General features: G+C 32.2%; 16 protein-coding genes, 1 long non-coding RNA gene, 1 other non-coding gene and 1 pseudogene across 23 annotated transcripts; 7 read left to right on the forward strand and 12 right to left on the reverse strand.

The window, feature by feature from the left end:
• The first annotated feature begins 4,715 nt into the window (after window positions 1–4,715).
• On the forward strand, window positions 4,716–8,604 carry LOC107960114 (disease resistance protein SUMM2). The gene is made up of 2 exons (XM_041117572.1): window positions 4,716–5,426; window positions 5,800–8,604. Exon 2 carries the CDS (start codon window positions 5,802–5,804, stop codon window positions 8,460–8,462), a length of 2,661 nt encoding a protein of 886 aa, XP_040973506.1. The 5' UTR covers window positions 4,716–5,426; window positions 5,800–5,801; the 3' UTR covers window positions 8,463–8,604.
• A 1,157-nt stretch (window positions 8,605–9,761) lies between these two features.
• LOC107960115 (RNA polymerase II subunit 5-mediating protein homolog) lies at window positions 9,762–12,787 on the reverse strand. The gene is made up of 11 exons (XM_016896335.2): window positions 12,496–12,787; window positions 12,337–12,396; window positions 12,069–12,236; window positions 11,859–11,922; window positions 11,225–11,538; window positions 11,050–11,145; window positions 10,902–10,935; window positions 10,667–10,749; window positions 10,377–10,418; window positions 10,196–10,273; window positions 9,762–10,103 (listed from the first exon to the last, which is right to left on the reverse strand). Exons 1-11 carry the CDS (start codon window positions 12,700–12,702, stop codon window positions 10,047–10,049), a joined length of 1,203 nt encoding a protein of 400 aa, XP_016751824.1. The 5' UTR covers window positions 12,703–12,787; the 3' UTR covers window positions 9,762–10,046.
• A 7,878-nt stretch (window positions 12,788–20,665) lies between these two features.
• LOC107961059 (NAC domain-containing protein 83) lies at window positions 20,666–21,403 on the reverse strand. Its single transcript, XM_016897301.1, has one exon. The coding sequence runs from the start codon at window positions 21,401–21,403 to the stop codon at window positions 20,666–20,668; it is 738 nt and encodes a 245-aa protein (XP_016752790.1).
• A 2,865-nt stretch (window positions 21,404–24,268) lies between these two features.
• LOC107960116 (leucine-rich repeat extensin-like protein 4) lies at window positions 24,269–25,876 on the reverse strand. Its single transcript, XM_016896336.2, has one exon. It carries the CDS (start codon window positions 25,855–25,857, stop codon window positions 24,640–24,642), a length of 1,218 nt encoding a protein of 405 aa, XP_016751825.2. The 5' UTR covers window positions 25,858–25,876; the 3' UTR covers window positions 24,269–24,639.
• Window positions 25,877–28,553: 2,677 nt separating this feature from the next.
• Window positions 28,554–33,565, reverse strand: LOC107960117 (protein TPX2). 3 transcript variants are annotated; one of them, XR_001701104.2, is made up of 19 exons: window positions 33,201–33,551; window positions 32,493–32,578; window positions 32,257–32,394; window positions 32,105–32,166; window positions 31,724–32,003; window positions 31,512–31,625; window positions 31,310–31,414; window positions 31,035–31,205; window positions 30,767–30,910; window positions 30,521–30,676; window positions 30,297–30,428; window positions 30,137–30,214; window positions 29,918–30,037; window positions 29,658–29,824; window positions 29,457–29,565; window positions 29,311–29,370; window positions 29,116–29,210; window positions 28,795–29,001; window positions 28,554–28,762 (listed from the first exon to the last, which is right to left on the reverse strand). XR_001701104.2 is itself a non-coding variant. In XM_016896338.2 (18 exons), the coding sequence occupies exons 1-18, from the start codon at window positions 33,355–33,357 to the stop codon at window positions 28,878–28,880; spliced, it is 2,277 nt and encodes a 758-aa protein (XP_016751827.1). In that variant the 5' UTR covers window positions 33,358–33,565; the 3' UTR covers window positions 28,554–28,877. The 3 variants fall into 3 exon arrangements, 2 of the variants coding, with proteins under 2 accessions (XP_016751827.1, XP_016751826.1); XM_016896338.2 differs by having other exon boundaries at window positions 28,554–29,001; window positions 31,035–31,184; window positions 33,201–33,565; XM_016896337.2 differs by having other exon boundaries at window positions 28,554–29,001; window positions 33,201–33,550.
• Window positions 33,566–36,324: 2,759 nt separating this feature from the next.
• On the forward strand, window positions 36,325–37,205 carry LOC107961512 (non-specific lipid-transfer protein 13). Its single transcript, XM_016897625.2, has 2 exons — window positions 36,325–36,710; window positions 37,078–37,205. The coding sequence occupies exons 1-2, from the start codon at window positions 36,367–36,369 to the stop codon at window positions 37,082–37,084; spliced, it is 351 nt and encodes a 116-aa protein (XP_016753114.1). The 5' UTR covers window positions 36,325–36,366; the 3' UTR covers window positions 37,085–37,205.
• An 813-nt stretch (window positions 37,206–38,018) lies between these two features.
• LOC107960118 (zinc finger CCCH domain-containing protein 2) lies at window positions 38,019–41,546 on the forward strand. Its single transcript, XM_016896339.2, has one exon. It carries the CDS (start codon window positions 40,398–40,400, stop codon window positions 41,415–41,417), a length of 1,020 nt encoding a protein of 339 aa, XP_016751828.1. The 5' UTR covers window positions 38,019–40,397; the 3' UTR covers window positions 41,418–41,546.
• A 4,449-nt stretch (window positions 41,547–45,995) lies between these two features.
• On the forward strand, window positions 45,996–47,294 carry LOC107960119 (zinc finger CCCH domain-containing protein 2). The gene has a single exon (XM_016896340.2). The coding sequence runs from the start codon at window positions 46,084–46,086 to the stop codon at window positions 47,107–47,109; it is 1,026 nt and encodes a 341-aa protein (XP_016751829.1). The 5' UTR covers window positions 45,996–46,083; the 3' UTR covers window positions 47,110–47,294.
• An 11,089-nt stretch (window positions 47,295–58,383) lies between these two features.
• Window positions 58,384–61,981, reverse strand: LOC107938478 (putative box C/D snoRNA protein SPCC613.07). Of its 2 annotated transcripts, none has more exons than XM_041117606.1 (8): window positions 61,805–61,981; window positions 61,484–61,690; window positions 60,891–60,942; window positions 60,452–60,780; window positions 60,145–60,364; window positions 59,999–60,067; window positions 59,784–59,916; window positions 58,384–59,397 (listed from the first exon to the last, which is right to left on the reverse strand). In XM_041117606.1, the coding sequence occupies exons 4-8, from the start codon at window positions 60,645–60,647 to the stop codon at window positions 58,777–58,779; spliced, it is 1,239 nt and encodes a 412-aa protein (XP_040973540.1). In that variant the 5' UTR covers window positions 60,648–60,780; window positions 60,891–60,942; window positions 61,484–61,690; window positions 61,805–61,981; the 3' UTR covers window positions 58,384–58,776. The 2 variants fall into 2 exon arrangements, with proteins under 2 accessions (XP_040973540.1, XP_040973542.1); XM_041117608.1 differs by having other exon boundaries at window positions 61,484–61,682; window positions 61,805–61,978.
• A 1,337-nt stretch (window positions 61,982–63,318) lies between these two features.
• Window positions 63,319–69,984, reverse strand: LOC107938468 (26S proteasome non-ATPase regulatory subunit 2 homolog A). The gene is made up of 25 exons (XM_016871638.2): window positions 69,700–69,984; window positions 69,518–69,618; window positions 69,311–69,431; window positions 68,966–69,025; window positions 68,767–68,834; window positions 68,422–68,464; window positions 68,235–68,300; window positions 68,080–68,118; window positions 67,911–67,993; window positions 67,594–67,708; window positions 67,400–67,474; window positions 67,124–67,282; window positions 66,785–66,892; window positions 66,605–66,709; window positions 66,356–66,496; window positions 66,168–66,272; window positions 65,856–66,077; window positions 64,932–65,045; window positions 64,645–64,860; window positions 64,480–64,539; window positions 64,281–64,394; window positions 64,110–64,195; window positions 63,913–64,021; window positions 63,635–63,813; window positions 63,319–63,560 (listed from the first exon to the last, which is right to left on the reverse strand). Exons 1-25 carry the CDS (start codon window positions 69,799–69,801, stop codon window positions 63,485–63,487), a joined length of 2,667 nt encoding a protein of 888 aa, XP_016727127.2. The 5' UTR covers window positions 69,802–69,984; the 3' UTR covers window positions 63,319–63,484.
• Window positions 69,985–76,926: 6,942 nt separating this feature from the next.
• On the reverse strand, window positions 76,927–79,608 carry LOC107938455 (transcription activator GLK1). 2 transcript variants are annotated; one of them, XM_016871625.2, is made up of 7 exons: window positions 79,366–79,608; window positions 78,775–79,288; window positions 78,478–78,618; window positions 77,999–78,343; window positions 77,852–77,914; window positions 77,616–77,735; window positions 76,927–77,329 (listed from the first exon to the last, which is right to left on the reverse strand). In XM_016871625.2, exons 2-7 carry the CDS (start codon window positions 79,228–79,230, stop codon window positions 77,180–77,182), a joined length of 1,275 nt encoding a protein of 424 aa, XP_016727114.1. In that variant the 5' UTR covers window positions 79,231–79,288; window positions 79,366–79,608; the 3' UTR covers window positions 76,927–77,179. The 2 variants fall into 2 exon arrangements, with proteins under 2 accessions (XP_016727114.1, XP_016727113.1); XM_016871624.2 differs by having other exon boundaries at window positions 78,775–79,474.
• Window positions 79,609–85,593: 5,985 nt separating this feature from the next.
• On the reverse strand, window positions 85,594–85,667 carry TRNAN-GUU (transfer RNA asparagine (anticodon GUU)). Its single transcript has one exon. It is a non-coding gene; the product is annotated as a tRNA-Asn (tRNA).
• A 3,108-nt stretch (window positions 85,668–88,775) lies between these two features.
• Window positions 88,776–89,485, forward strand: LOC107938472 (signaling peptide TAXIMIN 2). Its single transcript, XM_016871641.2, has 2 exons — window positions 88,776–88,956; window positions 89,112–89,485. Exons 1-2 carry the CDS (start codon window positions 88,859–88,861, stop codon window positions 89,233–89,235), a joined length of 222 nt encoding a protein of 73 aa, XP_016727130.1. The 5' UTR covers window positions 88,776–88,858; the 3' UTR covers window positions 89,236–89,485.
• A 4,538-nt stretch (window positions 89,486–94,023) lies between these two features.
• On the forward strand, window positions 94,024–96,345 carry LOC107938471 (dnaJ homolog subfamily B member 13). The gene is made up of 3 exons (XM_016871640.2): window positions 94,024–94,370; window positions 94,571–95,013; window positions 95,776–96,345. Exons 1-3 carry the CDS (start codon window positions 94,206–94,208, stop codon window positions 96,212–96,214), a joined length of 1,047 nt encoding a protein of 348 aa, XP_016727129.1. The 5' UTR covers window positions 94,024–94,205; the 3' UTR covers window positions 96,215–96,345.
• Window positions 96,346–96,438: 93 nt separating this feature from the next.
• LOC107938469 (acyl-coenzyme A oxidase 3, peroxisomal) lies at window positions 96,439–101,299 on the reverse strand. Its single transcript, XM_041117621.1, has 13 exons — window positions 100,668–101,299; window positions 100,370–100,487; window positions 100,164–100,271; window positions 99,855–100,027; window positions 99,675–99,774; window positions 99,481–99,555; window positions 99,242–99,372; window positions 98,799–98,934; window positions 98,597–98,716; window positions 97,853–97,999; window positions 97,663–97,767; window positions 97,479–97,580; window positions 96,439–96,856 (listed from the first exon to the last, which is right to left on the reverse strand). The coding sequence occupies exons 1-13, from the start codon at window positions 101,231–101,233 to the stop codon at window positions 96,617–96,619; spliced, it is 2,121 nt and encodes a 706-aa protein (XP_040973555.1). The 5' UTR covers window positions 101,234–101,299; the 3' UTR covers window positions 96,439–96,616.
• A 3,587-nt stretch (window positions 101,300–104,886) lies between these two features.
• Window positions 104,887–117,159, reverse strand: LOC107938470 (acyl-coenzyme A oxidase 3, peroxisomal). Its single transcript, XM_016871639.2, has 13 exons — window positions 116,625–117,159; window positions 110,947–111,064; window positions 110,740–110,847; window positions 110,444–110,616; window positions 110,267–110,366; window positions 110,070–110,144; window positions 109,786–109,916; window positions 109,340–109,475; window positions 109,138–109,257; window positions 108,622–108,768; window positions 108,434–108,538; window positions 108,250–108,351; window positions 104,887–105,340 (listed from the first exon to the last, which is right to left on the reverse strand). Exons 1-13 carry the CDS (start codon window positions 117,086–117,088, stop codon window positions 105,101–105,103), a joined length of 2,019 nt encoding a protein of 672 aa, XP_016727128.2. The 5' UTR covers window positions 117,089–117,159; the 3' UTR covers window positions 104,887–105,100.
• A 6,613-nt stretch (window positions 117,160–123,772) lies between these two features.
• LOC107938453 (uncharacterized) lies at window positions 123,773–126,761 on the forward strand. Of its 2 annotated transcripts, XR_001694917.2 has the most exons (3): window positions 123,821–124,042; window positions 124,823–124,980; window positions 125,255–126,761. It is a non-coding gene; the product is annotated as an uncharacterized lncRNA (long non-coding RNA). The 2 variants fall into 2 exon arrangements; XR_005930384.1 differs by having other exon boundaries at window positions 123,773–124,042; window positions 124,823–126,761.
• LOC107938452 (U-box domain-containing protein 44-like) lies at window positions 125,178–129,473 on the reverse strand (annotated as a pseudogene).
• Window positions 129,474–138,491: 9,018 nt separating this feature from the next.
• On the reverse strand, window positions 138,492–140,275 carry LOC107938457 (pentatricopeptide repeat-containing protein At4g21065). The gene has a single exon (XM_016871626.2). It carries the CDS (start codon window positions 140,185–140,187, stop codon window positions 138,511–138,513), a length of 1,677 nt encoding a protein of 558 aa, XP_016727115.1. The 5' UTR covers window positions 140,188–140,275; the 3' UTR covers window positions 138,492–138,510.
• Between the last annotated feature and the right edge of the window lie 1,583 nt (window positions 140,276–141,858).

The following is a 141,858-nucleotide window of genomic DNA, read 5'->3' on the forward strand; positions in this document are numbered from 1 at the left end:
TGATGAGTCAAGGTTGTGGCATAGGAGGCTAGGCCATGTGAACTACAAGTCACTTGGCCTACTGCACAAAATGAGTCTGGTTGAAGACATGTCCTGCGTTGAGCCAAAGAAAGATGTGTGTGAAGTCTATCAGCTTGGCAAGCAGACCAGACTGCCATTTCCTGCAAACAAAGCGTGGAGAGCTCAAGAGAGGCTCCAGTTGGTTCATACAGACATTTGTGGACCCATGAAGACCACTTCCCCAAATGGGAACAGGTACTTTGCACTCTTTATTGATGATTGCACTAGGTTCTGTTGGGTAACCTTTTTGAAGCAAAAGTCAGATGTTGCTGACCTCTTTTGTAAATTTAAGACTTTGGCTGAAAACCAAGCCAACTGTAAGCTGAAATGCTTAAGGTCAGATAATGGGACTAAGTATGTATCTCAAATGTTCCAAAAGATATGTGATGATGCCGGAATTCTTCATCAGCTGACAACCATCTACACACCACAGCAAAATGGTGTCTGTGAGAGGAAGAACAGAACAGTTCTTGATATGGCCAGGTGCCTTTTGTTTGAGGCTAAAATGCCTAATAATTTTTGGGCTGAGGCAATGAACACTTCAGTTTACTTGCTAAACAGACTTCCAACTAATGCAGTGAAAGGAAAAACACCCTTTGAAGCCTGGTTTGGACAAAAACCAACAATGTCACACCTGAGGGTATTTGGTTGTTTGTGCTATGTACTGGTTCCAGCAGAGAAAAGGACTAAGCTTGAAAAAAGGTCCATGCCAGGGGTGTTTGTAGGCTACAACAGTGTGAAGAAAGGTTATAGGATCTTTGATCTATTGACCAAGAAGATCATTGTGAGCAGAGATGTAAAGTTCAATGAAGAAGGGTATTGGAAATGGGATGGAACTAATGCAAGCCTACTTGAGGAAGATCAAAATAGTCCTGACCTGCAGCCTACTGAAACTGAAGCTGAAGTTGAAGATGACTATGATGATGTACCTATTCGAGGCACTAGAACTTTGGCAGATGTCTATGAAAGATGTGACATGACCATAGTTGAGCCATCCTGCTATGCTGAAGCTGTAAAAGAGAAATGCTGGCAAGAGGCTATGGAGGCTGAACTGAAGATGATTCAGAAGAATGACACTTGGGAGCTGGTCAATAGGCTAGAAAATAGAAAAGTCATTAGTGTTAAATGGGTGTTCAGGACCAAGACAAATTTAGATGGGTCTCTGAACAAACACAAGGCCAGATTGGTTATGAAAGGCTACAGTCAGCAGAAAGGGGTCGATTTCTTTGAAACCTTTGCACCTGTTGCAAGGTTGGACACTATAAGGCTGCTATTTGCCTTGGCAGCTCAGAAACAGTGGAAAGTGCACCAATTAGATGTGAAATCAGCTTTTTTAAATGGATTTCTCAAAGAAGAAATCTTCATTGAGCAGCCTGAAGGGTTTGAGGTCTCTGGTGAGGAACATAAAGTCTATAGGCTTAAGAAAGCCTTGTATGGCTTGAAACAGGCTCCAAGAGCCTGGTATGATAGAATTAATGCCTACTTGTCGAGGCTCGGGTTCACCAAAAGCATAAGTGAGCCCACTCTTTATGTCAAGAAGGATGAAAATGAGACACTGCTGATTGTGTCATTATATGTTGATGATCTGCTAGTCACTGGCAGTAAAGATGAGCTGATTGAAGACTTTAAGAGACAAATGCATGACATTTTTGAGATGACTGATCTTGGTCTGATGACATACTTTCTTGGTATGGAGGTAAATCAGGGAGAACAAGGAATTTTTATAAGCCAGCAAGCCTTTGCATTGAAAGTTCTAAGCAAATTCAGCATGTCAAAGTGCAAGCCTGCTAGCACACCAGTTGCACTAGGAGAGAAGCTGTCAAGCACAAGTGAGCACGATCGAGTTGATGAAAGGGGGTACAGGAGTTTGGTTGGTTGCTTGCTTTACCTAACAGCAACAAGGCCAGACATCCTATATGCTGTTGGCTTACTCTCAAGGTTCATGCACTGCTGCAATGTTACACATTTTAAAACAGCAAAGAGGGTCCTAAGATATGTCAAAGGGACTTTGAATTTTGGTGTAAAGTTTGGAAGGTCAAAGGAGCTGAAACTTGTTGGTTATTCAGATAGTGACTGGGCTGGTTCAGTTGATGACATGAAGAGCACATCAGGCTACTTCTTCAGTCTAGGATCAAGTGTTTTCAGTTGGAGTTCAAAGAAGCAACAAACAGTAGCTCAATCCACTGTAGAGGTTGAGTATATTGCAGCTGCTACTGCTGTTAACCAAGCCATTTGGCTTAGAAAGTTGTTGGATGATTTAAATGCTAGACAGATAGAAGCAACTGAAATCAAGGTTGACAACCAGTCTGCTATTGCCATTGCCAAGAACCTTGTGTTCCATGGCAAAACAAAACATTTCAAGATCAAGTATCACTTTGTAAGAGAAGCTGAACTTGCTAAGGAAATCTGCTTGGTACACTGTTGTTCAAGGGATCAGCTTGCTGGTGTTCTGACCAAGCCATTAGCTTCTGGAAGGTTTGAATGTTTAAGGAAAGAGATTGGAGTTTGCTGCCTTGTAGCCAATGAGGAGTGTTCAAAGGTGGCAACTACAGCAGCAACATGCATGCTACCATGCAATCATGCACGAGCATACAAGTGACCAAGTAGTCCAGCTGAGGCATTGAAATGTCCATGGTGTAATCCGGTTGAAGAACCACTTTTGTAATAGTTGACTTTTGTTAATTTGTTTGTTATCTTTTTATGTAATGTCCAGCTAAGATTAATTATGTTCTTAGCTGATTTAGCAGTCATTTGTAAAGGTCATTATGCTGATTTTACAGCTTAGATACTTGCACAAGCAAGCTTTGTTTTCTTTCTATGTAACCCATCTACTTATGTATCATTTTTTTGATGAGTGAAGTAATAAGCATAGCCAACTTGTTCTCTCATCTTTGTTCATCCGTTTTTGCTTCTATTTTGAGCTTTCAAACACAAAATTTCTTTGTTTTGTTCTTGATCATTTGATCGAAACTTAACACATACTTTACCCAGGTATAATACTTTGTTGCTCCAGTTTCAACAAGTTGTTCATACTTTACCCAGGTAAAATAGATTTGTTATTCTTCCTGTCTGAAAAACTCAACAGGTAGTTTACAAAATGTTGGATATTAATTAAGGCTTAAAACTTTTATTGTATCATAGCATATCTCATTGTAATTTCTATTTTGTTTATCCCTAAATTACATGCAGCTTGGTTCTTTATTTTACGCAACGACTTTTCCTTTATATAAAATAAAATGTTTGAATTTGAGAGTGTATTATGTTAATTTGAAGTATAACTCTTAAGACATCATATAATTTTCTTTTTATTTTATATATAAAAGTTTTTATAATAACAGTAAAATTAGAATTTTTCTTATAAAAGTTGTTTTAGTTTGCAGTTCTGTATATTTAAATGACAATTAGGGTCAGCAATTAGATATGGATTGATCATTTTATCACTGAGCTGTTTGAATTATTTGAATATCGAAGAATACACTTACCTCGTCTTTCTGAATCTGAGAACAGTTTACAGATATGAATACATCGTTTTTCCTTGTGCCATAGTTTAACTATGGTCTTACACATGAATTGCTATAGCTGTAACGCCCTAAATATTATATTTTTACTTCTGTGAAAATCTAATACAACTATGTATTTGCTTTAGTTGCTAAGTATTCTGTGTATGTGTGAGAGGTCTTGGGTTTAAGTCTTACTTTTGTTAATTTTTTATCCAAGCCTTACTCTTGTTCAGTGGGCTTTTATAAAATTCTTTGTTAAATTATAACAGAATGAGTCTATTGGTTTGAGTAGTAAGGGAGTTGGTGTGTTGAAGGTCTTGTGCTCGAATCTCTACATTAGTGGAGAGAATTAAGGGATTTGTGTCATATTATCTTTTTTTTTTAGAGAGATTTGTGGGATTTGTGGGTTAATTGCTAATTTCAATGTTGGGTACTCTGTTTTTAGGTTTCAAAAGGCTTAGGGTCGTCTTAATATTGAAATCGTACCAAGTGTGTACCCAAAACGCAAAGATTGAGGTTTCAACAAAAATCGAGAATAGCCACTGTCAATACCATACAGGGCGTTCCAAATAGATAATGTTTTGAGGCTAGATGTGAAGATTGAAGCTGAGTGGCACTCTACAATGCTGATTGCAAGCTGCCACCGAGGCAATTTAATTACTTGTATTATTTGAGTTAGCAATTTAATTAAGAAAATCTTGTACCCGTTAATGTGCTACTATATTGAAGATTTTATGGTCCATATTGAAGCCAACCCTTAGCTATTGAAGATTGGATTCGAGTGAATAAATTAATTCTTTGGTATATAAAGATTATATCTTTGATTGGTTATCGTTTTAATCAAGGGTTGGCAGGGGCCCGATCCCCCTAAAATGAAAAAATTTTCATTTAGATCCTTTAATTTTTTAAATAATTTTAAATTAATAAAGGTAAAATTACACTTTAACCTCCTAAAAATAATAAAATTTTGATTTAATCCTTTAAAAATTATAAAGATATAAACAATTTAAATGGTGAAATTTCATTTTTTACTATGGTAAAAATTAAAATTTCATATCAGCACCTAAAAAAAATTTTAGGTTGACCCCTGATCTGATTTTAATGTTGATAATGTAATAGCTAAAGCAGGGAAAAACATCCGTTTGGAAAGCTGTTGGAGCTTTCAATTATTGCTTTTTTATATTTGTGTTTGATGAATGATTAGGAAGTTGTTTCTATCCAACATGCTCGTCTTGCTCTTTCTTTTTCATTTTTTATGGGATCTGTATAATTGAGCTTCCTTTTATCTCAATAATTTTTATTATGGAAGTTGATTTTGATAATAAACCAACTTTACACCAACTTTACATATATGGCAGAGGCAAGACCAGTGCCGCCTCTGACAGAGGGAAGACTAGTATTTTATTATTTTTTTCATTTTTTTTCAGATTCAATTTTTTTTACTATTTTCAACTGTTTGTGTCAGGTGGCAGGGTGGTCACGCCTCTGCCATAGGCGGCACCACCCTGCCCATACCATTTCCGTCAATAACTTGGGCTTAGTACCATTTTTGTATTTTTTTATTATTTTATATTATATAGGTAAAACACCCTATATTGTATTAATGTTAAGAAATCAACTCAATCATTTTCACATCTACACAGGTTTTCATCATATTCACTATCATCTTTTTATTCTTTTATATTTTTATTGTTCTGGCATCATCTGAACTTCCAACAGCTTCTCTCAGTTTACCTGCGAATTTCCCCTCTTTATATTCTCAATCTTTCATATAACTCCATAAGCTTCTGTTGAACTTTGGCCTGCAATGCAACAGCAGAGAAGCATTGAAGCTCAACCAGTACAGCAGCAACATTTTGTTTATATGTAACTAGTTTTATTTCTTTTGTAATTTGTCTTTAAAGTTAGATTACTTGCTGATTTGAATGATGTTCAAAGTGATGTAATAGCTGATAAGTCAGCTTTATTTTGTATGTAATTTAAGCTATGTTTTTGGTCAAGTAATTAGTGGGAGCAGTTATACTTTAGGTAACTGCCTTGTAAGTTTTATGTTTTGACTTAATGAAATTTGATATGAAATCTGACTTTTCAGTTTTCATCTTGTTCAATTCTCTTTGCATCCGTTTTCTTTGCTTCAATTCTCCTTAGTTTTCTGTCAAAACCCCAACAGCTTCTTTCATTTATTCCTTGCTTCTATTTCCTGAAATTGTTGAACTCACTCTTCTAAAATCAAAACCAGGTATGGGTAATATCTTCTCAATCGAACTTTCACTCGATACCATCATTACCTGTTGCTGGAATTGTGCTACTGGACAGGCAAGTTATATATGCAACCTCGAAAATAACCTCCACACTTTAAAAAATGAAGTGGAAGAATTGAAGGCGATCAGGAGTGATCTGATGAGCAAGGTCAGAATTGCTGAAGATGAGCAGCAGCTTAAGCGGCTAGACCAAGTTGATCTTTGGCTTTCGAGGGCTGAAACTTTGATAAACGACGCTGATCAACTAATTGTCCAAAGTCCTCAGCATGTTGAAAAGTTATGTATGGGAGGTTGTTGTTCCAGCCATCCCAGGTCTACCCACAAGTTCGGCAAGCAAATCGCCAGAATACTCCAAGAGGTGAAAGACCAGAAGCAGAAAAGAGATTTCAGTGATGTGGCCAGCAAGCCACCACTTCCTTCAGCAACTGAAAGACCTAGTGAGCCAACTGTGGGTTTAGAGTTGAATTTCAACAAGGTTTGGAGCTGCCTTCAAAAGGAACAAGTGGGAATTATTGGCATATATGGCTTAGGAGGGGTTGGCAAGACAACCCTCCTAAACCAAATCAATAACAAATTCCATGATACTACCCATGATTACCATGTCATTTGGGCAGTTGCATCACAAGATCGGCCAATTGAGAGAGTCCAGGATCAAATTGCCAAAAGAATAGGCCTTTCTAATGAAGGTTGGAAATCTATTGAAGAGAAAGCTGAAGACATCTTCCAGGTATTATGTAAAAAGAAGTTTGCATTATTGTTGGATGATTTATGGGAACGGTTTGATCTCACAAGAGCTGGGGTAACTCTTCCAACACAAGAAAATGGCTCTAAAGTCATTTTCACAACTCGTAGTCGTGACGTGTGTTGTCAAATGCAACCGAACATGGATATCAGAGTGGAATGTTTACCACCAGAAAAAGCTTTGAAACTGTTCGAGGAGAAGGTTGGGTCAGAAACCCTTCAAATGCATCCAGATATTCGCAAGTTAGCTAAAGCGGTGGCTGAAGAGTGTGCAGGGCTACCTCTCGCTCTCATTACAATTGGGCGAGCCATGGCATCCAAGAAGTCCCCTCAAGAATGGGAATATGCTATTGAAGTTTTAAGGCAATCAACAGCCTCTGTGTTGCCAGGGGTAGGGAAAGAGATGTATCCCAAGTTAAAATTCAGTTATGACTGTTTACCTGATGAAATGTTCAGATCTTGTTTCTTGTATTGTTCTTTATATCCAGAAGATTATTACATCAAAAAAGACAAACTAGTAGCTTGTTGGATCGGGGAAGGACTTTTGGACGAACATACCAATTTGAGCAGTGCCAGAAACCAGGGACATTTCATTATAGGTTCTCTTATTGACGCATGCTTATTGGAGAAAAGACCTAATAATGATTTTTTAAAGATGCACGATGTGATTCGTGACATGGCTTTGTGGATTGCTGGTGAATCTGAGAACGAGAGGTTTTTTGTAAAATCAGGTGTTCGGTTAAAGGAACAACCGAAAGCTAAAAAGTGGGAAGAGGTAACAAGAATGTCGCTGATGGATAATCAAATTGAAAATCTAACTGAGATATTGGAATGTCCCAATCTCCAAACCTTGTTTCTTGGCAGGAATGATTTGAAGGTAATCATGAATGATTTCTTTATTTCTTTGCCGATGCTAAGGGTTCTGGACTTGTCCGATAATAGGCATTTGGAAGAATTGCCGGTTGGAATTGCAAAGTTGGTTTCACTAGAACATCTCGATTTGTCATTTACAAGAATAAGAAAGTTGCCAGTCGAATTGAAGACCCTAGCAAAGCTGAAATATTTGAATCTGGAGTGGACACGCGATCTAGAACTGATCCCACAACAATTGATATCCAGATTCTCCAAGTTGCAAGTACTGAAAATGGTGGGATGTGGCTGTGGATGTTTATTGGTTTTGGAGGAAATGGAGCATTTAAAATATTTGAATGTGTTGACTCTTAGTTTTAGAAGCGCTTCGGAGTTGGAAAAAGCTTCGAGGTTCAACAAGTTCTTTAGTTGTGCCATTGAACATGTATGCCTTGAGTATTTCAGAGATTCTAGATCATTGAATATTATGGCTTTAGCAAAACTGCAGCATCTATGTACTTTAAAAGTCTCGAGGTGTATGGATCTAGAGAAAGTGAAGATCGAACGTAACATAATTGAAGGTGCAGGATGCTTCCATAGCCTTCGATCTGTAATCCTAGTCAAATGCAATCATTTGAGGGATGTGAGTTGGGTAACTTTTGCTCCACATTTGGAAGGACTAGTTATATTGGAATGCAAAGGTTTAGAAGAAATCATCAGTGAAGAAAAACTTGGTGAAGTCGCTGAGCTAAAAGGAAATTCAAACTTATTTTCTAAGCTCGGGATGTTGTATCTATTTCAGCTGCCCAAACTAAAGACTATATACCATCATGCTCTGCCTTTCCCACAGCTGGAGAAAATCATAATTCTCGGATGCCCAATGTTGAAGAAGCTCCCACTAAACTCCAATAGTGCAAAAGGACAGAGGCTGGTCATTGAAGGAGATAAGGGATGGTGGAAAGATGTAGGATGGGAGGATGAATCCACTAAAATTGCTTTTCTCCCTACTTTCAAACCTCGTATATACTACGAAATTTTGGATATTAATTAAGGCTTAAAACCATTATTGTATGATAACATACCTCATTGCAAGTTCTATTTTGTTTAACCCTAAAGTACACGTAGTTTGAATTTTTGATTTACACAAAGACGTTTTCCTTCACATAAAATAAAATGTTTGAATTTGAGAATATATTATGTTAATGAATTGTAAGTTGAAGTATAACACTCAAAACATCACATCATTTTCTTTTAATTCTAAAACTAAAAATTTTGATAATTATAGTAAAATTAAAAATTTTCCTATTCTGTATATTTGAAAATGCGATAATTTTTCTTATAAGAGAGTACACTAAAATGTGTTAATTATAAATTTATAATTTTGAAAAGAGAATTTAAGTTTAAATATAATTTACTTTCATTCAAAATACATGTTATCATAAGAAGAGGTGTTTCATAAGCATAATATCAATAAATCATGTAAGATTAAATACTAAGTATTGATAATTATATTGAGTGACATGATATAAATGCTAGAATATTTCAATATTTGTATATTAAAGCTCATTAATACAAATTACTAACAATTTAAAATTTTTATGATTATAGAATGCTACAACAAAAATTAAATATAATTTTTTTTAATGATGTTTCTGCAAAGATACTTGATTATATGATTAAATTAAGATATTACAAATTTAAACATATTTTAAAAAAAATTGGGGAAACTTAAATTTATACCCCACTCTTAATTTTAATCCAATTAAAAAGTTTTCATTATAATTAATTAAGTTTTAATACAATTAACACCTGACAATAATACTTAAACATGTATTAACCTTAGATTCACAGATTATTCTTTAAAAAATTATTATTCATATCTAATATTTAAATGAATTGGTGATATTATTAGTTTAAATAATTTTCTTTAAAAAGAAACCAACTTAATAGTTTCAGCAACCAAATCATTAAATAGAAAATTAAAGATAAACAGGGTTATAGCAACTTAATTTTTGGAAAAAAGGGTGAGAAAATTACCCCTTTTTCATTTAAAAAATCAATAGCTATTTAGTTGCTTATTTATATTTATCTTTTTATTATTAAATTTAAAAATAAATAAAACTAGACATCTAACTTAAATCTATTAAAAATTCAAATGTTTTAGTTATAATTGTTGATCATACATAATGTTCCATGTTAATATCTCAGTATAAACAAAACTAGACTTAAATAAATTTAAAATTAATCATTTACAAAGCAAAACTTGCAAGACTTGAGCACTGAATTGACCTATGACTACTTATACTCAAAGTGAGATTATGTGTATGAATTCTATAGAATCAGAGTCTCATAAAGAAGTTATAGCAAAGTTAATAATAAGTGAAGAGTGGAGAATATGATATGCCAAATTGTAACAACCACTACTACATGTGCTTACCACAGCCTTAGCTATAATTGCACAAACCATGAAAAGGAGTTGGAAAAAAAAAAAAAAAGAATGACAACTCTCCCTATAATCCATTCGAACAAAACTTCAACCCCACAATTAGGATCAGCATTTAGTTATGGTTTCATCAGATTATACCATACTGAAATGTCTCATTTTTTATACTATTTTTGTCATACAATGCTCAATCTACTTCCTTTGCATTTTGAATCTAGACACCGGCTTCGAAGGCTGCGAACCAGATGACTGCAAAGGACATTAATATTGTACTAAGTATTCAAAGCAGTAAATATGCAACTTATTTGCTATATACTCGCAAAGATGCGTAAGCACAATACCTGTAATGAAGTCGTATTTGTTCCCACTGAACTTTTATCCAAATTCTGAGTATGCTCAACTATAGAACCCGTAAAAGCCTGCACATATAGCCAATAAATCATGATGGATAAAGGCACATAAACAACATGCATCATGCCCTAATGATTAATCAAAGTAACCAGCATGGTAGAGGTAGCATACCTTGGAACTATCAAATTCTGATTTTGAGGTCTGGACAGATTTCTGTAACACAAAATTGGAGTTAAAAAAGATGGTTAGCAGCTCTCTCATTGGTGATCTTGCATTTGTTAATACAATATAGAGAGGACAAGGCTCGATATAAGGTCATTGATGTTATCCCAAGATCTATTCTGAAATAACATGAATGATATCATGTTGGTTTTCTCTATTTTTCCTTCTCCCAAAGAGCAGAGCTCAAATATAAGCTACAGCTACCTTATTTCATTATGATGGTTCTGCTTCAAACTTACCTTCTCGAAAGGAGCAGAGGCATTTATGGAAGGACTTAAAGTTTTTGTGTCTTCTTGTATGATTCGACCATGTGAAATTTCACCTGAATAAGATAAAATAAAGGAATTGCCTCATCTATAAATCAAACTCGAAATGATATTCACATATATCAGTAGATAACATAATATCTTTCCCCTCCTTGAGTTTACATGATTGACCACATGCATAAGTCAGAAACATAACCATAATAGTTACCTTTGGTAACAGGTTCCTCTGTCAATCCAGTAGACTGCATTTCAGATATACAGAAATCAGACTTCAGGATTCATTTATCAATAAGTTAGAAGGATTATCAAAGAAAGGCTAAAAGACAAAGAAGGCATACAAAGATTTAATCACTTACAGCGAACTGATTAGTTAAATCTTGATGCTTATATTTATTGGACATCTCTTCAATTGGTTCTTTATCGTTGAACTGCTGTAGTTGTTTCCTTGGAGACTGATACAGCTATTTCATAAGTGACACATTCAACATATAATTGTATTAACAAGTAAAAAGCACCAAGTCCCAACATTACCTCTGAATATCTTTGACCATGATCAAGATAACTGTAACCTTCATCCTTTTTTCTATGAAAAGCAGGTTTAGTCAGCTCATCTTCATCACCATCACCTTCAGCAGCTTTAGTCAATTCATCTTCATTGCTGTCACTTTCAACTGCATTAGCATCTTCATCTTCATCTTCAAGATTCTCCTCATTATCTTCAGCTGCAAGTTCTTCTTTCTCAAGTTCTTCCAACCTTGACATTATACGAGCATAATCATCATCCTCAGATGCACCCATTTTATTGTCTGCTTCAGCCACACTAGGAGTTTCAAGTTCCAGTGAACCTGAAAAGAAAACATTTTGTCTAACTTAAATTCCTCAACTTCATTAAAATAACCAATAATCATTTCATCACAATCAGTTAAGATAATTAGGCTGCATAATAACAAGTACCTCGACAAAAGAAGTTCTAACAAAAGAAGAACGAACAAGATATTATGCAACATGTTAAAAGAGATATTGCAAGCAACCAGCATACGAAGTTCACATAAAACATAATCCAGAATCTGTTTGCAAGAGTATCATCCTTACTAAAACAAGTCGACTACAAAGTTCCAATACCCGATAGTGAACAAAAATGAGAGAAAAAGACAGGTTAACCTGCCTGATTGAGACGCCCATTTGGTAGAATTATCCTCCTCATACTCTCTAATCTCCACAAGACCCTCCTGTAACAATAAAATCATAGTAACAGGTAAAGACTAGGCGCACACAAGAAAAAGTGAGCATACTAATGCCCAATTTAACTAATGTCTAATGAATACTAATGTTTAAGGAATAAACAACACAAAGTAGAAAATTGGGGGAAGCTTACAGCAGCTTCAGAAGCAGTGGAATCAAAAAAAGAAGCCTCAGCTTTAAGATCCTGCATTACGGCCTTCAATGCGTCCACTTTAGACTCCAATGATTTCCCTCTCCTCTTTAGGATTTCAACAGTTTGTTTAGCTGTTCTTTCAGTATAATAACTTTCTCCCAGTAAAACCTACAACAATGATTTTTTATTCCTAATTAAAACCTTAAACCCTAAACTTGTCAAATATTAGAATAAACTCCTAATTTAGCGCGTAACGCAAAAGCTATACCAGAAACTCATTCGTATGAATCAAACGACCAGGAAAAAACGCCGCTTTCCCAAACGGAACCTGAAAAAAAAAGCCTAAGAAACCTTTTTTATTTTTTGCTTTTTTACTGTTATGTATAAATAGAGTGAAACTGATTGATCGTAAATTTGAAATTCTTGCCATGATATCGTGGTGGAGTTCGTCGGGGAGTTTTTGAACGAGGTTGATGAGGGAAGTGTTATCGGCGATGAATTCTTTTAATTGATTCATTTCGTTCTGCTTCTCCGATAACTTCTCCTCCACCATCTTCGCCGCCTTCTGAGTCTCCTCCGCCGGGAACATTGAAGACAGCGACGTCACCGTTCCTTTTACTTCCGATTTCCCCATTTTAATTTTAATTTTTTGAATAGTGAGAGTTGAATAGAATGAGCTTACGACGAACTGGCTGCGACTCGAATTGTTTGATTCTTTGGAGCGGCTCAGGACTCTTCTAGAAGGATAGATGACTGTGAAAATTTAGGGTTTATAGCATTAGACGTCCAGAAATTATAGCCAATATTCTAAATTAGTTCTAAAAGTTCAAATTGTTATAATTGAGTCCTTACTGTATCAATGGTAAGCCCGAGATCTCACTTGGGCATATTTAAAACATACAAATCAAAATTTAAATCAATAATAATAAATTTAGTCTTTAATATTTATATCTTTTATCAATTTAGTCATTTTATTCATTTTTTAACTATATTTAACCCTCAATATTTAAAAAAGAGTCAAATTATTTTTATTTAATAGAAATTCTACCTAAAGCGTTAATTTTTTTTAAACAATATTGGCATGACAATCAGCATGGTAGTTCACATGTCCTTCATTCTAACATGACATTATTTGTCTTAAATATAATCACATCAACAAATAATTTTAAAATTAAAAAATATTCAAAAAATAAAAATAAATTTAAAATTCAAAAAAATAGCATGAAGTATACATGTAGTGTCATATGAGCTTTCATGTTTAAAATTTTAATGTTATAGTCATTATTTATGTTAAAAAATAGTAATTTGGTTCTTTTTGAAAGGTCAATGGTCAAATTTGATTCTGTTTAAAATGTTGAAGATTAAACTTAGTTAAAAAAAGAATATGACTAAATTGACAAAAAATATAAATATTAAAGACTAAATTTATCATTTTACCAATTGATGGTGATTGATGATGGATGAAAATATAGAGCAATGATATAGGTTATTGTTGAGAGGCATTTCGAAGGAGCGGAAGTGAATTTCTTCTACAGATATTTGCATTGAGTTTGATTTTTGAAATCATCATTGTTGAGAGAATTTTACATGAATACTACCTCGACTTAAACATGATTAGCCTTAAATTGTAAAACAAATGAAAACATTTATAATTATACGGAAAAAAAAAAACATCCGGCGACGAAATCAAGTAGTGAAGAAACTTGGTTGCAACAATAGATCACACCTAATTAGTGATTATTAATTCGAAATTTTTTCACTCGATTTAATCAAACGCTCACACTTACTCCGTGATTAACCATAAATTTGTGATATTTGAGGTTTTTTTATAATTATTTGATTAAATTAATATATTATTATTTGGTATTTATTTTTAAAAATAACAATTTAATAATGCACAAAGAAAATATAAACTAATATAATAATATAATATTGATAATGGTAACCAGTGGTAATTAAAACCAAATAGATAAGGTCTTTTAAGTTTATGCAACGACCCGAACTTTAAGTGTAACACCCCGAACCCGAGACCGACACCGGAGTCGAACACGAGGTGTTAACAGACTTTAAACCCCTTATAAAAATATTTCTCAGACACTGCCAATCTGCGTACTAGTCGCTTTAAAAATCATATCTTGAGTTTCACAACTCGAAAATCAGTTTCGTGATTTTTCCCTGAAACTAGACTCATATGCCCATCTACATATTTTTTTCTAGAATTTTTGGTCAGGCCAATTAGTATAGTTTATTAGTCAAAGTCTCCCATGTTACAGTGATTGACTACCCTGACCTTTGCGCATTACGACTTGGATATCTCCTTGTACAGGGCTCCAATACTGATGCCGTTTGTTTCTATAGAAACTAGACTCAGAGAGGAATCTATCCATATATGGTATGACTCCTAATTATCTCTGTTTAATTTATAATGAATTTCCAAAGTCGGAACAGGGAATCCAGAAACCGTTCTGGCCCTGTCTCACGAGAACCTGAATATCTCTTAACATACTGTGCGTATGATTGTTTCGTTACTTTCCTACGAAAGTAGATTCATCAAGGTTTGTTTACATAATTTATTCACTATTTAATTCCATTCCTACTATTTTTAGTGATTTTCCAAATCTACATCACTGCTGCTGTCAGCATCTGCCTTTAAGGTAGACTTTACCTATTTCATGGTTTCCATGATTCAACTAGCCCTTTTTGCATAAATAGCACAATTTATGAAAGTGATTAACCATCCCCGTGGCCAATCCTTGTCAAGCATATCCACACCAAATAATTATAACATTATACTGAAACACATATAAGCCATTTTCGCATGGCTATCCAAAATTTATACAAGTCCAAAGGGTCCACGACCCACAACAAACGGGTAGTCCTATACATGCCATTTCGAAGTTCAACCAAAATTGTACCAAAAAGGGGGCTTTGATAGTGTGGGCGACTTTGACTTCAAGATCCCGAGTCCGATAGCTGGAGAACCAAATCTATAAAACAGAGGAGCAATGAAACGGAGTAAGCAATTTATGCTTAGTAAGTTTTGAGCAAGGAATTCCAGCACAACAAAAGTATAGCATTCATATAGCTAAACGGATAATTTCATATGCACAAATTTACGATATCGTACTTGCTTCACATTATCAACCCTTATGTACATACACAAAAGATCAACTCAGCCAAAGGCCGGTAGCTCGTTTATCAACTGAGCGAATACTTATTTGTAAGGGCTCAACTAAATTCAAGCACATACGAAACATACCTCAATGTTGGGATGTTTCGAGAGTATTAACTGGAATTTTACAGCAAGTTCATTCATTCCCAAATCACGTACCTTCGGAATTTAACCGGATATAGCTCCTCGTTCAAATGCCTTCGGGACATAGCCCGGTTATAGTAATTCGCACAAATGCCTTCGGGACTTAACCCGGATTTAGTAACTCGCACAAATGCCTTCGGGACTTAACCCGGATTTAGTAACTCGCACAAATGCCTTCGGGCTTAGCCCGGAATTAGTATCTCGCACAAATGCCTTCGGATCTTAGTCCGGATATTGTCACTTAGCACAAGCCTTCGGGACTTAGCCCGGACAGCATTCAAATAACCATGCACATTTAACAATAAATCATGGCTCATTCGTATTTCATTTTCGTTAGCAAAACTCAAACACAAGACATTTATCATTCTTGCAAATTCGGCTCAATAGCCACACAAAGAGCATGATTTTAATTTGCTCAAAACATGATCTAATCACATCATAATTTAAGCTCTTTTACTCAAGAACTTACCTCAGGTGTTGTCGAACGATTCCGATAGCTATTCGACCACTTTTTCCTTCCCTTTATCGGATTTAGTTCCCCTTTGCTCTTGAGCTTAATTAAACAAATAAATTGATTTAATCATTTGAGCATCGAAAAGAGGAACACAAGGCACTTAGCCCATATTTATACATTAGACATTAAAGTCACATATGTACGGAATCATGAATCAAACTCAACATTTTAGCTAATTTTTCCCCCTTGGCCGAATATGCATGTCTATTTTGGGGCCGATTTCAACACTTAATACATTCTACAAGTATGGTCACTTGTATTGACTAAACACCCTTTTGTTTCAAGTTCAAAACTTGGCTAATACACACATATACACACTAGTAAAGCATCCTCTCCCTTTCCATCAATTTAACACATGCATTGCTCATTAACATGCAAAAGTTATATTCGGCCTTAGCACACAACTTGCTAGCCGATTCTTCTCCATTTAGCAACCAATGCACATATGTGCTCACTCAAAAATGCTAAAAAGGAGGTTCAAGAATCATCAAGCCACCATCACATGCATCATTAACAAGCTTCATATTTAGCATGCAATGGCATTAACACAAACTCCACCTAGGCCGAATCTTAACTCATCCTCATGCCTCATCACCACAACATCAAACATCAACCAAGAATGATGCATCCGTGGCCGAGTGTCATTTCCATCACATAGCAAGATTTAGACCATGGGCTAGGTAGAACTCAAGCTAACAACTAAAACATGCATGCATCTCATGGAACATCATCAAACATACCTTAGCCTAGCTACATGCATGGCCGAACCTCTTCAACCTTTCTTCTTCCTTCCTCCTTAAAATTTTTGGCCAAGGATGAACCAAAGGATGAGCATTTTTTTTTCTTTGTTTTTTTCTTTCTAGTTTCGGCTAAATGAAGATGAGAAAGGATGAACAAAAATTTTCTCCTTTCTTTTCTTTAGCTCACGGCAATGGGGGGGGGGAAACAACTACACACATTTTTTTTTTGTATTCATCATACTCCTTTTCATTATTTTATGCCCATGCCCCTTATTTTATTTTTTTCCTACATACCTCACTAGGCCAACATGTTCCCAACATGTTTCCACCCATAGCATGGCCAACCACTAGCTCAAATTTTGGGTAATTTGACATGCAAACCCATCATTTTCACAACATGCATTAATAGACCATTTTAAATTAGCCTATCATATTTTCACCATGTCTCATATCAATCCCTATTTAATAATTTCTCATGCAATTGGCAAAATTGGAGAATGAAACTTCCACATACTCATGTACACACATAATAAGCATAGAATATGGAAATCAATTATTTTTACGACTCGGTTTTGTGGTCCCGAAACCACTTCCCGACTAGGGTCAATTTTGGGCTGTCACATTAAGGTTATTAGTGTATTTTTAGGTCACTGTTTCTGAAAAATGGATTAGAAAATATTTATTAAAAAATATTTATGAAATTAATCGAGTGATTAATTAGAGTTTTAATTAAGTGAATTTAGTTTAATTAAGAGTAATTAGGAAAAATGACTAAATTGAATAAAGAATGAAAGTTGAATTGTAGATTAAAAGAAAATGAAGAGGACCAAAATGGCAATTATGTGTTAAAATATATATTAAATTATTAATATTATTTATTATAGTTTTATATTTAATTATTATTGTTATTGTTATTATTATTTAAATTGATATTATATTATAAAATGAATAAAAATAAGACAAGAGTGTGGTAAAAATAATTTATATGTGTACCAATGATATACATATACTTGTAATACGCATATATGTTTGCTTATTATGTAAGTATATTATATATTATTATTAAAAGTAAAGTAAATAAAAAGGAAATAAAGGAAATAAATAGAATGAAAAGAAACAGAATGTGGAACGAAACAGGGGAAGGAAGAAAGAAAAAGAGAAAATTAAAGGTTTGAAGCTTGGAAGTTTAATAGGTAAGTCAATTTAGCTCATTTTCTTATGATTTTTGAGTTTTTGGAATCCTAGAGATAAATACTACTTGTTTTAAGTGGAAATTTTGAAAGTCATTAGATTACTAAGTATGGTTCATGTTGAATAAAATGATGGAATTGGGGTTTATTTGATAGAAATTTTGATTGGAATTGAATAAAGGATTGAATCGTAAACTAAGCTATAAGTTTTGAGTTTTAGGGATTAAATGGAAATAAATTCGAAATTATGAAAATATGCTGGAAATTTAATAGTTAAGTATGAGTTTGGACAAAATTTGAATTGAGATAGAAAAAGTAAGTGAATCTAGTTAAGATTAAATTGAAATTAAAGTAGAAATTGAATAAAAATTGTATTAATTAGATATAAATTAGTAGTGAATTAACGAATATGAATTGTTTTAATTCTCATAGCTAATGTTGTCTCAGAAAACCTCGGCTAAGCAAGGAAAAAAAAATGGCAAAGACAAAGGGAGTTAGCTCGAGAAAATACGGTTTGTATTTCTATAATCCGAATTTAGTCATTATTTGTTATATTTAAATACATATGGCAATTGTTAGTGATTGAATTATGATACTTTACAATTGAAATGGATTGATTTTAGTATGCGATGAATTTATTGAATTTATATTGATTGAAATTATTTTGATTGAATTATATAATATATATGATTTATGTAAAAATTTGAATATTGAATGAATGTTATATTGAAAAATATATTGATTGGAAATATGATGAAATTGATATGAATATATGAGATTGTGATATTTGAATATTTGATATTGACAAGTGAATTGAATTGTATTAAATTATGAATTAATGTGAATAATTGAAATATATTTGTTGAATTGAATGAAATTGTATGAATTGTGAAAATGGGTGAATAAATGTGATTATCAGAATAGTATATTGATGAAAGAATTATTAAATTGAGAAAGTGAATGAAATACCCTATTAACTAGTCGAGCTGAGTCGGATATAATTGGCATGCCATAGGATCTGGAAGTGTACGGGATTTGCTAGCTTTACCGATCAGGCACTTTATGTGTTGTATTTCAAGCACCTCGTGTGTCGTATCAGGCACCTCGTGTGTCGTTTTAGGCACTTTATGTGTCGTATACTGATCAGGTACTATGTACCGTTTTAGGCACAATGTGTCGTACTGGTGTGTTTGGGTTGGAATCCGTGTATCCGTTAAAGTTCGGGTTTGTTAATAGGGGTAAATAAGTGAAAGATAAATCGAATAAATTTGATTGATCAAGCTATTGAAATGAAACGAGAAATTGAATTGAGAATTGAAAATTTAGATATGAAATTGAAAATATGAACCAAAGGTTCATGAAATGATTGGAGTTCGAATTGATGATATATGATGCCACTTAATGAATTGAAATGTGATTTGAGATATATAAATCATATGTATATAGTGAAAGCTATCAGGGATAGTAAGTTGATATGATATAAATGAAATTAACTGTTATTGAAATGAATTAAAATGGAATATGATTGATAAGTGTATAGTTGAATATAGTTTAATGATAGTGAATTGTGAATAAATTAAGTAAAGCTATACCGAATAGTAAGTTAAAGAATGGAGTAAATAATAATGGATTTATTTAAGAATTGAACAATTATGTTATTGCGTTTATTATATGATTTGTATAAAATTTATATGGTAAGTAGTTGAAATTTATTTATGAAATAAATAATTGAATAATTGTAATTGTTATTATGATCTTAAGTATTTGTTATATTATTAAATGTTTGGATTATAGAAATACCACTGAGTATACCATACTCAGCGCACGGTTTGTTTCCGTGCGCAGGTTAAGTAGAGATAGAACGTTGAATCAACATCCCAGGCCGATCCCGAATTCATTAAGGTAAAGTGTGTTAATTATTGGTAATGGCATGTACCTAGGATGTCTTATGTGTGTGTCATTTTGAAATTGTAAATGTAAGGATGAAATAAATAAATTTAGGTTTGGCTATGGTATAAATTAGGATTTGACTAATTTGGTATGAATTTGAATTTTTGTGAGACAATGTCAGATTGATTTTGGAATTCCCTATTCTGAATTGGGAAACTCATTAAAAATTGTATAAAAATAATTATGAGCTATAATTTATATGCTTAGAATCTTTAATGAGTCTATTTTCAAGAAAAATAAACAGGAACATCATTTGTGTCCTGTGCTATGAGATAATTAAATTTTAGTAAAAAAAGGTCGAAGCTGTCAAACAGCAGGGGTAACTTTGAGAAATAAACTGTACTAATTGGCTAAACAAAAAATTCTAAAATTTTATGGTAGAAAGATATATGAGTCTAGTTTCAAAAAAAATTAATGGAACTTAATTTGGAGTTTCGTAGCTCCAGATATAAATATTTTAGTGACTGTTGCTCAAGAAGACAACTTTGACATGAACATAAGAAAATAATGGAATTGTGTGTAATTATTTTGTAAACTCCAGTAATACTCCATAACCCTCTTCCGAGACGGTTTGGGGTTAGGAGATGTTACATAAAAAATCATGTTCGATAAAAATAAAATATTATTTGCTATAAAATATTTAAATCAATTTTAGTTTTAAAATATATTTTAAATTAGTGTATTAATAGATTAAAATAAATAAAAGCATGCAAGGGTTTGGCGTAGCTTCTTTCTTAATATACAAATCAATACCAAATGTTAGTTTTGAGAATCAAATATATACGTATAAACTAGATGTGTATATATATATATAAACAAATTAGCATGCATGAACAAGCTTATGAATATATAAGCTAAATCATGGACATGTAAAAATAGAGGAAGGGTTAGGCAGGTAGCAGATCGTGAGAATTATAATCAGGCACTCCAAGATTGCCGTCAACACCTGCTAACGTCCAAGGGTTTGGTTGCTGGTTTAAACATGCAGAGAAGGGAGGTGACGGTGAGAAGCATCCTACTTCTGGAGCCATATAATCAAATGTTTGATTCTCCTCGGGCACGATAGCAACATCATTTGTTGAATCCGACGGCACCTCCATCAACTTACGTTTCTTGTTCTCCTTGATTTCTCCTTCACTTTCTTCGTAATCCGAGCTCACGACGGCAGCATCCTTATTCTTAATCTCACAGATAACGGAATCACTCAAACCAGCACTAGCAGCTTCTTGGTCTTTCAGAGAGTACTCATGCATAATCCATTGACCATTTGATTTCTCGCTTTTCTTGCTGGTGAATGTGAAGTATTTATCAAACCCTATGACTTCGCCGCCGTCCTCGTTCTTCACTTCTTTGACATATTGTTGGAGCCAACATCCATCTCCCGCGGTTCTTTCGATTCTTGATTTGCTCCTTTTCTTCAACTTCGTGATAACCCAGAGAGCCTCTGCCGAATCTTGGTCGAAAATATTCCAAGGCTCGCGATTTGCACCATAAATCATCATCACACCAGAATGTATGGGATAGCCCTTGATGATTGGTTTAAGGTAATCACAAAGGATTTCTTCTTTGGTGGGAAGAAATCGAAACCCTATAGGAATCTGAAGCTGCGATCTAACAGTTGACATGATCGGGGGTTCGTTAAAGACGAAGAGAAAGATGAGATAATCTGGTGGTTTTCAAACGAATTTCTAGAAGTGTTCCAGAAGATGTCAGGTTATAACCTCATATATATATATATTTCTTTTGTATCAAATAAAAAAAATTCGAGAGCGTAAAATATTAACCTCATAAGTCATTTTTCTTATGTTCATCATCATCATCATGCAGTATGAATGTAGCTTAATATTCAAAAACAAATGAATTAATAATTAAATATGAATCTTTAATGAACTCTCTAAACAATCATGCTTTGGTACAATCATTAGATAAACTGAAGATCTGGTCCTAGCTTCTACTGATAGGTACATATCCAACGGGTTTGTGGATGAGGCTGTGGCAGCGATCCAGGCGATGACTTTTGCAGCAGATCCGGGAAAGAAACTCACATCACCCCATGAAGACAGATCGAAAATTAGTGGTCTTTTTTTTCTGGTGGAAAGGATTCATTAAAGAAAAACTTTTGTTGAGCAATGTTACTTACATCCATCCAAGTGCCAATATTGTGGCTCATCTGCTTGCAGGAAGTGGTTTGGGGTGAGATGGAAGAGGTCCCGGATGTGGCCGTTGACGGATATCAGTGAGCGGTGGTTCGGTTGACTTAACTTCTGCGACCTGGCTCTATCTTGATGAGGAAATGGAGCTTGATTCCCTTTGCATTGTCAGTTTTGGCTTCTTGTTTGCGTCGAGAGCTCAACTATGGCTTCTACTTTTCTTTTGTTCGCTTTGGGAGAGGAAAGATTTTGGTGTATTTTGGTTCTTTTGATTGATGTACGTTTCTTGACCAGGCCTTTTCTTCTCTCTTGGTAATGGAACTCACTTTTCTACATATACCCACTTGTCAAATCTAAAAATTATAATTATGTCAAATCTAAAAATTATAATTAAAATGTGAGTAAATTACAACAACCACCAACTTCGAGATAGCTAACAAAATAGTAATTTAGGTTTCAATCCAATCACTTAGTTTTCGAAAAATAATAAAATAGTCACTAACGTTATTAAAAATGATAAATCATTCACTTATTAATATTTTACGTTACTGTTTTAATGGGACCGCTGATGTGGCAAGTTAACTAACTGATGTGACCAATTAACTTACCACGTTGACATAGTAATGCAATTAAAATTGGTCTTATTCATAATTTGGTCATTATACATTATGAAACTTAAAAAGTAGTTCAATTAAGTATCAATGTTAAATCTTGAAAATTAGTTCAAGTATCAACGTTAAATCTTGTCTGATGACTCAAAAATCAACAGTTCAACAAATTATATGCAAGAAATTAGTAAAAATCAACAATTCACTCAATAATTTATATCAAAATTGAAGACTATCTTTTCATTTTTCGTAAATTACAGGGATGACATTTACAATTAGACCTAAATAGTGTTACAAATTTAAACCCTAAATACCTTTGTTTAGAGGATTCGTAGCCAGCGTAATCGGTGAAATCAACGAAGATGGAACTCATAAATTTGGTGTGAAGATGGAACTCGATGGAGCAAAACTCACACTACCCGTTGAGGACGGAAGAGTTAACTTTAATTTCGGCGAGGTTGATGGCTATGGTGGGAACCTCGGCGATCATGATGCGACGAAGGGCGTTGGCCATGGAGGCGTCAATGTCGTGGAAGCGTAGTCATCTTTGAGTTCCCGGATTTTGACCATTGGGAATCGTTGGTACAAAGCTCCTTCCATTTTTTCTTTTTCTTTTCTTCTTCTTCTTCATCATTTCTTCTCTTATTCTTCTACTACCCAGGGCTCTTAAATGGGGCTGTTTAAATGACAACTAGCCCACCGTTAAATGCCATGTTACTTTTCCACTACGTCTGTAACAGAAAATGGTTAAAATGATTTGTTTGTTATTTTTCGAAAGTTGAGTGACTGAATTGAAACCTAAGTAATTGTTTTGTCAGCTATACCAAAGTTGAGTGACTGTTAGTGCAATTTACCCTTAAAATTTACACTTTTACTCATTTTTCTCATAAAAATAAGGAATTTACAATTTACTCCTTATATTTCTAAATATTTTTTTGATAAAATATATATACAAAATAATGTTAACATTAAATAAATATAATTATATTAATATTAAATAAAATAAAAATTAGTCTCCCTCTCTCTCTCTCTCCCTCCCTCCCCCACCACTGAATAATTACTTATAATTTAATAACTAATAGTGTAATTTACCAAAAAAAGAGAAAGGATAATACACATAAACTCTTGAAATATAGGAGGGTTTGGGCAAAAATATATGCCCGAAAAATAGATTTGGAAAAAAAAATAAGGCCAGTTCAAAAAATGGGTTGGGCTCGGTAAGGCATTTTTGCCCGAGCCTGGCCCAGCCCGAATACACTAAAGGATAAAAAAGTTAGTTTTTTTTAATATTATTTTCTTGTTATTCTCTCCCTATTTTGCTACCATTTTACTATTATGTTGTTACTATTTTATTATTATTATTTGTATATTGTACAAAACTTATTTTATTGTTAATTTTATTATTATTTTAAAGACATTTGTTAATTTTGTTATTATTTTACAGACATTTGCTTGTTATGTTGCATCATCCTAGTGTTATTTAAGTATATATATTTTTAAAAAAATTCAATTTGTTGATAAATATTTATTTTGATGTTTTTAGTATTTTTAATGTATTATATATTTTTTAAAATTATATAAAAATAATATAAAAATTAATATGGGCAGGCTAGGTCAGGCCCAGGTTTTAGCATTTTTATCTGGGTTGAGCTTGGACAAAATTTTAGACCCATTTTTTATGCCAAGCCCACGCCTAGCAAATGGCCTAAATTTTTAGTTGAGCCTAACCCAAACCCGGCCCGGTCTGGCCTATGCTCACCTCTATATATATAATTTTTTTTGTTACATTCAAAACTTACATTGCAATCAACCCGAACAAATATTAATACCAAACTCAAACCTAAACTTTGAGATACCGATACAAAATTTTAATAACTTATTATATTATTAAAAGTTAAAAAAAAATTCAAATTACTTATTTCTAGTAAAATAGCATCATTTGATTTATTAACAAAGGTATAAATCATAAAATATAAATTCTATACATATCTTGTAACTTATTCTTCATATTTGATATATATATATATATACATTTTCAATCAACTAGTTAATGCCACCTTTCTCAAATCTTAATATACTATGGTGAATTAAATATAAATCTTTTTATGCATGTCCCGGAGCCATAAAAGGTGATAACATCGGTGTAGCCACCGGTACCATAGCCGGAGGAATCGCAATCGAACCATCACCGCCGCCGCCACAATGGTAATCCAAACATTCCACCGGATGTTCAAGCGCTGCTTCACACACTTTCTCACTTCTTTGCCTCGGCTTTTCCGGCAAACAATTCCGGCGATCATCAAAAGCCACACCATTCGAACTCAAATTCCCACAAATCCCTTCTTCTTCACAAAAAAAGTTGTAAGAAAACGTGAAATTCTTCAAATTAGGCAAAACACAAACACCCGAAGGAACAATCCCACTCATCATGTTATGAGCTAAGTTTAATATCTCCAAATGAGCTAACCCAGCAATACTATAAGGTATTGGACCGACCAAATTATTATTACTAACATCCAATACTTTTAGTTTATAAAGGTAACCCACTTCCGGCGGTAAGCAACCCGACAAGCTGGTGTTAATCAATAAAAGCTCTTCTAACGTGTTGGCGAAGTTTGCAATGCTCGGCGGCAAACAACCGCCGAGTTTGTTATTGGCGAAGACGACAACGGAAGCCGAGCTAGCGACGAAATTGTTCGGTATCACGTTAGAGAACCGGTTGTTGTTTACGAAGATGGCGTCGAGGTCTTTAGCGAATAGTTGAGCAGGTAATGACCCTTCGAACTCGTTGTAACGGATATCGAGATACTTAAGTGACGGTAAAGAAAGGACGACCGTTGGAAAAGGGCCGACGAATCGGTTGTTACTTAAATCGAGTTCGACTAAGTGAGAGAGATTGGATAACGTTTGTGGGACGATGCCACAGAAGCGGTTGCTGTTGAGGTGGATAAGAGCAAGATCGGTGAGAAGACCGAGTTCATCGGGGAGGTAACCGGCGATGTCGTCTCCGTTTAGGTCAATACCGGCGACGACTTTGATGGTTTTGTCGTGAGGGTGTGGTGCACAGTACACGCCTGTGTATTTGCATACGTCGGGGCCAACCCAGTTTGTGGTGATATTGTTTGGGTCGGAGTAGATGACTTTTTTGAAAGCCTGGAGAGCTGTGTAAGCTTGTTGGAGCTTTGGGTTTGGAGACAGTGAACGGTGGTGGTGGTGGTGGTGGTGGTGGTGGTGAGTAGCGGCGGAGGAGGAAGAGAGGTGGAGTAGAAAGAGGAGCAAGGTATGGGAAATGACGAATGAACAATACAAAGTTGAAGCCATTGTTATTTTTGGTGGATGCTTTGTTGATCGAACTTGGTTTTTATGTAGGAAAAAATGTCTTTCATTTTCATGAGAAAAGGCTTTATTCTCCTATTTAATCATTTTGTTCATATAATTCGAGTTACGTATTTAAATTATTTTAAGTTTAAGTTGTATATTTAAGGTTTTTAACTTTTAATCGTTAAACTGAGTTGAATCAAATTAAGAAAGCATAATCACATTAAAATTTAAAATATATTCAGACAAAAATTTATACATGATAAACTTAAGTACAACATAAATCGTCTTTTATAATTTCTTATCCAATCAATATTTTAATTATACTCGTTATGTAAATTTTTAAATTTATTCAATATTTTTATTATATCTAAAATACGGTCTATATTTAAATAAATAACTACTTTTATTTTACACCAAATATTTCTTATTTTCAATATATATATAATTAAATCGACATTGATTTGTTTTTAGTAGAAGACGACATCCCAACCCTTTTTTATAGTGACAGTTAACCATTACAAAATGGTACGATTTTGCATCACATAAAATTGAATTTTCATTGGGTCGTAAGTCCAAGGAATGTTGGTCATTGTTGGCCAATAACTCTTTGACCAAAACATTAATAAATTCTAATAAAATTATTCACTAAATATTTGTAAAAATTGAGTTTAAATAATAAAATCGAGCATTTAAATTTGTTATCTACAAAAATAAAATAAATTCAATTAATGAATGTTCATAAACAGAAGTGGAAGATAAACGATGATTTTAACCTTTTAGAAACAAAAAGTTACTTATATTATCATAAAGTAACACATAACCAATTACGATAAGTCGAAAATGAAATCGTAAAATGATAGCCGTAACGTCGTAATTATTGGGGAAATGGAAGAGGAGGCACACGCTAATAAGGACTTATCTCCTTCCATGGGGAGGAATTGCAGTTGTTAGAAGTGGAGGAGGAGAAAGACAGGTTTAGACCACCTGAAGAAAAATGAAAGGGAAGACATTGCTTGGAACTCAAGGGATAATAGAAACAAAAATACATGCTTTCAGTCAATGCTCTATCATGTTTTTATCAGACAATGGTGCACCTTTTGCAACAAACATACCTCTCAACAGATAATTTAGGTTTCATCGGTTTGTAATTTTTGGGTTTTTGAAATTTTAGTCTTTTACGTTTTTGAAATTACATTGTTAATAAATTTTCATTAAGATATAATTTGATAAGACAACAATATGTTATTAATTACGTTTTGATTTTTAAATTAATGGAATAAATTTCAAAAATTCATAAGAGTATAAGAAATGAGATGAGAGATAATTAGATCATGTATGTTCGGTTTGTTCGACGGATAGAAAAATGACTTTTGTTTTCCTGACAAATTTCCAATGGGTCAAGTCCTTTGTATATAAAACCATATACAAGAACATATATATATATGTGAAGTCAAATCTGAAATGATTCAAATTCCAAAAATTTAAATTTTAAATTGATTTGATTCATATTGACTTAACTTGAAACTTATTCAACACAATAGATTGTAAATCTAATATTATCTCATTGAATTTTCAATTTGGTTCCTCGACATTCTTTAATAAATATGTCATTTATTGTTCTTAAAATTCAAGTCAAGTCTATAGATGATAAACCTAAACTAGTATTTAATTATAAAATATATTACTTGATTGGTATAAGCATTGTTGTTAATACAGTAAGATGTGGATTCGAACGCACTGAAGTCTATTATCCTCCTATATTTATGGGTTAGTGAGGGAATATGGATGATTCTAGATATTGTGTAAAAAAAACAGATATAATCAAAACTTATAATGAAATTTTTTAAATATATATATAATATATTATTATATTATTTTTAAATAATAATAACATATTTTTTGGCCAAACATAGAATTTTGAAAACTCCTAATAGAACATCTCTAATCAATATTTATATATAATTATCAATACATCAATAAATTATATGCCATCAATACATTAAATATATATTTTATATATGATGTGCATTGAAAATAGAACAAACACAAATGATTTTTTTTTTCTATTTGTCAACCATTACTATTCATATTAACTAATATGTTGTGCATTTAGTTGATCCTGTTAAAAATTATTAATTTAATTTGTTGAAATTTATTATATTAATTCTTTTAACCGTTAGTGGAATTCAATTATATATATAATTTTGAAGCAATCATACTTATTTTGATTAATTTAACTACAATTTAATTAAAAATGATGACAAAATTCCATCATGCTACAATCATGTATTCTTTTTAATTAAAATTTTTCTTTTATTTCATTATTTCAATTTCCAAAACATAATTATTTTTCATTTTGTTTAGTCATCATGATTCTTTTTATTACCAAAATTTTACCGTGAAAAATTGATAATAAAAAGAAAATATTTAATATTTTAACTTTTTTAAGGATTTTTTTAAATTAAAAAAAAACACTAGTTGTTTTAGGTTAGTATGACTAATTTGAATTAATTAAATTGATTTATTCGAAAGCCAAATATTCTCATTCATAGATCACCTAAAAGACATACATAAAATTTTCATGTTTATTAAAATCTATCATGTTTGCAAGACTTAAAATGCTAACAAAAGAATGTTTTGGAGTCTACTTTCTAAAGCCGAATAATCTTAGATTTATTCATAAATCATAACAGACATACATATGACATTCCATGTTTATTAAAACGTGTCATGTTTGCATGACTTAAAATGGTAACAAAAGAATGTTTTGGAGTCTACTTTCATTGTTCTTCACTACTGAAATGTTCTTCACTACTGAAATTTTAAGTACATATGAGTTCAAAAAGTGTACATAGTTACACAAATGAATATGCAAACTGTCATAGTTAATGGAGCATGAGTTGATTTCACAAGGGGTTCAAAAGTTCTTGAATTGATTTCACAAGGGGTTCAAAAGTTCTTGAACAATCCCCTCCACCGTGACACAGCCTGCCTGATGACTTGGTTTCCCTAAACCAAAATCACCTCATAAGAGTGGCGGGACTCGAAGTTGGTGTGGCAAATGAACTGATCGTTTTCTTCCTTTCTATTCTTTGGAGAACTCGTAGATGTGGGGATTTCGGTTTTGTTGTTTCCTTGGAAGACCTGACAAAATCATACACCATCAAAACACGAACATGGCACGAATATACGAATGTCCCGAAGCAAATTATCAACATAAACACAATATACACCAATTTCCATGTATTTTTTTCTTACTTTTGTGGGCAGAAAGGATGATCAAACTTGGGAAGAGGCCTAGCATGGGGAACCATTGTCCTTCTTAGTTGCTTCAATGCTTTCTCTTCCTCAATCTGGTAATGGTTTTATGACATTTTTTTTGTTTTAATTCACGCCAAAACTAGAATTGATAACACAAAGTTTAGGGGACTAAGAGTATATATATATGCATACCATTCTAGCAGCCTCACTTTCCTCTCTGAATCTCTTGTAAACCATTTCTTTCTCTTTAATCTGTTAAAAAAAAGATTCATTATAAGAATGTTTATTGAATGGAAATATATATAAACTTAACAAGGGATAAAGAAACTAGAATTTACTTTTTGATCGAATTCTGCTCTATCCACTGCTCGATGATTGACATGGAGGTCGAACGCTTGCACTTGTGTTAGAGGCTTGCGAACCTTTTCAGAAACAGGAATTGGATCCCTGCATAACATTGCATGAAAAGAAAAGGATTTAATATATGTATATGTACATGTCTATGTAAATGTATAAATGTAAATGTATATGAATCTTACTCTTTTAGAACCGGCTGAGCCGTAAAGATCCTCATCTGAGCTTCTTCTTTCTCCTTTCTCTGCCTTTCTTCCATCTCTCTTTTCATCTCCTCCTCGTGCCTAACCAGACTCTCCAACTGGAACGGTTCTGGTTTTGTACATTGTTTTGGTTCGGGTTTTGAAGGTATCTGAATAAGATAACACCCATTTAAGTAACATTAACTATATAAATTCATGATTGACTTAAAACATTAAATGAAAGCACACAAAAATTAACGTACCACAGGGTAGTCAGTGGTATATGGATATGGATTAGCCTTGGGAACCCTGGCTCTTTCTTCTTCAAACTGCTTCTCTATAATTTCCATCACGAACTTCTTTTCTTTTTCAGCACCTCTTTCCTGAACATTTGAGGGACTTAATGAAATACTGAAAGTCTATGCATCTTTTTTGGTCCTATATACCATTCATGAACAAATAAATAAATCAAATATATATACCTCTGTTTGGAGATGGAATGGATTGGGAATGGTGTTTCTTGGGATTGGATCATGGCTAGATTCTGATTTCAGAGAAAGCTGTATAAAAGGAACAAACATGTAACCGAGTGTTTCCAAAGATCAGTAGCATAATAACTATTTGGTGGATTTGTATAATTACCTTATCAAATAAATCAAAAACTGCTGCTGGTGGTGGAATCCTCTCATGTGTTGCAAAATGGAATTCTTGAGGTATAGTCACCAATTTCTTTGTGTTACAGAAGATTCCCAATTCTCCTTTGCTCTCAAATATCTACACAAGGCAAAAACAACTAGAGTTACTTTCTCAAGTAAACAAAGTTACTATATCATACAATGCAGAATTGAAATGAAGTAGAAAGTTACCTTTTTATTCAATGGCCTTGCCTTAAATTTAGGAGCTTTTTCAAGCTCCTCCTGTTCAAGTTCAATAGAACTTTTGACCGTTATAGGTCTTGCCCTTAGAGATGTTTGAAGCACTGGGGTTTTAGGTTCTGTGAGATGAGGTTTCCATTGAGTATTCTGTAGGCAGGGAAAAAGAGAGAAGGTAAGTAAACTATTTAAGGTTCTAAATGAAAATGAATCGCATATACGTGAGATAGTTCCCCGAACCTGGCGAGACACTTCTGTTGAAGCTACCGAAGATGTCTCTGCATTCTTACTTGCTCTAGCCATTGTCTCAAAGTGAAATTCCTGAAATTCTGGAGTCTTCGGAGTACTTCTTGGTAATGAAGGTAGTGTTGAAGCTTCAAAAATCTGCACCGGAGAAGGAAATGGGAAACAAATTAAATAGAAGCCTTATAGGTAAAATAAATTCTTAAACAGTGAAAAACAAAGAAAGATCAGTTTAGACATAAACCAAATGGTACAAGCATTACACCTTTTTGTTCAATGGTCTTGCTTTGAACTTTGGAATTTTAGCCATCATTTCTTCCTCAAGCTCTGCGGTGCTCTTCACCGCTACAGGACGCATTCTCTGCGCTGTTTCGAATTCGGGTTCTTTAGGCCTTGTCAATCTGAGCACTGGCATCTGAACAATAGCAGCATTATCCTGATTAGGTAGAGAAGGAATTTAATAAAAGAAGAAAGGAAACAAGGATGTGTTAGGCATCAAATCCATGTTGAAGCCAAAATGATTTGATTCTGTTTATTTACATTTGATGAACTGTGAGGACGTGACGAATCTCTGGTACATGATTGGAACTTTTTCATCATTTCTGCCATTGAAACAAATGGTACTGCTTGTTCTCGAACATAAACCTTCAAGGAAAATAAAAACCAAAATTTCAATACCAATTCACAATTGTTAGTGGAAATATGCAATGGAGGAACTTATTATAACAGAGAAACAACAAACCTTTCTGTCCAATTTGTTGGAAGGTTTGGCAGTAGAAGAGCACAAGTTGGAACTATCACTGGTAAGACCAAGCTTTGACTTCTGGGGCAAGTTGTGGGGCTTTACATTTAGGATCTGAGGCACATAGGGTAGCAACAAAAAGGCAAAACTTTAGATTGAAGTTACAAAATAACAGTACTTAAAACATGGACAAAGGAAGAGATTATAAGCACCTGTCTAGATCTTCCTCCATCTAGTTTCTGACGTTTAACGGCTTGGTTTTCTTGAGCCCAATTAGGTGTTCCAGCATTGCCATTTTTCGGCTTCAACATTGACGAGTTCCGTATCGTACTAGCTATCTTTTTAGCTGTCTGATGCTTCTTGTCGCTCACCAGTTTTCTCTGAGAACTCATCAATGGTTTAGGAGTGCAAGCTTCAGTATCTACTTGCACAGCAGATTTGCTTTTCTCTTCATCACCAAGACCATTTAAATGTGATTTTTTGGCTAGGGCACTAAAATTTCAACAGAAGGGAACCAAAGACAGGATAATGAGAACCAAATTATTCATACAGAACTCAGCATTGAAAAAATTTTCAAAACCCCAAGGACAAACCTGTCATTTTCTTGAGCACCAACAGTCCCTATGTTTTCCTTCTCTTTATTATCATTAGTAATCTGCAAAGCATTTAAATCATGAGAATACATAAAAACTGAACAAAAAAAAGATAATGGATGATAAAAAAAAAAATGAAGTCCACTAATTACCTTGGTGACAATTTGTTTGATTTCAACCTCGGCCCCAGGGGGTTTAGCTTCTTCCTTTACTTTATCAAGCACCTGCTCCACTTGAGGCTTATCTTCTAAGTTACTGTTAGGAGCTGTTGCATCCGATGATCCCGATGCCTGCAGCAATAATATATATATCATCATGATTGAAAGGAGAGAAGTTGCTTTACAAGATATTGAAATCTAATAAAGGGTATATATAAGGTAATTCAAACCTTCTGCATTTGCTCTTCTTCACTGAAATTGCAGAGACTCTCCATTTGAAAGGTTCTATTACCAGCCTTGATTCTAATCATAAAAGCTGCATTATGAAAGAAATGCAACAGTTTTACTTGGTAGCAGATAATATATGGGAATATAGTATTAAAAGTTTAAAACAACAAATTGATGATTAAATTCACACTTCATATCCCTGAGAACTAACCTGATTAAATTATGCTTAATTCATTTATAATTCTTTTGATAAAAACAAAGATAATTAAGTTAAGCATAATTAAATCACGTTTCTTTTCTTTCCCCATCAGATCTAAGCAACCAAACACAACATTCCTGGATCAAACCCTAGATCAATTGCACCTATGCATAGAGAAAATGGGAGACCTCGAACCCTAGAATTTCGAAATAAAAATGCAGTAACAAGCAATTAAAACCAATCAATTTACAACCAGAAGTCACTAATTACTAATAAAAAAACTAATCAGTAAAATTAAAACCCTAAAATTCCAAGAAAAATCAAGAATCACCTCCCGAAAACGTTTTGAGTGACAGAGAATAAGAATGATCCAAAAGAACACACAATCTTTCAAAGAGTGAGAATCACTTAAATTCTGTTACTTTTTAACGGTTAACGGTTAAACACAAAGAAAGAAAACAGTATATAGAAAGAAGAAGAAGAAAATAGAGACAGAGAGAAAAGAACATACGAGAAGGTGCATAGCTTAAGGCGGTTTCGAACCAAAGCTCGGCATCACGTATTTCTTCTTCCGATTCCCCTTTCGTGAAATCGAAGAAACACGGCGCCGAGAACTCATATAACTCGTCGATCACCGTTGCCGTTACCGTTTCCGTTGATACCTCCATCGGATTCCAAAACGGAGAGATTCTCACTGTTGGGGGAAGGGGAAGGGGAGGAGGGGTTGAATCGGTGAAGGGATTATCGGTAGGGGATTTTCAGTATCCGACTATGGGTTTTTTTTTTTTTTTTGAAAATCTGTTGTTTTTTTGGTAGTAAATTAAAAGGAAATGGAAGGAAGTTCACTTAAACGTTGGGGAGGGGGGGAGAATGCAACGGTCGATTTCTTTTCTTTTTCTTTTTTGAATTTTGGGGAAGGTAGTCTAACGGTCGGGTTTTATGACAAATTTGTGATGGTCTAATTGAATATTAGTCCCTTTACTATGTTAGAATTTTAGAATATATGTTTTTACTTTCATTTGACATACATTTTGATGTTTCACTTAAAAGGGTGTAATTTTCTTTTTTTTTAGAGTTTACGAGTATAAATATAATATAATTATAAGTATATGTTCGAACAACTAAAAAGAATAATCAAACTAATACAAAGCACAGATAAAGAATATGATTGAATCAAAACCCACACATGATAACTACATATGGTGGGATTGGAGATTTACATATCAGTTGTGTATAATGTGATTCAAACTTGGATATTCAAGGGCCTAAGGTCTCAACTTTTGCTAATAATACCATTGTTTCTTTACCCGGGGTGTAACCCTTCAAATCTTGTTTGTCGAGTCTAAAGTTTTTATTCGTAGTGTAATAAATAATTTTTCAATTATTAATATTTTTTATAGTCAAATAATAATATTGTTAGTTAATGTTGTTAAAGTGATTTGTGGAATTTTTTTTAAAATAATTTTAAGCAATTGATTGACATGTAAATTTATTATTGGTTGAACTTAATTGACTTTACAATCAAATAACAATAATAAAACTCTTGTCATTACTTTAATAAAATTAGCTAATGATATTATCAATTTGAACTTACTAATAATGTTTATAAAAGTAGAATACTAAAATATGTCAAATTGAAATAAAATGATTAAATTATGAATTTTAGAATAGTAGAGGGACTTAAATCAGAATTAAACCATTAGTTTCTGATATGATTTGTCTTTCTAACGGCTACTTCCGCACGCTCTTTAGGCCTCCCAGGCTTCCCGTTTCATTTTATTTTCTTTTTAATTATTTTATTTGCATAAAAGACACTGTAGGAATGAAACAGCACATGTCTTTGTTAAGTTTGGGTTCACTGCTAGAATTGGAGGTGTTCATGGCGAGTATAGGCTCGATTTTAAATAATGTTTTAAATTTACGTTTGAGTACTTATTAAAAATATTATTATTTAAAATGATAAAAATATTTAAAAATTATTTAATTTAAATTTGAGTCGGTTAGATCTACTCAAAGATAAGAAAATTTTGTCTAAACTTAGTCTAACTCTAAATCAAGCCAAGTCAACTAAGTATATTGGATCGAGTAAGTTATTCACTAATCCATGGACGAGTTTAAGCATGGTAAAATTACTATAGATATCCATATATTAGAAGTCAGATTACGCTATCCCTTTACTCAAAAAATGAATAAATTGGTCATTGTACGTTAGATCAAAGTATCAATTGGTACTTTTGTTAACAATATATTTCTACTGTTAAAAATTAGTGTCGTTGACAAAATAATTATATCACGTATACTTTATACTAACATATAAAGACCAATGTTACACTTATAATCTCGATTTTAGAGTTCTTTTAAATTCTATTGTTAGTACAATATTATTTATTTTTTGTTATTTTATTTTATTCGATTTGATTTAAAATAGTTTAATTTATTTTTCATTTCTTAAATTAAAAAATTCACAATTATAATTTAATAGAAAAATCACAATTAAATAATTGTATATTAATTTTAAGTTAGTTTTAATTGGGTTTTTTACCCCAATATTATAAAAAAAGATTATACACGAAAATGGGTTGTTAGGTAGATTAATTACGAAAATGGTATTTTTTTTTACGTCGTGCCTACCTGACAGGCGCAACCTATTTTAATATTAAATTATTTTTTTGTTTAAAAAATTGTTTTTTTTTCGGGTTAATATAGAACCCAAGTATATGTACGGGAACATACATACATGTTGCGCCTATCTGACAGGCTCAACTAGTTATTTTAATAATGCATACTTTATCCGGATGAAGTATGTATTAGTAGATTCACTGATTATATATATATTTAAGGTCCCCATAAAGTTTTTTTTCCCATGAGTGATATGACTAATACATGGAGAAAATATGGGCAACATGCAGGGGTAGCAAAAGCAAAGGCAGCAGTAGCCCAAAGCAGCAGCAGCAGCAAAGCAGGTAAGGGATGTTGCGCCTACCTGTCAGGCGTGACTAGTCGCGCATACCTGACAGGCTCGACCCGTTTCGGGTATTTTTTACCTGTATAAAATCCGTATTTTTACACATATATTAATTTAAATATTAAAATTATAATATAATAATAATTTTTAAACAAAAAAAATTAATATTAAAAAAATGAGTTGCGCCTTTCAAGTATGCACGACCTAAAAAAATACCATTTTCGTAATTAATCTAGCTGACAATCCATTTTCGTATATAATTTTTTTTATAATATTTGAGTAAAAAACCGTTTTAATTGGTTGATAATAAAAAGAATGAATATTATATATAAATTAGTTGTGTTTATTTAAGTATGCATTAAATGAACAAATATAATAAATATGACACGAAATTTCATGACATTTTATGATAACTCTAAATTAAGTTAAAATCATTTTCTAATATTAAATGAACAAAAAAAATTCATCCACCTAAAGAGAATAAATAAATAATTTACTATAAAAAATTATATAATAAATTCTCGAAATTCTTTAATAAAACGATTTTTTTTATTCACATTAATCTAATATTTAAAAAAAATTATTGCTTAAGTAACATAAAATACATGGAGCATGAGCTTTACCTGTTACAACATTTTAGGCCAATCCTACTATTATAATCCCATCTCTTCAACCCACCACCACCTGATTTCCATCATTTTAAACCACACCAATGTCTCTTCTTTTTGCTTGCATCACCGTGCTTTTTTGGGTCATCGGATCAGCCATCGGACAATCAAGCTATGATTGCTCAGAAGTGGCGGATAACTTCATCCCATGCGTAACCTACTTGGTTGAACTCGAATCGAGACCGGCGGATCGGTGTTGCAGTGGCCTTCAAGTGCTGAACCAAATGGCGAAAATCAATGACAAGGGTCCGAGAAACATATGCCAATGCATTGAAGATTTGGCCTACACAATGAATGCTCCGTATGTTGCTTCTCGGATCCAGTCTTTGTCTCGAGAATGTCATATTCACTTCAGTTTTCCAATTTCTATTGCCATGGATTGTTACAGGTAACATACCTCACTTGTACACAAATTCAAATTGAGTAAACTTTTTAAGCCCAAACTCAGCAATTAGGCGAGGTGGATTTTCCCATCAATGAACAACTCTAAGGAAAATTAAACCTAGAAACATTCATGACTAGGGCAGTTTAATCCAATTCAAAATATAAGCCTCAAATGTTTTCTAACCCATCCATATTAATAAATGGTCAATTCAAGTTTGTTTAATCTTACAATCACCGCTATTTTTTACACTAACCGCAAATAAACATACCGTCCATCCAAACCCACCTTAAATAACTCGAGTTTTGTATAGTTTTGGTTGTACCTATTTATCTTTCAGTATCTGAAAATGCTAATGTTGTGTATTTTGCAGGATTTAAATATGCTAAGAAGATTTATATGAAGACTACTACCCTTTATATACATACGTTATGTATTTATATATTAAAGTAAATTAAATTAACTAATTAATTATCTCAAATAAATTTTATATTTTATTAATTTTGTGCATTACAAATTAAAATAGTTGAAAACTATTTTTTTGTTTGTCTTTTCATTTTATTTACAAATTATTATTCATGGACATTAAATGATTTGATTTCTAATATAACTATTTTTTAAAAAATTTACCATATTATAAATATGAATTTTAAAGCTAATATAAATACTATATATAATAAATTACAACATAATTACAGTATTTTTAAAATATAAATCTTAAAAAAGAGAGATGCATGGATGGTCCAAAATTCACAAGTATATAGACAAAATAATCATTTAAAAAAATACAGCAAAAGGTAATTTTTGTTTATACCTTAAAAGTACATTAAAGCAAAAATTGTTTTACATTTTATACAATGAAAATAAAACTATATTTTTGTTACACATTGTATGTCAATTTTATTTATAAAAAAATTTAAATTCATGATGATTTGTATTTAAATTTCACTACCTTAATTTAAATGATTTTTTAAAATTTAATATAAAATATAAAAAATCTTAACACCCTCAAAAAAATTTATTTTCTAAAAAGAAATTGTTAAGCATTTCTCAACCGAATTAGTATTCAACTAACTCGTAATACCAATTTAATTAGACACATCATATATTATAAATTATTTTTCTAAAAAAATACAATTATAAAATAATATTTATTAAAATTTAAATATTATTACAAGTATAAATAGTGAACTAATTCCAAGTTCAAACCCTAAAAAATAATTACCCTACTAATTTTATCAAGGAAAAAATAAATGCATATTAGATCTCGATTAAATTCAAAAATATAAATATCATACAATATTATTACAAATATTATAATTTAAAATCAAATTAATTTTTAACACAAAAAAAATGAATAATCATAATATAGCCGAATATAAATTACTTATGACAACGGCACATGGTATAATTCAAATCCAAGTATTTAAGTACTCAAGACTCTATAATAATTATGCCGTATTTGATGGGAGTATTATTTTTTTACATGTTTTAGTTATGAGTTCGCAACAAACTAATTACAATCGGTAATTCTTAGCCACACATATTATTTATTTGGGTGCAATAGTAAGACACATTGCACTTTCAATGGGAGAACATATGTTTGAACTTTGGAGACAACATTGTTGAGAGAGACAACCACGAACCCCGAATATGAACTGTAAAATAAACATGCATAATATCAAAAAAAAATTCTTATATTATTAAACTAATAACCACATGTAGCATTAAAGTTTTAAAATTCATCAATCTCTCATCATTTATTTAGCAAACGAGTCATCCATGGTAATAATTCATGTGATTAGCTTTTTCGATTTTACTATCAGTTCACTCACAAATATAAATAAATATATGTGAAAAAAATACAACGTAAAATCAAATTAATATAAAACATAATAACAAGGGAAAAATCAAGATAGTTAAATAAAATTTACCCATATAAGCAGCTTAAGCTTAAATCACTTTTTAGGACTTGAATTTGATAATTTTTCTCACATTGAGACTTTAAAAAAAAATAATCTAAGTTAGGTTCTTAATTTAGCAGTTGTTTTATATTGGGGCTTGACATTTTTTTTTGTCCAAGTTAGTCCTTGAAATCCTAGTAGTTCAAGCCGAATCTAAGAACAATTGTCAAGTTCAAGACCCAATTTGAAAACAAGTACCAAGTTCAAAGATTACCATAGACAAAAAAATTTCAAATTTTAACGTAAAAATAATTGTCAAATTTAAAACTTATCTTCAAAAAATTCAAAATCCAATATAAAAAAACTGTCAAATTCCAACTCTAAATAATAATTTAACCTCGATGTTAATAGTAAAAACTTATCTAAACCAACACCTAAATGTTAAAATACCATAACCCATTATCTATACCAATAACTCAATGAGATTTAGAGATGGATTTTTGTATGTACTTTTTATTTCTTTAAATGTAAAATTAAAAGTTTGATTATATTTAAAAATATTATTAATTTATTAATATAAAAGAATAGTTGCAATTGACATTTGACAAAGTATAAAGAAGCCACATGGAGGGAGACTTGGATCCCAAAATTCCAAAGGGCATGACAATGTCAGGCCTCATACCCCCTAAAAAGGGCAAAAATCCAAAGCTATTCTACTACACAGGGTTTTCAGTAACCAGCCAACACATAGCATCTCTTTGCTTTGCTGTGCTTTCTGATGCTGCCACGATTTCCTTTTTGCATGCTTATCCCTAATTATACTTTGCCACGCCTCCCTCTACCCCATACCCTTTCTTCTCTTCTGGATTCTTCTCATTATTTTAATCACATTCAATCTCCATTATTTTATAATTAAAAAATTATCTTAACTCGATTAATATTAATATTGTTTCTAGCGTAAGAGATTATGAATTCGAATATATCTAAACACATTATTCTCTTATTTAAAAATTAAAAAAATTATAAAAAATTCTATGTATTATATTAAAAAGAATAGATATAATAAAAAACCTACATTTACATAAAATTTGACATAACATTAACGAAATGCAAAATATGATGGTACAATTGTTATTACAAAAATAAAGAGAGCATAGTATCGAATATATTTAAACATTTTTCGTCTTATTTAAAGATATTATGAGCAAAGTAAATATTGTATAAATAGAACCTAAAACTAGAATAATTTTACACTAAATCCTTAACTATATCTCACTGTTGCAAACACACTTTATAATATAAAACCAACATTTGTTGGGTGGAAAGATAAACAGTTTAATATCTCTTAAGTAAGATTTCCGGTTTAAATTTCGTAAATGGAAAAAATAGTGCTAATAGAGCTTCATTCCTTTTTATAAGAGTTTGGCCCTTTTTTACTTCAAATTTATAGTTAAAACCCTAATATGATTATTAGATACGATAAAATTTTAAACCGATATATAATTCGATCTCAAATTTAGTCGAATCACTAATATAATTATTAAATATAAAAAAAATTAAAATAATATTGAAAACTTTCAAATTAATATATAATTTAAATTTAAATTTAATGAAACCAAATATAATTATCTAGAAAAATTCATAATAATATATTAGTATTCCACACCTCATTGCCTCCTATATATATCCAAGTCCCCCATCCCAATCTATTTGTCCCCTTAGCACTCAACACTTTATTCTTCTCTCTCCATTAATCTTAGTTGAAAGAGAATCATCTTTGCTTTCGCCCATGACCACTGTTTATGACCCTTCACACCATCTCACCTCCAAAAAATTGTGTTTCAAGGACCTTGAAATCCCTCCAAGGAAAAAGCAACTCCATTGTTGCCACAACGCCGCCGCCATGGAACTTCCCCACCACGAAGCTAGGCTCCACAAATACCTTCCTTCCAATGAAGACAATGACGGCACCGATGATCCATACGGCACCGACCATTTCCGCATGTACGAGTTCAAGGTAAGAAGGTGTACAAGGAGCCGTAGCCATGACTGGACTGACTGTCCTTTTGCTCATCCAGGTGAAAAAGCCCGCCGTCGTGACCCTACTCGGTACCAATACTCCTCCACCATCTGTTCTGACTTCCGCCGGGGCGGTGGTTGTCCTCGCGGCGATGACTGTGAGTTCGCTCATGGAGTGTTCGAATGTTGGCTTCACCCTACACGTTACAGAACCGAAGCGTGTAAAGATGGTAAGAACTGTAAGCGTAAGGTTTGTTTCTTTGCTCATTCGTCACGTGAGCTTCGTCTCTTGCCGGAATCACAACCGCCATACAAAAACTCCGACAAGAACTATAACCATTGCTGCTTGTTTTGCCGGTCGGTTACATCGTCGTCGTCGTTGTCCCCAACAAGTACTCTCTTGGGTTTATCTCAATTCTCGAGATCCCCATCCCTGTCACCGCCTCTATCTCCCTTAAAACACCAGCAACGAACACCAAGGTACGGCGGTGATCGTATTAGTAAATTTGGAACCGAAATGACAACCAGTTACGATGATGTTTTGTTGAAGGAAGTCATGAGTTGTTTAGGAACCATGACTTTGTCCGAAGTACCTTCACCAATGGCTACTACTCCAAATACAAACATTCCATGGCTTGATGTTTCATTCAAAGGAGCTCCTTCAATGGTAAGTCCTTCTGGTTCTGGTGAATATTTCAATGGTGGTGGTGATGATGAGAAAAACAATGGAAACGGTGTCGTTTTGGATCATGATCTTGACCTCGGGTGGGTTAATGAGCTCTTGATGTAGAGGAAGAAGATATATATATATATATGATCTTCAAAGTGTATATATTTTATGTGTGATTGGGTTTAAAAAGATTGCTGATCTGATTATTGTTTTTAAATATTTTCATATTGCAAACCAAGTTAATTTCAATTTGTAAGGCTTTTTTTTTAAGAGATCTAATATGATCTTCTTTTTATCTACTTATGAAATATTGATGAAGTCAAAACTTTTGTTCTCCTTATGCATGCATGTATTTATGTATGTTGTTTGAATTGCATATGATGTATGTGATTAACCTAATAAAAGTTAACGAAATATTGGGTACAGCTTAAAAGGGTTGGAAGAAATATGGGGTGATGACACATTAATTGCGTGGCAAACATGCAAGCATCCTCAAATAATAGTGTCCGATAATACGTGTACAAATACTACGTGTCCATATTACGAGGATATTTGTTAATAAAAATTCACATATTTCATCTATTATTTATCTTTCATATTTTATGGAAAATGATTTTTGCAAAATGTGATCTTCTTTATTATAATATTAACGATAAATTTTTTCATAATCTAGAGAGAGCAAAATTTAATTATTAATTAATTAAAACAATGAAATTTATTGATTTTTTATAATAATATGAAAGTATAAAATTTAAACGTAATCAAATGCATAAATTGAGCAAACATATCATAATTATATGGTTCCTACAATAATGTCCAAATGTATAATTAGGACTACAAGAAAATTGTCCATAAACTTGAAACACCAATGTCCAAGTGCATAATGTTCTTTAGGTAAAACTTTGAAGTCCAATTTTCCTGTTCTTTAGGTAAAACTTTGAAGTCCAATTTTCCTATACTAATTATTTTCAGTCAAAGACAGTTTTGGTGTTGGTCTCATGCAAAGACCTTACACAAAAACTTCATCAAATCCCTCCCATTCCATTGATATTATTACTTTAATAAAGGTGTGAGGATATAGATAAAAATATAAGCTCAAAAGGATTTTTAGCTTGGTTTGATCTAATTTATAAAAGGAGATTGTTATTTTGCTATTTCTTTACTATTTTACTATCATTTTATTATTGTTATTATTGAATATTCTATAATTTTTATTTTCCTCTTAATTTTACTACTATTTTAGAGTTATTTACTTATTAAGTTGCACTTATTTTAATGTTATTTAATATCAAAAGTTTTTTAAATAAGCCTTCAATTTATTAAAGAACATTTATTTTGATCTTTTTAATATATTATATTTTTTAATTTTTTATAATAAAATAAAATAAAAAATTTAATATAGGTCAAGCCTGAATTTAGCATCCCTAGTCCTTGAATTAAATTTAAGTAAAAATTTAAACTTACTTTTTAAGTCGGACTCAAACCTAGAATTTAATTATACAATACTTCTCATAGAGACTTCTAGTTGCGAAATATAATTGTATTTCATAAATTTAAATTATCCTTTCCAAAAATCGTTGTTATTTTCCGAAAATAATTTTCTTTAAAATAAAATAAATTATAATATATAAAAAATTGTCAAGAAAGGTAGTCTAATATTTTTTTATAAACAATTATAATTTAAAATAAATGAGAACCTCCAAAATATATTTATTTAAAAAATTAAAATACATTTAAATTAGTGAAACTTCAACTTCTAAAAACATAAAAATCTCAGAATCATTTCAAGGCATTTAAACATTATAATGCTGTATTTTATTTTAAAAGTTTCATCACTCAATTTCTTCATTTCACTTAAGGCTTTTACACGTTCATAATGTTTTATTTTATTTTCAATGTTTTCTTTTTATAAAATATGCTGCACTCATTATCTATTACATCAACACAATTAGAAAATGACAAAAAAGATAACTCATTCTACATAGTTTATATTATTTTAAGAATGTTTTTGTGTTTTCGTATTTTTATAAATGGAGTCTAAATCGAGATACTTTATTTATTTTTAATTAATTTTTAATCAAAATATTTATTACATAATATTTTTTCACTTAAATTTAAAATTTAACCGTTGTATTTTTAATTTTTATATCGAATTTTCCATCAAATAAATATGAATTTTAAAGCCAATCATAGATATTATATATTATATATTATAAAATAATTACAATATATTTAAAACATAAATTCCCAAAGGAAAATCTTTTAAAAAAATTAACTAATTTAATTACCCATTATGAAAAAGCTAAACTTGAAAAATGTATACAAGGAGAGATGCATGCATATATGGTCCAAAATTCACAAGTACATAGACAAAACAATCATTTTAAAAAGGTTAAATTTTGCTATTGGATCTTGTATTTTGTGTAAATTGTGAATCTAGTGCATGCACTTTAATTTGATCAATTTTAGCTTTTATACTTTTCGAATTTTAAAATTTTAATCCTAACTCAATAGTAACGGTTAAATTTGTTTGGTTAAATTATGCCATTACTCCTATATTATGCATGACATTATATATTTGGTTCACATTTACCAATTGGATCATTCTTAGTAACTATATTCTTTGAATTTCAAAATATAAGTCTTAATGCAAATGATAGTCGTTAAATCTATTAATTAATTTTTTGTGAGTAATATGTGAAAATAACAAATGAACATAACATTACACATGTGATAGTATGTTTGCCACGTCAAATTTTAAAAATAACATAACATAACTTAACGAATTTAATAGTTATCATTTGGTTAGGACTAAAATTTTGGAATTCTAAAAATATAAAGACTAAAAATAACAATATTAAAATATAAATATTAAATCTACAATTTACGCAAAATACAAGCTGTAATAGCAAACTTGCACCCTCTAAAAAACAAATACAGCAAAAGGTAATTTTTGTTTATACCTTAAAGTATATTAAAGAACATTTGCTTTTTATTATCTTTTAAATTTTTTATGTTTAAATGAATTTTTATAAAATTTATATAAAATATGAAAACAAAAAAATTATTATTTTGTGAAAGTAAGAAAATTTTTAATCATTTCTCAATTAAATTAATAGTCAATTAATTCTCACACCATGATAAAATGCGTATACCATACTAGACTAAAAAATAACATAAATACTACATTAAGTATTTATATTTTATAATATTTTTTATTTCTTTAAATGTAAAACTTTTTTTAATATTAATTTTATTATATGTTCTTATCATTTTTTTATATAATGCGTGGAACTACTTATAACTCTTCTTCAGCCCTTAAATAGGAGGATAATACGTTTCAACGTACTCAAACTCACGTCTTTCTACATTAATAATAATACTGATACTAATTAAACTAAATCTTATTCACATTAAATGTAAACTTAAACTTTGATTATATTAAAAAATATTATTAATTTATTAATATAAAAGAATAGTTGCAATTGACATTTGACAAAGTATAAAGAAGCCACATGGAGGGAGACTTGGATCCCAAAATTCCAAAGGGCATGACAATGTCAGGCCTCATACCCCCTAAAAAGGGCATAAATCCAAGGCTGTTCTTAAACACAAGGCTTTCAGTAATCAGCCAACACATAGCATCTCTTTGCTTTGCTGTGCTTTCTGATGCTGCCACGATTCCCTTTTTGCATGCTTACCCCTAATAATGTTTAGCCACGCCTCCCCTCACCCTCAACCCCATACCCTTAACTTCTTCTCTTCTACATTCTCATTCTTATTATAATCACATTCAATTCCAATTATTTATTATTTGAACTAATATTTTAATAATTTATTTATCAAGTTTATTAAAATAATTATATTTTTTACAGGTCTGAAATTTTAAATCTTGTTCCATATTTCTATCATTTTGAGGTATAACATTATCTTAATTAATAAATATTTAACTCAGTAATTTTTTATTTAAAATAAATAGTTTTATATTTCTTTTTATTTACACAAAATTTGACACAACATACATTAAATACAAAATATGACAGTTCAATTATTATCACAAAAACGAAAACAACATAAGATCAAATACGTTTAAACATTTTTCTCTTCAATTGTAGATATTGTATAAATAAGACCTAAAACTATAGTCTAATTGAATCTCTATCTGTGTCTCATTTTCCTACACACTCTCTATAATATAAAACTAATGCTTGTTGGGTGGAAAGATAAGCAACTTGATATCCCTTAAATCAGGTATTCTATTCAAATCTTATGAATGAAAAAAAAAAAAAAACAAGCTCTTGTGGAGCTTTGTTCCACTTTTTTAAGGGCTTTACTGGTCTTAGCTTTAAATTTAGTCGAAACTTAATATAATTATTGGATATCGAAGAATTTCAAACTAATATATAGCTCAACTTTAAATTTAGTCAAAACCCTAATATGATTATCAAATATTAAAAAATTTCAGAATAATATATAACCTGACTTTAAATTTAGTCAAAACCCTAATATAATTACTAAATAGACTGAAAATTTTTACATTAATATACAGTTCAATTTGAAATTTAATAGAAACCCAAAATAGTTACAATTTTAAACTAATACATAGTTTGATTTTAAATTTAGTGAAAACCTAATATAATTACAGGATATTAGTATTCCACACCCCCATGGCCCCTATATATATCCAAGTCCCCCATCCCAATCCATTTGTCCCCTTATCACTCAACACTTTATTCTTCTCTCTCCATTAATCTTCATTGAAAGAAAATCATCTTTGCTTTCGCCCATGACCACTGTTTATGACCCTTCACACCATCTCACCTCCAAAAATTTGTGTTTCAAGGACCTTGAAATCCCTCCAAGGAAAAAGCAACTCCATTGTTGCCCCAACGCCGCCGCCATGGAACTTCCCCACCACGAAGCTAGGCTCCACAAATACCTCCCCTCCAATGAAGACGATGACGGTACCGATGATCCATACGGCACCGACCATTTCCGTATGTACGAGTTCAAAGTAAGAAGGTGTACAAGGAGCCGTAGCCATGACTGGACTGACTGTCCCTTCGCTCATCCAGGTGAAAAAGCCCGCCGTCGTGACCCTACTCGGTACCAGTACTCCTCCACCATCTGTTCTGACTACCGGCGTGGCAGTGAGTGCCCTCGCGGCGATGACTGTGAGTTCGCTCATGGAGTGTTTGAGTGTTGGCTTCACCCTACACGTTACAGAACCGAAGCTTGTAAAGATGGTAAGAATTGCAAGCGTAAGGTTTGTTTCTTTGCTCATTCGTCACGTGAGCTTCGTCTCTTGCCGGAATCACCACCGCCATTGAAGTATAAAAACCCTGACAAGAACTATAACCATTGCTGCTTGTTTTGCCGGTCGGTAACATCGTCGTCGTCGTTGTCCCCGACAAGTACTCTCTTGGGTTTATCTCATTTCTCGAGATCCCCGTCCCTATCGCCGCCTTTATCTCCCTTAAAACACCAGCAAAGAACACCAAGGTACGGTGGTGATCGTATCAGTATATTTGGAACCGAAATGACAACCAGTTACGATGATGTTTTGTTAAAGGAAGTAATGAGTTGTTTAGGAACCATGAATTTATCCGAAGTAACTTCACCAATGGCGCCTACTGCAAATACAAACATTCCATGGCTTGATGTTTCATTCAAAGGAGCTCCTTCAATGGTAAGTCCTTCTGGTTCTGGTGAATATTTCAATGGTGGTGGTGATGATGAGAAAAACAATGGAAACGGTGTCGTTTTGGATCATGATCTTGACCTCGGATGGGTTAATGAGTTGCTGATGTAGTGAAGGAAGGTGATAAATCATATATATATATATGATCTTGGAAGTGTATATATTTATGTGTGATTGGGTTTAAAAACAGTTGCTGGTCTGATTTATTGTTATTAAATATTTTATTATTGCAAACCAAGTTGATTTCAGTTTGTAAGTTTTTTGAAGGGATCTAATATGATCTTTTTATTTGTCTACTTTTTTTTAACTTCTGAATATTGATAAAGTCAACCTTTTTATTCCTATGTATGCATGTATGTATGTGACGGTATTTATGTATGTTTGAAATGCATGTGATGTACGTGATTAACCTAATAGTAAGAACGAGATTTTGGGTCCAAAATTCATACCTAAAAGTTAAGGAAGGAATATATAAGGGATGATCACAGATTAATTACGTGGCAAACATGCAAGCATCCTCAAATATGAGGGAGTTACCCGGTAGTACGTGTCCGATGATATGACGTGTGAATATTGCCAGTATATTTGTTCATACATATATATATATATAACACTAATAAAATTTAGTAATTAATAAAAATTCACGAATTTAATCTTAAAACTTATAACACGGATTATTTACTTCAACCAAAATTAAGTAACTTCATTTAGATTTCAATTGACCTAAATAATTATTTTTACTTTGTGCACCATAATTTAATAATATTTTACATTTTTTTAAATTAGAATAAAAAATTTAGGTCAAAATAAATTTAAAATCTAATATATTTTATATATTCGAATAATTATAATTTAAAATTAATTTAATAAAAAAATTAAACATATTTAACTTCAAATCTAAAGGGGATTTATAGTTGATATTTATCGTAAAATTTGAACTTGAGACATTAAAATCTAACTAAATCAAGATATTTAAACATCGATAATTTAATGACTCAAATATTGTTATATTTTTAATATTTTTCATAAAGTCAATCAAGCATCAATTTAATTGAGATCATTTATATTACAATTTAAGTTGTATTATTATGATCGTATTTTCATATTTTTATGAGTCAATAAAAATTTATCAATGACAGGGTTTGAATCAAGAACACTATAAATTTTATATCTTTCATTTTACAATTTTATCTAATATTTTATTTGGTTTTACATAATGTTTTTTTTAACCTTAATACATTTTTTAATATTTTTCATATTTGGTTTATTGTTTATGTTCGAAATTGATAGTTGCTTGTCTCAACAATATTATTTCGGTTTTGAATTTTTTTATTCTAAAAGTAGAAATATTAAATTATTAAGTTTATGCAAGTGAAATGATGTTCTCCGATGTTAACTTAACTAAACTAAATATTACTATAAATTTGAACAATTTTTCAACTAAATATTTCAATATATAGATCATGATTAAGTCTTTCTGAATTCCAAATATTAATATTAATTTTTATTTAAATTCATCCATAATCACAAATAGAAAATTCTGGATCATTCACTTTTTCTTAAGAAAATATAGGTTTCTTAGATTTACTTTTTTTAAAATTTAAAAATCTTTCTTTTAGATATTAAACAAGTTAACCAGTTTTGCATTGTTTACATTATAATATTTTACATATATTTATTTTTATACTTTTTTTTAATCATTGGTGGCTTAAATGGTACCATACTTACAAATATGGGTACTAATCCCCCCACATGTAGTTAATTTACATAATTAAATATTAACATCTCTTCCATGAACCCTTAACAATATCTTTTTATTATTAAGGGTTCGATCAATTACAAGATAAATTATAACCCATTTTGAAAATGAATTTTAATTTTTTTCTCTAAACTTATTTTTCAACCAATAATTTTATCTTAAGCTTCTTAAATTTTAAACTTAAGCATAATCAAATCAGTAAATAATATATAAACCCATTTCCTTAGTTTTTGCCAAATATATATTTATTTATGTGTATGAAAGAAAGAAAAAAGAAAAAATATTACTCCATTACCGTAGGTAGTAGTGGGGTAAAAACTTAAAGGTTAAATTGATTATTTATGAGCATGAAAGAAGAAAATCATTGACATTCACATCATAATATTAAATTTGTTTCCTAGGAGGGTACACTTGTATTTGAAACATTTTAGCTGTGGTCGTGGGGAAATTATTCACATGCTTCTGCTTCTTCTGATTCAATTCATTGGTTGTCTACAATGATGAATTAATCGGGATGACAATAGAACGAGACGAGATTATATATATAAACATCGTTCAACGATGCTTCATACAGCTCCACCATATTTAGGGTTTCATTTGTTTAATATTATCGAATTATATATATTTATATATTAATGTATATATTCAACATATATACTCAAAGATATATAGTATATTATAATAGTAAATTTAAATGTAAAGATTGATTGAATTTTAACTCGATTGGCATCGACATTGTTGCTATAGTGTAAGAGGATGAAAGTTCGAGTGCACTGAAACGTATTATCTTATAATGATAATAACCTATAATGAGATTAATGTTACATTTTACTTCTTGATTGAAACCGATTTAGAAGCAATTCAAGATATTTTATATTCATAAAACTTTTAAGGGTTTATAAAGATTTTTGCTACTTGTCAATTAAGTCCACTTTGATATCAATACTTTTTGTCTATCCATTTTGATACTTATGCTTTGATAATCAAGTTCATTTTTATTTCTGAATTTGAAACTCCGTTTTCTTTTTTAATTTTCGAGTGATAACATAATACGATTTTAAAGTGTCACATCATCACAATTTTACATTTTCTAAATTCAAGGATCCAAATGAACCAGAAAATATAGGTACAAAGACCTCTTCAATCTTTCTAACTTTCGAAATAAAGTAAATTAGTTCCTTTCATAAAAATCAAAGCAATTTAATTCTTGTTACTGTACATAATTTTGATTGGTACTATAACAAATTTAGCTCTTGATGTTTACATATTTTGTCAATTTGGTATTGACTTTAAAAAATTCAACAAATTTAACCTCAACATTTACACAAAATATTGCCAGCTAAATTTATTAAACCGAAACCGAATTAATTGAATGCGTACACTTTAAAAATTAAATTTACTATTATACCAATCAAATTATATACAATTGATGAAAACATTAACATCATAATTAATCATTTTTAATTATTTGCTTTCAAAAATATCAAGAATTAAATTAATCCGGTCAAAAATATACAAATACCAAAACAGATTTAATTACGAAGTTTTACATTAACCCTAAACTCTTTACAGTCTAAATAACTAGCGTATCCCACATTTTTATATATTCATCTATCGAGTGGTTGGTCTAAGCTCACAAGAATGGTGTGGTGTGGGGGGTGGGTGGGTGGGTAAGGGAACAGCCTAATCGCCCATGCTAAAATGACCCTTAGCTGTGGGCAAGGACTCTGCCTTGGGTCCCCCACCTACCGTTACCTTTTTTGTTTTGTTGGCTCACAATTTTGCATTGTTTTCATTCAATATTTGTGACATTCGAATGTGGTTCATGGGACCCAAACACCCATACTGACACTTTTTTCGCTCACCCAAGTTACTATTTCATATCAGCTTACTAGCTAGGTATGGTCTCCCCCTACACCATCAAATTTATTGGTGCTATTCAATGCAATGAATGGTATAGTTGTATTTATAGATCTGCATGGCACCACATCACATACTAATTATTTATTCACTAAGTAAAATTTTATTTATTGTAGCACCACGATTCTTAATCTTTATTTTTTTGATATAATACCTAGAACTGCTTATAACGCCTCCCCAACTCTTCAATAAAAGGATAATGCACTTGAATACACTCGAACCCAAGTCCTCTTACACTGACAGGAGTGTCAATGCCAACTGAGAATAGATGTATATATCAAGTCTAATTGCCTTAAAATTTATTCAATTTGTTGTGAATAAATCTATCCGCGAGTCATGTGGACTGTTCAGACCGAGCTAAACTAAACTTGAACAAAGAATATTACAGCTTAAACCAATATAATCCAAGGTAAATTCTGACTTTATAATTAAATAAATTGTCTCGTTAGTTACTTTAAATATGGGTCGTTCTTATTTCAGTCACCTTTTTTTTTTGTTGATTTGGTCACCCCAAAATAAAAATTGATCAAATTGATTACTCTACTATTAAATGATAATGGAAAACTAATTGTGCATTTCCACGTTAGCCACTCTTAGACCTATTTATGAATCATGTTACCCGCCAAGACCTGCTCAAAGTTCGGTACGGTTTGGATCAAAATATTAAACTCCAAAATGGGCATGGACAAAAAATTTAGACCCATTTAAAATATTAGGTTCGGCTTGGTCCATTTTTAAATTTGTAATATTTTATCTTATATTATTTTTATGTATTATATAATTTATAACACAAAAATAAATCTATACTAAATATATAATACTAATCTAATGTAAACATTAGAAAAATGTTAAGATGACCATATAAAAAATTTTAATAAATAAAAAATATATTAAATTAAAATAATATACATATAATTTTTTTAAAATTAAAAAAAAAGCTTGGGTTAGCCTTTTACAAATATGGACAAATTCAGGTAAAAATTTAGGCCCGTATTTCGGGCCAAGTCGACCTTTAACAAACATAAAGTTTGTTAATATTATATTTAAACCCGACTCAATTCATGAACAAGTCTAGTCACTCTAAAACTAAGGTAAACTATTATCAATCACTCGGCTCCGTTTGTTTGCAGGTAAAATGTTTTCCGGAAAATGATTTCTGGAAAATAATTTCTTGAAAAATGATTTCTCGAAAATGATTTACTTTTCTGGTGTTTGGATGAATCTGTGTAAAATATTTTCTGTTGTTTGGCAGATTTCCTGAAAATATTTTCCTGAAAAGCTGTTTTAATAAAAATTTATATATTTAAGAATTTATTATCTTTTATTTGTTTGATTGAGTTTGGAGATGTTAAGTGAGCCTTGATCATTAATGGCCAAAATTAGATCAATGCTTATTTGTTGTTGTTCTTGTTCTGGTGTTTTGTATCTTAAAGCTGATACTAAAGCTGCATTTTGCAAGTTTAATTTTTAACTAATGAATAACAATGTCATCTTTTCAAGATTTATGTTGATAATGCAGTGATAATTACCTTCCAAGGCTATTCATCCTTTTTTCTTTTTTCACATCAAGCAAAGTGATATTGAGAGCTAAAAATAACGCACACATTTTTTCTTAACCTCTTAAGGATTGATTTTATATATTTTTTCCAATTAGGAAAAGTATTAAGTGAGGGAAAGCTAACTTTGCCTAAAGTCAGTGCATATCATCAGCCTCATAGAACATCAAAAGTAGTACTAACAAATCACTCACCCATTAAATGGAACTATACTCCTGAGACTCGAACCCAATGCTTACAAGTGTATTAATAAGTACTCGATCAACTAAACTGCCATTTTTTTATAATTCTCAAAATTACATCTCTAAACTCCTGCTGAGGATTTTGTTGAAGCAAATTATTGTGTGTTATAATCAAGCTACATCACATTTTCATCTAATGCCATGACTTGGCAAGGGCCGAGTAGACACGAATCATGATTCATTAGATAAGGTGATTTATATTGGGAATTATCCATATTTATGGAAAATCAAAGATATGGGTATCAAATAATAGAAAGTCAAAGATATGGGTATCAAATATTGGAAAGTCAAAGATATGGGTATCAAATATTGGAAAGTCAAAGATATGGGTATCGAGATATTGGCATAATAAAATCTGAGATATTTGCAATATATGGTCCCTAATTGTAAAGTGACTTTGCAAGTTGATCCCTGAACCTCAACTATAAATAGGCATAACCATCTCTCATTCTGTATTTCAAACTTGCCATTCTCTACTTAAGGCATTGTTTTCTCTCTCTCTCTTTGTAAATTCTCACTTGTATTTTGGAGTGAAATATATTTGGTAGTGCCCGAGGACGTAGACAAAATTTGCTGAACCTCGTTAAATTCTTGTGTTCTTTATTGTATTATTCTGCATGAATTGTGTGTGTGATTGTAGTGATTTATTGTGCTATTAAATTACGATTGAGGGATATTCTGGCTAGGAAAGACCTGGTACTTAAGCGATCCTTGTGATCCACCTCTCTTTCCTGGGAATTGAACTTAGTGTGATTTTTTAGTACAATAATTTTACTCTTTTACACGCTTCCGCACAACAATTGGTATCAGAGCTAGATTCGTACTTGGGGAATACGATCGTTCACAGCACTGTTCACGTACTGTAGTTGGGATTGAGGAGAAAAAATGGAAAAGTCATCGTCAAAGACTACTGTGACCAATGCGAAATTTGAAGTAGAGAAATTTGATGGTACCAATAATTTTGGTATGTGGCAATGTGAGATCCTGGATGTCTTATGTCAGCAAGAGCTGGATATAGCCCTTGAAGAAAAACTTGACAAGATGGATGACAAGGAGTGGGCCAAGATCAATAGACAGGCATGTGGAACAATTCGCCTATGTTTGGCCAAAGAGCAGAAGTACTCTGTCATGAGGGAGACATCAGCGAAGAAGTTGTGGGATACACTGGAAGAAAAGTTTATAACAAAAAGTCTTGAAAATAGGCTTTATATGAAAAAGAAACTTTATCGATTCACGTATGCACCCGGTATGTCGATGAATGACCATGTGAACTCATTCAATAAAATTTTAGCAGACTTGCTAAATTTGGATGAGAAATTTGAAGATGAAGACAAGGCATTACTGTTGTTGAATTCTCTTCCTGATGAATATGATCATCTTACCACCACATTGCTTCATGGGAAGGATACAATCACATTTGATGCAGTCTGTAGTGCGTTGTATAGATCTGAGACTCGAAAGAAAGATAAAAAAGATCACAGAGATACAACTACAGAAGTCTTAACAGTAAGAAGTCGTTCGCGCAGCAACAAATCTGGTAGAAGGAGTAAGTCCAAAGGGAGACCTGCCAAAGATGAATGTGCTTTTTGTCGTGAGAAAGGGCATTGGAAAAAGAATTGTCCTAAGTTACAAAAGGGTAAAGCTATTTCTGATGCATGTGTAGCGGAGCATGATGAGGAGTCAAACTTTAGCTTGGTTGGCATGGCAATGGCATGTCATACAGATGAGTGGATTTTGGATTCGGGATGTACTTACCATATGTGTCCTAATAAGGATCGGTTTTCTAGTCTTAAAGAACTAGAAGGTGGAGTTGTTTTTATGGGCAATGATAGCGCTTGTAAGACAATGGGAGGTGGTACAATCCAATTGAAGAATCACGACGGCTCAATTCAAGTCTTGACAGATGTTCGCTACATACCTAGCTTGAAGAAAAATCTTATCTCATTAGGGGTCTTAGAATCTAAAGGGCTCACAATCACTTTGAGAGATGGATTACTAAAGGTAGTAGCTGGGGTATTGACGGTGATGAAAGGCACAAGAAGGAATAATCTGTACTATTTAAATGGAAGTACAGTTATTGGATCAACATCAACAGCTTTTACGAAAGATGCAGATTCAGAGGCTACCAGGTTATGGCATATGCGATTGGGACATGCTGGTGAAAAAGCTTTGCAGAGTTTGGCGAAGCAAGGCTTGTTGAAAGGTGCAAATTCTTGCAAATTGGAATTCTGTGAACATTGTGTTCTGGGCAAGCAGACGAGGATAAAATTTGGTTCAGCAATTCACAATACAAAAGAAATTCTGGACTACGTTCACAGTGATGTGTGGAGACCTACTAAAGTGGCTTCTTTGGGAGGTATGCACTATTTTGTTACTTTTGTTGATGATTATTCAAGAAAAGTATGGGTGTATCTAATGAAAAGGAAAAATGAAGTTTTGGATGTATTTCTGAAATGGAAGAAGATGGTGGAGACCCAGGCTGGTCGAAAAGTCAAACGACTTCGATCAGACAATGGTACTGAGTACAAGAATGGTCCATTTCTACAAGTATGTCACGATGAAGGTATTGTACGACACTTCACTGTTCGAGATACACCACAACAGAATGGGGTGGCAGAACGTATGAATCGGACTATACTGGAGAAAGTTCGATGTATGTTGTCCAATGCTGGATTGGGCAAAGAATTTTGGGCTGAGGCAGTTACATATGCGTGCCATCTAATTAATCGGTTGTCATCAGCTGCAATAAATGGAAAAACTCCTATGGAGAGGTGGGCTGGTAAACCTGCTATTGATTATGATTCTTTACATATTTTTGGTTCCACTGTATATTATCATGTAAAAGAATCTAAGTTAGACCCAAGAGCAAAGAAAGCATTATTCATGGGTATAACTGGTGGAGTAAAAGGATACCGTCTCTGGTGTCCTGATACAAGGAAAATAATTTTCAGTAGAGATGTGACTTTTGATGAATCAACCATGATGAAGAACAATGATTCACAAAAGGATAACACAACCAGTGGCACTTTGCAGCAGGTGGAGCTTGAAAAGGTTAATGATGATCCAGCTAATATTGAAGGAACAAATGATGAAGAAGTTTCGACCCAAGAACTTCTACAACAACATGATTCAATTGCATATAGAAGGCCAAGAAGAGAGATTCGTATGCCTGCTCGCTTTGATGATATGGTGGCCTATGCACTTCCAATTGCAGATGATGATGTTCCTTCTACTTACACAGAAGCAAGAAGTAACTCTAATAGTGTAAAGTGGAAGCAAGCTATGAATGAAGAAATGCAGTCTCTTCATAAAAATAGGACTTGAGAGTCGGTGACACTACCTAAAGGAAAGAAGGCAATTGGATGCAAATGGGTATATGCAAAGAAGGAAGGATTTCCTGATAAAAATGAAGTTCGATACAAGGCTAGATTGGTAGCAAAGGGTTACACTCAGAAAGAATGAATAAACTACAATGAAGTATTTTCTCCAGTTGTGAAGCATTCGTCTATTCGGATTTTGCTAGCCTTGGTTGCGCAATATGATCTTGAACTAGTTCAGCTCGATGTGAAGACCGCATTTTTACACGGTGATTTGGAAGAAGAAATCTATATGACTCAGCCAGATGGATTCAAGGTTGCTGATAAAGAAAATTGGGTTTGCAAACTGACAAAGTCGCTTTATGGATTGAAACAATCTCCAAGGCAGTGGTACAAGCGATTTGATCAGTTCATGAAAGGGCAAAGGTATACACGAAGTAAATTTGATCATTGCGTGTATTTTCAGAAGCTACAAGAAGGATTTTTCGTATACTTGCTCTTATATGTTGATGATATGTTGATAGCATCTAAGAGTAAAGTTGAAATTGAGAGATTGAAGACTCAACTCAACCTTGAGTTTGAGATGAAAGATCTAGGTGAAGCTAAGAAGATCCTTGGCATGGAAATATGTAGGGATAGAGCTCATGGCAGAGTTAGTTTATCTCAGAAGCAATATTTAAAGAAGATACTACAGAAGTTTGGCATGAACGAGCAGACTAAAGCTGTAAGTACCCCGTTGGCTTCTCATTTCAAGCTTTCTGCACAACTATCTCCTTCGACAAATACGGAACAAGAATACATGTTACAAGTTCCGTATTCTAATGCAGTAGGTAGCTTGATGTATGCAATGGTGTGTACAAGACCCAACATTTCACAGGCAGTTAGTATAGTGAGCAGGTATATGCATAATCCTGGAAAAGGACATTGGCAAGCTGTGAAATGGATTCTACGGTATATTCATAAGACCATGGATATTGGATTACTGTTCAAGCAGGATACTACACTTGGTAAAGGTGTTGTTGGGTACGTTGATTCTGATTATGCCGATGATTTGGACAAACGAAGATCAACCACTGGTTATGTGTTTACTCTTGCTGGAGGACCAATAAGTTGGAAGTCTACACTGCAGTCTACAGTTGCGTTGTCAACCACAGAAGCTGAATACATGGCTGTAACAGAGGCTGTAAAGGAAGCTATTTGGTTACAAGGTATGGTTAAAACCTTGGGATTGGTCCAGGAGCATATTAATGTGTATTGTGAGAGTCAAAGTGCTATTCATTTAGCAAAGAATCAAGTCTATCATGCACGTACAAAGCATATCGATGTACGTTTCCACTTTGTGCGGGAAATTATTGATGAGGGAAAAATTCACCTTCAGAAGATTAAGACTGCAGATAATCCCGCAGATATGATGACCAAGGTGGTAACAACAATCAAGTTCGAACATTGTTTGAACTTGATCAATATTCTGCATGTTTAACAGTTGAAGAAGGCACTATCAAGTGTTGTTGACAAAGGCAGAGAGAATTGTGTGAAGATAAGATTACTCGAATCAAATCTTCAAGGTGGAGATTATTGGGAATTATCCATATTTATGGAAAATCAAAGATATGGGTATCAAATAATAGAAAGTCAAAGATATGGGTATCAAATATTGGAAAGTCAAAGATATGGGTATCAAATATTGGAAAGTCAAAGATATGGGTATCGAGATATTGGCATAATAAAATCTGAGATATTTGCAATATATGGTCCCTAATTGTAAAGTGACTTTGCAAGTTGATCCCTGAACCTCAACTATAAATAGGCATAACCATCTCTCATTCTGTATCTCAAACTTGCCATTCTCTACTTAAGGCATTGTTTTCTCTCTCTCTCTCTTTGTAAATTCTCACTTGTATTTTGGAGTGAAATATATTTGGTAGTGCCCGAGGACGTAGGCAAAATTTGCTGAACCTCGTTAAATTCTTATGTTCTTTATTGTATTATTCTGCATGAATTGTGTGTGTGATTGTAGTGATTTATTGTGCTATTAAATTACGATTGAGGGATATTCTGGCTAGGAAAGACCTGGTACTTAAGCGATCCTTGTGATCCACCTCTCTTTCCTGGGAATTGAACTTAGTGTGATTTTTTAGTACAATAATTTTACTCTTTTACACGCTTCCGCACAACAATTTACTTGCATAGAAGGCCTCATATCAGAAGACCACAGTAGTGCAGACGACCAACTCTATAAGCTTTTAAACATAAGACTTGAAATTATGAGATGCTTTGCTCGTGTCTTGTGGCACTTTTTAGAGGTACTTAACAGCACAGTACTACACCCAATAGGAAATATGAAAAAGGGGGACTTTCATTTTGCTTCTCATAACAAAAGTTTATTAGGAACTTCCCAAATTTCTACACTTACCATTTAAGTTAAAAGATGGAGGGAAACGGAGTGATTTGAGTCCAACCGTGAATCAAATATGTTGCAAACTGTAATTAGCCAATTTTTCATCTAGGACTTGCAGTTAGAAGGGGAATTCAGCTGTACTTATAACAATTTGGTCATTGAGCCAAATTTGTAGACAAAAACCAGCATGTGATACAATTTAACTTCCTCAACAATCGCGAGTACACCTAAACTAACCGAAAAGAATAACATGAATCCAACGCCTCTTTAATATCAAGCAAAAAATAAAAAATAAAACACATTCACCTCCCCCCTCTCAAACAGATACCTTTCAGCAGGAATGAAATTACATATAAGCTATTGCATTTACAAGATATCCATGTATTTTTCCTGATCTTGTGCATTACCAGGTAATTGAGCAACTTCAGTATGACACAGAGTTGCAGGGTTTGCTCTATAGATATGCCAAGCTGGGGCAGATTGTCCGCGGAGATTATGATCAGTAGTGAGCAAAAACTCTTAGAAAATTCTTCTTCCAACCATTGTTTCGCTGCTTCCCCAGAAAGATTGACCATAATAAATTAATCTAGGATCTCCCCTCCTCCAATTCCTCAGCAAAGAAAACTCCCCTCGAATTTGAAAGGTCTGTTCTATCTTCTGTTTCTGGTTGCTTAGCAAATTCACCTTCTAAATCAAGAAAGTCATCTGGATTAATTTCGGCAATCAGGTCTGAATACGCATCTATTAAGCCTTGATCAAAATCAAACTCCATGTCATCAAATAATCCAGAGTCCTTAGCCTGGAGGCTGCAATGTACCCTGTTTCCTGCCCCGGCTCTCGCCAACAAAGACAAAACTGAGTTACCACCGAATGCTTTCTCAGACTTGTTTTGAGAAGGGATTTGATGCATTGGACTTGACAGCACATGCTTCATAAGATCAAAGACCTGAGGTTCTAAAGAGCTACCATTGTCTTCTATTTCCTCCTCCTTGAAGGTAACACCTTTTGGTATTTCATTATCAGCACCGCTAGAATCTTTTCCCTCTGGCCCGTGAGTGACGAGATGATTCTCCCTGATAACTTCAAAATCACAGTGTTCCGAAGGAAGAAACACATGAATCACAGGATACTCTAGAACAACCATATCAGCTAATAGTTTCCGTAATGGAGCCTTTATGTCTAACTCCCGGAAAGGCGATTTGGATCCCTACAATAACACAAGAAAATCATCTATAGGATGGACAGAACATTTTCAGCAGACAAGAACGTGAAAAGGCAAGCATCAATACATATAATCTATAATCCAAGGTCAAAATAGACAAGCCAATTGTCTTCAATCCAGGATGTCTGCATTAAACATGATCTAGATATCATGATTTCAAGAATCTGAGGTAGAAACTTCAGTAAATTGCGCATATCTATAGGATCACAAAGCTTAACTCCAATTTAAACTTGGAAATGCCCCAAATGCTAAACTGCAGAAATATAGAAAAATCGAGCAAACAACCAACATGCTCTGCATGAGTATGTGCAAGTTGGTGAGTGTATAACTCAAAAGAATAAAAAAGAATGAAACCCAGAGGCCTAAATCACCTTAGGGTATTTTCGGATAAAAAACTTGAGGGAGTCGAGCTGCTCCTCGCAGAACTTCCTAAGAGGATGATTCCAGGGACTAGGTTGCAGATGGTTTTCAATTAATGAACAGAGGCTTGTATCTTCATGTATACTGGCAAAAAATAAAGCATCAGTTATCTATTAAACAATCATCTAATAAAAGACAATATATAGAGAAGATGGGGAAAGCTCACCCATGGTCAAGTAAAACAACATCTGTAGAGTGAAACCGCCATTCAATGGTCCATGAAATATACTTCTTCCTATAGACAGAGCAAAACTTGTAATTAAGCGTTTGCTAGGGAATTAATCTTAACAAAGGTATCATACAGGGAACAACCTGTGGTTAAATCGAGTTTGATTAGTTTCCCTCTTAGACATTCCAGAAGGCAGAAACAAGAGCTTAGTTCTGCGAGAGGCAGCAGCAGTGCGGAGGTTTCGAAGAGGGTGTGGTAGCTTAAAACGAGGATGATGTCCACCATTGGTAGTGTTACATAGTTTGGACCTTATTCTTGTAGCAGATTCAGCGATCCTCTTCGTTTCCTCCAGCAGATTATAATCTACAAGCAATTTAGGTTCAGTAAAGATGAATGGGCTCGTACAAAAACAATAAGTAAATAAATAGGAAAAGGAAGTGGAAGTGAAACCGGAGAGGAGAAGATTATCGTCGAAGCGAGAGAGGGGAACAAAGGAAGTGATGTTGCGTTTGCCAGTGCAGCCAGTGCGTTGCTTGTGAGCATTAACGCAAGGGAGGCTGCAGGTGCGGAGGCAGCAACCTGGGCACTTGTATTTTGACGCCTTCTTTTTGCACTCTTCGCAATCCCCAATCTTTGGTTCCTCCATTTTCTTTACGAATGAAAACAGGGGGTGGGAACAAGGGTTTTACGCCTGCATCGAAGCTTTTGCTAGGGTTTTTTTATGAAACACTTTTCTGCAGTGCTGCCTCTGTTATGGATTTCTTTTATTCCCTGAAACGCTGCGTTTTTTGCCCCAATCCCGGACCACAAAAATAATACCATGTGAAACACAACATTAGTCGAAACAGAACACAAGCGAGAATAGAAGAAGAAGAAGGAGAAAAGTTACCTGGATGAGAAGAAGAAGGACGATGAACGGCGCACTGAGTTTGGAAAATGTCCTACAGGAAAAAAATCTGTAAGACATTTTACATAAAAAGCAAGCAATTTTACCCGTGTTCCTGAAAATGTTTTCCGTAGGTAAAATGTTTTCAGGTTACCAAACAACGTAAAACCAGGAAAACATTTTCCGGAAAATGTTTTCTTGGTTGCCAAACGGAGCCTAACAAATAAGGTTCATTTCCATTTTGGTCATCCTAAATTTTTTTCATAGAAATGCACCATTAGTCCTCCGCTACTATTTAATAGTGGAGTGATTAATTTGTTCAAATTTTTTTTTGGATGACAAAATTAACAAAAATAAATTTTAAGCGGCGAAAATAACAACAAACCTGATTAGTTTACCCTTTTAATTTTAAACAAAAAGAACTTTCAAGCAGGCTTCTTTCAGCATCATTTTACATGCAATCGACCATTTTCATATTTATTCAGCAATCAGCAATGCATTTTTGCAGCATTTAAGCATAAGGATAAATTTGGTAATAGATTTTTCACCCATTGTTGTTTATGAACTACAAAGGCAATCAGAAAGAATTGACTTACAGTTTTAGTACTTTCAAGGATCTCTCTGTCTTGGAAGCTAAGGAAATTCAACTTGGTTCTTCAACAGTTCACTGATTTTTTCCTGTTATCTGCATACACTCTTATTATGGTGAATTGTGTGCGGTAAACTTGGTCCGTTCCCTCTCAACATTAGTCACACATCATCATTGCATCGATTCAACACAGAAGCTAGATTCAACTGGACACCTTCAACACCAAAAAAAAAAAGGTTTCTATAAATTAAAAAGGAAATTTGAATTTATTGTCACAATTTAAATTGAAGGTATGGTGTTTTTCCTTTAGAGCAGACGAACGAGCGACCTGAAAATGCGATTTTGAGAGACGAATCCTGGAAGAGAGACCAAGCGGGGAAGAAGCGGCTTTGGCTTTAGCTCGAGGGCGAGGCAAGCCGCATCTTTCCGAACAGAGGTTAATCGGAAAACTGATCTTGCGATGGCGGTGGCGCCAAAAGACGCCAAAAACCACAAAAAAAAATTCTCAGGGTTTTAGACCTTTAATTTTGGATTCATAAAGTTCTAAAACCCTGTTTCGGAGCTTGAGAAGTTGAGAAACGGATCGGGTCGCGTTGAATCTAATGAGCATGACTGAGCAAATGGGCCGCAGGCCCAAAAATCAACTCCAATAATGTGTTAAATTCTTTGGACATCCTCGATTAATAACTCATATTCAAAATTGATTCTTAAAAGTTTAAAATGTTCTAATTGAATCAACAAAATTTTAATATCATATCAATTAAGTCCTATCAACTTATTTAAAACGCATTAATTAATATATAAACGAGTATATACTTCTATACGAACAGCTCAGATCTAATATATTTAAATAATAATAATCCCCTAAATTTTATTGTCTACTATTTTCTTAAATATCAAATCCAAGTTACAATAAACACAAATGTATTTATAATTTTTTTTTGGTGAATATAACAAATTCAAAGTGTTTATATCAAACTACTGGAAATAAATTAAAAAATCATTTGCTTTACTGAACATAAGTATTATAAAATCTCCCTAAGAACCTCCTAATAAATCAGAACACCTTTCTTACTATCAAAAGTCAACTTTGGCGAACCCATTAGCAGCTTGATTATCCTTCGTGAGAACATACTTAAAAAATCATAATTTTTCATATTTTAATATTTGTTTGATTCTTCTAACCAAGGCCAAATTCACAATCACCAACTGTCTATCTTCATTGGATTTAACCACTTCTATACTATTCATATGAATCAACAATATCTCATATCCTCGTTCGCCTAAAATAATCACTCCATCCAAAATATCTCAAAACTCAGCTTCAAAAATTGAACAGTCCATTACATGTAATGATTTTATCCCATTCATCAATGTATACATTTACTGCCAAAAGTAATAATTAGAGTAACAACCTTTAATGGCAAAATCAATAATTAGCTAATTAAAAAGGCTAAATTTATGCATATTAAAAATGTGTAAATTTTTATTCACTTTCCAGTTTATTTCAAAGGCAAATGAATGAGCATCTTCAATGAAATTTTGGTTTGATTAAAGTTGGATAATTTTTTAATACAATTAGAATTTGAATACCTCTCTACTTATTGTGAACACTATTCAATTCTTTGATTACTATCAAACTCATCAGAACCTCATTGTCAAACCAACAATATTAATAAAATTTTAACAAGAATTGAATTTTAAAATTTTAAAAATAAATATACAAAAAATTCAAAACTTATAATAAGCAAATTTTTAACCCCATATTTGAATGCTAAACTAATGGAGTCGGTCAAAACATCAAAATGCGCAGCAAAAGAAATGTAAAAGGGAATATTGCCGTAAAGAAAGCTTGCCTGGTTTAACTAACATTTTCATATCTAGTCGTTTTGACTTGAAAAACTTTATCATGAAAAAAATAATAATAAAGTTCGAAAATTTGTTTGAAAACAGTGTCACATTACAATCACCAACCATGGAAGTAGCGGCCGAGTTCTTGCTTTTTAACTTAACTATCCTCTCTGTAGTCTGGGTTTTCTTTCAAAATAACATGCCCCTCCAGGATGGGTGAAAGGGGAATATACCTGTAAAAACGAGATATTGTTAGTGAAAATCAGGGTTAAATCAGACAATTCACACGGGAGAGGTTTTAACTTACTTTTCGGTAGCCAGTTCTGCTCTATCACCGGCAGCAAGAAGAACCGGAGTGGAATGGGTCTGGAAGCCAGTGATAGTCTTGGGTCGACCAGCCTGCCCGACAACATCAACAGCTTGACCTACACGGACTGGGACCGATAGAGGTTTGAGGTTTTCGTCGACGGTCATCAACATCCTTGGCTGTAGACAATAGAAAACAATATTATACGAGAACAAGAACAGCATTGAAAAACACATGCACTGGGAGAATAACTAGTACGACTGTAACTGTTTACTGACCTGCATTGCCAGAACAATGAAGTAGAGGACATAATGGTATTTTCCCAGTACCATAGCTTTCATATCGAGGCATGCGTGCAACATTGTAACCAAACCAGCAAGTGCAGTCCTGGAATCAACAAAAGAAAGAAAATTTCATCCAGTTAACCAAGATGAAGCAGAGTATACGATTATGTGTTTTTGGAAGAGCCACTTACGGTGATAGCAAAAAGCGGTCAGAATGATATGGATTAAGAGTCAATAGACCCTTCCCCAAATGAACTAAACCTTGAGCAATTCGCACCTGGACAAGGAACCGAGCCTTAGTTTGTCTCACAAAGCACACAGTATCATGGATCAAATTATAAAGACGAGTACAGAAAACATACACAAAAGAGAAGGCTAGCATCCTTGTAGTAATAACTTGAAAGATTGCGAAGCATGCCAGCAATGCGAGCATTATTGGTTCCAGCACCTATTAAACCCAAGGAGATAACTGCAGCCTGCAGCATCCATACAAACACTTTGAGTGCAAGCTGATGGGAGAGACAGAGCAGAAAAAAACTAGTGTAATTCTAATCATCTTACCATTGCAACTTCTGAATCTGAATCATGACTAAGCCTGCTTAATGTGTCCATAACGTTAACCTGCATAATATCACATCGATCAAGCTCGTTTGCTGTGATGAAAAACTGGTGACTCAAAAAAGGCCAAACTAGGCTGTTCAGCAACATTTAATGAGATTAGCTTACCTTTGGGTTTGATATACAAAGAAGACCAAGAGCCAAAGGAACCGCACGACGGATATTCTGCTCACCATACTGCAAAAGATGCTCTAGTGAACGAATTGACATATCAAGACCCAATTCCTCAGCCATTGCTACCATGGCGATACCAAGCACAGCTGGACCTTGGTGGGTTTCACCCTTCTCAAGATGCTGAGCACAATGACCAAGAAGGTTTTGGACCTGTATATAAAAAGGGTTTAGCTAATATTCATGCCAAATTTGCACAGCATATTGATGAATCACGAGATTACCTTCAGAACATTCCCGGTTCCAGCGTAAGCACAAGAAAGTAGTGTCATATCACAATATTTTCTTATTTTTTCATTGAACGTCTTTGAGACCTCTGCAGTCGCCTCCACTCTTTCCTGTAGTTTGCAGAACAAGTTGGGATGAAATGTTGCAAAATTATAATGAGCAGACTAATTTTCTCAAGCTGAAAATTAAAACACATGCAACCTAGGACTAAAGCATACGTAATTCATACACCTATATATGTAATTCACACACACCAGCTCCTTTTCTTTTCTTTTTTTCATTTTATGAGAAATGGTTAATTTCCAATTTTGGTCCTAATACATTTAAATTTGAGTTTTAATCCTCATACTTTAATTTCTAACATAAATTATCTCTATATTTTTATAATTTTATGAATTAGCTCAAATGGTTAATATCCTTAGCTCTTCAATTAAAATGTTATGTGGTTACATATAATTCGAAAGCAGATTTTTAAATCCATAAAATCGAGAGATTAAATTCTTCAAAATAAAAGTAAGAGGATTAAATTCCAAATGAATGAAGAGTAGAGACTTAAAGTCGTGGTTGTTTAAACCAATCAAACAGCTGGGGTACCAGTCCCGAGAGAGGCATCAAACCAGTTGACCCGCGAACCAATACAGGTCAGTAGAATTAGGCTAAAAAGCCGATTGAGCCAGTCTTTTATTTTTTAGAATATTTTTATTTTTATGTTTTTTAATGATTTATTTAATCGAACCATATGAAACATTGGTCTGACCAGTTCGACCACCACTTTGGTTCTAAAAACCTTGCTTAGAGTATATTTATTCTTCAAATTTTTACTTTATAATTTGATACAAACAAATAATCAACCCAACATGGAGCATGGGTGAACCATACTAGTTCACTAGATATACCAGAAGCCCGAAAAAGTCATTTACCTGCTTCCCAAGGTATAAAAGACCAAGAGCAAGTGGCAGAAGACGAGTGAGGGGCTCCCCCAACTCTGACTCACTTCGGTCCATTAAAGCAAATATAATAGCCTGTGCAACCTCCTCATTGCAGGAACCCACGTATATCAAACCCAACGAAATTGCAGTAAATGCTATCACATCAAGGGGAGCCTTTGCATCATTAAGTATCAGAGTCAAGCTGCTACGGATCTGTAAATTAAATTGGTAAACATTCATTATACCTGCCAATGCCATGCACTAGGAGGTTCATTAACAGGAGATAAAGCGCAAGATTTATACCTGCTCATTCTGGGCACCAGCATATGCAATTCCCAAACCCATAATTGCACCAATACGGACTGAAGAATCCTCTTTACTAATATAATCACTCAATAGAGCCAGTGCCTGATAAAAGAAAATAAGACAGTAATATAGTGAGCATTATACTCTGAATGAACCAAGCGATGATGAGGAGAAAGGGAACTCACAGGGTCGCAATCATTCTTAACACCACAATTGACAATCCCAACTCCTAATAATGCTCCAGCAATCACATGGTTATCGTTGCTATGGAAATACTTGTCGATCTGAGCAAGCCCAGAGTCGACATCCCACAATAGAATCATACCCTGTTATGGGGAAGCCAAATCATATACTTAAGCTAGATTCCAAATATGAACTTGATTACCAACCTATGCATACACATATTGGGGCAAAAAATAGTAGGGTAAGCGTACCAGACTTGCTGCGGCACTGGTCTTCCCATGTTCTTTGTTTTTGAAAAGCCAATTTCCAGATGAACCACCAATTGAAGAGTCTGCTGGCGCCGTCATTAACTTATCCTGCCAGGCACACATCAATTGATATTAAAAATTAAGCTACCATGATCTCATTATCTTTAAGCTTGTAAACTATACCTGGCCAAAACCAGCATTAACAAATGCATTGACGAACGTAGCAGCCAAATTCTGTCTAGCTGAATCAACACTTGCACCAGCACTAGCACGGCCATCAAGCAAGTGAGCCTAACAAATCCAAGCATGTAAGTTGTCAATCCATGGAGCAAATTATCCAACATGGTCAATGCAATAAGATGCACACTTTAATAACTGAGATAATTTAAGCACTTCACACCCTATCAAAACCGGCAAAAGAAAAATAATCTTTTAAGAGGAGGGGGGCAGCCAGCCACTAAAGGTACAGCACCAGGTCTTATCTACTACCTTAAAATGTTTAGCAAGTTTAAAAGTCCAAACCTTATAGATATCTTCCGGAGATTTAGGCTCCATGACCTCGATATCACGAGCAAGACTGAGATAACTTTCACTTAATTTAGTATTGTTGATGATATCCTGTAAAGTCTCTCTTTCTTCATCATCTGCAACCATCTCATCATCAAGCTCAAAGGTGATCCCCTGCAAATAGTCACGTCCATAATCAGAAGAAAATATAAACTAATGACATACTTAGCAACAAACAGTTACAGATGCTTTCAGCACAACAAAGCAAAATAAAGCAAGCTGTGTACTTACATGTCGAGCAAGAATGTAGCAAAATTGCATCTTCTTTAGCTGATTATCACAAGACGTAAACACCTGTCTCACATGCTGAAAGAGCACATACTAAATTGTTAATACAAAAATCAATTTAAAACTGAAATCCTGAAAAAGATTTGCAAAACAATGCTGCATGGCAAGAAAGGAGAAAAACATAATAGAAAACGAACCTGCATGTTGTCAAGGGAAAGTGCAATTTGAAGTGCACTCGCGAATTCCTCGAACTTAAGATATATTGTGTATGCAATATCCAAAACTAACATGTCATCTGGTCCAGGAAGGTATCTGAAAAAATATTGCAGCATGAAATGTCATCACAGTAAGAGCAAGCTCGACGTTATTTGTCATTGGATAGAACATCAAAAGATCAATTTGTAATTTTTTTTAGACTTAACAAGTTCAACACATGATTGATCGAGAATATTATCAGAACAATAGAAACACTGTACGTATATTGGCAAGTAGTCCAAAGCTTTTAAACTCCTACCTAGCAGCACTGGTGAGGTATAGACAAGTTCTCTTGAAATTTGTCTTGTCAACATGCTCAACTAAAAGGTCAAGATCCTCAACCTGCAGTTAGGTGTTTCGAGCTCAGTAACAAGAGAAGGGAACACAGATAAGAAACCTGAAAAGATTAAAAAAATGTTGCCTGGTACCTCCATCAAGAGATCAACAGCTTCAGGTTCAGCATTGTGCTGTATCAAAAAGTACAGAGGTGTTAGAAACATGAAGCCAAAGAAATTTCCGAAAACAATTTGTTCTGCAAAAAAAAATCAATTGCCCATTACATATGACAAGGAGAAAGCTATACCTTCATGTGAAATGAAACAATCTGTTGCACAAGCTCCATTAGATCTTCAATTGCAGCCTCTTCGCTCTGCATTAGCAAAAATTAAAAAAAAATAACATCCAGATTAATGTTTCACCATTAAAGATAACCCTACATTACATAACTCATAGAAACTACGAAATGTCTAAAGATTCTTTAGACTTCTAACCTGTCGCTTCCCATACTCTTGTGCAATTTCTCCAGCCAAGTTCCTGAGAACAAATAATGAAGTGAGAACAAAATTATTCCAGTTATATGCCATCACGAACACGAAAAGATGATGCATAAAATGAAAGAATTCGCATAGGTGATCTTCTGGTTACAAATCCTAAGTCGGAGCACCAACACAAAGTGGAACTTGAAACCAATATAACAACAAATAAACACAAAAACATTATCATAATCTAAAACCACTCAAAAGTTTGACCAGATATAGCTGATGAAGAACCGCTAATACAAAATTTTCACAAAATGTAGAGTAAACTAGCATGTTATCAAGTCGGACAATGCTCACCTCACATACTCATGACCCCACGAACCAATATCACCTTCCGAACCCAACAATCTGTACTTCAAACTCTCCTGTAGGATTGTCAAACGAAAAAATGATAAACAAAGATAGAGCTCAAAACAAGCGGGGAAAGAAAAATCAATACAAAAATGTGTAATTCCACAATTATAGTGTTCCCAAAAATAAAAAACTTGAAAGCTACCCGCTCTCCCTCTGCAGACATGGTCAGTGCCAACACGGACAGGATATCGGCCAAGTATTTCTGCAAACAAGTGAAGGTAAATTAGTGATGCAGAGTATATGGGAAAAAAAGGAAATATCTAAGAAAGCAAACACTAGAAATTCTTGATTTTCAAAAGTGTGGTTAATTGAGATATTTATATAAGGAACAATTCGCAGCACCCCTGAAATAAAAATTATAAACAAAGTTCCTATATAAAATATTACTGCCTTCATCTAAATCATCCTTCAGTGAATTGCTTAGCCCAATAAACATTACCCTAATAAAAGATGTAATGGAAGATAATCAAAGCAAAATTCCTAATACCTTCAAATCGGATTCTGGCATTGTCTCGTAAAAAGCTTTTAGGGTTCCATAATGAGGACGGAGAAACTTCAATGGCTTCGGAACAGAAGTCATAGAGCTTGTTGAAGTCCGGATTTCATGCCTACATAGCATATCAAATCAAATCATAATTTTTTTAAATAACCTTTAACTAACAGTGACGAAAAACCCCTAATTTGATTCAATCACCTCATGCTCTCAAGAGCTACTTTCTGTAACCCAGGATCGGAATCCTGAACTCTCTCTACATATAACTCCAACTGTTGTTTCAAAGCCAAATCCTCCTCCGACTGCATTAAAAAAAAAAGCCAAGTGTTAAAAAAAAATGGATACAGTTAACCGAAAAAGCTAAATCCCGAACAGCCACTCACCAGATCCTCATCATCTTTCTTCTTTTGGTCCTCTTTCTTCTTTGGATCCTTCGCCGGAGCATTTGCCTGAGAAGTTCCGGCGTCGTTTTTTTGATCCGACATCGTAATTAGGGTTGCTTTTCGAGTTATTGGGTTTTAGGGATTTCTTTTTGGAGTAGAACAAGAACAAAAGAGAAGTGGAACTCTTTTAAGTACTAATATATTTTACAATGAATTTCTCTCCAAGCAATCAGGGAATCTGTTTTTTCTAAACTGGCCCCTTTCGAAGATGGAAGAGCGGAATGCACTTGGACCGGGCCGAACCAGATTTAATAGTTTAAATGGGTTTTATTATTCTAAAGCCCATTTAAAATATATGATTGATACAAGCCGGGCTCGATAAGATAATTGCAATTTTTTTAAAAGGTCCAGTTATTGTTTTACTAAGGGCCCATTTGGATGGGCATTTACCTTCAGTGCGGTACGTTTAGCTTTCTTTTTATCCCACGTTATAGTATTACTATAGTATTTAATTTCACCGCCATTATTATTTTTACACTAATTGCAAATAAATGCACCACTCATCCAAAGGGGCCCTAAGGCCCTAATTATCTTTTTTGGTAAGTTACACCAGGTCACTAAACTACTATTAGTAATTTTTTATTTAAGTCACTAAGCTGTTGAAATTGTTGTTATATGGCATTTTTTGTTCGCACTACCTGCACTAATCGAAAGTTCTTCTTCCTCTTCTCTTCTATATAGTTCAATTTTTTTTCATGATACAACTTTGAATGTCACGAATCTATTAATTAAAATCTAAACAACTTTCTTCTTCAATCTCCAGCACTGACCTTCAAATCGACTTGGATTTAAGGCATGTTCTTTTACTTGTTGATGGGTGCTGATCTACTATATCAATCGTTAAATAATTGCTTGGAGCTCACTAGTTGAACTTTTAAGAGAGAGATCAACTGCCCAACGACTTAAAGAAAAAAAACTTTTCAATAGTTCAGTGGCTTAAATGAAAACTTTCGAATAGCTCAGTGACCATTTTTATAACTTTTTGAAGTTGAGTAACCAAAACATAAACTTACTAATAAATTAGTGACCTTGGATTTAGTTTACCCTTATTTTTTTAATATTTTTCACACACCTTTTTTAAAGATTAACTATAAAAACCCATAATTAAATTATGTTGTTTTTCTCACTTAGGTACTTCTTCTTTTTTTGTGGTCAAAAGTAATACTTAAACTGTCAATTTTATCTTGTTTTACTCAAAAAATGTATGATGTTCAATAAAAATGCACAATGTGCCACGTTCTTATTGACTAGTACACTTCAGGGGGTAAAATGAGACCAAATTGATAGTTTAGATATCATTTTTATCCAAAAAATACTTTAAGTACTTAAGTGAAAAAAGTGATATAGTTTGAGGCCAATTCTGCAATTAACTTTTTTTTAATGTCAATCGAATTGGATCAACTTCAAATCAGCATTACCTATAAGTGTTAGATGCAATCGTAAAGCACCTTGCACTTTAAAACTAATGTTCAAACCTTAAATATGGCACTGTTGAAAGGGATAGCCACGAGCCGCGAATATAGACAATAAAACAGATATAAATAATACTAAAAAAAAACTTCAAATCGACATTGAATATAGATCCGATTAATAACATCTCGTTATTGAAGATAAATAAGCTTCGATTAAGCGTAATAAAACTTTTTTGAATTTTTCTTTAAAAAATTAAATTTCAAAACTATACATAAACTTTATTTTACATTAACTTTAATTTTTTTTCTCTCATGTGGTACCCATATTACCATTTGCTTATCGGGTCCATTTTATTGGCCTTTTATATATAATATATATTTAGTATTATTATTTTTTATTAATTAATTATTTTCGAATTAAATTAACCAATAATTAAAATTTTAAAAATAAATTAACTGATTTATGATTGAACTAATATGAATAGCCAACTAATTAATTAAATTAATTCAATTTAGTCCGCTAATTCGATTTTAATCGAATTATGCACACTCAGCATCATCTTAAATTTACTATAATCTATACGAACAATTATTGTTATATCCAATAATATTAAATTAATGTATTATAGGACATAGTATAAAAATATATATATATATAAATAAGTGTGACACTTATTTTACTCTTAACCCGTTTCTGGAGTCTAAAAAACTCCAACAACAGTGTATCAAATAATTACCCCTATAAAATATATAAATATGCACGAGTTTGAGAAAACTTTTGAATTGACGAGAATATCGTTTATTTTTCATCATATTACTCAAATTGCATTTTAAAATAAAAAAAGTTAAAGTAAATTAGAGGTTGTGATTATTATTACATATTTAAAAATATTATCATTTAATTTACAATTATTAGTTAAAAAAACGTTATGCTAATTTTAAAATATAATTATTAATTGAATAGAACTCTAAGCATATGCGCTAATTATTGAAATAATAAAAAAATAAAAAATTGAAAAAATTGATTAAATGTTAAACGTGTAAACTCACATGCAACCCGTGTGACCTTAGAAGTAAGTACATTTAAATCAATGTGATAAAGTACATTTAATACCTAAACTTAGCAACTTTTCTCAACTTGTTCCTTTAACTTTTCAGGGTCCATATTAGCTTCAGAACATCACAATTTATTTTCCAATTTGATCACTGAACTCAAGTTTCATTAGGTGTGATGATGTAACATTCTGTCAGAGTACCTCATCATTGTTGAAATTTTAAAAAAAGATTATGTTAAATCTAAATAAACTCAAAAGACTCTTCAAAAAAAAATCAAAAGAAAATTACAGTTTTTTGGCATAATAATAATTTTAACCCTCAACGTTTAATTTTTTTTTGTCAATTTAGCACTTATTCTTTTTTAGCTAAATTTGGCAATTAACCTTTAAAAAAGAATCAAATTACTTTTTTTATTAGCGGAAATGCCGACTAAAATATTAAATTTTTAACGATATTGATATGACAACCCGAGTGGTGGTTTCACCAGTACTTCATGTTGGCATGACACTATTTATCTTATATGTCACTTCAATAAATAATTTAAAAATTCAAAAATTCAAAATTTTAGAAAAAAAAAAGACATTCTTAAAAATTCAAAACATAACATGAAACACTTGTTGATTGCCATGTGAGTTATCATGTTTACAAATTCAACATTTTAGTCACTATTTTCATTAAAAAAACAACAAATCAACTCTTTTTTGAAAGATTGATAGTTAAATTCGACCTTTTTTAATACGTTGAGGGTCAAATTTAGCTCAAATAAAGAATAAAAGTCAAATTGATAAAATACGTAAATGTTCAAGACTAAACTTATCATCATATCTATTTTTTTAAAATCAAGTGATAATGTAGCGCAAACTCATGTGACCACATCATCACATTTTAATAGAATCCAAATTTATAGACTAAATTAAAAAAAAAACTTTTAAAATTCCAAAAACTAAAATGAAAGATGATCCCTTAAATTAAAATTAAAAATTAGTATAAGATATTAAAAAAATCATTTCTATCCAGAAGTTGCAACTTGAATGAAAAGAGTAAAGGTTTATTCAAAAGGATCAGGGTCTGCATTGTCAACTTTGATGAAACCTCAAATGTTTGGAATTTAGGTAACTTCCATGTATCAATTGGGTCCTTTGCTCCTTTTGTGGTTATCTCGCTGTCTCCCTTCGTTTTCATATTTCAGTTTCAGGCTTTTAGCTTCCTTTCATGCCCCCACTCTCCACATGTGTATGCTAGACCCATCTCCTACTATAATTTTATTTTTCGGTATAATTATAGATGCTTCTATTCGTTTCTCGTTTGGAGAATAATCATGTTCGGGTTAGAAGTAATATTTATGTAAAGCTTTCCCAATAATAATAGTTAGGGGTAAATATTTGGTAAAATACGAGGAAAAAATTAAGATAATTAGTATGATAAACTTGATTTGATAATTTATTTGTTTAAGGCTTCAATTATTTCATTTTAGATTTTTTTAAATATATATTAGCATTTTTTACATATTTTAAAATTTTTGGAAAAAAGTATAAATATTTTGAGTTTTTTTGTAATTTCTTTAGAGGGACCAAGTTGCATATTTTTTGAAACTGTCAAAGACCTAACGAGTATTTACACCAATCTATTATTCGAGCTATAAAATTTAACTTGACTTGAACTTGAAAAATCAAATTATTTAATTGAGTTTATTAAAAAACCCGAAAAACACAATTTGATTAACTTGAAATTCAAAAAAAAAAAGAAAAAAAATTATATGTGCTTCATTGAACACTCAAGTCTCCAATCTTTATACGTGCGTTTGCCATAAATAGATTTTGTTTGGTTCTATTCGATTCTCCGTCCACTCTCAAACGCAGCGTCTAAGGTGCTAGCAAAAGCCCGACCCCAGAGGCGAAGCCAGAAAATTTTTTTAGGGGGGCTGGATGAAATTTTAATTTTTTATAGTTTATATTTTTATAATTTTTAAATGATTAAATTAAATTTTTATAATTTTAGGGGGGCCAAAGTGAAATTTTACCTTTATTAATTTAAAATTTTTAAAAAAATTTAAGGGTCTAAAATGAAATTTTCCATTTTAGGAGGGGCCGGGGCCCATGCCAGCCCCCTGGCTACGCTCCTGCCCGACCCCCTAAAATGAAAATTTTAATTTTGGCCCTTTACAAGTTATAAAATTTTAAATTAATATATAAAAACAATTATATTTTAACTCTTCAAATGATAAAATTATACTTTTACTCGTAAAATTATATAACTTGATTCCAATCGAAGGAAAATTTTTATAACTTCACCTTTACTCACTCTATTTTATATTGATTAGATTGTAATTGTAATTTATTTTATATTGATTAGATTGTAATTGTAATTTAGAGAATTTGCAAATGTAAAAAACTTTAAAAAGTTTATAGATATGGTTGACAAAAACGACAGTAGTACCATGCGTAGTCCGTCCACCCTATTTCATCAGAGTGACACGTGTCGTTGAATGTGGTCCTTGGTCCCACTAAATATATACCACAGATTACTCGGTCACTAACTTTTGTCTCTATTTTTTCTTCAAAAAAATGAACTTTTGTCTCTATTTAATTCAGAATCTTGTGCGTCCAATAATATATATAAATAAAAAATTTATTGAATTTCAAAAAAATTCATGTTTCATAATTAATATATAATGTTTCTTATGTATTTATTCTTTTTGATACAATGCCTAAAATTATTTATAGCTCTTTTCAATTCGTAAATAGGAGGACAATGCGCTTCAACGTATTAAAACCCATGTCTTCCTGCATTAATAATAATACACATACTAATCGAACTAAGGCTTAATCGACAATTCAAATTATTCCTAAAATATATAAACATTGGATCGATAGATAATGAGTTTATTAATATATAAATTTATAAGTATATATACACCTATGTAGTTATAATACATACAAATAATAGATAATTAATAGTTAAAAAAAAGGAGATATAGTTTGAAAAATATGTATTTAAGATAAAATTTCGATCAGATATTAGTTTAATTGTAAAGAAATAATTTTAAAAATAAAATTTTTTCAAGGTTTTGTGACTGTTCTTATCAATAATGTCGTCATGATCTTCAAGTATCAAAATCGATTTTCTCTCCTCATGAGCGAAATCAATGTATCCAAAATTGGGCTACTAGTTGAACTAGTTAAGTTACCGATTCTCGGTTCGATTGTTGGTTTAATAATAAATAAACAACTAAAAATCATAAGAATAAAAAAATTATGAACTTGTTCAATCGTTGTTTTTATCCTCTTTTCTTGTTTTTCGTCTGTTTTGAGTAGTTCACTTAGAGATCGATTCAATCCCTTTGTTTGGACTAGTATATCATTCAATTTTCGGTCAAACAATCTGACTAGGCGATCCAGTTCGATTCCAACAACACTAAGGTAGTATTTAGTGCTTTCTCATGTTATGATTCCAATGAAATGTGATTGTCGAGAATGCTACTTTACAACATTTGGTATACATTGGAAGGTATTGATTAAAATCCTAGGAAAGTTACATTATGACATTTGTTTCACTAAGTATTTTCCTACGAATGTAATAATAATTTGCAAATTTAACCTTATTAAATAAAATAAAGTATTCATTTATTTAATTTGTATATAAAATTTATCCTTGACAAATATTTGGATTAAAATTTTAATTAATACTTTTTAATTTATTTTTTAATTTATAATTTTAAATGAAAGTAAGATTGTTTCAAATTTGTTTTACATATATTTTCTAAATATAACGATGCATATATAAAATTAAGTATATATAAAACTTGTTTTGGAATAAATAAATAAAAATACTTGAAATCATGTTCTGTTTTAGTTAAAAACTAACAAAAAAGAATGTTAAAAAAGGGTTGATTTTAGGTATTACTTTGAGCAATACTACAAATAATTAAATCATAGGAATGTGAAACCAAAGACGGTCTAACTCACAATTCCTACACAACTTAAATGGAATAATTCTACCCATATTCTACGAAAAATAATAAGTAATTCATATAATAGAGAAAATCATATAGGAGGATGGAGGCAATACCTTATTTTTTACATTTATTAATAGAATAATACCCTAAACTAATATAAAATGGGGTTAATTTTGTGTTAATATAATTTTTTTAGCTTTTTAATTTACATGGGAAAGTTACTTTATCCTGTTCTATCATGGGAATCACATTACCGTATTAATGAGAATGTAAATAAAATGATCACTTTCATCATATACTAAGTGTTACTTAATTGCAACGTATATATTTTACCATTCACCCAGCATTTATCAATAGATTTTATTTAAAAAATTATTATAATTGATTTATTTAAATTAATCAAAACTTAATAATCAGGCGGATGGTAATGACTCCTAAAATTTTTGAAAATTTTTAAAAATTTTAAAAATTTTCATTATACATTTTATTTTTATTTCAAAATTTTAATTAAGTTATTCTAAATTTTTTTAAAATTCTCATTAATCTCAATTTTTTTTTAAATTTTTATTAAACCCCTCGAATTATTTAAAGAAAACCATTTAACTCCTAAATTAAAAAAAATCCCTCCATCAATGTTAATTTAGTAATGGGAATGTTTTTTTTTCCCTTTGAGAAGAGAAATGGGAAATGTTAAGTCACTATTTTATTGACAATGACCCAACAATTTCATTATCAAAACATAAATCCAAATAAATTATCTCAATTCATTAAAACCATTACAAAAAAAAACTGGTTTTTCATTACAAGACAGTGGATCGATTAGGCAACCTTAATTAATAAACCTGTCCTCGCACTGGAACAAAAACAACAACCAAGTTGCTCTGCAACTCTAGTCGGAAAAAAAAAACCCTTTTGAAGGATTTGATTTCTACACGAATTTAACGTCGAGATATGTCGTCGGATTTAACAGTTTTCGCCGCTGTGGGCCGGAAGCGGTTCAAGCACAAGAAGGTGGAATCTTTGGGACTCCTTGACGTTGTAGCTCCACCAAAACACCATCCGTTGATGGCGGTTTCAGCCCGATAGGAAGCGGCAGCCACGGTTTCGATAAAACGTCCCCGATAGCGGCATCGATGCTCTCTTTCGACTGTGTCACATAATTTGTAGATATAAATATTATGGATGAAATCATAGATTTAACGTCAATAATAATTATTGAGGGTTATTTTGTTAAAAATGCTTAAAATTTTTATCTTATATCGTAAGTATGTGAATTAATGTTTATCCAAGAAATTTTTTTTTTAAATTGCTTTGCTTTTATTTGTTTATTGAAAATATAACTAAAATCCTCGTTTAAGTTTAAGATTCGAAATTTAATTTTTTTTTCAGTGTTTTATAACTAATTCATTGATAACAAAGTATAAGCTACTAACCGGATGTAAGTCGACGAGAGGGTGGCGACGTAATTGGCTGGCAGGGACACCGATGCCGGTGTCAGCTTTGTACATTGCATGGTGAGGAGGAATGCCCGGCACCGGTACTACACCAAATCTCTGCATGTAAATTATAGCACCAAATCCCACTAAATTAATAACCTAATCATTTTAATTTGATTATATAAGTATACAAAATAAGAAGCCTCCAAAACAGTAATGAGTGAACGGTTTACCGTTGGTGCCGCCGTCAATGGCGGGGGAAAGCACGGTGTTCCCGGGGTTTGTCCATTTGGTACCTAATAAACCAAAAAAAAAAAAACACTTTTAGCAGCTAATATTCTTTTAGATTTCTACTAAAGAAAAGGGTGACAAGAGCATACACGGTGGTGCTGATGGTGCCAAAAGCTAGGGTCTGCCGGTGGTGTAGGTCCCCAAGCTGGCCGTGGTGGTGGCGGAGGGGGTGCTAAGTGTTTTGGCCATAAGTGCATTATAGACTGATCCATAGTGGGATGACCCCATACATGCAATGGCCTAAAATGGTGGTTCTGGTGGTGCATGGGTGAAGCCGATGGCGGGAAACCCATTGTGGGTGGAAGCCAATGGTTCACATCTCGCTTCCCTCCTCCACCAACCGGCGTAGCGCCGCCGTATATTTGCCGTCTGTGTATCCAACTTGCCGCCTCCGCTTCACGAGCTAGTAAATGCTTCCTATGAGATCTATATTTCTGCACCACAAAACATAATTATAACAAAAATATATATATTTATCAACAAATTTAATGAAATTCTTAAAATTTTAATCGATGAACAGCCGAAAAAAATATTTTTTTGAAGAATTAATGGTTATAATTATATTTACTTGAAGATGGCTGGCGATGTTATGGCGAGTGAGACAATCAATTCCCATAAGCTCTAAAATTCTCGACGGCACCGCCTTATCCACCCCGAGCTGCTCCACCGCTTGTACAAACCTTCGGTGAAGCTCCGGCGTCCAATCCACCTTCAAACAATTCAAAATAAGAGAAAACTAGCAACAAAGAAGCCTAATTCTTTTTAGTGACGGATTTTGTATGCGTAGCAAAAAGTATCCCCAATACTCAAACCCATAGAATTCTGGACAAACTAAATGAAACCCTAAAATCCGAGTATCAGTTACCTTCAGTTTTCGAGTGCCTTGATTGTTGTTGTTACTCTTTCCTTTTATTGACGATTTTCTTCCCTTATCACCATCTTTAGAGCCTGTTTTAACTGCTTTAGTCTCCTCACTTTTACTGACGGTTTCCTCATCGCCTTTACTCGTCGAAACCTTATTTTCTTCTTCATCTTTCCTCTGATTATCACTTTCCTCGATTTTTTCTCCCGACGCATTCATCTCCGATTCCTCGCCGGCGGGGGGCAATTCAACCAAAATTTCGGGGTCCATCTCCAAATCAGGTAACACGTCGCCATCAACACCGATGCTGAGAAAAAGATCGTCGAAATCGATACTTTCAAGTAAGTTCCCGTCAGCGAAATCCGGGAACTCGTCGGAGCTGACTGTGAAAGTACTCTCCATCTCTCCTTCGTCATCATCTGTGCTTGTGTTGTTCCTCAAAGGTGACACAGCTAGCATTAATTCAAACTTTTTTTTTTCCCTTCTTTTTTGCTTCCTTCAAAGATTAAAACCAAAACTACAAACAACAAGAAACGGTTGAACCCAGAAATTATATATATAATGAGTTGGTGGGGATTATGGCCGTTTGTGTACCGTGAAAATCTGGGGAAATGGAGTGTGGAAAATGGGATATGCACCACAACTTGGGTTGAGAGTTGAGACCTCTTGCAATTTGTTTGTTTTTACATATGTTTTTGTTCTTATTCGGAGTTTTGGCTTGAAAGCTTCCAATTTTTTTAAAAATATTTTTAAAGACTAATTTATGTTATAAATAATAATTAAAAATTACTATATCTATATTGCTATTAAAATTACATTATTAAAAATAATAATAATGAAGGGGTAAAAGTGGATTACTCTTCAAATGGGGTTTGATAGGTCATCATACCCTACTATAGGAGTGTGCCAAGCACACATTAAATTTTAGAACCAAAATTTTAAATTAAGTTTCATATTCGAACTCTGTTTGGAGGGGTAGTCCCGACACCTGAATATGGATTGTAAAACGAACATAAAGTAATCATTCAAGCAATTTATATATACTAGAAACTCTATCACACGCGTATACGTTTGAGAATCATATATTTAAAATATAAATTTGTATTTAAAAAATATAATATACAATAAACAATGAAAAATATGATTTGGAACTGATAAATAATAACAGATGAAAATATTTTATTAACAGTATAGATACACAAATATAATGATGAAAAATATTTTATGTTAAAAGTAAAAATTTTTAAGTTTACTCGAGAATTATTATTGGTGAAATTGTAAAGAATTCGTTTATAAATTCATTAAACACGAATTCAATCCCTATATATGTTAATTTTAGTTATTTTATTTAAAAACTATATAAAATAATAAAAAGACAAAAATGTCATCAAAATAACACAATAGTAATCATTTAATAAAAAGGTATATTAATCATTTCCTAAATGAATTGATACCCATCGGGACACCAATTCAATTAGGAGTTTTATTAATAGTATGAATATGGAACAGAAATTAGATATTCCGAAAACGATCCAAACACCCCTTCTAATCGATTTTTAATTTCTCTTCTTTTTTTTTCTCAAACCCTAATCCCAATCCACATAAGATATTTTAACATCGATTCACTCATGTGATTGTATTTCCATAATCTAAATACAACATTCTAGGTATCCTTTTGAAAAATATATTAATGAGGATCCTTAATCAATTTATGTCCATCAATTTCTCAATTTGGTGAAAGCACATGTACGAGGATTCCCATAATTATTGCATAAAAAAAGAAAAAGTTGGATGATTATGTAATTATCTTAAAACTTTTTAATTCATTCAATAAATAGTCATCAATCAATCAAGCAATTAAGTTAAACAGTGTATTAACAAATTAGATCTCTTGAGCTGGTTTTGTTAAATAATTTCAACGTGAATGTGTCTTATTAAAGACATGTAGACCTGATGATGGGCTAGGCAGGGTAGGGTTATGGCTGGGCTGATGTAAAACTTTAAGTTCGGTATGGCCCGAAAATGACCTAAAATTCTACTCAAGCCTGACCCAAATTAAAAAAAAAAAACTAAACTCAAGCTCAAACTAGCCTACTCGTATTGATTTTTTTAGATTATGTTTATATAAAAATAAATTTAAAAAATATAATATACCAAATACATTAAAATAAATGTTTACTAACAAATGGAAAATACATTAAAAATATATTGTACTTAAAAAACACTAAGATAGTTGTAACTTAGCAAGTAAATGCCTCTAAAATAATAGCAATATAATAGCGAAATAGTACCAAAACAACAGCAAAAAAATGTTTAGGCTGGTTCAAATCGGACCGGGTCCGTGTAAAAAAATCCTACGCAGGGTCTGCCTTTGTTTTAAGTCTATTTTTTGGGTTTATTTTTTTATCCAAACTCTCCAACTTTTCGGACAAACATTCAAGTCTAGACAGATAATTCGACCCATGATAATACACATGACATATTGATTTTGAGTCAATTCTATTCATGGGAATTTAGAATTACTTAACGGAATTAGCTAGCATAAGTAAAATTATTAATAATAGAAGTTGAGTGATATAATTTGATAAAATTAAAAGTTTTGTTACCCATATGAAAATTGGTGCTAAATTAAGTGGCCTCAAATGTAAATTGCCATTTTATTTTTGGATAAATTGTATATTATCTATCTATCTACATCTAATACTTATATTTAAACATTTTACTAAGTTAATGTCACCCTTGACCTAATTATCAACTCAGCTATGAAATTATAAAAATACCCCTCCTTTTAAATTATAATTAATATTATTACGGTGATACTTTTATTTTTTCATATTTTAATATCATCTTTAAATAAAACATATTCAATAGTGTTACAATATAGGTTCATTATCACTTCACTCGTATTCATTGTTGAATAAAAATTTATAAAATATTTTATTTAACCCATATCATGGGTGCGACAAAATCTAGTTATATTTAAGCTTTTAACTGAGTTGGTGTCACGAGTCAACCAGACAATTGGTCACCAACTCAATTGAAAAATGGTTAAAGTGTATGTTCTTTTTACAAAATAATAAATATAATTACGAGAGTATTTTTATATTTTTTACATTAAATAGATCTAAGAAAATAAGAAAACACGATGAAATTTCAACTTAAAAACCATGAATTCAACCATTTCGTATTTATTTTTAATTTTTTTAAATAAATATATGTTTTATTTTTTTCACCACAACCTAATATTAATTTCTATATTTTTTATATTACTTTTTTATTTTTATTATAATTCACTTCATCCAAACAAAGTTATTTATCATTTTTCTAAATGATAATTTTAATGAGAATGACATGATTACATGATTTAAAACAACAAAAATGTATCAAATTTAATAATTTATAATAAAAAAATCTAATTTATGAATATGATCAAACACTCGAATTATTGAGATTTGACGTTAGCAAAAATGTGATCGCTAGTTTTTCTTAATTTGGATAAACCTTTGATCTATCCTTTTTTTCCCTGTTTTTAAATTATAATTAATAATTATATTTGTTATAATGATGGTAGAATAATGATAAAATAATAATAAAATAAGAATACTTAGATTTTACGTGAAAAAATTTTTCAAGAAAAATCACGAACGAATAAGAAGAAATTTACTAATATTAAAAAAAAAATTATATAAGATGAATTTCGACTACAACTTTAAGGGTTGAAAAAACCATCAACCTCTTATTTTCCTATTGTATTTGTTTATTCAACAAATGACAGGATTCGAGTCACACAATCTCTAAAAGCATTTATATAATATTTTTAAATAATAATTTTAATAATAGTATTATTATTATTAAAAAAACCCTCCAATTATGAAATGCTGTGAAAATCAATGACCACAATTTAAAAGATATTCTGCAAATCGGTTGAAACGTGTACTTTCCTTTTCTAGCATTTTTGTCGCTGTCGTTTTGCAGTGTTGCAAATTGTCGTTTCGGCTTGCAGTCGTTGTGCTTTCGTTTTCTTTAAATGTTAGCCATAAGAAATTAAATTAATTTTTATTTTTCCATCAAAAAATATTTTCTGATTTTAAAATAAATATATTTTCATAACCCAATATTTATAAATTACACATTATGATGTCATTATCGCATGAGTCAATTCTACATCGAGATAAAAGATATTTTAAATTTAGCTTAGCTTCAATTTAAATTATTGTATAATAATTATGCCAAATTTATAAAATATATCCTTAAATAAAATTTTTATTGACTATTAAATTAATATTTTACAAGAAAATTATTTTCATTAAATCATACTCTAAAATAGAGTTTTTTTTTATTATAGAATTTATCTCTAATTTTGATATGGAATTACAATTATATGATTCACAATGATAAAATTATTAAATCTAGATCATTATAAGCATAATTAAATATTACAAAGCAATATTTGAAACGTAACTAACCTTGACTACAATAACTCTACACAAGAGCCACACATGATGAGATTTTAAATCAAAATAAATTTGGATAATGTCCCCATGATTTACATAATGTGCCTTTAAAGTCCAAGGCCTCAGTCTTTGCCAACTTCGTCAAGGCTCGACATGCATTCCTAACACAAAGTTTTAACCTTTTGCTTCTTTGATTTGTTGTCTACTGTTGAGGGGACGTTGATTTCATTAGATATTTTGTCTCGTCATTGTAACACGTGTGTCGCTTGAGACATGAGGGGCATGATGAATTAATATCATCCTCACATTCCTCCGATTTATCATTGGCAGGCAACTAATAGGAGAAGTTTGAGAAGTATCGTCCATCGAGAGTTGAAGATAACTCATTGGGTCCATATTGTCCATGTTAGAAGTTGTCTTTCAACTCTACCAAAGCACAGCTATCTGAAGAGATGACAAGTTCACAGAGTGAGAATGCTTTCTATAGCAATAGGTCACTTATAGGTGTGAATGTTACTACCTGAGCTAACTATATTCTATAGGGTAGGGATTCAATTCCAACCGTGTACAACGCTTACAATTTGCTTGTTCAGGCACCCAATTAGGTGCTTTCAATCTATAACTCACTACCTCTTTAGGCACTCAAGCCTTCAATAAAGTTAAAAGACAGAACCCTTATCGAGGATAATACTGATCCGTCAAGAGGCTAGTTGACTTTCGACAAACAACACTTTGCAAACTATTTCCAATGAAATCCTTTCGTCAACGACTACAAATTTCATATTTGTCATAAAAGAACTTAAAAGTTTTCTTAAAGAGAAAAAAAAAGAAAGAAAAAAGCTAAAATATGACATAGGTTCCTATACTCATCAAAAATTCAAAAATTAATTATTGTACATTTACTTTCAAGAATTTAGTCATTCTATTTTTTCAAATTTCAAAATTTAGGTCCAATTGTTAGCAATGTCTTCTTTTTCTTTTTTGTAAATTTATTGGTTTGACATTTTGAAATAAAAAAATTCACTTAGTAGCAATATAACAAAAAATGATGTTGTAATGAACTTAAATTTAAGAAAATAGTTTTAACAGTATTAACAGTTTGACCTGAATTCTAAAATCTAGAAAGTAAAAGGACTAAATTTTTAAAAATAAAAATATATAGAGTAAATTTTAAATTTATAAAAATCACATAAACTTAAAACATATTTTAACCAAAAAATCATATAAATTTTCACATTTTTCCTCCAAATTCATATAAATTCACATCAACTAACTGTTTCAATCAATATAAATATATAAAGAATTTTATTGACATTGACAAGACTAGTTGATAGCCAAAACTTTTTCTTCAATTGAATAGCCAAAACTATTTCAAACTTCAAGGGCATGGTGAGGACCATTTATTAAGGCTGATTTTTCAATAAATATAAGAATAAGGACTTATATACGTTAGTATAAATTTAAACATAGTAAAGAGACTATAACCATAATTTAAACTAAAATAAGTTATATCTATTACGATCATTTTTATCTAATTTTTGAAAAAAAATTAATAAATTTAAATATTTTCAAGAATCTAATTAGTAATTATTTTAATTATAAAAAATAAAATAAAAATAAATCCAAAAAAACATATTCTCTTTTTCAAATAGTTGTATTTAAAATGAAAGTTATTTAAATATTTCATTTTTTTCCACAAGTTTTTACTAATTAGAAAAGGAGGTCTTGATAATTAAATTTAATTTTGGTTGAATTTGTAAAATTGAGATAATGAAATTACGATATTTTGGATTCGAATCATATAATCCTCATGTTATGTAACTATTTTCATAGATTTATCAAAATATTATAAATACTATCAAAATTAGAATCCGATTAATGAGTGACATCAATCCAGTTTAATGAGGCATAATTAGATGTGCTCATGGGTAGGGCCGATTCCAACAAAAAATTTGGGCCCAGCTTGAAAAATGGGCATAAATTTTTGCTTAAGTTCAACTTGGATAAAAATGTTAAAACCCGTAATATTTATGCAATATTTTTGTTCATATGTAAATGTTGAGGTTAAATTTGTTACTATATCAATAACAAGTATGCACAATTGATGAAAGACATTATTAACATCATGATAAATTGTCCTTAATTGCTCCAATTTTTTGAGAGAGACTAATTTACTAAATTTCAAAATTGGGAGGGACTGGAGAGGATTTTTACCTTTTATTTTCATGTTAGTTGGGCTTAAAACATTGTCCATTTAATTTGGGCTTTAAATAAAGTTCTATAAGAATTCTAACAATTTGGGCTTAAAACATTGTGAGTTAAATTTGGGCTTTTAATCAATCAGGTTTTACACAAAAAAAGGCAAAAACGCTAAAAGGAGGGCTTGAACCTCCGACCTTGTGGTTAACAGCCACACGCTCTAACCAACTGAGCTATTCCAGCCTTGCATAAAGTATTTCCCATTAACTTATTTATTTAAGTAAATTTCTGTAAATTAATTATATATTTTACAATTCATGTTCAAGGTTCATAATCGCCTCTCTTAATAATACTGCCTCCAAGATTCAAATTTATGTCTCCTATTGAAAGTACTATATGTTTTATCACTACATTTAACACTTGTTAATTTGATAAGCTTCTGTATAATTATTGTATATTCATGTCATATTTGTAATAGTTTTTTTTTCTTACATCATATTTATATCCCGTAATATTATTATGTATTTGTATTTAAAAGTCAATATATCTAACCACCGCAAACTTCAAGGTAGTCATTTCATTGAACTAGGTCTTCGATTCACTCTGGATCAAATTCATAATCTCGTACCAAAAGATCAAATTCTCTTAATAAATTTGTCGATTAAAGTGTTTTTTCCCCTTAACAAGTAAACAGTAAATTTATTCATGGATCGAATCAAGTTAAAATCCAGTTTAAACAAAACTTTCATTTTCAATCTCGAAATTGACAAATTGAACATGACGATAAAATGAAAAAAATCAATATTTAATTTTATAATTAAATTTAAATATTAGTTTTCATTATTTTATCTAAATCCAAACTTCACCAACCAGATAAAAAAGATTTTTTTTTTTAACTCAAGGGAAAGCTCTAGGCAGGTCACCTATTAATTATGTTCGATTTGCCCAAAAATAGGGATGAAAACGTCAAAGCCTCAAAGGTCGCCAAAATGGAGAATTCCACAACTGTACCAATGTGAAAAAAAAGGAAAAAAAAAACAAGTTGAAGCTCCACACGTTTAGTTAATGGTCCTTGACATTTGAATTGATTGGATATTTATGAAAATGTTAAAATATGGTGTAGGTCCTTATATTCCTTATAAATTTTAAATGTAGTCCTTGTATTTTTATTTTTAAGAATTTACTCTATTTACTTTTCAAATTTTGGGTCCAATTATTAACATTCTTACTTTTTTTATTAAATTTGTTGATGTGATATTTTAAAATTAAAAAACAAAACCCACACTTGGTTGTCATGTAACTTAAAAAACGATATTGTAATGAACTTGAGTTTAACAAAATTATTTTACCAGTTAACAGTTTGACCTAAATTTTAAAATCTGAAAAATAGAAGGAATAAATTCCTAGAAGCAAAAGTATAGAAACTAAATTCTAAATTTACGAATAGTATAGAGACTTATCACATGTGTTAACCTTTATGAAATCACGAGATTTTAGTGGCAAACAATTTAAAATGAGTTAGTTGTACTTAGTTCATAAGTTTTATTTCACCTAATTGGTACGTAGATTTGAAAACTTTTAATCAATTTGGTACCTTTTATTGGTACATGGTTTATCCCGTTAGATAAATTAACCTCCATTAATATTGGGTTTAATTGTTAGACGTTTTTTTTGAATTAATATATCTTCTATAACTATTTTACGGTCCACAAAAATTAATGTTTTTGAGATTGATGACTACCTTTCCCAAGAATGGCATCTTCGATGTTTGAACTTGAATCATTCATTGGGGAATGCGATATGTCTTACTATTGCATCCAACATTTGTTGGTTAAAAAAATTTATCAATCCATTGATTTAAATAAAAACTTTCGAATTGTTTAGTTTCCGCTTGTAACTTTTAAAAGATAATTGACCCAATTTTAAATTTACTAATAATTTAGGGGCATTAACTGTAATTTCCAAGAACCCATGAAATCTCAAACATATTTTCAAAAAACACGTACCAAATCCTTTGACATTTTAAGTCAATATAATCCCAACACAAGGAAAGGTTCCAAACAGCTAATAGCGCCCATTAATTATTCTCATTCCCATAGACCATTTGACATTGGCAAATAAAAAGGGTTAATATCAGAAAACATCGCTAAATTAATTTCTAGATTTTAAATTAGTCCTTAAACTTTAAAATATTTTAATTTAATTTTCAAAATGTCAATATTATATCAATTAGATTCTTCCACTAGCTTACCTGTCAAATTGGATGTTAAATGTCATTTCAAATTTGATACGTAGCATGTTTAAAATACAAAAAAGATCTAAACACATACATAGTACCTATCACAATTAAGTGATAGTTTGCATTTGGCATGTTAAAAGAGAGAGTATCGATAAAATTTATGAGGGTTTTCATTTTTCTTGAGGTAAACCACATCCAATGTTATTAAACTATTATTAAATTTACGTTATGTGCACTCAACTTCAAAAAGTTACAAAAACAGTATTTGAACTATTCGAAAGTTTTTCATTTAAGTCACTAGGCTACTAAAATTGATGTTGTATAACCTTTTCTATTCACACCTTCTACACTAATCGAAAGCTCTCATTTCCTTTCTCATCTACAATTTAGTTATTTTTCATGAAACAATTTTGATCATCACAAATTTTTGAACTAAAATCCAAACAATTTTCTTCTTCAATCTTCAACATTGACTGTTGGATCGACTTGGATCAATTTTATGTTCTTCTACTCATCGCTACTAATCTACCATATTGATTATTGAATCTTCACTTCGCGCTCTCTGGCAAGAATTAAAAAAAGCAACTTAAAAGCTAGTGACTTAATTGAAAACGTTTGAATAATTCAATGACTTGAATTAAAACTTTCGAATAATTTAGTGACTTTTTGGTAACTTTTCAAAATTGACTGCTCAAACGGAAACCTACTAATAGATTAGTAACCTTGGTATAGTTTACCCTTTTTTCTTATTAACACATCGAATTTCAAGTTATCTATGCTGTAAAACATATGTATTTATAATTTCATCCACACGATTCAAATATGCTCTACATTAGATTTAAATAGACATTTAACATTCAAGATAAAAACTACGTTAATTGACACAACATTAATACTTAAGAACTTATAATATTTCGAAAGTTTGAGACAAATTTAAAATCTATGTAATAATTCGAGGACGTCCAGTGAATTTAACCCAATAAAAATAACAATCCACAATACGAAACAACAAGGAAATTTCATATTTCATTAGGGGTAAATCCGTCATTTCGACAGGCAGTTTCTTTCCGCGTCCGCCATTGCCATTTATATTATAAAATTTGACTAAAATCGTCTTCAACTTCAAATTTTAAACGCAGAACAAGAAAAAAAAAACCAAACAAAAGAGCTTTAAATTTTTTGTTTACAAACAAAAATGGGGGATTGCAGGCCATTGGGGTTCTTATTAGGACTCCCATTCGCTCTCATCGCACTGGTTTTATCCGTCGTCGGCGCCGTCATTTGGGTTCTCGGGTAAGTCTTCTTTCATATCTGTTTTTTTCTTCGTAAATGAAATCATATAGATCAAAGAGTTAAATTCCAGTAAAAAAAAATGGGTTTTGTTTTGTTTTTGATTGAAATTGTGGGATTCGATTATTTCAATGTTGTTTTAAATTTTTTTTTTGCAGGACTATATTGAGTTGTCTTTGCCCATGCTGTATTTGTTGTGCTGGACTTGCCAATTTCGCGGTGAGTCTCATCAAGCTTCCTATTAAAGTTCTTAGATGGTTCATTGATCAAATCCCATGTTGATTTTAGTTCAAAGATCATGTTCTTCAATTTTTTTTTAAAATTTTTTTCTTTGATCTTAGAGAAAGTTGTGCTGATTTTAATTTGATTTTTTAGTTTATTATTTTTATTGTTTAGATGATTGATTTATGAACGTGGCATTGATGTTGGATGGTTTACAGAGTTTAAGCATTTGATTCTTGATTTTGGGTGCTTTCTCTTTTGTACATTCTAAGATGCTTTTGAACTTCTTTTTATGGATAATTTATTATTATTTTTGTTCTTTTATGTGCTAAAAAGAGGTTTAAATTCTAGTTTTATTGATTTAATTAAGTTTGGATTGCGAATTCGGATATTCACGAATGTTAGATTTATATTCTTTATTTGAATTATATATGGATTCGTATTTTAAAATTTTTTTTACGATTAATTTGGAGTGGACGCGGATATATATACTAAATATCCTTTATTAGTAAATGTTTTCAACCGGTCAAGCTACCGATTCGTCAGTCCAATCGATTCATCTTATTTGATTAAAATAATAATTAAAAGATATTAAAAATTAGGTGCAACTACTTGACTTAATCAGTTTTTTGCCTGATTCAATAGGTCAATATTGATTTTCGAATTAACTGGTTCAATGCATTTTCTTAAATCAGTATACCAATTGGTTCTCGAATCGATCGACCAATTCGATTCAGTTCAAACAACTTTATTTGAAACCATATTACTTATTAGGATAACATATGTGGATTCGAGTTTGAATATTTGAATCCATTAGTTACAAAATACTTATTTTCATTGTTAATATATATATATATATAAAGAATTTTGTCGGATTTAGATTTATAATTTTTTGAATTTGAATATTGAGAAAACGATCAACAAATTAGGAATCGTTTTTACTATGGATTCGAATATTTGATCGATAATAATATTTAATTTAGATTTAATTTTGAAAAGTAATACTCATATAAAAATTCAGCTATTTTTAAAAATACACCTCATTACTTAAATTAAAAATAGTTTGTTAGTAATATTACGTCATTAAAATAAATGATTAAATTATATCAAATTAAATGTAAAAGGGATTAAAATGAGAATTAAACCCTTAAAAAGATCATTGAAACAGAATGACGAGGATGGAGGAATAAGAAATTTAATCATGATTTTTGAAAAACAAAGGGAAGTTAGTGCGCCATTAATACAGAAACAGATAAAGATAAAGATAGGGCACATGTTTTGATTTCATAAATTTTTTGAACTTCGAAAAATCTCCGAATGATGCCCTCCAACTCCAAAGTATGTATTTATGGATCGGGATTTGAACATGTTTAAATATAATATTAATTAAAAATTTTAAAATTAAATTATTAGTGAAATGGGGTTGGATATTAGATTGCTTTTATTTTGGTCACTTAAAAAATATATTTTTTAAAAAGACATTAAGGATTAAAGTAAAAAAGTGATAAAATTTAAAATAATGCTTTAAAATTTATCAAATTGTACTCGTTTATCCGTTTATCCAAAGTTCTAATTTCTTTTTAATATTAAAATTTTAAATTACAAAACATCAAAACCAATTGCAATTGTACATGAAAATCAAATTTCTTCTGATTCTTAAGTCTTTTATATTAAGCTAAAGTAAAGAAAAATACTTACAATTAATTATCTTTCATCCTAAACAAAACTCATAATCTCGAACGGAGAATGAGCAACTAATTTAATCAATTGCAATGATTTTTCCTTTGCTTTTAGCTTAGTATGAAAAGTTCAAGATTATATAATCAAAAGAAAGTTAAGTTTTGCAAACAGTTATTAAATATGATTTCATTATGAATAATATAGAAACATAAAATAAAATTTTGAAATTTAGAAGGAAATTAATTTAATTAATTTCAATATTATAGCAATTAAGTCGATTAACATTATCAAGGGATAAAAAAATTCAACAATTTATTTAAATTATTTTTATGTTTTGAAATTTAAATTTTTAATATTGAAAAAAATTAGAATTTTTGACATTGTGATAAACAAGTACAATTTGACAAAAAAATTCTACCCAAACAATACTTTTAAAAATAGATTTTTTTTGGGTGACCAAAATGAAAGTGACCTCGAAGTTAGTTGACCAAAATGAAAATGTGAATGGAATGTGGCGTGTACGATTAACTGCTGTTGGAGATTTAACAGTCGGGTGATTAAAATGAAAACACCCTATGACAGAATTGCAATAATTTCACTTTAAATGACCAAAATAAAAACAACCTAAAAATTGAGTGACCAACTATATAGTTCATTCAATTTTTTATAATACTTTTAAAAAATAACTCAAATTAAGCATTTTTTTTATTAAAAACCTTTTACAATTTTACTTTGTTTTTTCATAAAAATATCTTTAGTTTATCAACTTTTTCAAACTAAATATTTGCTTTGTCAATGACGGCCTTGACCTTCAGATTGGTTGCTAGTCACAGTTCGTTAAATATTTTTGGTAGTTGTATTTTATTTTTAATTTCAATTTACATTATTATAATTTTATCCATATTTTCTATATTTTTTGTGGTTTTTATTTTATCTACTCTATTTTCTTTAAAAATATATGTGATTTTAGGGTTTTTTTTAGAAATAACCTAAATAAAAAAGTTGGGTGTAAAAAAAAAAAAAACACTATCATCATGGTTAAATATGGCCCAATTTTTAACACCATAACATCTTCTTTTCTTAATAAATAAGTATTCATTGATTGTATTAAAAAGCAATCATTAATTAATTTTGATAATTAAAGTGAGAATATAGCGAATGAAGCTTCAATATTATTAGCAAAGGTTGAGGATTTAAATTTTGAAAGCTCGAATGTTTATAATTTCGATATGTGGGCCTCTTTCATTATGTGCGTATATTTTGCGTAGGTTTTATTTGATTCTTCGTTTGTAGTGCATTGTAATTAATCACGATTAATATTTTTATTTATTTTGTACTTATAATTATGATGCCTTTGTACTGGTGAAACTTTCAAAAAAAAAAAAAGGTATGCATTTACACATGATATTAAATTTATGCGTCAATATATAATTAGCTTTAATGCAAAACTAGTCTTTAGACTATCCCTCTGTTGTTATATAGGAACTTGAATTTTTTTTTTAAAAAGTGGTATTTACATTATCAAATTCATTTCATTTTTTTTAAAAATACAATATCATCCATTAAGAATGTGATACATGCCGGGGGAAGCCAAAAATCATTTTAGGGAGGCAATTATATAAATTTAAGAGGATGCAAGGTGTAATTTTACCATTGTATCAACTTGTATATATATTTTTTTAATTTTTAAAAAGACTTCAAAATAAAATTTATCATTTTTAGAATAGCTAAGGCTAAAGCCTATTGCCCTAAGATTCGCACTTCGATAAGTAGTTCATTCTTCCCGAATGTTATATATTTTAGGGATAAAATAAGACGAAATTAATAGTTTATGTATCATTTTAAACCAAAAACTTTAAATACTTAAATAAAAAAAGTATAATTTGGGTGCAAATTTTGTAATTAACCATATATTATTTTGGTCAATGAATTAAGATAATACATTATTTAATTTTTTAATTAACCATATATTCTATTTTTATATTTTTTAATATATTCATATTCATATTCTATTTTATTTTTTATATTTATAATTTAATTTTAAAATTTTCCTCTAATGGACTACAAGGAACAACTTTAGTATTAAAAAAATAAATTACATTTTGGAATATATATATATTGTCTTTTACAATTTCTTATAAAATTATAACTTTTAGTATTAATAAATAAACATTTTAAAATTTTAAAAAAATTATATGGTGGGTAAAAAAATTATGTTTCCTTCGAAATGCCGCAACAATTTAATAGAAGGCTAAATTACAGCTAATGTCACTAAATTATTAATAAATTTATAGTTTGGTCATTTAATTTTAAAAAATAAAAAAAAGTCTCTAAACTATTCGAAAGTTTTCACTTAAGTTGCTGGGCTGTTAAAATCACTATTGTATACTTTCTTTACTTGCACTATATGTACCAGTCGAAAGCTCTTCTTCTTCTTCTTCTCTTTTACGGTTCATTTTTTTTATGAAACAGTTTTGAACATTACAAATTTGTGAACCAAAATCTAAACAATTTTTTTCTTCGATCTTCGGCACGAATCGTTGCTTGAAGCTCACTAGTCAAACTTTAAAAAACTTAATAGCCAAGTAACTTAAATAAAAACTTTCGAATAAGCTAATAACCATTTTGTAACTTTTTGAAGTTGAGTGTCCAAAACTTAAACTTATTAATCATTTAGTCACATTTGGTGTTCGGTTTAATAAAATTAATAAGTTGTTTTTTATATAGAAAATTGCAAGGATTAATTGCACTAACTTTCTTTGAATTATGGATCAAATTTTTTAAAATATTTTAATTAAATCTAAAAATTAAACGATTATTTCAATCAACTTAAAAGAGCTTAATCAAGCTTTAAGTAGTCCAAGTATGTCTTAGGCCTAACCCGAGCTTAGAAATTGAGTTTAATTTAGCTCAAGCCAAATATTAGACCTAAAATTATGAGTCGAGCTTTGAGTTCGGTTTGACTTGATTACACTTAGAGCTGACCACTAGATTGACAGTAAACCTAATTGTAACGATATTTTTAATTCAAGGATTAAGTTAGAATATTTTGAAGTTCAGGACCAATTTAGACTTCAACCCACATCTTGGGGACTTCCACTGTAAATATTCCAATCAGCTAGTACTTTGAACATAGAACTGGGAAGGTGATGATATATATTCCAGGAACCTTCAACAATACGCAGTCCCCGCCACCAATCTCAAAACATCATACTCTTGATTGAATTGCTTTTAAAATATATTATTACTTTACAAATTTGAATTTCTAATACAAATATTTTTTAAGAATTTAACCTTTCGATTGAAACCAAAAAGGATCAAAAGAGTTGGAAAATAGAAAAAGATTGAAAATGGGTTTGGATTATTACAAGATACTGAAAGTAAGTAGCAATGTAAACGATGAAGATTTGAAAAAAGCATATAAAAGATTGGCTATGAAATGGCATCCTGATAAGAACCCATTAAATAATGAAGATGCTGAAGCTAAATTCAAGCAAATCGTTGAAGCCTATGAGGTATTGGATTAATCATCTTTGGTACTAAATTCAAGCATATGTTCAGATTTGTTAGCTTTGATTCATTTTATAATATGGGGTACCTAGTTTTTGCTTTATTAGATCTTGGTATTGGATTAATCATCTTTGGTACTAATTTACTGATCTGGGTGTTTGTTATTTTTTGTTAATTTTGTGTGTGTGTTTTTGTTTGTTTGAAGGTTCTAAGTGATCCTCAGAAAAGAGCAGTGTATGATCGGTACGGTGAAGAGGGTTTAAAAGGTGTGGCGCCACCGCCGGCATCAGGCGGAGCTTCCTTTTTTTCCACCGGATATGGAATCCCGACTACGTTCCAGTTCAATCAACAGAATGTTGCTGATGAAATATTTAGTGAGTTCTTTGGTGCTTTTGGTGGTGGTCTGAGAGGTACAAGATTCTCTAGTTCACTTTTCGGCAATGACATATTTGGCGGCGGCGGTGGTGGCAGGGGAGGCGTACGGTTCTCTGGTTCAGTTTTTGGTGATGATATTTTTGGATCAACGAACCAAGGTGCACTAAGAAAAGCTGCTCCAATGGAGAATTGGTTGCCTTGTAGTCTTGAAGAGCTATATAAAGGGACTACTAAGAAGATGAAGATCTCTAGAGAGATCGTTCATATCAGTGGGTAAATAAAAATCTTTTTGTTTTCTCAATTTGATCCCCGATTTTTGTTTATTTTCCAATTAAGGGATTCCCGACTTTTTCGGGAGAAGTTGATGAAATGCCATAGATCCCTCAACAAAGTCCTCTATTGTTTATTAGTCCATTCTTTCATTGTTAGATTAGGTCATATGTTCTCTGGTAAAATTACCATGAAGGTCCTTGTATTAGGTGTTAGATTACATTTTGCACAAACTGATCCTTTTTATTAAAATTTCATCTATTTCTACAGTTAAAAACTGATGTGGTTGACAGCATAATTAAGCATTTTGCTCTTTGATCCAATGAACTAGGACAAATCTGTCCATTTTTTTATTAGAGGCAAAATGTAATTCGACTGCTAATATAAAGGCCTCATTGTGCTTTTACTTATATTCTCCTTAGTTTATCTGTCTGTCCTTCCTCGACATCGAGTTTGTGAAGAACATGTGTAGGTTACATAGATATGTCGGAATGTAGGATGACGGTTGTGCACATCGGTTCTTATTGAGGTTCCTTTGATAGTGAGTTAACCGGTTGATGTCTGCAGAGAACATGCAAGTTAGGGAGATCGTTTTCGTAGTTTGTTTAAGTTTGTGCAGCCAAGTCTCTTCGAGGGATTCGGACTATCAATTCTGTAGTCCGTAGGTACTGGAATTAGTTTCAGTGACCCGAATTTGTTTCCGTGTGAATGCATGATTTGTTACCATATTCAATAGTAAACTTGTTATTTTATCTATGATTGCAGCAATATCATGCAGGTGGAAGAGATTTTAACCATCAATGTGAGGCCTGGATGGAAGAAAGGCACGAAAATCACATTCGCGGAGAAAGGGAACCAACGACCAAATGTTATACCTGCTGATCTTATCTTTATCATCGAAGAAAAACCACACAATGTGTTTACTCGGGAAGGCAACGACTTGATCGTCGCACAAAAGATCTCCCTCGTCGACGCATTGTACGGTTGTACAGTTCATCTTACTACCCTGGACGGCAGGAATTTAACCATTCCGATACACAACGTAATACATCCATGCTATGAAGAAGTGGTTCCGAGGGAAGGCATGCCGATCCAAAAAGACCCTTCAAAGAGAGGAAACTTGAGAATAAAATTCGACCTCAAGTTCCCGACACGGTTGACCCCAGAACAGAAATCTGGAATAAAAAAACTCTTGGGACCTTGAGACTGATATTGGCTAATGTTGTTTTCGTTCTTTTGATTCACTGCTTGAAAAAAATTACTGGTTTTTTATGCAGAAAGCTCCCCACATGTATGCTTGATAGTAAGAAAATATGAAATTTCTTTGTTAATCCATACAAAGAGAAATAAAATTATAATAATGGCCAAAAAATTATAAAACTAAATAACAATTAAATATTCAAATATCCGAATCCATTTATCCGCAAAAAAAAAATATATATATATATATATATTTGAATTATTGACAGTGTACCACAGAAACTAAAGAACCAGCTGATGGTACATTATTTAAAGTTATCCTCTGATTCACGGAATTATACATCATCGTTAATGCTTCAAATATAAACAGTAACTCAAATTGATTGTATAAGATCTATACCAGTGCTTAAACCGAAGACCAAGCGTTTGCTTCAATCCAATTAAAAGCTATGGGGCCGAGAAAGGCGTCGGGGATGCCGAAGGAACTGACTAAAGCAAGCGCATGAGGTCGGAGTTCAGTGCAGAGTTTTGTTATTTCTCTCCTCGCATTGGCACCATTGTCCACTGATAGGTACCCATATTGTAGAAACGAAACATCTTCGATACATATCAAGGCATATAATGATCTCAATGTACCTAAGACATCCTGCATAAGAAGAAAATGAAAAGACTCTTAACATAAATTCTAAAACCAGAACCAGAAGCATGCTTTTAAGGTTTCAATTGTGGTACATATAAAGTTTCCTGGATTTAAATCAACTCCATTTGCAAAGATCCTATATATTAGCAATTTTTTGATTATATTCATCCTACCATATGTCCTGAAACTATACAGTTAGGGACAGCTTTAGAAAACTGTACATATTAGGTTTGAGTTGTTTTGGGTTTAGGGTTAGATGACAATGAGCCGCTGGTTTGATGGCAAAATGACTTCTGAAGGGTTTAAGTTCAAGATAGGCAGTTAGAGGCTTCCTTAGAGAACTTTATAGAGTCAAGTTTGAGTTGTTTTGAGTTTAGGGTTAAAACAACAATGAGCTATTGGTCTAATGGAAAAATGACTTCCGAAGGGTTCAAGTTCAAGTATGGCATTGAAGTCCCGCAAAAAGGTCTTGCATCAATTAACTTTTCAAGTCAATTCAAGTCGGAATCGGAAGATAAGAGTTTTTCATTCAAATTAGGTCCAACAACCTTTTCAATCATAAAGATAACAATCAGGTCTATGCTACTGTCAGATGCTTGTATGAGCAACACCATTAAATAGCACTCACCTTCAATGAACCAGCAGGTAGAGTTGTTTCTGCATCGACAAACGTTTGAAATATTGCTCGATCTGAGAAAGCCTTTCCTAAATCCTGTGCCAGCTGATAACACTGGAGTGCAAAGTGACGTGACAATTAGATTAAAATGTTGAGAAAATGATAGCGATTTAAATAAAAACAAGTGCTTCCTCACCATCATGAAGGCCTGCTCGCTACTTTCTCCCTTGGCTTTACATTTTGAGACATCCGCAACAAAACGATTCAAAAGATCCCTTTCCCTTAAGCACAAGGCATCCATCTAACATAGCACAATGGTCCGAGTCACCGAGGAATTTTAATACGGTATATTAAGAATCGAAGAACCAATGATACTCTTATATTACCTGGAACTGACTGCACTGGAGGGTAGTGCTAGTAAGCTGTAATGGAATGACAGGGCAGGGTTTATTCATGTGTTCTAAGCCCAGACCCTTGAAAACCTTGTTTCTTTTCTGAGCTGCCATGTATTCAGCAAAAAGAGCCTTGCTGACCTGTTTTAAGCATAGTTGCAATAAATATAGTGTGTATTACTATTCTTATACTTCTATATATACCACCAACGTAAGTAATAAATCAGTAGACTTGATCCTAGTGGAAAGATGATGAAATTAGAATTGACTGTTCCTTGGGATGTTAAACACAAAACCGAGGAAGATGGTTAAGATTGATCTACATAACTTCTAGGTGGCATCTATTTAAAGATCCCATAGTGAGATCCCATGGGATCTTTTTAAATCAATGATTGAAATAAAAAAGGAGAAAAAGAAACACTAATCTACCATTGATCAAGCCACGTTGGATTTGTATCGAAAAAAAGTGAGTTTACCTTTTAACCAATACAACAAGTTTTAACACTAAAGGAGAAAAACTGATTTCTAGAGAAAAGCAACAAATTCGGTAACTGATTTAACAGGTTCCAAGTCACCAGCACAATTTCCTAGTTTCTGGCATAGCTTAATCAAATGGCTACTGTCTCCACATTTCTTTCTTTTAACCAATGCCGTTGATTTTGAAAAGGGGACACCATAAAAAGATCTCACCTTAGACATTACCTAACTTCTAGGCCAATCATCTAGATTTTTGTTTACCTGCTGCATCAGAATAAGATTGTCGCCCTCAAAAGTGGATTGCACATCATATTCACCTTTCAGCTGACCAACACGATTCTCGGTCTTTAATCCTTGTCCTCCGCAAGCTTCACGACATTCCTGAGCCATGCAACAATTGAATCTCAGTAATGACGCGTACAGTTAAAATATTCAACTTAATTAAGGATTGTTTGTTGGTCACCTGAAGTATTTGCATGTTATTCCAAGTAAAAGTAGCTTTGAATGAACTTGAAACTATATGTATGGTTTTGTTTGACTGAGGTGTCCTCTTCACATACAGCATTTTCAAGTAGTTTGCTGCGAAACTCATAGCATAGCTGCAGCATATAAAATTAAAAGCAAATGAATAAATGAGCATTTATCAAAGTCAGTTGCTCTAACAAAATTATTACTCGTTCCAGTGTAATCCAAGCAATTCCAATACGTCTCTTGACCAACTTTATAGCCATGTGAACATATCACTAGCTACAACTTAGAATAAATTAGCAACTAAATAAAAGCTAACATCTTATAATTGAGTTAGTTGACATTCCAAATACAAGGATTTTCAATCCAAGAATGCCGAAAAGAAGTTATTCAAACACAAACAAAGTCAGCACCTATAGCACCATAAGATATACTTACGTCTTTGCAACAAGAGGGAAGAGTCGGCGTTGATGACTTGGGTAATCTAGCAATAAGACCTCAGGTTCATTTTGTTTGAGAGAAAATGCCCGCCTTGTTAGTGCATACCTAATGGAAGTTGCTAAAGCAACCTAAAAGGGAGAGCAATGACATGATATCAATGAAGTTTCCATTTGGTATTAGTGGCATGCCACCCCACATCCCAAAAATACAAAAATATGCAATGCTGGTTTGCATACCTTTGATTGATAAACCGAAGAAATAGCAATATTAATACGACCTACTGTCAAAGGGGCCATGAATGCAGCAAATCTCTGAATTAAAGCAACAGATGATAAAAGCCATCAAAATATTATTACCAACAAAACGAGAACCCTATTTTGTACAGCACACAACTTTAGAAACAGATACCAATCATCTCAAATAGGAATACCTGATCCGGGTTTTCTATTGAACTTAGATATTTCCCATCAGGTGAAACATCAGCAACCGAATTCAACAGGTTCTCTCTGGGAACTCGAACATTGTCAAACCTGAAATCACGAACGTAAACCTTTTGGACTAGAACTTAAAATATTGAAGTCATGGTGAAAAAGTCTAGGTTTCAAATTACCAGATTTGACCATTATCAACACCATTTAAACCAATTTTGTGACCACAATCAACAATACGAATGTTTGGACATATGTTACCATCAGCATCCCTGATTTGGACTATAAACGCATGAACCCCTTGATTTGTTCCATTTATATATAGCTGTGAAAACACAACCGTATGCGTAGCATGCTAAAAAAGGCAAAGCAACAAGAAAGAAGCAGAAGTATAGCATTTCAGAATATGGGCAAAACCAGTTCATAAAAAAACAGTTGAACGGATCGAAAAGACAATCAAGGGAGAAACGGTATTGATTGGACAAGCATACATTGGCTGCCCCACCAATCCAATACTTCTGAGCCGATTCGCAAGGCGTATTAATGACAAACTCCCCTGTATTTGAATCATAAGTCGTTACTGTTTCAATACCACGAACCTAAAAACAGGAATGCCGGAATAAATCAGGAGGAGAATGTATACAACTGCATAGAAAATCACAGAAAAAGAATTGATTCCCGTTAGCAAAGCACATACATTACTTCCATGCCCCAACTCTGTCATTGCAAAGCAACCCTTGATCGAGTAATTCTCGGTGTCCCTCAGCCACTTGTCATGATGATGTTTTGTACCAAAAAATTGGATGGCACCTCCCCTGCATATATATATGGCAATTAAACGAAGCCATTAACTCTACATAATTTTGTTTGCATGTAGGATAAAAACGGATTAGATATCTGTAAATTCTAATATCCGAATCGAAATACACATAAACTACTTTAAAATCCGAATCTATTTATTATACACATAAACTACATTGAGAAAACAAACGCACCACAAGAAGAAGTGAACCCCGAGCTTAGTGAAGAGGGAATGATCATAGATACTGCAAACCTCAAAGCCAGCAAATTTCCTCATCTCAATATCTTCCCCTTTCTCCGTTAACCATCCTTTAAACGCCCCCTTTTCAAGCAAATACTCAATTCGTTTCAACGTCATCTCCCGTTGCTGCTCCATCGACTGGTTATAGTCCGGCGAAACGAACACCTTCCCTCCCCTAACCTTCGGGTTGAACAACTTGCTTTGTTTCATCAACCCGAACAACCAATCCCGTTCCTCCAGGTTGTGCCGGTCAATCAACTTCCTCATATCCTTAATGTCAAACGCATAGTTCTCGGAAAGTTCAGGCGGTGAGTAGCTTAAACAAGCGTTTGAAGAAAGGGTTTGGGATGATGGGGACGATTGGAGCAGATGATTGGTGAGAATTTGGGTTCTTTTGAAAGCTTGTTCCATTTTGGAATTTGGGTTTTGATTTTTACTAGATTCTGTCTTAGTATTTGCAGAGAAAATTGAAGAAGATGACATGAATTTGAGTTGAACATGATACAAATCCTTGTACATTTTTTACATTTAGAATTTTGTTTTTATTTATTTTTTATAATTTACTCCATCTACTTTTTTAAATTTAAAATTTAGAACAAATTGTTAACCCTATTTTAATTTATTATTGTAATATTTTAAAATAAAAGGAAATAATTATTTGCTGGCTATAAAACAAAAAGATGGTGGGATTTTAAATAAAAATCTTAACGAGTATTAACAATTGAGGTTTGGAGTATTTCAATATTTAACTGAATCGAATTACTATTAATTGAATTAATTAAATTTTTTAATTTTTTAATCGTTAATTGAACTAAAATTTTTTCAAAAAAATTAATCAAACTGAAATATTTTGGTTAATTCAATTGGTTAATTGAATTAATCGAAATTTATATTTTTTTTGTTTGACTAAATTAAAACTACAAATAATTTGTATTATTAATTATTAAGCTTGATTAATTCTATTAATTATCCAATAATTGAACTTCCAAAAAAATATTAACCGACCTCTGACTAAATTAAATTGGTTAATCGACCGATTAATCGAATTAGATCAATTCGGTCAATTAATTTGATTTTAATTGAAATTTGAACACTCTTAACTGAGGTCGCATTTAATGTAACATTCACATATGTCTACTTAATTTTTCATTCATTTTAGAATAATTTAATAAAAAAACCGAAATTTAAAATTAAAAAAGATAAAAAAAAAGTTAAATAAAAGACTAAAATTATTTTTTGTAATGTTGGAGGACGAAATAATAATAATCATTATCATTCCATCGGCTACGTAAGTTTCGTTGTGGGCTACATGAAAGGGACTATAGTTGGAATTGTACCAATTACCAATTAAGATCCAATGACTACATAAATTTCTTGTCGGCCCAAATAGGAAAAAGTGACTGTTTCAATATCTTGCCTATTAAAACACGACACGAGAAAAACATGTGGATACAGAATTCTTAAAAATCTAATTAGATAATATTAATATACAAGATTAATTCAATGAAGTTGGGGATCACCTTGGAAATATATTGATTTGGTATAGAATTTTTCATTGGTGGAGTTCCTTTAAAGGTTGGCCTGAAATATGGAAAAATTTAAGTGAATATATTAAGATCGAAAAATAAATTTAGATAAAAAAAGAAATTAGATTTATTTAAAATATAGATCGGACTTAAATTTAAACATTCAAGGCTCGAGGTCGGTTCAGTCTGTTTTTAAAAAGTTCTAAAAAATAATATGGGCAGGCCTAAAATGAGATTTGGTTAGTCTTTTGCAAATATGAGTGGATTGAGACAAAATTTTAAGGTCATATTTCAGATCGGAACAAGTCGAGTTTGGATAAGTATAAAGTATGTTAATATCATACTTAAACTCAACTTGAACTCGACCCAACCTGACCCATGAGCATAGGAGAGAGCAAAACTCAATTCGAAAAAATCGGAAAAAAAATCAAATTTTGAGTTAATCAAATTGAGTTATTCAAATTATTCAAGTCAACTAGAAAAAATAATTTGAGTTTCGAATTCGAATCAAGTTGAATTTTACAATTTAAATAACTTGAATAATTTAAATAACATATTGGTGCGGATACTCTGTTTGTCCATGTCAAGTTTAAGAATGAGCAAATTTGTCTTTATCCCTCTCTCAACAAAAATTATAAAATAATTTTCACAAATTTCAAAATAATTTTTAAAATTCAAAATATTTATAAAAATCCTAAATTTTAATTTTTTTAAAAAATTTATAAAAAATATATAAAGAAATTAAAAAATTAAAAAGTTTCTAAAATAATAATTTTGAGAACCTACATAAGTTAATTGATGATTTAAGTTTATATGATTTCAAATTTATGTACTCTAACATAGAATTAGTTATACTGTAACAATTTCACTTGATTCGACTAGACTCGAATTTCATTTCACTTAACTTGATTAGAAAAAAATTTAAATTAAATTAAAATGATAAAATAAGATTCATTAACTCAATTAATTTAAAAAATTTTCACTCGATTTATTCGAAGGTTGTTGTCTACATCAACCCTTCTAATTTTATTTTTTATTTTTTTATATGTATACATATACATGTCATAAGATAAAGCTGAAAGGTACTTTAATTTTGCTTTGCCCATACGTACACATAAAGAAGTTACCAGTTTTTGGATAAGATAAGGATAAATCTTTGTATAAATGCATGCATGCCTTATCCCTCCTTCATTAATTTAATTTAAATTTATTATGTTAAATATTATAAAGAAAGATGGTGTTTTTATAGTCAACGAGTAAAGTAGTTGAAAGCATGAATACCGTTAAATTATTTTTGTTAAATTTAAGTTTTATTATGGCATTAAATTTTTTATTATTTGACTACCAAATAAATATAATTTTGGTATAATAATTTATTTAACGCTCTAATTTTACAAAAAAAATCATTTTAGTTCTTTATTTAATTTTTCACCTTTTAATTTTTAAACGTACATTTTTTACCAAATCATCTTAAAATTAGTGAAAAAGTTAATATTTGATAACTTTACTGATCTGGCGTGCACATGGATGACAGATCAGTGTTCAATTGAATTTTTAAAATTTAAAAAATATTAAAAAATGTTTTTATAAATTTATAATTATTTTAAATTTTTAAAAAAATTAATTAGTTGTTAACGTGTTATCCACATGCAATCCACATGTATGCAAGCAAAAGTTAAAAAGAAGTTTTTCCATCCATTTTGAGATGATTTGATAAAAATTATAATTTAAAGGCTAAAAAGGCGAAAATTAAGTTAAGAGATAAAATGACTTTTATTTATAAAATTAGAGGGCCAAATGAGTTATTATACATTTTTTATTTCAAAATGTCAAACTAGTAAATTTAATCAAAAATAAATAAATTAAAAGATATTCAAAATTCAATATTGAAATAAAATTTATTGCAACATCAAATTATTAATATAATAATGACAAAGATTGTTTTTGTTAATTTAAAAGTTTTTCAAACTTGTGACTAGATAATAATTTAAATAAACAATAATATATATTATATAATCATAAATTTACATACAAATAAAGAAAAAATATTACATACAAAATTTTAATTCGAGAAAATGCATTTAAGCCTGGCCAACTTGAACTGATTCAAAATCAAGAAAAATTAAATTCAAAAGAGCTTAAATTTAAAAAAGTTAAGCCTAAAAATGTTCGAACCTGAAAAAGCTCAAGATAAAATATGCTTGAGCCTAAGTTGATCCGAACCTGCTCAAACCCACCTGTTTGCCACCTCTACTTGAATCAAGCCTCCTTGCCACTAGAATGAGAGCAATAAGACAACCCGGCAGGATCAGACTGCCCTTTCAGCTGTCATGGACTCTCAGCCATCACGATAGACCCTTGAAGCAGTGAACCTCTATGCAGATCATTACCGCTATGACAATGTACACATCTTTGACCTGAATCAATAAGTGCAATGGACACCAACCAAAACTGAGCTCTTAAGAAACAAACTCATAAATGAGTTGAGAACCCGAATCGCCAAGACTCGAAAGAGCCACACGTGACAACCACGTGATGCCAAATCACAACAAAACCCATAGACAAATTATTATTCCGAGGGACCTTATCACAAGCATGAAAAATGATGGATGGTCCCAAAAAATACTCCCAAAACTCAACCAAATGTTATCAATAAATAATTCTATATATATATATAAATTATTGAAGGTTACATTACAGGCAGTTGATGAAGGCTCTCTTTATTAAAAATGACCTTATGGTAAACTAAAATTGGTCACAATTCTGCATTAAAGAGACCAAAATATTACATAGAACCCCATTATCTTAAAAGAACCTTACAAAAGGAATTGCAGGTAAAAATGCTTACATTTATCAGTGCTTAAACCAAAGACCACGAGTTCGTATCGATCCAGTTAAAAGCTATGGGGCTGAGAAAAGCATCGGGGATGCCGAAGGAACTGATTAAAGCAAGTGCATGAGGTCGAAGTTCATTGCACAGTTTTGTTATTTCTCTCCTTACATTGGCCCCATTGTCCACTGATAGGTACCCGTATCGTAGAAACGAAACATCTTCGATACAAATCGAGGCATATAATGATCTCAATGTACCTAGGACATTCTGCATTAAGAAAAAAAATGAAAACTAGAAGCATGTTTTTAAGGTTTCAATTGAGGAACATGTAAAGTTTACTGGATTTAAGTCAACCTTTCGGTTTATCTTTTTTTTCGGGCCATATTCATCCTACTATATCCTGAAACTATACAGTTAGGGACAGCTTTAGAAAACTATACATGTTAGGTTTGAATTGTTTCGGATTTAAGGTTAACGACACTGGGCTACTGGTTTAGTGGCAAAATGACTTTAGAAGGGTTTAAGTCCAATGTAGGTGGCCCAAACATACACCCAGATAAACTAAGAAAATATAATATAATGCAATACAAGTAAGCACTTAAAAAACCAGACTTTTGCTAAAAAAGTAACATGGAGGTTCCTATATTAAGAGTGAGATTGTATTTTACCCTCTCTACTAAAAAAATTGTGCAAATTAATCTCTGTATATTAGATCAAAGAGCAAGTAGGTCATTTTGTTAAAACTTTCATCTAGTTCTATTGTTAAAAATTGATCCATGTACATCAACACAAGGTACACATGGTGTGCCACGTGTCACTTTCCGGTTATTCCGTCGACCATACCAGTTTTTAACAATACAAATGGACAAAACTTTAAACAAAAAGAACTAATTTGCTTTTTGATTTAACGTACAAAGACTAATTTGTTTATATTTTTAATAGACGAGACAAAATACAATCTGACTTCTAGTATAAGTTCCTCCATCGTACTTTTACTAAACTTTGGCTGCATTATTAATCCATGATACACCAAAATATTTCGACAAGAAGAAACTCCAAAGCATACACCAAGATTTCTGCATTGGAACTCGTTTTTAAGCACCAAAAACAAATGCAGAGGAACTTGTAAATAGCTCCCATCTGGTACACAGGTGACACAGGTTAAAACCCTGTGAAAAGGAACTTCTAAATAGCTTTAAAAACTTCAAAGCAACCCATATATGATCTATCTTAAACCAGTCCATAAAGAGAGTAAGGGCTTCAAATGCCTTAAGAAATCATCTAAAATTGCATCCTTTGGCAATAAACCAACTCAGACCAGACCCAAAGTGAGCTAGAAAAGCATTAAAAGAAACCTTGAAAAATATCCAAACCTCCAAAACCACTAGGCTTTACTAAAACAGATCACTATAATGCTGCAAAAATCAAAGCTTCCTCAACAATTAGACATTCACTACATGATCTAAAAACGAAACCAAGTTCAGACACCAATGTCACCGTATTCTCTTTGGAACCATGGTACACAGCTTTGTGAAGATAAAAGTAACATATGTATTAAGAGTAGATTGTATTTTGCCCTCTCTACTAAAAAATAAGTAAATTAGTCCTTGTACATTAGATCAAATTTCAAATCAGTCTATTAAAATTTTCATCTATTTGTACCCTTAAAAACTGGCGCAGCTGATGGAATAATCAGAAAATAGCACGTGGAGTACCACATATATCTCATACTAAGGTACAAAAACCAATTTTTAACAGTAAGAATGGATGAAATTTTTAATAAAATGATCAGTTTGCTCTTTGATCTAACATATAGAAACTAATTTGCTCATTTTTGAGTAAAGAGAGCAAAATGTAATTTGACTCCTAGTACAAGGGCCTCCATGGTACTTTTAGCGATTTGTGAACTGGGATTCTTGCAACTAATTTAAACAGATCATGATGGCAAATCACCATGCCATGAAAGTACAGAACTAAAAGACCTGTTGCCATATTCCAACACAAATCACCAAAAGTGTTGAGGAATTTTTGATACCTTGGAAACTCCATTCTAAAAAAAACTGAATCATGCACCCTAGAACACCAAAAGAAATCCTGAACATAAAACAACCCAGACTCACAAGCATAGTCCTCAAAATCAGCAGCTCACTACATCATTGAAAAAACTAAGAGAAGGCAGCAATATAAAATCCATAACCACTCACAATTAAACCCTGTTGCAATCATACCCAAAAATGTAAACCACTAGAACAAGCGCATAAAACATACAAAAACTCTGACCAAGCCTTATGGAAGCACCAGAACCAAAAGCAAAATTTCAAATAACAAACACCAACATTAAAGGCTTCAAAGATCCCAAGTCAAGATAAAAAAATTCATAAGCAACAGAAGAACCAAATCAAGATAAAAAAAACCTCAACCCAACAAATTCCTTCCAGATCACCTTTGAAATTAGAAACCAAAAATGAAACGAAAAAACGTCATTATGAAAAAGGAACCCCTGATATCTAATTAAAGTCACCAAAATTCAATTTCGTAACAAGCTCTTCACCATAAAACAGGAGAACAAGGGACAAAACAGAAAAGCAATAGAGATTAAACCGTCAAACCTGCAAAATGAATCCTACAAAGCTTGATAATCATGTTGCCTCTACACTCAAGCCACACCTCCATTAACATCAGTTCACCAAATAACTATAAATTTATATTCAACCTCTCTGCTTTGATTTGTGCCAAGTTAGGCAGTTAGGGACAGCTTTAGAGAACTTTATAGTGTCAGGTTTGAGTTGTTTCGTGCTTGAGTTAAACGACAAGAAGCTATTGGTCTAAAGGAAAACTTACGTCCGAAGGGTTCAAGTCCAAGGTTGGCATTGAAGTCCAAAAAGAGGGATTAAACCAGGTCTTGCATCAATTAACTTTTCAAGTCAATTCAGGCTGGGGAGTCAAGATGTTCATTCAGATCAGATCCAACAACCTTTTCAATACTAAAGATAACAATCAGGTTCTAGCATGCTTGAGTTTAGTCGTTTCAAGCTCAAGCTATTGGCTTTTCAATTTTGTAAGTCCAGGTTCGGCTTTGAAATGGCTGGCCAAGTCATTCAGATTATAAATTATGCTGAATACCAAATCTAAGTTACTGTCAGATGCTTGTATGAGAAACATTTAATAACATTCACCTTCAATGAACCAGCAGGTAGAGTTGATTCTGCTTCAACAAACTTTTGAAATATTGCTTGTTCCGAGAAAGCCCTGCCTAAATCTTTTGCTAGCTCATAACACTAGTGTACAAAAGTGATGTGACAATTAGATTAAAAGGTCAAGAAAATGATAGCAATTTAGATAAAAGAAGTGCTTCCTCACTGTATTAAAGGCCTGCTCTGTATTTTCTCCCTTGGCTTTACATTTCAAGACATCCGCAACAAAACGATTCAAAAGATCTCTCTCCCTTAAGCACAAGGCATCCATCTGACATAGCAGTGTTTAGAGGCATTGAGGATTTTAATATGGTACATTAAGAAACAGAACAACTGATGATACTCTTATATTACCTGGAATTGACTGCATCGGAGGGTAGTGCTAGTAAGCTGTGATGGAATGACAGGGCAGGGTTTATTCATGTGTTCTAAGCCCAGACCTTTGAAAACCTTGTTTCTTTTCTGAGCTGCCATGTATTCAGCAAAAAGAGCCTTGCTGACCTGTTTTAAACATAGTTGTAATAAATAGAGTGTATTACTGTTCTAATACTTCTATATATGCCACTAAAGTAAGCAATAGACCAGTAAGCTTGATCCTAGTGGATAGTTGTAATAAATATAGTGAATTATTGTGGAAGATGATTAAGATTGACCTACATAAATTATAGGTCAACCATCTTGATTTTTGTTTAACTAAATTCAATGAAAACCTGAAAGACACACACATGACTCATTTCTCAGTTTTGCATCTGGATGCTTTCCTTTCACTTTTGAGGACATGTTTTCGGGCAATTAATTTTAATTGTAAGCTGTAACTAGTCGACCGTGTCAAAAAAAAAAAAAGAGTCAGGAAACAGTAAATAAAATTACCAGCTGCATCAGAAGAAAATTATCACCCTCAAAAGTGGATTGCACATCATATTCACCTTTCAGATGACCAACACGATTCTCGGTCCTTAACCCTTGTCCGCCGCAAGCTTCACGACATTCCTGAACCGTTCAACGATTGAATCTCTGTAATGACACTTACAGTTAAAATATTCAACTTAATTCAGGATTCTTTGTTGCTCACCTGAAGTATTTGCATGTTATTCCAAGTAAAAGTAGCTTTGAATGAACTTGAAACTATATGAATGCCCTTGTTTGACTGAGGTGTCCTCTTCGCATACAGCACTTTCAAGTAGTTTGCTGCAAAACTCATAGCATAACTGCAGCATAAAAAAGCTAATAAATGAAGGAGCAATGATCAAAACTAGCTGGCCCAACTAAATTATTACTCGTTCCAATACACGACTTAGCCACATAAACATGTCACAAGCCACAACTTTGAATAAATTAGCAACCAAGTAAAGGCTAAGATCTTATAATTGAGTTAGTTGACATTCCAAACACAAGGATTTTCAATCCAAGATATATTCTTGTGATGTTTATTTGTTTAATATGCCAAAAAGAAGTTGTTCAAGCACAAACAAAGTCAGCACCTATAGCATCATAAGATAAATACATAGATATACTTACGTCTTTGCAACAAGAGGGAAGAGTCGGCGTTGATGACTTGGGTAATCGAGCAATAAGACCTCAGGCTCGTTTGGTTTGAGAGAAAAAGCCCGCCTTGTTAGTGCATACCTAATGGTAATTGCTAAAGCAACCTAAAAGTGAGAGCAATGACATGATATCAATGAACTTTCCGCTTGGTATTAGTGGAATGCCACCCCACATCCCAACATACAAAAATATGCAATGCTCGTTTGCCAATAAAAAGTAATAAGAAGCTTAAAACTGATAAAAGATACTGAAGATACCTTTGATTGGTAAACCGCACCAATAGCAATATTAACACGACCTACTGTCATAGGGGCCATGAATGCAGCAAATCTCTGAATTAAAGCAACAGACAGTAAGAGCCACCAAAATATTATTACCAGCAAAACAAGCACCCTGTTGTTGTACAGCACACAACTTTAGAAGCAGATATCAATCATCTCAAATAGGAATATACCTGATCTGGGTTTTTTATCGAACTTAGATATTTTCCATCAGGGGAAACATCAGCAACCGAATTTAACAAGTTCTCTCTGGGCACTCGTACATTGTCAAACCTGAAATCATGAATGTAAACCTTTTGGACTAGAACTAAAAATATTGAAGTCGGGGTGAAAAGTACATTTCGAATTACCAGATTCGACCATTATCAACACCATTTAAACCAATTTTGTGACCACAGTCAGCAATACGAATGTTTGGACATATGTTACCATCAACATCCCTGATTTGGACTATAAATGCATGAACCCCTTGATTGATTCCATTGATATGTAGCTGTGAAAACACAACTGTATGCGTCGCATGCTAAAAGAGGCAAAGCAACAGCAAAGAAGCAGAAGTATAGCATTTCAGCATATATGCAAAACTGGTTCATAAAAATACAAAACAATCCAGGGAAAAATGGCCTTGATCCTAAGACAAGCGTACCTTGGCTGCCCCACCAATCCAAAACTTCTGAGCTGATTCACAAGGCGTATTAATGACAAACTCCCCTGTATTTGAATCATATGTTGTTACTGTTTCAAGACTGCGAATCTGAAAACAGTAATGCCAGAATAGATCAGGAAAAAGAAAGTAGATGACTAAATAGAAAATCATAGAAAAAGACTCTGATCCAGTTAGCAAATCACATACATTACTTCCATGCCCCAACTCTGTCATTGCAAAGCAACCCTTGATCGAATAATTCTCGGTGTCCCTCAGCCACTTGTCATGATGGTGTTTTGTACCGCAAAATTGGATGGCACCTCCCCTGCATATATAAGGCAATCAAATGAAGCCATTAACTCTACTTAATTACATTTGTTTACATGTAGTTCTTAGGATGATAGCAGACTCGATATGTCGAAATACACATAAACTACTTTAAAACCCGAATTTGAATCTAAATTAAATGACATTACTTGTAATAGTGAAGCAATTTTGAATAATAGATTCTAATATTCGAATCCCCTTATCTAAAATGAATCCTGTTAAGAAATGGCTTAAAATTGGTAGTGGATTGTTGTTGTTGGTAGTGGGTTGTTGGTGGTAGTGGATTAGTGGATGGTTGTTGGTGTCCATTTTCAACCACAAATCTTTGCCAAAGTTTTGGACAATTATGTCCTTGAACTCTCTTATAAATAGAGAGGTTCATTAGCCATATTAATCATCCCAAACCAAGAGAGAGCAAAGCTTGTTCTTTGAAAGCTAGGATTTTAGCTTTCGGGTTTTCTATAGGGGTTGAGAGTTGTGAGGTTCTCGGGTTGTGTCTTGAGTGTAAAACACTTGTAATCTTCATCTTGTTATAGTGAAATTTCTTTTCGCCTCTGCCCGTGGACGTAGGCATTAAAGCCGAACCACGTAAATCCTTGTGTTCACTTTATTTTTCGTTCCGGTCAATTTACTTGTAGTCATATCGGAGTTCTCGAATCGACCCTTTCCGCAACAAATTGGTATCAGAGCGTAGTTGAAGGAGTGATAATATTTTCTGAATTGCCCTGTGACTGCAGCTTTGTCTGATCTTTCACATCAGGAAGAAAATATTATCATTCATTCAAAGGTTCCAAATTATGGCTACAAGTGTTTCATCGACTAAGTATGATGTCGAGAAATTTACCGGGAAAAATAGTTTCAGTTTATGGCGCATCAAGATGCGGGCAGTGCTGGTTCAACAAGGATTGCTAAAAGCATTGTCTGGTAAAGATAAATTACCAAGCACGCTTTCGGAAGAGCAAAAGGATGACATGCTAGAAAGAGCACATAGTGCTATTCTGCTATGTCTAGGAGATGAAGTGCTACGAGAAGTAGCGGATGAGAAAACCGCGTCCGGTTTGTGGCTCCGGTTAGAGAGCAAGTACATGACGAAGTCATTGACGAACCGGCTCTACCTCAAGCAAAGACTCTATGCCCTGAAGATGGAGGAAGGTACACCTGTTTCCCAGCACCTGGATAAATTCAATTCCATTATCATGGATTTGAATAATATCGATAACAAAATCGATGATGAGGACCAAGCAATAATTGTTTTGTGTTCTTTGCCTCCCTCGTATGAGAATTTTGTTGATACAATGATGTACGGTCGTGATGACCTGACTCTAGAGGAGGTGAAAAATGCCTTAAGTTCCAGTGAGTTGAGGAAGAAAATCACTGGTAAGGTGGTCGAAAACAATGAAGGCGAAGGCTTGGTTGCTCGAGGAAGATCCAAGGCAAAGGGTGGAAGTTCAAGTAAAAGCCATCCTAGATCGCAGTCCAAGAAGAGAATACAGTGCTACTACTGTAAGAAGTACGGGCACATGAAGGTAGATTGTCCGAAAAGGAAGGAGAAATCAGAATCACAGGAGCAACAAAATGATCGTGCGAATGTAGCTGATGCAGATTCTTCAAGTGATGCCGAGATCGTTCTTGCAGTATCCGACTCTTACGCTGGTGGGAGATGGATTCTTGATACGGGAGCTACATTTCATATAAGTACTTCGAAAGATGCATTCTCAACATACGAGAAGCATTCTGGTTCAGTACTAATGGGAAATGACCACGCATGTCAAGTCATGGGGATTGGCACAGTTCGTATAAAGATGTTTGACGGTATTGTTAGAACTCTAACTGATGTTCGGCACATTCCAGAAATGAAGAAAAATTTGATCTCTTTGAGTACGTTGGACAAGAAAGGCTTTCGGTACTCTGCTGAAGGTGGAGTTCTCAAGGTATTCTCGGGTGCTTTGACTGTGATACGTGGTAATTTGGAGCGGGGCCTTTACTTCCTCGATGGTTCCTCGGTTACAGGTGTTGCGGGAGTGTCATCATCAGATGATCTAGATTCTGACACCACGAAGTTATGGCATATGCGGCTCGGGCATATGAGCGAGAGAGGCTTATCGGTGCTAAGCAAACGAGGATTATTGTCTGGGCAGTGTACAGGAAAGTTGAATTTCTGTGAGCACTGCGTCTTCGGTAAGCAGACTCGGGTAAAGTTCAGCACTGGGATTCACAAGACAAAAGGCACAGTGGATTACTTCCATTCTGACCTTTGGGGGCCTTCTCCGACAATTTCTAAAGGTGGTTACAGATATCTGCTTACCTTTATCGATGATTACTCGAGAAAGGTTTGGGTGTATTTTCTGAAGAGCAAGTATGAGGTTCTCATCAACTTCAAGCAATTTAAAGCTTTGATCGAAAATCAAACAGGAAAGAAGATCAAGCGATTCCGGACGGATAATGGCTTGGAGTTTTGCTCAGGTGAATTCAATGAGTTCTGCAAAAATGAAGGAATAGTGAGACACCGCACTGTTCGTCGAACACCACAACAAAATGGAGTTGCAGAACGCATGAATAGAACTCTCTTGGAGCGAGCTCGTTGCATGCGATCAAATGCTGGGCTCGGTGAAGAATTTTGGGCTGAAGCTGTTAATACTGCTTGTTATTTGGTTAACAGATCTCCGTCAACAGCTATTGAGCTGAAGACTCCTGAGGAAGTATGGTCTGGTTCTCCTGCTGATTACTCTGGTTTAAGAGTGTTTGGCTGCCCTGCGTATGCTCATGTAAATGAGGGAAAACTCAAACCGAGGGCGAAGAAATGCATATTTCTTGGATACGGCCAAGGGGTGAAAGGATACAGGTTGTGGTGTCCTGATCCGGTTTCGTCCAAGTTCATCATCAGCAGAGATGTGACTTTTGATGAGTCATCCATGCTTCGATCCACCACAAATTCCCGGGAAAAGGAGGTGTCAGATAGAATGGGAGATCACGGTGTTGAGAAGCAGGTGGAGTGTCAGGTGGACGCTCCAATTCCTACGGAAGGTACTTCAGTCCAGGATGATCAAGTTGAGGTGCAAGATTCCGATGAAGATGAGTCACCTCAAGAAAAACCATATAGCATTGCCACTGGAAGAACGAAGAGACAAATCAAACCAAATCCGCGTTACGCTAATCTGGTGTCTTTCGCGCTCAGTGTGGCGGAGTCCATTGGTATAGAACCTTCCAGTTATAATGAGGCTGTCACGTGTGATGAGTCGGCACAGTGGGCAATTGCTATGAGTGAGGAGATAGAATCTCTTCACAAGAACCATACTTGGGAGTTGGTTAAGCCGCCAAGTAACCAGAAGATAGTTGGTTGCAAATGGGTCTTCAAGAAAAAGGAAGGCATCCTAGGGGTTGAAGCAACTAGATTCAAGGCACGATTGGTTGCTAAAGGCTTCACTCAGAAAGAGGGGATTGACTACAATGAAGTTTTCTCCCCAGTCGTAAAGCATTCTTCCATTCGTGTATTACTTGCCATGGTGGCCAAGTCTGATCTAGAACTTGAGCAGCTTGACGTAAAAACGGCGTTCTTGCATGGTGAGCTCGAGGAAACAATCTACATGCGTCAACCAGAGGGTTTTACAGTTCCTCGTAAAGAAGACCATGTCTGTCTATTAAAGAAGTCTTTATATGGATTGAAACAATCCCCAAGGCAGTGGTACAAGCGGTTTGATAGCTTCATGATTCAGCATGGTTACACAAGATGTGACTATGATGCTTGTGTCTATCATCGGAAGCTCTCAGATGGTTCGCACATTTATTTGTTGCTGTATGTTGATGACATGTTAATTGCTTCCAAAAACATGTCGGAAATCAACAAGTTAAAGTCGCAGTTGAGTGGTGAGTTCGAGATGAAGGATCTGGGTGCTGCCAAGAAAATTTTGGGCATGGATATTCACAGAGATCGCAAGGCAGGCAAGCTTCGTGTGTCGCAGAAGAACTACATTGAAAAGGTTCTTCAACGCTTCGGCATGGATAAAGCGAAAACTGTGAGTACTCCGTTGGCACCACATTTCAAACTCTCTGCAGAGTTGTCACCACAATCTGATGAAGAAAAGCAGCAAATGTCTCACATTCCATACTCGAGTGCAGTTGGAAGCGTGATGTATGCAATGGTTTGCACTCGTCCAGACATTTCACATGCAGTTAGTGTGGTCAGCAGATACATGAGTTGTCCTGGCAAGGAACACTGGCAGGCCGTGAAATGGATTCTCAGGTACTTGAGAGGTTCTGCAGATTTATGCTTGGTATATGATCAGAGTGACTGCACTAGCAGTGTCACGGGCTATGTGGACTCTGATTATGCTGGAGATCTGGACAAAAGAAGATCTCTGACGGGTTATGTTTTCACTTATTCTGGAGGAGCCATTAGTTGGAAAGCTGTGTTACAGTCTACCGTAGCCTTATCTACGACTGAGGCGGAATATATGGCGTTAGCAGAAGCAGTGAAAGAAGCATTGTGGATGAAAGGTCTAGTAAGCAGTTTGGGTTTACAACAGGATTTCACTGTTGTATTTTGCGATAGCCAGAGTGCCATACATCTGACTAAAAATCAGATGTTTCATGAACGGACCAAACACATTGATGTCAGATATCATTTTGTTCGGGAACATGTTACGCAAGGTGACATTGTTATCAGCAAGGTTGCTACCGAGAAGAATCCTGCAGATATGTTAACTAAGGTGATCCCTGCATATAAGTTCAAGCATTGCTTGGACTTGATAGGTATTCGGGATTGATTAGCGCCAGAGAGGCGTTTGGAAGAGGTGATCCAGTTCGAGGAATTCACTATGATGTTCAGCTTGGTAAATTTCAAGCCAAGGTGGAGATTTGTTAAGAAATGGCTTAAAATTGGTAGTGGATTGTTGTTGTTGGTAGTGGGTTGTTGGTGGTAGTGGATTAGTGGATGGTTGTTGGTGTCCATTTTCAACCACAAATCTTTGCCAAAGTTTTGGACAATTATGTCCTTGAACTCTCTTATAAATAGAGAGGTTCATTAGCCATATTAATCATCCCAAACCAAGAGAGAGCAAAGCTTGTTCTTTGAAAGCTAGGATTTTAGCTTTCGGGTTTTCTATAGGGGTTGAGAGTTGTGAGGTTCTCGGGTTGTGTCTTGAGTGTAAAACACTTGTAATCTTCATCTTGTTATAGTGAAATTTCTTTTCGCCTCTGCCCGTGGACGTAGGCATTAAAGCCGAACCACGTAAATCCTTGTGTTCACTTTATTTTTCGTTCCGGTCAATTTACTTGTAGTCATATCGGAGTTCTCGAATCGACCCTTTCCGCAACAAATCCAAACATTGAATATGCAAGAGTTAATACATATGCTTCCCCTCCGAATATGCTGCGAATAATAATTAAAATATCCGAATTAGCATCCACACTATCCATCCTCATCACTATGCCTACCTCAATTTCCATCGAAACCCATACAAGAATCATCAAAATATATTAGATTCTACAGTTTGAAGAAAGTAAATAAAACAATAACATAAAGTTGCAGTACTTTTAAATTAATTTTTTTAAAAACGCACCACATGGGGAAGTGAACTCCAAGCTTAGTGAAGAGGGAATGATCATAAATACTGAAAATCTCAAAACCAGAGAATTTCCTCATCTCAATCTCTTCCCCTTTCTCCGTTAACCATCCTTTAAAAACTCCTCTCTCTTGCAAATACTTGATTCGTTTCAACGTCATCTCCCGCTGTTGCTCCATCGACTGGTTATAGTCCGGGGAAACGAACACCTTCCCTCCCTTTACCTTCGGGTTGAACAGCTCACTTTGCTTCATCAACCCGAACAACCAATCCCGTTCCTCCAAGTTGTGGCTGTCTATCAGCTTCCTCATTTCTTTAACGTCGAACGCATAGTTCTCGGAAAGTTCAGGCGGTGAGTAGCTTAAACAAGCATTCGAAGAAAGGGTTTGGGACGGCAATGGTGTGGAGGATTGGAGGAGATGATTGGTGAGAATTTGGGTTCGTTGGAAAGCTCGTTCCATTGTGGAATCTTTTTTCTCTTTTCTATTGGAATTTGCAGAGAAAATTGAAGAAGAAGAAAATTTGATTTGATTTGTACTATGTTTTCAAATTACGCGCCACATATACGTATTTATAGAAATTTTAGTTTGAAAAATTTGCAAAAATAGTCACTTATCTATGTTTAAATTACACTTTGGTCACTAATCTTTAATTTGTTACAAAATGGCCACTAACATTATTGCCTTGTAATATTTTGGTCAGTGAGCCGTTAACCGTCCTTAACGATATAGCAACAAGATGATGTGACAGTTATATCATTATTTCATAAAAAAAAATTAGATCAAATTATAAAAATATATACAAAATTATAAAAATATTTATAAATAAATTAATACTCTTTTTTTAACATGAAAATTATTTAATAAAATAATAATTTTATAAATAAAATAATAATCTTATAAATATAACAGTTTAAGGGGAAAAACTTTGAAAGAAAATTTAAGCATATTCAGTTGGATCAATACTACAACCTAAGGGTAGGTACAATTGGAGATATACAAGTAAGGATGAAGTCTTAAAGACCTGGTAGGTGGAAGGCCATGTTGGCAACTCCGTGTCTGATTCTTAGTTGAACGGCACAACGACGGAGGATATGGAAATCTAGTAAGGATTATTGATGCCAGTAATTATAGTTGAAGGTGATGCCTAACACTCATAAATTCTAAGAGGACTAATGATCAAGGCCAGACATATAATAAATTAATTATCATTTAGAAAACAAAACTAAAAAAACAAAAAAGAGAAAATTTTGAATCTGCTTTATGTTTTGTTTTTGAGCTTTTTTTTTCAAAAAAATGTATTTTATTTATAAAATAATATTTAATAAAAAATTTAATATTAGAAAGAAAAAAAAAAAGAAAAATGAGTATTTATTTATAATTTATTTTTATACTTTTGTTTGTATTTTTTTGTAAAATAAATTTTTATTTATTTTTATTTTTTTAAGAATTAAAACTAAAATGATACAATTTATAAAATTAATAATTAATTTGTAGATTTTTTTAAAATTAGAATGAAATTAATAGAATTTATAAAGGACAATTAAGATACAAGGACTTTGAGACGACAAATATGGTAATTGGATTCTTTGGAAAGGTCGATGGACTGAAATTTAGGTTTTGTTTTTTCTCTTTGTTTCTTTTATTGGCATTTGCAGAGATAATAATTAAATTGAAGAAGAAGAAGAAGAAGATTTGATTTCAACAAAAAAAATTTGGGTAAATTTCAGAAATAGTCATTGGTTTAAATCATGTTTTGATTATCAAATTCTAATTTGTTATAAAATAGTAATTAACATTATCGATTTATAACATTATAATTATCGAGTCATTAATTGTGGGTGATGACAAGATGACATAACACGTTAAATCATCATTTTCAAATAAAAAATTTAGGCTAAATTCCACATCTTGTCCATGTACTTTTTTTTTTTTGAGCAAGTTAATTGTTTTCTTCTTTTCTTTTTTTACTTTCTTTAGTTTCTTCTTTATTTTTTTTATATTTGAGAAGTAAAAGAGATAAACTTAGTTTGTGGATTAATAATCTTGTACTTTAAGCCATACATAAATTACAGGAAAATGAAAGTAAAAAGAAAAAATTGAAAGTAAAAAGAATTAAATATATAAAAAATACAGGGACTTAAAACAGATTTAAACCTTTTTTTTATTTTTATGCCCATAGACTATAACGAACGTTCTTTTCCATCGGTTTATAATAATCTTTATATAAACGTTGTCGCTTATGATAAGAGTTGACTTTTTGTTAATTTTATAAGAGTTGACTTTAAATTCCGACATTTACAAAAGGTTAAATTCTACTATATGTTCTTGTCCTTTTCATAAATTTATATTTTAGTCCCTACAGTTTTATTTTTAGAAAATTAATATCTCTATTTTTCATATTTCAAAATTCATATCCAATTGTTAACATAGTTAAATGTTTTCTATTAAATTTGTTAATTTGATATTTTGTTATAAAAAATACTCACTCGGTATCCATGTAACTTAAAAAAACGACATTGTAATGAATCTGAATTTAACAAAATAATTTTAATAGCATTAACAATTGTACTTGAATCTGAATTTTGAAATCTGAAAAATAAAATAACTAAATTTCAAATTTGTGAAAATTGTATATACTTATCACATATTTTAACATTTACAAAATTGCAATTAATATTATATAATTGGTGGCGACAACAATTAAGATACGAGGACTTATTGGTTAAAAAAAATAATAGCAGCTTTTAGGTTTTGTATGAATCTCCATTATTCAACTTAAAATAATTAACTTGATGTTTTCAATTCTAGGGGTAATTCAAAAATTTTGTTTTTTTTTTCGAGTTAATCTAATCAATCTATTTAATTCTTTTAAATTAACTCAGATAAGTAGTTTAATTTTTTAAATTCTAGTTGAGTCGAATTTTACAACTTGAATAATAAATTCATGTAAATATCCCTTAAATCCCTAACAGTTTTGAAAATGTACAAATTAGTCCCTCTAAAAAATACCAAAAAAATCAAAATATTTTTTTCCAAAAGTTTATAAATTTATATGAATTCCAAAATTAAGTTTTATTTAAATATATATATATTAAAATTTCAAATAAATTTAAAATAATAAAATAAAATTTATTAACTTAACTAAATCAAAATTTTTTCACTTGATTTGATCTAACTATCATCCAAAAAATCAAAGGAAAAAAAAAAACAAAGCCAACCGTCATAATCCACAGTCAACCATTTACAGTATCAATGTATTTTATTTTAATATATGTTATAAAAAAATCATTATAATGTAGCAATTTTTTAAACTTTATTTTATAAAAAAAAATTAGGTAATGATAATATATCATATAGAAAGGGGGATATACATAGGGGTGCCGGCTTGAGCTATGGGCTCATAAATTTTATCAATCTTTTTGTTTTCCTTTTTTTTTTAATTATCTGTGTTTCCATTTTAATCAATTTTTTTTTTGTTTTTTGTTTTTGTTTTTTTCTTTTAATTATTTTCCTTTTTTTAATTATTTGTGTTTCCATTTTAATCATTTTTTTTGTTTTTTTTCTTTTAATTATTTTTGTTTCCATTTTGATCCAACCTTTTTGTTTTTATGCTTTTTTTTTTGAGATTTCTTTGTGTTTCCATTTTTAAAACAATGTATATTTAATTATTTATGTTCTAACTAGAATTTTTTAAATATTTTAAATTGCCTATAAGGTATCATTTATGTTTATCTAACGATAATTTTGAGGTTTATACAGGGGCGAAGCCAGAACATTTTTTTAGGGGGGGCCAGATGAAATTTTAATTTTTTATAGTTTATATTTTTATAATTTTTAAAGGATTAAATTGAATTTTTATAATTTTAGGGGGGGGGCCAAAGTGTAATTTTACCTTTACTAATTTAAAATTTTTAAAAAATTTCAAGGGCCTAAAATAAAATTTTCCATTTTAAGGGTGGTCGAGGCCCATGCCAGCCCCCCATTGGCTACGCCCCTGGGTTTATGATTACTTCTATCATGGGTTGGATTTGAGTTGGGTCTAATCAAAATTTTAGTTCAATCTTAGTCCGAAAAATACGCTTAAAATTTTGTCAAAACTCAACTCAGGTAAAAATGCTAAAACTTGGGCTTGGTCCGGCCATATTAAAATTTTTATGTTAGTTATATATAATTTTTTTAAAAATACAATACATCAAACATACTAAAAAATCAAAATAAATGTTTCCTAACAAATTAAAAATAAATTTTAAAAAAAATTTATACTTAAATAACACTAAGATAGGTGCAACTTAACAAGTAAATGTCTCTAAAGTAGTAACAAAATTAACAATAAAACAAGAGTTATATAATATCTAAACAATAACAACATAATAGTGAAATTGTAGCAAAATAGTGAGAAAACAACAACAAAACAGTAAAAAAAAAAAGAGCAAAAAAGCAACAGTTAACAAATCCTTTTTTGTGCAAATTTGAATCAAGTTGGGTTCAAACTAAAAAAATCTTACCCGAGGCTCGACATATTTTCTAAATAGTCTTATTTTTAGCCCAAACCTATTTTTCGGGTCTCTAATTTTACCCAAACACTCTCACTTTATGGGAGAGCCTTAAGGTCAGATGACCCGACCCATTGACAGATCTAATTACCTCTCTTAATAATTATCTCAAAAGAATATCATATGTTTTATCATTACACTCGATACCTGTTGATTGTAGAATATCTAATTTAATTTATTTTATTTTTCAATGAATCTAGTATAACTATATTAATATTAAATAAATTCATAAAATAAAATAATTTAAAAACTCTATTATATATCATTTCTAATCTAATATTCTTAATAGTCATTTTCTATTTTCACATTATCACGATTACAGTATTTGAAAACACACACCCCACCATTATTGTTAATCCCATTGCTACAATATTAAATCTCACTATTATAGTAACTAATCTCATTTCATTGCCACTATTATTTTCAATCTCGTCGGAGGCAAACACATTATCCATCCAAATGAAGTCTTAGACCAAATGGAATCACGTGACCTAAAAAATATCTGGTATGTATCTAGTAAAAAAATACGCAAGTACTTAATTGGGACAAGAAAAAAAAGAGCTCAAGTATCAAATTGAATATTAAAACTAAACTTAAGTACTTAATTGCGCAAAAAAAAACTCAAGTATCAATTAGAAAAACAAAAATACTAATTTGAACATTAAAACTAAATTCAAGTATTAAATTGAACATTAAAACCAAATTTAGGTACCGAATATTATAGACATTAATTTTTTCCCTCATGTATGGAAAATGAAACTTAAAGTCATTTTGTTACGGTACTTAATAAATTTGATTATCATACCAATACATGGTAGGTCGAGTGGTAAAGAGCTCAATGCATCCTCTTAAATAATGTATTGGATTCGAGTCTTATGAGTAGATAAAACATCACTAAAAAAATTTACCTTTGGGGATTTGACCCGACACAACTCTAAATTTGATTAAATCTAAATATAATTATCGAATACAATATACTTTCAAACCAAAAAATCATTATTTTTTTGCAACAATAAAATCAGCTGTAAAATTAACTCCACATTTCAATTTAGTATTGAAAAATAAATTTTAAAAACTTATTTGTCAGTCACTTTTAAAGTTGTCAAAGATTATTATTATTATTTTTGAAAGATGCCAATTTTCCTAATAACAAAATTGAGAGGGACTAGAGACGTCTTTTCACCTATACCTTTTTATAGCAATTGCTGATAATTTCTCACAAAAGTAAGGTGTTGTTATTAATTTCTAAATTTAAGTTATATTGGTATATGGGTTAAACTTAAATATAGTATATAATTAGAATATTTGGTAAATGTATTTTTAATATTTTTAAAAGTAAAATATGTAAAGAATAATATTAAAAACTAAAAAATTGGAAAAAGAAAATCTATATTAAGGGTCTATTTGATAAAACTGAAAATTAAGTATTAAATTTTTAGAACTGAAATTTACAAGCACTGAATTTGTATTATAAAACCGTTTAATGCATTAGTAAAAGTACTAAGTTAAGTACTGAATATAATTTTTTTGTTATAATAGTAAATATTGGATTTTTAAAAATTTATTTTTTCATAATTTTAATTTTATTAATATGATATTATTTATTTTATTTTAAATAGTTTTGAATAAAAGCTAAAAATAATAATTTGATTATTTTAATTTTTAATAAAATGATTTAATAATTTATTCAAATAAAATTTTGAAAAATAAAATCAACTTAATATTTTTAAATTTAAGCTATAAGTAGCTACCGACTTACTTATTCATATTTAATATTTTTTCTTGAAAATTTTAAATCAAGTAAAAAGTTAATATCATGATCAAATACAATTAAAAAAATGAAAATTTTTAATTTTTTATCAAATACATACTAAGTTATAAGTATCTCCTTATCATTTTCAACGCTTTTTTATTTACATTTTTATTATAAATTACCGAACATAATTAAAAATTTAAATCACGAAAAATATCAATTTTCAGTTGACTTAATTTTTAGATAAACTATACCTAAGATGACTAAACTATTAGTAGATTAAAGTTTTGGTCACTTAACTTTAAAAGGTTACAAAATGATCATTGAACTTTTCGAAAGTTTTCATCTAAGTTATTGAGCCGTTAAAATTACTACTGTATGGCCTTCTATGTTCACATCGCTTGCACTTATTGAAAGCTTTCCTTCCCCCTCTTTTTTACAATTCATTTTTTATGAAATAACTTTAAATGTCATGAATCTGTGCATCAAAATCTAAACAGCTTTCTTCATTGATCTCTGACACTTCAACTTAGATTTAAGGTATATTCTTCTACTCATCGATGGGTAATAATCCATCGTACAGATCATCAAATTATTACTTGGACGCTCGCTAGCTAAACATTTAAAAGAAAACACTTAACAACCCAGTGAATTACATAAAAACTTTCAAATAGTCTAGTGACTTAAATGAAAACTTTTGAATAGTTCAATGACCATTTTAAATTTTTTTTAAGTTGAGTGACTAAAACATAAACTTACTAATAGTTTAGTGACCTTAGGTGTAGTTTACCCTTAATTTTCTTTTCAATAAAATCAGCCCTATGTAAAGCCCTTTTTGTTTTGCAACCCAATCCCTATGGCCTTCTCAGCTTGCTGGCCCAGTAGCTTAACCACTTCCCCTCTCTTAGAACCTCTTAAGTTGCTAAAAACTTGCCGTTGCCATTACAGTTTTATCAACAACTGTTATAATAAACCAGAGCTCACTTCACCATTCTTGAACAAATTTCTCTAAAGAAACACAATACTGGTACAGCTTGGGTTTCGTAAGAACAGCATGGGTGTTTTTCACTTGCACCAGCATTTTTCTGAAAACGATCATGGCAAATGGTAAATTCGTTTTTGATTCTTCTTCTTCTTCTTCTTCTTCTTCTTCTTCTTCTTCTTTCAGGCTAATTAAGTATTTGATGCATTAATGAACTTGTGAAACCTCAAATGTTGCTTTCCCCCTGAATTAGTTTGTTTGTCCCACATCGATTGGATTTTGTTTTGTTGTTTATAGCAGTTAGAGTATTTGATGCTTAAAATGAATTGTATTTTGTGTAAAACTTAAATTGTGGTTTCCATTGAATTGTTTCATGGAATTGGAATGTGATTCGAAACTGTTGATACAAGAAGCAAGTAGGGTCGAGATTAAGTTATATATTTTTATGAGACTGAAAATACAACTTCACATCTTAAATCAGAATTTTAACATTTGGGGGGTCAAACTATAATTTTACCATATATAAGCTTAAGATTTTGTAAGTTCTGGGGACTAAAGCTAAAATTTTCCATTTTGGGGTCGGGACTCCTGCCTGTCCCCTCCCTTCGCCCCTGGGAAGAAATTATGGTGGTTCGTGATGGTTCATTAGGAGGGTGGAGAACCGTAGAGAGATTAGGGTGATCGGAATATGGGTATCCAAAGAGGATTGGAGAATAAAGGGGGTTCGAGGGAGTTGGGGGCTGAGAGTTGAGTCTTCGAGGAGAGAAAGTGTCTTGGCCTTTTATCTTGATGCCCGTGAGCTTTTAAGGGGTTGTCCCTGATCATTTCAAAGGTTCCATGTGTTGCCACGTATTGGTTTCGGATTCTTAGAATCTTGCTGACCTACTGATGCATTTTTGTTGTAGGTATGAACTGTCATGAGAACGGATACGTGTGACGTGTGAATGGCAGTTACTCTCCTGTTGGTACAGGACTGCGAAATCTTGGGTCTGCAAGACCATAGGCTGGCAAGTGTCTTCAGCTTGCGGGGTAATGGTCACAAGGACCCAAGGTGGATTGCAAGGTAAGGGTATAACAGAAGCCTCTGCAACTTGCTGAATAGTTAGCAATGTCACTTTTGCTCGTAATACACACACACACACGCACAACAATGTTATAATTCAGTGACTCTTCAAATGATATACATTATCTAGCTGAAAAATGAATATGCTTTAGTTTCAAGTTGTGTTTGGGTAAGAATCGAGTATGACCCTGTACAAGTTCCGGATAAATAGACTACATTCAAAATCATGTTGTTTATCATGCTCTTTTTATTTACACTAAACAAAATGATTCAGAAATACGAGGATTGTTCAGGGAGAACTTTCATTTGCTTAAGCACTAGAGCTACTTTCTTCCGAATTGCATCCTCGTGAAGCAGTTGGATGAGGATTCCCTCGGACCTTTGGAATGATGGTCCGCTAATTCGCGAGTGGTTTACGATCTTGTGGAATAAGTCCAATGCTATTGTTTTGGCAGATAAGGTTCCCTTCTCTAAGACCTGCAGAATTGCCTCGACACCTTGACTCTCCACGATGGCAGCGGTTGCATGTGACAAGGTACTGTGATCTTCTAGCAATGTTTCGAGTGCCTTTAAGGAAGCCTCCGCAACACCCGAGTTTGTGTCACTTAACGTTTGCAGTAGGGGCTTTACGGCATCGGCCTTGACAAGGCAGAATGTATGTCTCTGCGAACATGCAATGCCATGGACAGGGCATGAAATTTTGTTTTCTGCTGAAGCCGAGCAGCACCAAGACATATTGGGGAAGAGATTTATTGTGTTAAACAGTGACCTCGAGTCCTCATGTCTTACTCTGATGCTTGCTTCGGAGACCAACGAGCTGGTGGACCTGGATAGGTGTTCGAGAGCAGTGGCTGTTCGCTGCTTGGCCAATGAGTTGCCTGTAGAAAGTACTCGAACTAAAGCTGGATATAATTCAAGCTTTCCCACTTGCTTCTGAAGTTCAGGCTTTGAGGATCCCGTGAAGCGTAATAGTGCTGCTAGAGCATTTTCAAGTAGAGACTTGTCCTGATTATTATGTGCTCCGATCCCACCGAATTCTCCATCCGAACTGCAAATCACTTCATGAATGGCTTTCAATGTTTCTGTCTTACAGAGTATTTCATCAACATCTATATCATCTTTCGGAAGTTGGCTAATAATCCCTGCAGCAATGGACCTCTCTTCAAAATCTGGTGAGCAAATGAGGATCGATGCTAAGTTGTTGATGGCAGTTTCTTTTCCCGGAGATGGTGGGAGTGGAACCCTGTCGCCTTCTGACACACAATATATTAGCTTCATCGTCCATCTTCGAACTAAAGGTTGGTCGCTATCGAGGCAAGAGAAAAGGTGAGTGACAGCATCCACATTATCCCGAATAAGATTTTGAGCCGTCTTTGACTTATTGCTAAGCTCAATCAGCAGGTGTAAGAACTGAACCTTGAATTGAGGCTCAGATTTTTCTACGAGCTGCAAAAAGAGACCGACACTGTGCTCGGATTGCAGCTCCTGCAGCCCCTGATATATCTGAAATTGCGGTTGCTTACAAGCTTGTACCAGCAGAGCTAGAATCTCGGCAGCTTCTTGTTTAAGGATAGGATCTGACCTGAATGAGATGATGTTAAGCACAAGCGGTATTGTCGCTGGGTCCGATAGGAACCGCTTTACCATCTTTGGATATTGTATGAGCTTCTTGACACATTTGATGCAAGCAGATTTACATGCCGGGGCGTTAGTGGCTAGCATGTGAACTAGATTGTGAACAAATTGTTTGTCTTTCAAGTCATTTATGCTGTTTTCTTTGAGTTGCATCTCTATCAATGCTGACGCCAACAATGCTCGAGTCTCTTGGTGTCCGACCGCTGCAAGAGTAGGGCTTTCAAATGAAAAAGTTCGTTTGATAAATATACCACACTATAACTTTTGTCGGTGAAAGTACTATGGAGGTCTCTGTACTGGAAGTCAAATTACATTTTGCCCTCTCCACTAAAAAAAGGTCCAATTAGTCCTTGTAGTTAGAGCAAAGAGTAAATTTGTCCTTGTACATGGCATGCTACATGCACCTCATGCTAATGTACAGGGACCAGTTTTTAATAGTACAAATGAATGAAATTTTTAAAAGAAAAGACTAATTTGCTCATTCATCTAATGCAAAGGGACTACTTTGCCTATTTTTTTTAGTAGAGAGCGCAAAATACAATCTAACTCCTACTAATAGGGCCTCCATCGAATTTTTCCCAACTTTTGTCTACCTTAGATTCATTGTTTTCACCATGGTTGAATCGAGCAACAAACGACTGAAAGAATCCGGATTCGGCCATCTTCACAACAAAGTGTGTGTTGGATGAAAGATTCTGCAATACGTCTTGAGCTTTCAAGGCGATTTCGGGGTTGGGATAACTGACCAAATAAACTAGGAGGGGAATACAATCTTTGGTATTCCCTATTTTCTCTACAAGAGCTTCAGTTTTAGACAGTTCCAACAAGATGGCTATAGCATTCAGTTCCGTTTCACCGTTATAGATCCGCTTCACAATTCGGCGAACAGCTCCTGCTTCAATGATTTCTCGCTGCAATTCCAAAAAAAGAACTATTCAGACATTTCATGGATAACACAACATGTCGAAGTAAAAACATAATCATTCCCTACCTTGCGGTCATCACAATATTTAGCTAAGCAATAAAGGCATTTCACTGCTGCCTTGGTGTTGAGTGTGGTGTCTTTTAATGGCTCGACGAACTTCGGGAGAAGCCCCTCCTCTGCAGCTCTCACTGCATAATGAGAGATTTCCACCAGAACCTGCATATCGTCCAAGGCTTGGTTTTTCCTAATATGGTCATCGGAATTGATTCCGGAAACTGCTGCTTGGAATCTCCAGTCCATATCATTTTTCTTCCACTCTTCAATTGAGCTTCTGAGGTTAACATTTGGAGTTAACTCCAAACTTTGAAGCTCTTCTTTGCAAGTTGGGCAATTTTTTTTCCACTCTCGAAGTACTCCTGAATTGCGTTCCTTTCGAAGCTATGGCCACAAAAAACCGCAACTGGATCGACCATCATCTCCTTGCACAAGGGGCATATGAAGGAACCAATAGGGTATTGCTTATGACATGTTGAGGCCTCCTCATTTCGTGGACCCGGAACAATTTCGGTACTATACAACAACTGCATCAACTGCGAAAGCTGAAGTGCCTCGGCTTGTTTCTTTTGAACTTCCATCTCTTCTTTTTCCTGTTTCAAAAGTGCCAATTCTGTTTGTACCAACGACACATTCGCATCGGCACCAACAGCTTCCGCGATCTTCTCCAGAAGCTTTACAGCATTCTCTCTGTTTCTACTACTTTGGGACACTGAATTCTCTATCTCCAAAGCAATCGTTTCAGTCGCAGCCGCCACACTGAACTCCATTGAGTTCAGTTTCTCGATTACCTCATCGTTCATACTCTTCAAGTTCAGTGCCATATCGAGATTACTCAACTGAAATGGCGAAATAGTAGTAGCAATATCTTTGGCCAAACCCGACATCTCTGTGAGCACCGAATGTGAGTGAAGCCAGAACCGAAGGCGACTTCCAGCCTTATAATTCTTAATGATCTTACGAGCTCTCCGTAGTTTATCATTCAACTTCTCCAACGCCACTTTCGTAGACTCCGTACCCATCGCAGCCTCAATTGTTCGAACATTCAACGCCTTCAAAAGCACATCCAGCTCCGTTATACTCCTCGAAAACTCTCGAAAACTACCCTTCTCGATCATGACATCTCTTGTTTCTTTAGCCAGCTCTACCGCTTGAAGTGCTACCCTGTTCCAAAGCTCTTGTAATATCGCTACACCAACATCTTCAATCCCGATATTGAAGTCCATAGTAGACATTCAAAACAAGCTCGTAAGAAATCAAATTCTTGTCTCTAAGCTTGGCATATGTAGCAGACCCCGTAAATTTCGAACCCGAAAATGGAGAAAAGGGTCGTTTTACTTCAGTTGTGACACTGAATCCAACTAAAGAAGAAAAAGAAAAGAAAAGGTGCTAACCAGAGCTTGTTGTCAATACCCCTTGAAGCTGTTTGGTTGCCGAGAAAGTTTGAAAAAGAAAAAAAGAGACAGTGGAATTTAAGACCATTGACAATTTCGATTAACATTAATAGAAGATGGTGATTGGAGCTTTATATATACAAATGCCGTAATGGAAGATACTAGGAAAATGTCAGAGACAGCAAAAGTCATCAAAGTCCCTTTTTTTACTGTGTTTTAGCGTATACATTGGGGCCGTGGGTTCAACGTTGAAAATTTTCCTTGCACTCGTGGAGCATGAACATTGAACAGGGCTAACCGGCCGGCCTGCCAGTTGACGACGGATATTTTATCTGGATCATAAGTTTAATTTTTTTTTTTTAAATTCAATTTGATCATTGTTGAGTAGTTTGAGTTATGAATTTGACTTTTTTTTCTTTCTTGAAAGAAGTTATTGAATTTGAGTAGCTCGAGTTATTCGGAAAAGCTTAATTAGAGTATGTTAATATCCAGTTTTCAGTAAAATCATATGTTATTTGAACCAAATTGATCCGGTCTATTGGTTCGGATATAAGGTTTGAATAGGTCTGTGAACAAATTACTCAGAACAGATAAAAAACAAAAATAGAACCAAAAAAAAACTTGCAGTTGAATCAATTTTATAAATTTTTAATTATTTATTTACTATTAGATCGGAGGTCAAACTGATTGAATCGGAAATATGTGGTTTGATTGGTTTGGCCACTAACCTAATTATATTAAAGCATTGAGAAAACTTTCAATTCCAATTAAAAATTTTGAAAAATCGACTTAATCTACCGACCTCATATTTTAATAGATTAATTAACCTAACCAAATTAACTTTCATTGGTTGTATTAAGTCGGATAAATTTAATTGAGTTGGGTTCAGGTTTCGGTTAATATTTTATATATTAAAATTTATTTAAGAAAGAAAAAAAAGGTTAAAGGCTGGAATTGAGACAAAATCTTTTAGATATTGATCACTACTAAAAAAAAGTCAAATAAAGATTTTTTACGCATTTTATTTTGATTTTAAAACAAAATTAGATAAATATTGACACATTTAAAATAAAGAATTATATATAATAAAAAATCGATTAATTCGATTATAAAAAATTATAACCAATAAACAACCTACATAACATATTTTAACCGTGTATAAATCCTCATTAATTATTATAACCAACTTAACCGAACTGATTTAATAATTATAATTTATATTTTCCTTAATTCTAATATTTATAATCAACTTCAAATCTTAAAAATAAAATATGATCCGACTCAAATAAAATTTTAATTTTTTTAATTTAATTAAATTCGAATTAAATATTAAAGTGTAAATTTCGAATTAAGCCCGAACTGAAATCTCATTTGGTTATATAACTACAACTTTTTTTTATTATCATATATATAACTATTTTTAATCTTCCTACTATTTAAGGGAATATACAATATTTTTAGAACCGAATAGATGGTCGAATCAATCATACTACTAATTCATTGATCTGACCAATTCAATCAAAAAAATATTAAACTTTCATAAAAAAATAAAAAATATGATTCATTCAGTTCAACTAGCTTTTTAGTCAATTCAATCAGTTTGTATTGATTTACAATTCAACTAGTCTGATATCATTCTTGGGATCGGTAACCTAATCCCAATCCGGTCTAGTTCAAGCATCACTGGGCACAGGATCTAAAATTACGTGTATATAAATATTATATATAATTGAATGATAATACCTAATAGATCCTTCTATTACAATAATTAAATCAAATTAATCTTTCTATTATTAAATGATTCGATTCGGTCCTTGTACAATTAAAAAGAATTAACAATGCTAAAGTTTAACAAATTTAACATTTATTGTTTAAAAAAATTATATAAAAATGTATTATTTTTCATTTACAGTTTAACTCCAAACAAAAAATTTCATTTGTAAAATTATAAAAAAACGTAAAAAAATATTAATTTTATTAAACCGTAAATGTTAACTCTATCAATATTCGGTATTATTTAATTATTTCAATAGTATATAAAAAAATAATATTCAAGGAGTAATTTAATAATATTCATATAATAGAAATACCTCCGCTGTGGCTTTAGTGCATGAATTTAGAGTGTCGAAATTTCATATCAGGTCCGGTTCAACTTTCCTTCCTTTTTTTCCTTTTTTTTTTTTGGTTACAAGGACCGGTTCAACTTGTACTTATTACTATAATGCAACTTTTACCAAAATTTTCAACTAATTAATTATTACTATATTAAATAATAAAAAGTTAAAAAACCACTCCTCGACTTTAGACTTGTTCATGGTGCGGTAATATGTTTGACTCGATTTAGATAAGAATTTTTTATGTTTCTAATTAGTTCACTTTATCTCAATTTAATTTAATTAATAAAAAATATTGTAGGTTTAAATATAAAAGTATTTTATTAATTTTTAAATTGTGAAACGAGCCAGTTGAGCTAGTTCAAAATTGCAATTTTTTTTAAAAAAAATCGAATCATAATCTAACTCAATTTAATAGATAGATCGCTTTACTAAGCTTAAGTTATTTAGCAAAGTTTTTAAAACCGGATTGATGATCGAACCGGTCAAACTACTAATTCGACATTTTGACCAGTTCAATGGATTTATTTTGTCAGATCAAACAAACAATTAAATTTTATAAATATATATATTAAAAATTCAATTCAATCAGTTTATATTAATTCTTAAATCAATCGATTCAATGTTTTTTTGTCCGAATTAACATCTCAATCAATTTTTTTATCTGACAAACCGACCTAATTCGATCTAATATAGACAACCTAGTTAAGTCGCAATCATTCCATTTGACAAAGTAAAACACGTATGTACGGGATATGCTCCGCCATGTACAAACAAAAGCGTTTTTCTTCCACAAGTAGAATAAGTTTTTTTGGGTAAATTTAATTAGAGGTCATATAATTATTAACTATTTTTTATTTTGATCATCTAACTATTAACAATTATAAATTAGCCACCAATATTATCAAATTTGATTTTTTTTTCACTCGTAGTCCATTTTTGGAACAATTATAAATTAGCCACCAATATTATCAAATTTGATTTTTTTTCACTCGTAGTCCATTTTTGGTCACTAACTATTGGATGACAAAAACGAATTCATTAATAATTGAGTTATCCCTAATTAGACCTCCTGTTCAAGTGCTAGACCCAATGACTTATTTAAAATTTAGAAAAATTTGAATAAAACTATTAGTCCCGTTTAAAATATGAGTCGAGCTTGAACTCAACATTTAAGGCCCTAAATTTATTGGGCCCAATCCATTTTTTAAATCTATAAAATATTATAAATAAATAATAATGCCCACATTTCTAAATAAACTTTTTTAATTCTTATAAATAATAGAAAAAAAAGGAGAATAATAAAATATAAATAAAATTGATTAATTGTAAGTCTTCAATTCACACTATAAATAAAATAAAATTTAACACCAACATAATGAAGGCATATTATCATTTCATGTTTGTCTCTACATGAAAAATACCTTGGTCAGTGTCAATGTATTAAAATTCTAAAAGACTAAAATGTTGGACCAAATAAAGGAAACTAAAATACTAAAAAAAATGTAATATTATTATTGTTAGGGAAATTTTTGGGTTTGAGGTGGACTGATAGTCGAATCGATTATGTCATTAATTTATTTGTTCGATCGATCTGTTTGATTAATGCATATATCCATGGATAGAAAAAAAAGAAAGAAAGATAATAAGTATAATAAATTTGGCTAATTGTAGGTATTTATTTGTTATAAACAAATAAATAAAGCATGATATTCAAACATTAAATTTGTTGATAGGTTCATTGGTCTATTTAGCTTGGTTCGAGTTTGGGCAAAAAAATTGTCTTTAAATTGGTTCAATCTGGTTCAAAATTAAATTGAATAATAGTAAAAATATTTTATTTAATTTACAATAAAATGAACTATTTATGCAAATTAGATTCGGCTGAACTTGGGCTTAGACATATATATATTAAATCAAGCTCCAATCTAATCCAATCTAATCTAGACCTGTTCATGGATTCGTCTATCCATCCAAACTAAAAGATTTGCTCAAAATTTAGGATGATTTGAGTAAAAGAATTAGGCTTGAAAAATGAGCTCAGACAAAAATATTGGGCCATTTAAAATATGGGTCGGACTTGGGCTTGAACATTTCATATTTGGCCTGTTTCTAAGTTTACAATATATTATGTAATTTATACCACGTACAAAAATTAAATATGTATTAATATATAATACTATAATGTAAATATTATAAATATTAATATAGAAAACAATATAAATATATTTTTAAAAAAATATCAGAAAAATTTAGACGGCCTAATATAAAATTGGGTTAGACATTTACAAATATAAACAAAGTTTTCAAAAAAAAAAATTAGGCTCAGATTTCAAATCGAGCCGAACTTGAACAATCATCAAATATATTAATATCGTGCTAAATTTGACTCGAACCCACCCACCCCATAAACACCTCCCCTCGACACTCCTTTGACAAAAGTTTCAACCAAACTTTTCTTTTTTCTAAACAATTATATAAAAGTTATTTCATGTTTCATGATTTGTACGGGTAAATGTCAAAAAAGTTAATATTTTAAAAATAATTGTTCTAAAGTGTTTTCCAGTATTCTCTTTGTCAAATTGAAAGTTTTAACAGTGGCGGAGCCAAGTGAACTGATAGAGACCTCGGCCCTTGAACCCCAAAAAAATCCAAACCTGAAATAGCTCGACTCAAATCCACCTGAACCCACCCCCTGATTGCCACCTCCACCTGAAGGCAACGTTGGGGAGGTTGGTAGAGACCCTGACCCCCTCCCCCCAAAATGAAAAGTTTCCTTTTAAACTCTTTTATAAAAAGTTATAAGTTAATATATGTTGAAATTGTACTTCCTTCTAAGAATGATAAAATTGTAATTTAATCCTTATAAAAACAGTGATAGAATTGCCTTTTAGCTCCTGTAACTATATTTTGTCCCTTAGAAAAAAGATTTTAGTTTTGCCCATGTGTATACCAATTGCATGAACAACATGGATCTATGAGTTAAAAAAAAATAGTCTTCTTAAAAGTTATAGATATTATTTTTTAACACATTAGATCCAAGTTATCCACGAGGTAGGTACATACACATTTACAAATAAACCCGCAAACTCAAAATACACTCCACATCGTATCCGAACTAGTATTCAACACTTAAATCAAGATTGAGCAGACATAATGACCTAATTGATATAATATTAATACTTTAAAGGCTAAATTATAACACTTCAAAGTTTATGGACCAACCTAGAATCTTAGTAATAGCTTGGGGATGTTTGGCGAATTAACCCCTTTTATTTTATTATATTTATATTTAATATTTTTATTGTACATTTATATTTCGTATTATAATTTTTTTTTACATATTTCAAAATGTTAAAATAAACTTTAATTATAAGATTTTGGAAGATTCCATAGGACAGAAATTTCAACATTTTTTTACCTTTTTTTGTTTGTATTATGTTTCATTATTCTACATTATTGACTTTTATATTACTGTACAGTAAAAAGGCAGAATTAACTTTTTACCATAGCAAAACCGTGTACAGCTGTTTCTATATTTAGTATTAGCGTGTTTCAAACTCCCTTTTTCTTCTCTTCGAAGCTATTCAAATTTTATTGGTTAAATTTTACTATTAGTCCCTTAATCTATGGATTTAGTCATTGTACTTTAATTTGGTCAATTTTAGTTCATTTAATTTTCGATTTAATCAATTTTACTCTATGTACTTTTCGTATTTTAAAAATTTTAGTCCTGACTTAAATTATAACAGTTGAATATGTTTGGCTACATTTTGCTATTAGTCTTACACATATATGTGTCAAGTTGTAAATTTAGTTCGTATTCTCTCATATGATCATTCTTAGTCCATTTAAATTTTAATTTTTAAATTGTCGATTTTGACATAAATGATAATCGTTAAAACTATTAAGAGACTAAATCTACAAGTTACATATAATACAGAGACTAATGACAAAATTTAACCAATATTGTTTTTTTTAAATATAATTCCTAAATTGCCCATAACTCCTCAAATTGACATTCCGAACGTGGTTTCAATTTGAAGATTTAATAGCATGACCCAAAGTCTCATATGCTTTCGATTTCTAGTTTTTTATGGTTAAAATATGATATAAATCTTTATACTCCTCTCAAATTTGGAATTTAGTCATTATGTTTTTATTTTTAAGAATCTAATTCCTCTACTTTTTAGATATCAAAATTCAGGTCCAATTATTTTGTTAAATTCAAGTTCATTACATTGTTATTTTTTAAAAATAACACACCAACAATTGAACCTGAAATTTGAAATCTGAAAAAGTAGACTGACTAAATTATTAAAAGTAATAGTACATAGACTAAATTCTAAATATGAGAAGAACATGGGGACTTATGGAAAATTTCGAGTTTTTTTATTCATATTTGGTTTTCTAATGTTGTGTTCTACCGTTGATGCTTAGATCCTTGTAATTTGCCGGAAAATAGTAACAGGTTACTTGGATTTTGAGACAAGGTTAAATTCTGCCTATAATCCCTGTACTTGTTTAAAATTTGAAATTTAATCCTTATAGTTTAAATTATTTTAAAGAACAGACCCGTAATAGCATTTTGCAAAATTAAAATTACGTACAATCAAACACTTTGTTGAAAAAAACGTATCGAATAAATATTGGAACAGTAAATCAAACATAAGTGCCTTTTGTTGAAAAGTCAAAAATGGGAGGTGCAAGTGGCACCGAAAGAAAAAAAGTGATAGGCAAGTTGTTTAAAGTTGAATGGGATAATTGCAATTTTGGTCCCTAATTTTTTAGGCCATTTGCAAGTTAGTCCCTGAACCTCAACTATAAATAGGCCTAACCATTTCTCATTTCAACCATCCCAACCAATCTTTCTCTCTTAGTTTTCTCTCTTCTCCCATTTGAGAATTCTTAAGGAATTCTATTTGTTTGTAATATTTTGGAGATAGTAAAGTTATCATATGGTGTTAGTCCCGAGGACGTAGGTATAATTTACCGAACCTCGTTAAATCTCTTGTATTCTTTCTTGTCCTATTTTTCTTTCAATATTTGAGGGTATAATAGTAGTATTTAATTGTGCTATTAAATTACTATAGAAGGGATATTCTGTCTAAGGAAAGACTTGGTATTTAAGAGATCCATGTGATCCACCTCTCTTCCCTGGGAATTGAACTTTGTGTGATTTTTTAGTACAATAATTTACACGCTTCCGACCCTATTGGAACAACACCTTTTGGACCATTTTAATGATAAAATTAGTTTTAAATATTAAAAATAAAGAAATTAAATATATAATTTTAAAAATAAAGAAATTAATTAACCTAGCATTGCATGAATATGTAATAATTATGAAATTAGTTTTCTATTGTTTGATGATATGTAAGTGATCCTTTATTAATCCAGTAAAAAGTAAATATTAGTAATTTAGGAACGGTAAAAAATTATCTTACTCAACTGGAGTTCTCTATTACCACAAGTGTTTGCCCATAGAGGAGGAATAATACTTGGTGTAGGAGACAGTAATAGTAACAAACCAACATCATGATCCCAAGCAAGATTACTGACATAACCCACACACCTATTATCTTATATGAAAATGTATCTAACGTCAACAACCTAACTTTCACTAATCATAATGTTGGCTCCTTGTAATCCCGCACTAAGATACTTAAATGCATCAATGAGATTTAAATTGAAATAAAAATTAACAATTTATTTATTCATAAAATTGATCGAAGAAACTTAAAAAAACTTTATAATAAGTCAAAGTCTCGATATAAGAAAAAAAGTTGCAAATATTGAAATTTAAATTTTCACATTTAATATCACTCTTTAATCGATACATGTTGGATTGAGTGATAAAGAATTCGATTTTTCTTAAATAACATTTTAAGGTGAAATCTTCTGATAAATAAATGATGTTAGAAATTAAACAAAAAAGTCATGAAAGTAACTTCCAAGTAAGATGTGTGCAGTCAAAAGTAATGAATAATGTATGTGGTAGATGTGATTGCTTTAAATTATAAGATCAGATATTTCAAAGATTAGTTAATTAGTTTATCTGTAATATATACATTACGTATTAAACAAATACAAACATTCTACAGTAATTCAATTAATTGAATTAGGAGAAAAGCAAAGCCATAGTAGCTAACGTTTCCAGACGTTATGTGCGCTTCACTTCAGGGGTAGCTAACGGGGGTGGCATCCCCCGGCCCGAAAATAAAAAAAATTCATTTAAATTTTTTAAAATTTTAGATTAATAAAAATAAAATTACATTTTAATTATTTTAAAAATTACAATTTAATTTCGACTCAAAATTTCTTTGATATATATTGACAAATTAATGGCATGTTTAGTTTGGTAAAATAAAAATTGTCTTGAAAATTTAAAAATATTTAAAAAAATTAGTTAAACATATAAAATTGATTTTTTAAAATGGAAAAATAAGTGAAAATAGAAAACAAAAAAGTTGAAAACCTTTGTATTTTTTTTTCTGGAAAAAGAGAAATTTTAATGTTTAAAGTCCATATATATATATTAAAAATACTTTATTCATTAAAAAATAGTTTTAAAGTTATGTGGAATCAAGTGCCTTTTGGACCAATAACTCTTTATAATAAATTGAATTTTTATCTTAAAATATCTAAATTATATTCATTTACTCCATTTATTAAAAAAAAACAAAGTTGAAAATAGTTTTTTGCCCATTTAAAGTTGAAATTATATTGATATAAAATGTGGAATTTTTCGATTCAGTGGAGTTTAAAATTTTATAAATAAAATTAACGGGATGACAATTATTCTATTTTTTTATTTTATTTTTTAAAAAATATAACCTGTCATTTTACTAAATTTCAATGTTACACCCTATTTTTAATTTTATGTGATTTTACATACATAATATTTTGATTTGATTTAATTTTTATAAATAAGTAATATCATTATCGATAAAACACAATTTTATTTTTACATATTACAGACACAAATACTTATACTTATCCAATATAAAAACAGTATGGAGCCAAGAAGTTGGTAAGGGTCTTACCTCGTCCCCCTAAAATAAGAAATTCTTTATTTGCCCCTTTATAGTTTATAAAATTTTAAATTAGTAATAATAAAATTACATTTTGACCTCACAAAAATGATAAAAATTTGATTTAACTCTTTAAAAATTATAAAGATATATGTTATTAAAATAGTGAAATTGTATTTTTACTATTGTAAAAAGTATAGTACTTCCAACAAAATTATCTGACTTCGCCCTTGTATAAAAATATCATACTTTTGTCCGAGCCCTCGTAAAAACGTGAACGACAAACAAACATGGAAAATACCAATATATATATAATCCAATACCCAATGTAAGCATGCAAAAAAATGGAAGAGAGGGTCAGAAAGGAATGTTCATTACCAGTAATCCTTGCAAGAACAAGATCCCTTGCTAAAATGATGGAATCGGTTCCGGTCTCGGACAACAATTTCCCGGTCGAACTTATTGGAAACATGTTTCATGAAACAATGGCAATCATAACAAATCCGAAGATTCTTTATAACCCTAATGGTCCTCCGATCCTTAAACCTAAGAAGAGCGAAAGCAACGGCCAGTTTTTCGCTGTGAAAACTAAGGCTTTGCTCTTTCTCCTCGTCTTCAACATCGTGTAACGCATTGCAAGTAAAGGGAGTGTAGCCATCGAGTCTAAGGTCATCGATTATCGAAATCAAGAATCGTTTAATTTCATTGGATTTAGGATGGAAATCGTCTCCAGAAACAAACTCGTGAACCATATCCCCTTCGTTAAGGAAACTATACCCGGGTTTCTTCCCGACTTTCATTTCCCTCATTGAGTTTCTCACGTTTGCTTTCTCGTCCCATCTACCAACTTGACCGTACACGTTCGATAAAAGCACATAATCACCATCGTGATTAGGGTCGAGCTCATGAATCTTCACCTTTGCTTTCTCGGACAACTTGAGGTCATTGTGTTTCACACAAGCTCCAAGCAAAGTCCTCCATATGACTGCATTTGGCTTAATAGGCATTGTATCAACAAACTCAAAAGCTTTATTAAGCAGCCCTGCACGGCCAAGTAAATCAACAATACAACCATAATGTTCCACCGTAGGTTCCATCCCGTAATCTGTTTTTATACTCTCGAAAACTCTCCACCCGTCGTCCACAAGTCCACCATGACTACAAGCCACTAAAACACCGTTAAAGGTAATATGATCGGGCTTCAAACCAGTGTTTTTCATCTCATGAAACACTTTCAAGGCTTCTTCACTACGGCCATGAACAGCCAGTCCATTGATTAGTACCGTCCAAGTCAATACATTTTTCACCGGTATGGCATTGAAAATTTTTATGGAATCATCAACAGAGCCGCACCGAGAATACATATCAATCAACGCAGTCCCTAATGACATAGTGCGCTTCAACCCAGTTCTTGAAATGTAAGCATCAACCCATTTACCTAATTCTAAAGCCCCTAAGCTTGAAACTGCAGATATTACACTAAGCATGGTAACTTCATCCGGCTTAAGATTTCCCACCAATTGCATATCTTGAAACAAACCCAAAGCTTCGTATCCAAAATTATTGTTTGCAAAACAAGATATCATACTGGACCAAGAAACCAAGTCTCTTTCCGGCATTTCATCGAACACGTCGAGTGCACCAGCCACTGACCCAAGCGAACCGTATAAACTAATCAACCCATTTTGTACATAAATATCTGAACCCAAACCCAGTTTGATTATAAGCGCATGAGCATCGTGACCTATGTGGAGACGGGCGCACGCTTTGAGTACGAAAGGGAAAGTGAAGTTGTCCGGAGATACGCCATCACGGCGCATGGCGGAGAAGAGTGAAACCGAGTGAGAAGGAGAGGAGTGAGCATGGGCTCTGATGAGGGTGTTATAAGCGAAGGTATCGAGGAAAGGAACGCGAGCGAAAACAGAGCGGGCATGAGGTAAGGATCCGGGGGCGGCGGCGGCGAAAGATAGTAGGAAGCGACGAAGGGAAACGGGGTCGTTTTGGAGGCCAGTTTTGATGAGGCGAACGTGGAGCTTGTATACATAATTCATAGATGGATTGATGTATAAGCATCATTGGGTCTCTGTTTTTAGTTCCATTTTCCCCATTTTTGGCTAGTTCGTCTTCATTGTTGAAGGGTTGAAGGTTATGCCTGCTGCATAAGATGGTATACTTTTTTCCCGGTAATCTTAAGGGTAAACTACATTGAAGGTCACTAGACTTTTAGTAAGTTCACGTTTTAGTCACTTAACTTCAAAAAGTTACAAAATGGTCATTGAACTATTCGAAAGTTTTCATTTAAGTCACTAAACTATTCAAGAGTTTTTATTTAAGTCACTAGGCTATTAAGGTTTTTTTTAAAAGGTCGGTTAATGAGCTCAAAGTGACGATTCGATGATTAGTACAGTAGATCAGTACACATTGATGAATAGAATAACATACCTTAAATCCAAGCTGATCTGGTAATCAGTGTCAGAGATCAAAGAAAAAAGCTATTTGAATTTTGGTTCGCAGATCCGTGACCTTCAAAGTTATTTCATGAAAAAAAAACTAAACCATAAAAGAGAAGGGGAATAAGAGCTTTTGATTAGTGCAGGCGATGCAAATATAGAATACCATGTAACAACAATTTTATCAGCCCAGTGACTTAATTGAAAACTTTCAAATAGTTCAATGACTATTTTGTAACTTTTTAAAGATGAGTGGCTAAAACGTAATCTTATTTATAATTTAATGACCTTGGTGTAGTTTTCCCCCTCTTTTTATTGTTAGTTCTATTTTTTGAATTGGGTTAATGCTAAGTTTGAATTTTGTAATTATTCTCATGTTAGGGTCTGGTTTTTTTTTTACCAAGTTAATCACTAAATTTGGAATTTTTTTCTCGGGGATTGAATTAGGCAATTGTTTTCACAACAGGGTTTGAATTTTTTGTCAAAATTGGTCCCTAAATTTAACAATTGTTCATACATTGGGGCTTGGATTTTGTTTTGTCACACTTTCTTTAAGGAAATATCGGTGACTAACTTAGACCGTAAAAAAGTTCAGGGCTCAATGTGAGAACAACTATCAAGTTCAAGAATTAAAACCCGAATGTGAAATCAAGTTCAAGAATTAAAACCCGAATGTGAAAATAATTATTAAATTTAAGGACTAATTTGTACCAAAATAAAGTTCAAGCCCTAATATAAAAAAAATAGTCAAGTTTAAGCTCTATATAATATATTGACCCTTATAAATTTAAAACTTCAGATTCAATTGCTAACATCAATAAAATTTGTATGTTAAATTCACTCAGATGAAATATTTTGAATTAAAAATTTACTCTTATAGTGAACTTAAATTTAACAAATGGAAAATTCATTATATTTTTAAATTTAAAAAATAAAAATATTTAAATTCAAGAGTATTACAATAACTTTGAAACATATTCTGACCTTGTAAAAAATAATTTAAAAATATTATTTTTATTAAGAAATTTTTGAAATGTCATTTTTTTTTTAGAATCGAGCCTTGTAATTTGTAAAATAGGCAAATGGACCAAAAGCCCAAGAGATACTAAAGTCGGTCCACGCCTCGGATTGGATACATCGGTTCTATAAAAATAATAAAAGAAATTTAATATAACAATACCATTATTAGGTTAAGTGATAATTTTATTTTATTTTTTGACGATTTTGAATTTTGGTTTTAAGTTCAAGTATTGTGGATAAAAAAAAATCATC

The sequence above is a fragment of the Gossypium hirsutum genome, chromosome A01 (genome assembly GCF_007990345.1).
Source record: "Gossypium hirsutum isolate 1008001.06 chromosome A01, Gossypium_hirsutum_v2.1, whole genome shotgun sequence".
Taxonomy (NCBI): Eukaryota; Viridiplantae; Streptophyta; class Magnoliopsida; order Malvales; family Malvaceae; genus Gossypium; species Gossypium hirsutum.

What these genes read in the sequence shown, in the direction of transcription:
- LOC107960114 (XM_041117572.1), top strand. Translation starts at nt 5,802, where the DNA reads ATGGGTAATATCTTCTCAATCGAACTTTCACTCGATACCATCATTACC.
- LOC107960115 (XM_016896335.2), bottom strand. Translation starts at nt 12,702, where the DNA reads ATGGGGAAATCGGAAGTAAAAGGAACGGTGACGTCGCTGTCTTCAATG. An exon ending in AACTCCACCACGATATCATG is followed by an intron (nt 12,397 to 12,495) that starts GCAAGAATTTCA and finishes TTTTTTTTTCAG; the next exon opens with GTTCCGTTTGGGAAAGCGGC. An exon ending in TTCATACGAATGAGTTTCTG is followed by an intron (nt 12,237 to 12,336) that starts GTATAGCTTTTG and finishes TCATTGTTGTAG; the next exon opens with GTTTTACTGGGAGAAAGTTA.
- LOC107961059 (XM_016897301.1), bottom strand. Translation starts at nt 21,403, where the DNA reads ATGTCAACTGTTAGATCGCAGCTTCAGATTCCTATAGGGTTTCGATTT.
- LOC107960116 (XM_016896336.2), bottom strand. Translation starts at nt 25,857, where the DNA reads ATGGCTTCAACTTTGTATTGTTCATTCGTCATTTCCCATACCTTGCTC.
- LOC107960117 (XM_016896337.2), bottom strand. Translation starts at nt 33,357, where the DNA reads ATGGAGGTATCAACGGAAACGGTAACGGCAACGGTGATCGACGAGTTA. An exon ending in GGTGCTCAAGAAAATGACAG is followed by an intron (nt 32,004 to 32,104) that starts GTTTGTCCTTGG and finishes TTGAAATTTTAG; the next exon opens with TGCCCTAGCCAAAAAATCAC. An exon ending in CATCCTTTCTGCCCACAAAA is followed by an intron (nt 29,002 to 29,115) that starts GTAAGAAAAAAA and finishes TGATTTTGTCAG; the next exon opens with GTCTTCCAAGGAAACAACAA.
- LOC107961512 (XM_016897625.2), top strand. Translation starts at nt 36,367, where the DNA reads ATGTCTCTTCTTTTTGCTTGCATCACCGTGCTTTTTTGGGTCATCGGA.
- LOC107960118 (XM_016896339.2), top strand. Translation starts at nt 40,398, where the DNA reads ATGACCACTGTTTATGACCCTTCACACCATCTCACCTCCAAAAAATTG.
- LOC107960119 (XM_016896340.2), top strand. Translation starts at nt 46,084, where the DNA reads ATGACCACTGTTTATGACCCTTCACACCATCTCACCTCCAAAAATTTG.
- LOC107938478 (XM_041117606.1), bottom strand. Translation starts at nt 60,647, where the DNA reads ATGGAGGAACCAAAGATTGGGGATTGCGAAGAGTGCAAAAAGAAGGCG. An exon ending in GTTGTTTTACTTGACCATGG is followed by an intron (nt 59,917 to 59,998) that starts GTGAGCTTTCCC and finishes ATTTTTTGCCAG; the next exon opens with TATACATGAAGATACAAGCC. An exon ending in TTATCCGAAAATACCCTAAG is followed by an intron (nt 59,398 to 59,783) that starts GTGATTTAGGCC and finishes GTGTTATTGTAG; the next exon opens with GGATCCAAATCGCCTTTCCG.
- LOC107938468 (XM_016871638.2), bottom strand. Translation starts at nt 69,801, where the DNA reads ATGTCGGATCAAAAAAACGACGCCGGAACTTCTCAGGCAAATGCTCCG. An exon ending in TGGGGTCATGAGTATGTGAG is followed by an intron (nt 68,465 to 68,766) that starts GTGAGCATTGTC and finishes ATTTGTTCTCAG; the next exon opens with GAACTTGGCTGGAGAAATTG. An exon ending in TTTGTATATCAAACCCAAAG is followed by an intron (nt 64,540 to 64,644) that starts GTAAGCTAATCT and finishes GATATTATGCAG; the next exon opens with GTTAACGTTATGGACACATT.
- LOC107938455 (XM_016871625.2), bottom strand. Translation starts at nt 79,230, where the DNA reads ATGCTAGCTGTGTCACCTTTGAGGAACAACACAAGCACAGATGATGAC. An exon ending in ACATCGCCAGCCATCTTCAA is followed by an intron (nt 78,344 to 78,477) that starts GTAAATATAATT and finishes TTTGTGGTGCAG; the next exon opens with AAATATAGATCTCATAGGAA. An exon ending in CATTGACGGCGGCACCAACG is followed by an intron (nt 77,736 to 77,851) that starts GTAAACCGTTCA and finishes ATTTACATGCAG; the next exon opens with AGATTTGGTGTAGTACCGGT.
- LOC107938472 (XM_016871641.2), top strand. Translation starts at nt 88,859, where the DNA reads ATGGGGGATTGCAGGCCATTGGGGTTCTTATTAGGACTCCCATTCGCT. An exon ending in GCCGTCATTTGGGTTCTCGG is followed by an intron (nt 88,957 to 89,111) that starts GTAAGTCTTCTT and finishes TTTTTTTTGCAG; the next exon opens with GACTATATTGAGTTGTCTTT.
- LOC107938471 (XM_016871640.2), top strand. Translation starts at nt 94,206, where the DNA reads ATGGGTTTGGATTATTACAAGATACTGAAAGTAAGTAGCAATGTAAAC. An exon ending in AAATCGTTGAAGCCTATGAG is followed by an intron (nt 94,371 to 94,570) that starts GTATTGGATTAA and finishes GTTTGTTTGAAG; the next exon opens with GTTCTAAGTGATCCTCAGAA. An exon ending in GAGATCGTTCATATCAGTGG is followed by an intron (nt 95,014 to 95,775) that starts GTAAATAAAAAT and finishes CTATGATTGCAG; the next exon opens with CAATATCATGCAGGTGGAAG.
- LOC107938469 (XM_041117621.1), bottom strand. Translation starts at nt 101,233, where the DNA reads ATGTACAAGGATTTGTATCATGTTCAACTCAAATTCATGTCATCTTCT. An exon ending in GTTGATAATGGTCAAATCTG is followed by an intron (nt 99,775 to 99,854) that starts GTAATTTGAAAC and finishes TCGTGATTTCAG; the next exon opens with GTTTGACAATGTTCGAGTTC. An exon ending in CAATAGAAAACCCGGATCAG is followed by an intron (nt 99,556 to 99,674) that starts GTATTCCTATTT and finishes GCTTTAATTCAG; the next exon opens with AGATTTGCTGCATTCATGGC.
- LOC107938470 (XM_016871639.2), bottom strand. Translation starts at nt 117,088, where the DNA reads ATGGAACGAGCTTTCCAACGAACCCAAATTCTCACCAATCATCTCCTC. An exon ending in GTGCGGTTTACCAATCAAAG is followed by an intron (nt 109,917 to 110,069) that starts GTATCTTCAGTA and finishes TCTCACTTTTAG; the next exon opens with GTTGCTTTAGCAATTACCAT. An exon ending in ATTTTCTTCTGATGCAGCTG is followed by an intron (nt 108,769 to 109,137) that starts GTAATTTTATTT and finishes TGTTTAAAACAG; the next exon opens with GTCAGCAAGGCTCTTTTTGC.
- LOC107938457 (XM_016871626.2), bottom strand. Translation starts at nt 140,187, where the DNA reads ATGAATTATGTATACAAGCTCCACGTTCGCCTCATCAAAACTGGCCTC.